Raw genomic sequence first — 144,179 nt, forward strand, 5'->3', positions numbered from 1 at the left:
GATGTTTTTTTTAACTAATATTTAGGATTTGAAATAGAGTAAACTGCTCGATTTAATGTGTGCTAGTTTTTAGAAAAAAAAATGTATCAAACGTGCATGAGATATGTTTAGATAGAAAGTGTGTTAATTTTTAGGAAAAAAGTTTCATTGGTAGTTTTTTTTTTTTAATTTTATTAAATTATAATTTTAACCCCATTTTTTATTTTTAAAGAATAAGGATTATCTAATTAGATTAGGGGAAACTTTCTGAATCCTCTTAATATATAAAGAAGAGATATAAGGTGAGTGTTTGGATTAAGAATTTATCTTCTCAAAAAAAATATTTTAGAATTTAGGATAAAACATGGATGTTTTAAAATTTGAATTTAAAATAAAAGGTTTTAAAAAAATAAAAATAGTAGGTCAAATTGAGAAGAGAAGGAAAACTGGAAAAGCCTTCAATTTACTGATTTAGGATAAAAAAGTCTAGTACCACAAAAAAATGCACAACTTTTACCGTAACTTTTTATGTGGCTAATTGTGATTGGTGAAAGAAAAGTGGTGAGTCCATGTGAATATAGGCTTCTAAGGCTAAGCCACATCAAATGCATTAAATTCCTTATCTTCTTTATTTTCTTCATAACACATTTTCTAATATGACATTGAAGTTATGTCTCATTTTTTTCTAACCAAGAATGTCTTTCACTCCCTTCTTACACTTGAAAGGAAAGGGATACTGTATCACCCTGCCCATACCATAATTGACTAATGCTGGTGGTTCTAAGTCAAGAAAGTATCTCGTGCGCGGGTCTCATGTGAGACATGGGTCTGGTACAACGAAATAAAGATGCAGGTTCAATGAGGCAGCCCTAATTCCTTTCCTCAGGAAAGAAAAGAAGGAAGCCCAACTCCACTCCTCTCTTAGAGGTTACCTTCACTGTAAATCCAATGCTACCCAAATCAATGGCCCAAAGAGTTAGCATTAAATGGGTGTCCGCTAGGGTCATTGTCTTCGCAAATTCAATAAATTACAGATTCAATAATTTGTAGAGCAAGGTTGAGTGGCATTCTTTCCGTAGCTCATTTCATGAACATAGCAAGCACTGGAGAAGAGAAATGGTCTGCAGTAATTTATGAAATATGAAAGATACATCACTTATAATTTTGTATAACTTATTAGACCAACCAACCATGTTGATTATTTTGTGTAACTTATTAGACCAACCAACCATGTTGGTAGTCATGATTGGTGTATCAACATAATTAAGCGTATCCTAAGTAAGATTGCCAAGTTCTAACTTGTTTCTTTATGTTGATACAAGGTTATATCCTAAATAAGATTTGCCAAGTTCTAAGTTGTTTCTTTATTTTGGTACAAGGTTATACTTTCTTCCTCTCGAAGAGAATAATACAATAACGAACTATATGCTCGCTTACTGAAAATTCTACTTTGGGATTAATGCATGCCTGCATTCCTTCCATGGCATTGTATCATCCACATCTTTAGTTCCAACGATGTCCTGGATGCATGGAACCTGAATCTTCCTTCACGTACCAATTGACATCCAGATCAGAACAGACTGTTTGAGAACTTCATTAGCAAGTAGCTCCTGATATCATCTCATAACTTTGCTTCAAGAAGAATTGAGGAGTAGGGAGCAACATTATAGGTGCTTCCAATGCCTGGGACGCCATCAGTGACAAAGTCATCAGGAGACTCAAGATTAGTGTCTACCTGCAAGTCAACAACGAGGAATATTAGTCAATATAAAATCATTAATTTAAGGCATCCTAGAATTTTTACAAAATAATCTTCCCAAAAATATAAAACCCCTATACAGCATAGCTTTGTCGTGTGGATTTGCCTCTAATACAAGTATCCTTTCATTGAATCAAAGCCAATAAGATTCCATAAACCAGAAAATCTAATTCAAAGTTTCATGAGTCCCCAAAGACATAAATATATTAAATACTAAATAAAAGAAATTAAATCAGATGGAAGAATAGACAATTAGGGATCAAGTAAGTGAAAAAAGTTCAAGCACTAATGTAGTATTACTGTGCAGTCAAGCAGACTTGTGTTCTAGATGTGCTGAAGATCAACTGGTTCAAAAATGGATTCACAGAAACGAATGGAACAACAAGAACATGTAAACTGGTGAGAAATCACAGTGCCATCATGCAAAATTGTTTTTGCAATACAATGACTAACGAATTTATAGAATTGGCAGCCAACTCTAGCAAGTAGATATCCCATGCATGATAGTTAGAAACAACAAATGGAAATCCGGTGATTTTGAAGTGCATTTCCAAAGCACAATATTGCAAAATATGCAGTTAACAATCCACAACAGTAAAAAGTTTGGCATATGCACCAGTGGGGCAGAAAACTAACCACACGAAACCAACTCTTGTTTACTGGAGGTCGGGGTATCGAGGCTCTAACAGAATAGTCATGAGCATTGAATGCCAAATAGATGTCTCCTCCATTATTGTCATGAAGCCTGCAACAATAATATTTAAATAAAATTTCTCTTCGTCATGTTTCAATTTAGAAATATGGAATAGGTGTATGTTTCTAAAGCCAACTAAATTCTTTTGTGTATCATGAAGTCATTTGATGTTAATATACATATTTTACTCAAAAGATACATATAATTTCTTACGTAAATGCGAGAAATTTGCTTTCATAGTTGCCCCAATTGTCTTCATGCCACGTCACATCACCCTAAATACAATAAGCATTCCATAAGCCTCACAAGAACCAAGTACTTAAATATAAATGGACAATATTAACTTGATTCATATAAGAGAGAAAAGAGATTACTTTGTTGAGAAAATTTTCCCGATGAAATACATGATGTGTTTGGCGAAATTGAATGGCCTTTGCAAAAAATCTGAAAAGACTACTCTTCCGTGTGTCCAACTGTCTTACCAAATAATTTAATAATTAGTCACCATCTGGATTGAGGCTATCAAAAAGAAAGAATATAATACAGAAAATCACCTGTCCCCATTGGAAATGGTTAATAGTAGTATCATGCCCATAACTATTGTTATTTCCATAGCGAGTGTGCCCATATTCATCCCCCATTAGCATCATTGGTGTTCCCTAGTCATATGCACTCATACAGTTATATCATTGATGCAGGTTCACTGCTAGCATGAAACAAACCATAGAAAACTCGCAACAAAGTTGCTAAATTCCAAAAATGATGTTTTAGTGATAAAAAATGGTTGAGGACGGGGGTTTTCAAAATTTATTTAATACGCAATAATCAGCATAAAAAAGAAACGTCAAATAAATAGCCAAGACATACAGAAAAGACAAATGAAAAGACTTTCAAATATATTTACCTGAGATATCATTAATGCCAAATGGAAGTTTTTCATTTGCCGGGAGCGTAAAGATTTGATTCTGATATCATCAGTTTCTCCTATCAAATCAACAAAGATCAAAACAGTGAATCTAGAAATGAAGAAAAAAAATCTAACATATCACACAACATCATCAGATAGGTTCTATGTTAGACGATTGAATAACCCTAGTGGAGGTGACCCTTGTTGTTAGACTGTTAGTTAACACACAAGATGCAGGGCCCATAATTGACCCCACCTGCCACCCCCCCCCCCCCCCCTCTCCCTCTCTCTCTCTCTCTCTGAAAATCAGATTTACAGATGTTAGTGCATTTACCAATTGCAATAAAGACAGATTCAGTAGTAATTGGTTACTCTAATTTAATCATCTAATACCCTTTAAAAGTAATAATGAAAATTTATACATTTGGCAATGCTAGTCAATACAAAGAAAACAACATGAACCAGTTGCAGTATCCAAAAAAAATAGCAATATGGACTTGTCAAGAAAACCACAAAGCATCTCTGGTTGCAGTATCCAAAAAAATAGAATGGACAGGTTAAGAAAACAACAAAGCATCTCCGGTAAGAGATATATGAAGCATGATTGCAGTAATAAACCATTCTTGGAACAATTGAAACATGATCAGTAGTTTTGAAAGTTAATGTATGCTTGTGTAGTGGTGTGATAGACAAAAGAGAGACCATGTGGACTCTTATCATATCACTTTTATATTCAGAAGTCAAAACTACAACAAATGATTAATATTAAGAAGCATCAAATTTTTATATTACCTTCAAAACCACAATTCCAGCTAAAATTATCATTGCCTCCATCATTTCCACGTTCTCCATTGGCATCATTGTGCTAAAAAACCAAAACTTTTAAGGAAAATACCCCCATGCTATAGGATTCAATAGAAAATAAACTGATGGATTGAAAATTTGAAGATACCTTGAAGTTGTATGAAACAAGATCATACAGTGTGAAGCCATCATGTGCAATGACAAAATTGACACTATGATAAGGTTTGCGCTTATTCACCTGTAAAATCAAGCATAAAAATATAAGAACAGTAGCCACAGCTTGATTTAAGTATAGTCAGTGAGATAATTTTCATAAAAGAACTGTAAAAACCATCTCCTAAAAGCTCAAGCTATTCAGTGTGTGAGCCAATGATATCTACCAAGCTTACACACACTCTAACGCTAACACTAACACTAAAAAGAACAATTTTGAGCCGAGGGGGAAAAAACTAATTTAGAATTTCACTTAACTTTCAGTTTTACAGTAATTATAATGGGGAAAAAATATTATTATGTACTACTACTACAAAAGTAGTCTAATTCCTAATAATATTCATAGCTAGTAGCACCAAGCACTAAAAAGCCCATCCATGCTCAACAAAAACAATATCTATGACCAAGACCAGAATATATATATATATATATATATATTTTTTTTTTTTTTTAATTCCGCCATATCTTGGCCCCATATCACAATAAGGACATCCCGTATTTAGTTATAAATTGAAACTAACAAGTTGCATGACCAGGGATGCTATAGAAACAAAATAATAATAATAAAAAATCTCCCCCAAATCAGTCATAGAATATCATGACAATTTGATCATTATAGAAAATAGGGCCTTTTGACTCTAAATAAAATCAATTGTTTGAGCATGGGTAGCAGTGTGTTAGACCCTGTGGTCATGAGTATTTAGTCTATGACTTTCGCAGTCTATAGATATTAAGGTGACAGTGTTCATCAAGACAGTTTGCGGAAAGAAATTTATACTATTTGGGAAAAAAAAGGGTAGGCTAGTTCTTTGAATTTGAGAGTATTTTGCGTAGAAATGAATTTCAATATGCCTCCAAACACCAATACTGGAAATAAAGTTCTTCACGTCAGTGCTTATATTTGCCCAATTTTAATAAACATCTTACCATTAAAAGAATATGACATTATGATGTAAGAAAAATTAGGCCTAATTCTGTGACTTGTCAATGCCACTCATCAGTTTCGTATTTTGCAGAAAGATCAATCATGTAAAGTTAATAAACAAAACTAGAAAATGGAATTAGACATACAAGTAGGAAAATAATAAATGCAAACAAAATGATGCTTACTTTGTAAAGGTCAGCAGATCCAGAAACACGAGTTGCAAAACTCCCCTTCATACCAGTGTCACCCTATATTATGTACAACAGAGAAAAAATTAGAAAACAGGAGCAATGACATGTTAATGATATAATTATTCTTTCTCCTAATTGGACTTTATCGTGTGTATGCTAAAAGGTCATACCTAGCGTAAAAGGCTCCCACTTTTACAGGGTTTGGGAGAGGTAATTGGAAGACAGCCATACCCCAAATTTTGGAGAGGCTGATTACAGGACCCATCTAGATAGGACAATTAATAACATATAGTACTGTTATAAGTGATAAAATTAACCCATGTCTAGACTAGTTAAAGCTGTGGCTTCAAAAATCTAACAATTTCATTAAAATCAATTTGAGTTCCCTTCTCCGTGATGATTGTCGAGTTTGGTACTAATGTGGAATGGTGTTTTCTCTGTAATGCATATCATCTAGCCTTTAATCAAAATGTGCAAACATACCAAGCAGAGAGCTCCACTGGTCTAGACAGACAGTCTTTATAGAAATCTATCTGGAATTCTGGTGTAACCTGCAAAGTTAAAGAGCTCATGTGGAGGGCTTGCCACAAAATTTTGCCTACCAAGCTATCACTGGTCATGAAGAAAGTTGTATCAAATCCTCTATGTGATTTATGTAGCAGGGAATCTGAATCTGTGGGGCATGCTTTATGGGGTTGTCCTTGGGCACAAGTTATTTGGGCGACTAGTTCTCTGGGTTTAGGCAAAATGCCATCTGTGAAGCAAGATTTTTAACAACTGTGGAACAGGTACTCTGCTGCCTGACAAGGGATGAGACAGACTATTTTACAGCAACCGTGCACGGGTGGAGGGTATTCTAACTGATCCAGTATTATGGTGAGAGATTTTGAAGATTTCCCCATAGTGGCGTTGAGTAGGAAGGAAAGACGAGAGAAGTGCTGCAGAAGCTGAACTTTGGGCAGCTCAGAGGTCCATTCTTTTCACAAAGGAGATTGGTCTGCACCATGTATGCTTTGAAGGTGATGCAAAGAACATTATCACTGGCTTAGACAACATAGCATAGGATCTATCACCTTTGGACCACATTATGGAAGAACTGAAGCTAGAGCTCCAGACTTTTGCAATCTGTAGTGTCCACTTGGTTCCACAAGCAGCAAACAGAGCTGCTACTACTTTAGCACAAATGGCGTGTAATATACCTTTTGAAATTGTTAGGTTAGAAAAGGTCCCACCCGGTTTGGGTAGTATTGTTGAATCTGATGTATCTCCTTGATTTTATGCAATGAAATTTCTAAGTTTCTCATCAAAAAAATCAATTTGAATCTGAAACCTTTAAAGAAAATTAACCCATTGTTTGAATTTGCAATTGATACTAGGAGATACTTTCAATCATATAATTGAATTACTATTCATTTTCAAACATTTCATACTTTGATATCAGCTGTTTACATTTCATTGTTACTTTAAAACTATTCTCAAAACTAAGGACAACAAGATATAGACTCATATATAGGATAATTACTCCCTTTTAGCATTACCTTAATATATCTTCTTATGTCATCACGGTATTTCCCATTCCACTCAGCCCATCTGTATAAGAAACTCAAAAATAATGGAGGTCAAATATTTGTACCAATAAGTAAGGCACAGTTGCATACAATATCTTGGTGTAGGGAAACAACTCCAAACTTAGAAGATCCAAGTCAAATGTTGATTTATACTATTTATTACTCAAGGAGGTGTCACCCTACTCAGAACAATCACCAATGTTTGTGCTCTTTAGGCGTCAGCATAACTTGCTTAGCCAGTCAACTGGCTTACCCAGCAACTAAATCTCAAGGGTAGGGTCAATTGCCCATAGGTTTTAGTGACAAGGGTGAGTCCAAAGGGCTCTTCTTTAGAAAGGTTCCCTATTTTATAAAAAAAATAAGTGCATCTGAACACATTCCAGGAGTAAACAGTTCAGATACTGATAGCGGTTAGCCCTAGTTCACAAATTTTCTTCAGTAACTTAGGTCAAATTCAATTACATTTGGTGTAACTCTATGTTCATTTCATACTGCTTAATAACTTTTTATTCAATTAACATTTTGAAAACCCCACCATTGGATTCATGTTTTAATTGTAATTAATATGCATTCCAAATTTCGTATCAATACGATGCTATTTACCCTATGATCTATAAATTAATGATCTACTTATATTTTATATAATACGAAAACTTAAAATTTAAACATTTTATAGATGAAATATTTATAAATCCTAATCACGTTGATATTTTGCAAGAATGAAGGAGATGTATAGAGACAATGTTATCCAAAAACGATTGTGTTAAAATAATGGTTAAGTGATTAAACCACAATTTCCTATCAGCTTAACATTTTGGATAAATAGCAAGTATTCCTAAATTCAAACCCTGTATCCACTCTACTTCCCATTTAAAAGTTAAAAATTCCACAAGTTGGACCTCAACAAAGCAACAAATTGTCATCTGCTCAAAATGTAGTGATAGATTCTGAATACCTATTAATTTTGTTAGAATAATGATTGATGATTATATTCATATTTTCCTAATAGCTTAAGTTTTTTGGATCATTGGTAGATAAAGTTAAATCCACTCTACGTCCCATTTAAAAAGTTAAATTTCATGTGTTAGGCATCACTTATTAAAGGGAATATTACAATAATGGTTAAATGATTGAATTCACTGTTTTTTAACAGGCTAAACTTTTAGGAACTATGCTAGTTTATCACATTTGACAAATACCTTCCAAACCCCCCCCCCCCCCCCCCCCCCCTCTTGCAAACCCTTATTTTTTTTTCCCTAAAAAGATGTAAGTTACCTGTCCCAATTTGGAAATCTTCCAACAAGATAGAGACCTCCACAATCCCAAGGTTCAGCAATAATCTTACACCTTGATAGGACAGAATCTTTGGCAATTGCCTGGCCCAATAAACAATGATAGGATTAGTCACTAAACCAAGATACCATCTCTTTATGCAGTTCTACTAGAGTATGTAGAAGGAAACTCTGCATACTCTGGGCAGTGCTGTTAAGAGTAGGAAGGAAAAACTGTACACTTGCCATATACAATGCATTCATTTAAGAGAACAACAAAGTAAAAACTGACAAACAACCGTGGATTTGTTTTGGGATTCACATTCACCAAGATGTAAAGAATTTAGAGAATTTTTTATTAATCAGAACTCAAAAGTACATGGCATTCTTAAATTGAAGATTTAGTTATGAAAAAATCAAATCAGTATATCAAAAAAGCATAATTTGAGGTACACAATTAGTAATTGAAATATAGTAATCATTTTTCATGAAAAATGGTATGTCTAAATGTGTGATATCCACAAGAACGATTTTGTAATGTATGTGATTAGGTAATTTACAGCTGCATCCTATTGCTGTTGTCTGGAATTCTTCTGTATATATAAGATACAAAAACTCTAAAAACCAGACTAAAAATTTACTTCAGGATAACGTTTATGATAATATGGAAAATGTATCTGAGATATCACAAAACAATTTTCTTTCTGGTAGAGAAATTTCCACTACTTTACATCTTTCCTTAAAGTATCCTTAATTTTCATAAAACTGCAGTGTTGCATTCTTCCCTGTGATAATATATATAAAGATTCATATAATTTTTTACCCTAATTAGTGGGGGAGCATTAAGTGGGGAACCGTCTGTTCCTCGACAAAGGACACTAGTAAGGTCAAACCGGAATCCATCCACATGATAATCAACAACCCTGCAAATTGGTGAAAGAATTATGAACTTGAGATGTGAAGTAGAAATTCAGTGGTAGGCAAATCAACAAACAAATACAACATATGCACAGAAGAAAACAATATGTCCATCAAAAAGAAGCATGGGGTAATATTAACTATTTCCCACTTCCAATAATTTATTCTGGCTTAAGATAACAGTAACAACAGATAATCCTCTTGAAATTGTTGACAGAATGGAGGAGGATCACCTCTTTGTTTAATATATTGAAAGAAAAGATTCTGAGGTTCTCAGGGATGACTGGAGGATACTGATCAAACTAAATCAAGTATTCAACCCATCTACTGGTTAGTCCAAATTACTAGATGGACTTGACAAGCTTCAAGAAGAAACTCTGATAACAAGTCTGGATAACAGTGCCATTTTATGCTAACAAGTTGCTACAAAGTTCTACATGGTACACTTCAATGAGCAAAACAATAAAAGATATGGTTCAACCAAAGAATAAGAGTAATTTGTTGTCAAATGGTTGGTGAGGAGATGACTTCAAGAGATAACAACATAGGAGTTGAATTCTTCCAATAAAACAAAATATATGCCATTAAAAATGTGCTACGAAATCATTTCTTTGTAAAATTTTGCATACCAGTGTCTTAAGCTGTCAAGAATCAGTTCCATGACCACGGGATGGTTACAGTTTAATGTGTTTCCTGGAGACCAAAACAATATTGCACTGAGAGAAATTTATATGTTCACAAGAATAATTTTATATATTTGTTGGAAATAAGTAGCAAAGGAATGCATATCATGCTTTTGACACAACAATTTTATGTAAAATGTAATTTGGAATATTGTTCGTCAAAGCAGAACACAGCTTAACAGAATGGAGCTGGCCACTGTGCACTTTGAAGCAGAAAACAAATCACAGCAATGAAAGATGGTATGCATCCAAAAAGGAATACCATAGTCCAAAGAATCTAAAGAAAGTTATAATTTACTTTTTGTAATATGTTGAAATTTAAATCCATAAGGAAAAGGAGTAAGAAAAGAGCCAAGAAAGACATTTGGATTACCACAGCCAGAGAAGTTCAGCAGTTGGCCATTGTTGTTTACATCCAGCATGTAATATACCTGTAGATCAATTTGTGCCATATTATAGAAAAAAAGGATAAATAAATAAAATATTTTTTAATTTATATTGATAAGTTACACATGCACCCATTGGATCCTAAACCCATGGCCTCATCCTTGAACCCATTCATTATGTAGGGAGGAAGTGCCTTTTGAGCTAGAACTCATTGGCAAAAATCTAATAGAGATACTATATGTCCCCCTATCATCTCCAATTACATACAAATAATATCTGTTTTCATTTCAGCCACTGGTTCATGGCCTTCACCAATTACAGAAGTTATCTTACGATTCACAAAATTCCTACCTTAATTGTTCTATAGAAAACTAAGCATGAATAACTAGTTATGTCTTGGTACATGACTGTAGCCACGTAATTTTTCTTCTTCTTTTTTTTTTTTATTTTTTTTTTTTTTTTATAATATTATAGGTAATAGTAGCCATGTAATCAAACCATATTATAAATTAATACCTTGAATAATTTTTCCATATATAAAATAGGCATGAAAGTATCCCAAACATGTAGTAAAACATAAAAGCATCCAAGTGCTTGTAATCACAGAACATTAGGAACATGATAGTGCAAGACTAGTAAAACCTCACAACATAAATGCAAATCACCTTATTATCTATGCCACGAAACGAAGTGGTATAAGGGTTGGCATCATCAGCCTCATTAGTATGATTATAAACAACATCCAAAATGACCTGTAGAAAGGAAAAACCTCAATGCAGTCTTCTGTCATAACAAGTATTTGAGACTTCTAAACAGGGATACAACAAAAAAGAAAATTACCATCAACTAACAATATTACATATTTTACTTTTTGGAGAATGAAAGACACAATATACCTCTATCCCAGCTCCATGCAAAGCTTTGACCATTTCTTTGAACTCACGGGAAGCATTAAGGGGTCCTCCACCATCACTAGCATAGCGACTCATAGGAGCAAAGAAATTTATTGTCGAATAGCCCCAGGTATTGATCTTCAAAAACAAGAGTCCCCAACATATACTGTCATGAGAAAATGCTATGGACATATAATCCGCCTCCCTCCCCACCCAAAAAAAAGGACTAAGATTAAGATTCATGTTCAATTTGCTTCCACAAATCAAGTAAAATATAGAAGGGGGAAAAACTCAACTTAGAAAACTACACTACAGCTTTGCTACCAGCTTTTATTGTCTCAAGGTACCCTGTGGTGCATCCCACTTGTTACCCTCCTATATGTCCACGGGGCATTGACTTAAATTTAGTGGTCACACAGAACCAGCTCTTAGAATTAATTTCTAAATTAAATATGCTTAGCGGTTCTTTGTTAGTTAATTATTATTCTCTTCTTTGTTAATAGAATTATTAGAATTCCTTTTGAATTGGTTTATCATTCAAAAAAAACTATTAGAATACCCAAACAAAAGAAGCACAAATAAAGATTATTCAGGTCTTTACCTTCTTTTTCTTTCATTTTAACAGGATTGTTCCAGTATAAACTAAAGATTATTATTTTGACTCTCAAGTTGATGTTATCTCCTAATTATAATGATGAGGATTCCATATAAGTTTAGTAACTAAAATAATCCAAAGAAACTTGTTGCATTTAGAGATGAATAGAACCTCCAAAGAGAACTAAGTAATTGATGTTTCTTTGGATTATTTTAGTTATATAATACCGAATGATATCATCTCTATGATTTAAAAAATTGCAGATATATGTTATTCCAAAGTCAACTCATTCAAACACCAAATCATAATCTCAAGGACTTGGCATTCCTGTCACGTATAATACCGAATGATAAGAAAGTATTTCCTACAAATTAATATGAAGTTCATACAAATTACAATAGTGCACACACCAAAATATACTTTCCAGCATTAAAAAAAAAAATGTATATATATTCTCAGCAGTAGCGTGTTATTCCAAATGGATAAAATTGTACATGCTGCTACCATGGCATTGCAATCATTTGCAATCATTCAGAAAATCCATTATATAGAAATAAGTACGTAAAAAAAATAAATTAATTAACAAAAAATTTTCACTCCAGTGTTCCACGACCTCATTGATCCAAATGTAGTGGAACTACAGTCCAAAATCAAAATATACCAAAATCTTTGCATGAATAAATTAAGTTTTGAATGCTTAAGCAATAAAATGAACTTAGTAACATTGTTATAAATTATAGTTTCTTTCAAATGCATTAACATCAATAAAATGAGATCTATATCTGTCTATCTACTTACAGAATATGAGGTGAGAGGTTTTAAATTACCAGGTGATCTCTAGGATTTGGCCGCCTTTGAAACTCAAACTCATCAAATTCAAAAACAGGCTGCAACTCCACTGCATTGATACCAAGTTCTAGAAGATGTGGTATCTTCAAATTAAAATGAGAAAGGAAAATGTCATAAAATATTATTTATCAAATGGTCAAACAAGAACTAATATTTACGTACCAAACTTCAAAAAAAGATTATTTGACTCCAGTCATTTAATCAATATACGATTTATGCAGGCATGGTTTGCTCCCACAAAAAAGGAAATTGGCAAGTGAAAGAGTAGTTTGCAAGATAACAAAATACCTACCAAACCTAGAGTTTCTATAGACAATGTCTAAGTTTATTAAAACAACAATTACATATCCCAAACATCAAGGTTTCTCCACCTAAAGGTTTGAAAAAAAAATTGCTTCATCAAATAAATGCAATTTGAACCATTGGTGGAGTATTTTGACCAAACGTGCAGTTAAATGTCCATAGACATGCACATGCTATAAAAGGTAACCACCCTAAACTATGGGAAACTTGCAACGTACAACACAAACTTTAAAAAGCCGCAACAAACACCCTAATTAAACCAATTGATACAATTAGCACTTAGCTGTCCAAATCAATATTAAAGTTAAAGGTGACATGATTTGTACTTGGCCTGAGTAGTAGGTAGGAAAATGAAGGCATTATATGCAAAAACACTAGTCAATGATACAAAAACCCAAAAATACACAGACACTCACACTGGCAGCCACCCCACCTCCACCTCTAAAAACCACCCTTATACCCTAGAGCAAAAACCATCAAGCTAACCAAACTTTGGCAAGCTGTCACAAAGAAACCAAGCTGTTGTGAGTTCTTCACCCAAAACTACTTTACACCATCAAATTGCCGGTAGAAACCACCGAAACTTCAAATCAACCTAAACCCAATCAAAACTAGAGAAATGAGGAGTGAAAGAGAAAAAACACCACAGGAACAGGCTCTTAGCAGTGCCTATGCATGACGTTTAGGAGGGTGTTGTCATTTGCTATCACTGATCATGTGCAAATCATGCAACTGTTAACTTAATACTAATTTAGGTGGCAGCATCCTCATTGATCTAATTAAGGTGTTGACTGTGACTTTTAAAGTTTGAAGCACACATTGCCAGAACTCCAATAGTTTAGGATAGTTATCTACATTTAACCCCAAATTTAAAGATTGCTCAGGGAGAGAAGGCTCCTGGTCAACTCTTTTTTAAGAAAACAAAAGGCCCAAACCTAAACTTGATATCAAAAGATATGCCTGGTCATTGTTTTGAACATTATACCATGATTCCAATTCAACCTATATTCATAATATATGCTTGGTCATTGCTTTGAACATCTCAAGTCCATGATGGACACCCATACTCATGCCTGTGTCAAAGATCCATTATGTTTCTTGCAGAATGACATCTTTCAAAAGAAAAAAATTTAATAGAACTGTTAAAATTCTCTCATTTACGACATCTATGATTGCTAGAAGTTCAAATTAAAGACATCATTGAATCTATTCAAATACTATCTACTAAAATGCTATTCAGTTCAAATGATATACCATTACCTTCTCAATCACACCAAGGTAGCTCCCTCGTATCTTTGGATCCAACTCACTAGATTCATCAAATGTAAATGCACGAACATTCATTTCATATATAACAAGATCTTTCTGCAAAAGCAGCAGCAAATATAATAAAGGTTGAGATTTTAAAGAACGTACTATCTAAGTTGGACACAAAAGAAAGGAGGGGGTCTAATTATCAACTTAAAGCAAGTGAAAAAATAATGATTTCAGCTACAAGCATAAAAAAAGCTTCAAAAGGTGAAAATACAAATTTAGTTATCAAGTTACAGCTTATCAAACCATAATTTGAAACAGGAGAGTGAGTGAGAGAGAGATTGTCATCTAATAGGACAATTTATCACCTCGGGTATATTTGGAAGCTTGTAGGTCTCTCCCCAGTCAAAGGGCAAGCTCTCAAAATCATAAGTTCCAAGAAAATTAGAAAACTTTTTGCTCGCATCTCCAAAATATCGGCGACCCTCAACTAGCTTTGCATAAGGATCTAAAAGCACAATGCTGCTGTCAAATCGATGACCTCGATGCCAATCACGAGGACCATCTATGCGATAACCATAGAGAACATTACTCCGAGGCAAATCCTGAAGAGAAGTATTTCTGAATAATGTAATAATTATGTGAATTGCCAAAAAAAAAAAAAAAACCATCTTTATATATCTTTTACATGAGTGAAAATTTCATTATATTACTATCTCATGGGACTAGATAAAAGCAGTCTTGGCAGTCAGTGAACCCAAAATTCATAAACTTAAACAACAAAAACCCATTTCACAATAACCCATTCAGGTTTGTTCACTCCAAAGCATGCTAAACCACTGAAATCAAACCTTCAGCACCAGAAAAATATTTTGCACAGATTAGGCATCATAAATTTCTTATCATTTTTTAAATGAAATTCTCATATACATAATTTATACACTGATAACTCAAGCAGCAACTTTTTCCAGCAGATTTTGGCCAAGGAATATAGAGTAATTTACTTGAAGACAATGGAATATACAAGACCTCCTTTGGAACCACTGTGATGTCCACAGGTGAGCTAGTAATAGGAGCAGACTGGCACTCTCCCCTCTTCTAATCTAAACAAACCAAAGATAAAAGAGAACACACACATGGATGTACACCACAGCTGGTGTAAGAATTCAAAAATGAGACCATAAATGCATTAACCTGCAGTAGAACATTTATCGTAATTGACTTATACACTCATATAAACAAGCAATACTATAGGTAGTAACATAACGCATGGACACGTAAAGACTATAGGCAGACAAACTTAAATTTCCATTGCCATGAAGAAAACCATTAAGATACCCCTAGTAAAGCAAGTTGATATAGAACAGTTAAGGAAAGCTATCAATGTCGACCAAAGGCAATGAAAGAAGTGTAAAGCAAGACTACCTCAATACATATGTGCCAAATGTCTCCTGTTTTGTTCACATGAGGATCCAAAGTGAGTTCCATCATTTTACCATCCCACCTGCCAAACTTTCCAATCAATCAAGAGCATTTATCTTATAATCAGGGATCCTACACTAAGTGTATAAAGAATTCACAAGATGACAATTACAAATAATTCTGATACATAGGCCCCTACCCTCACAAAGAAAACACACATAGTTGCACACACAAAGGAAACTTCAATTGCATCTTTAAAAAAACTTATCTCGTGCATACAAAAGATAAGTATCAATTGCATCTCAACAAGTACCATTACAGCAGAAGCAGTATATAGGAATTAGGAAATATAAAAAAGGTAAGAGCAAACGTGACTAAATGACATCAACTTCAGAGAATCTGTAAGGGACTCTTGAATAAACCAAAATCTTTTACACAATAAAAATGACAAGTTGAGATATGTCCAAGTCTCTATCTTTGTGTCCCACATCAATCATCTTCCCAAAACCACTCTTACTTCATTTTAACCTACAACAAGATTCTTCTGCTTTCAATCCCTTCAAATCTGCAGAGTATTTGGCTAACCACATTTAAAGTAGTTATGAAGCTCTTGTTCACCAATTATAGGTTCATAGACTTGCTTTCACCTTCCATGCAAAAATCCCCATGTCACTTCCATGGTAAACACATACCAATCTCAAAGGTATGAAGCCTGGATCACCAACCCTCATAATATACACAAGATATCACCAACCAGACAAATATGTTTGTATGTATATATGTAACCAAATTATATAGTAGTTACAAAGCTCATGTTCATTAACCATAAGTTCATAGACATGCTTTCATATTCCATTCAATAATCTCCATGTCACTTCCTTTAGTGAAGCCATGCTTCTTCTTTTTTTCATAAGTAATAATTAAACTTTAATGGAGCCATACCAAAGTATACAAGTTTTTAAGCCCAGATCACCAACTCTCATAATACAAACAAGCTATCACCAACCCAACAAGTATGATATATATGTATTTATGCATGTATGTATGGATATTTTTACCACCAATACATATATGACCTTATCCATACCTTATATATAAGAAATCCGTACTTTCTTTTTATTCAAATGCTCTTTCTTTTGTTAGTTTAATGAGTTAATACCCAAAAGGAAAGAGAAATTATCAGCAGAATATCAATGCATAAAATTCAAGGTCTCAAATCTCAATCACAAAGTATGCTTACTACAAGTTTAGAATGCATTAAAATTAAGTAATTTAAAATGGTTAAACCTGAAGCGAATTTGACCCTTTTTAACACTGAGATGCACATCCCAAACTGAATTTTAACCTATTAATTGAAAAGGAAATTGTTTTTCACCTCTCAGGAAATGATAAGCAAAGGGTGACAGCAGAAGCATGCTGTGAAAAAATAGCAAAGTTGATCCCACTCTCAACTTCTGATACACCCAGTGGAAATGCTTGACCTGGGAAAATTTTAATTGATGGTGTGGTCTCAGACACTTGAGGGGCTTCTACCTACAACCAAAAAAGGTGAATAAATGACAATATGAATTATTCCCATTTCAGTGTAAAACAAAATTCTGATACCCCCAAAAACTACATGTACTGAATCTCAATTGAAAATTAGCAGCACAGAATCAAAAGATGTAAGCACATGAGAAGACATTGACAATTATTTTATTTTAGAGAGGCGGGAAAAAAGACATACTTTGACTACAATATTCCCAGCTATAAGACTTACAGCAGTAAGTCTACCACAACAAGAGGTTTTAAACCTTACAGAATCCATTAAGAAAATCACATATAATCATAACTAAAATGTAACGCATTCTCTTTGTCATTCTCATAAAAACCCAGTGAAAGTCACTGTGATGATTGACAAGACCTCTAACACTTATTAGAAGACACCTTTGCAAAAGGATTTTTGTATAGTATCACCGTACTTCTCCACCTATCACTTTTTCAGTCATAGTCATACCTTTCTCGCTTTGTAAGACCCATTGTTCATTCTCGATGCTTTTCATTTTCAAAAAGTGCAAGCTGATAGAAAACAAAGGTCAACACATACATATGCAAATAAAAAGTACCTCAAGTACACGTTCTTGGGCACGCTGACCATAAACATTTGTTGTCCAATGCTTTACATGGCTCCCTGTCTAACTGATGCCAAAAGTCCAGTCAAAACTTGAATTAGCACACAAAGTTTGGAATAACAAGAATAACTGATATTCATAAAAGAAATTACTACTACACACACGTTAACGCACATAAACACACTTTTTTGCACTGAAACCATGACTTCACTTGAACTCACAATTTCCGTGCAAAGGTGATATGTGTGTACGTTTATGAGCTAAGTGGTGTGTAACAAACACCACTCTATTCATAATACCATAGAAAAATAAACTTGCCTTACTGGAAAGTCCGGGTGCATTGCCACCTGATGCTTGCTTACTTAATTTCAATCTGCTGGAGATATAACCACAAGTCAAGCAAGTTACCTAGTTTTTTTTTTTTTTGACATGTAATAAGGTAAATACTCACAATCCTGAGGGGATTTCCTAGTTAGTTACCTACTTAAATCTTCAAGCCAACACAGAATGACGAAAAATAGATTCCTATGCCAATGAACACTGTTTTCAACTCATCATCTAGCAGCAGATAAGAACAGATAATAGATTCTAACTTAACTGGCTGCCGATGACATGAATAGGATCCTGTCCGTTTCAAATGAAATTGAGAAAGTACAGTTCATGGTGCCACGTCATTTGAAATTATTATATTATGATATCCTTAGGCCCAAGCCTAGTTTGGTCCATTGTACTTCTTGTACTTTATGATTGTGCAGTGTACTAATGATTCTATACTCTGCCTATATATTCGCCTATTCTGTACATTGTATATATGACCTTTTGATTTGTAATATCTAATCCGAACCATGAAATAATCCAATTCAAATAGAGGATCGATCATTTTCAACAATGACGTACTATTATTAATTCTCAAAAGAATTCAGCAATACTCACATTTAAAGCAAGAATCCCTAAGAATTTAAACTCTAATCTTATAATTCTCTAAAACCGTATACACAGTCAACGTATTTAAAATAACAGAAAAGAACGAATCAAACTGTATCAAATTTTCTAACCTATATATTACTCCTTACTAATACGAACTTAGAATTCACTCTCAGAAACGTAAACACAGTAAACGTATTTAGAAGAATAGAAAAAGAATGAATCAAAGTCGAAACCGCAACTAATTTTGTAACATCGATTTTAATCGCACAAGAAGTCAAAGAACTACTCATATATGAAGTCAAAACTCCTTACGAACTTAGAATTCACTCTCATAATTCTCAAAAAAAAATGTAAACGCAATCAACGTGTAAAAAAAAAAAAAAAAAATCAGATGCATAAACAGTATAATTGACCTCATTTCGGAGACATGAGAAGGTCCAATGCAAGAACGAGAAGTGTTGTTGGACATAACTGAAGCGATCAGAGAAGCTTTGGTGGCAATGGAATCGTAGAGAAGTGGATGATGATGAAGATGAAGGAGCATAGTTGAGCTTTGGAAGCGCTCAAGGTTGAGTTGAAGCAAAAGGTATTGGAATTCGAATCTGAAATTGTGAGAGAGAGAGAAAGGGAGTTTTGGGGTGTGAAATTGAGTTTGAGTTTGATTGAGTGAGAGTGAGAATGAGAGTGAGTGAGTGAGACATTTTTGTTTGTTGATCTTCTGGAACCATTTTCTGATTTCGAGGGCAGCATGGAAGCGGGATATCCAGCCTTTTTATGTCTGCCACGTGAACGGTTACAAAATAGTTGGATCACGTGCATAGACACGTGTCTTTGTCCTTTTCCTCTTCACATCATAAATATCCCACACCACTCACAAGATCATTTTTTTTTTTTCCGAAAAAAATAGATTTTTTCTTTTTGGATAAAACAATAATAAACTTTATTTATACAAAATCATGGACTTATTTAAAAAATAACTATAAATCCTATACTATATTATAAGTTATACAACGTTTGAAACTTATTTCATATCTAACAATTCGAGTCTAGTAGGCTTAATTTACCCAAAAATCTGATCTGGACAAATAGGAAACCGAGTTTATTGAATTTGGTTTCTATACATAGAAACCGAGTTCATTGAACTCGGTTTCTATACGATTTCTATGTCCCATCTCCTCTGACGTTCACATGTAGTCTGAGCTGGAAATCGAGCCCACTGAACTCGATTTCCGTAAATGGTCCCCAGCTCTCCACGTGTTGCCGTGGGTTCCAGCTGGGACCTATTTTCCCTCTTTTCCCTCTTTGTCCGTCTCAGTACTCATACAGCTCTCAGTTCTTCACTCCACTTCTCTTAGTAAGCTCACTCAGACTTATCTCAAACAAGTTCACAACATCTCAAGTATACAATTATGATTATTTGCTAGTTTTTTATTTAAGAAAAATTGACAACATATTAGGAAAAGTTATGTTTTTTTTTTGTTAGTGTAAATATTGTGATTAATCTATTTGTTGTAGTGATTAATTTATTTGGTAGTATGTTGTGATTAGTTTTTTTTTTTTTTTTTGGAGAGGGTGATTAGTTTATTTGGTAGTATATTGTGATTAGTTTTATTTTTTTTGAGAGGGTGATTAGTTTATTTGTTAGTTATTGTGATTAGTTTTTTTTTTTTTTTTTTTTTTTGAGAGGGTGATTAGTTTATTTGTTAGTATATTTGTAGTGATTAATTTATTTGTTAGTATAGTGATTAATTTATTTGTTAGATATTGCAATTAGTTTTTTTGCTAGTGTATTGTGATTAATGTATTTGTTAGTGATTAATTTATTTGTTAGTATATTGTGATTAGTTTATTTGTTAGTATATTATGATTATTTGCTAGTTTTTTTTTTTTTTTGAAATTAATATTATGATTAATTATAAAAAATGTAATCATGTTCATAGTATGACTCATGTTATGTCCAAACAACTAGTCATATCTTGAATTGGTTTTGTTCAATCCTTTTATTTTGATAGCTTGCATTTAATCATGACAAGTGAAGCTATTTGAGTTTTGACATTAGTGCTCAATTGAATGATGAACTTGATTACTTATCGCCAAGCTAATGTCCAAATATTTGGACACATTTATATAAGATCATGAATCTACTTAAGAAAAAATATATATAATGGATATTGTGAGACCCTTGTGGATATGATGGGAACATTTAGTGCTAAATATTGTGATCAATTGTTAGGAATATTTAGTAATTTTAGGTCTTTATCATGGATATGAAATGGATTATGAGTTTGATACCTAAGATATTTGTAGTCTTGTTACCATAAATTATTTCAAGATATATTTATTTAAGATTTGTAACAGAGATTTGAAGGTTGGTATATAATATTTTTGTTCATGAGAACTTATTTGAATGGGTTTTGAAAGTCATGCCCCTAGAATGATTTGGAATTTTAAAAGAATATGAAATTGGTAACGACTATTTTTGTATGTGACCTAAGGTGAGTGTATGCAAATTTGGTTGAGATTAGTATTGTTGGCATTTAATACACAAAGTTTTGTGATTGATGTTGATTTAGCGGTATAAATTTGTCACTAACACTATTGCACTTGATGATCTATAGGTTGACAATGATCCATATAAATATATACTACAGTGGACCCCTTAGCAATGCCAACCCTTATGACAGATTGATGTTTCAAGGTCCGGGTATCCAGTGCTACTATATGATGATATGTCGTAAGCTAAAGACCCTGAATGATTTGAAAGTAAAAATTATGGAAGAGTTGCAAGTGAACCCTGCTTTGCATGACATACATATTACTTTCCGTTCTCCACATGAAGTTCTCAATCAATGCATTAATTACAGATATATGGCGATAACAGAGGACAAACATGTGAAATTCATGTTTAGTAAGATGGAAAATGGGAAAAGGTAGCAGATTTTGAGTTGTACGTCAGTTTGCAGCCGCGTGCGGAAGTTGGCGTAGAGGAAATTGTACAAACAACTACATCTCTACAGTTTGCAGTCCTAAATGATCGATGCACCACACTGGGAGGCTATACACCCTCTTTTCAAGAGACACCAACAACAATTGAGAGCGAACCTGGAAATAGATATGAAGATTAATTTTGTACACATCGAGGCAAATCCTCTACAGTTCCAGTAGTTGAAGATGAAGATGAAGACGAAGACTATATTGGGGAAGATATTGACGATAAAGATGAGTACAAAGAGAGGATTGAGAGAGACGACTTTGACAGGAGTGTTGATGACCATGAAATTACTCTCATTCCTCATGTTAATGGTATGGCTGAATGTGAAGAAGATGATTTGGACTCTACTGTTAGAGTTCAGCATGTTACAAATGCGACCCCCGTTTATGAACCTCCTGCCTCATCATTTTATGAAAATACTTGGGAAAATATGGTTGATCTTGAAGTTGCTCAGCAAGCATTTGGTTCTTCTTGGAATGCGGACATGAATTTTGCGAAAGAGTTGATTTTTGCGAATAAAGAGGCGGTAAAACGTGTACTAACAATTTACACCACAAAGCATAACAGAAACATTGTGACTAGTAGGTCGACCAGAAGTAGATTGTCTGTTAAATGCGTTGATGAGTCATGCATGTGGTACGTTGGGGTAGTCAAGAAGCTTGAACATGGACTATAAATGGCCACATCTTATAGGGGTCCTCACAGTTATAACATTGTCATTATAAAGAACTTTATATTTACTGAAGATATTAGGAGTAGGCTCACCAAGCAATAAATAAATAAGTTATAAGAAGTAAAGATACTATCCCTGTATAACATGCCATAATGGTTAGGTTTGGATTGTTTTGTCACATTTATTGTTTTATAGTTGCTTATGAAAAATAAATGCCTAACTAATTGGCAAGGCAAGCACAAGTGTATTGTGACACACTTGAGAATTTGTACTTTTTATAGTTTGGTTGTACACAATGTGAAAGCTAAGTTGGCTGGTAGGTAATTTTTGCAATGAATGTTGGCATATCGTGTAATAAATAAAATTATTACTTACTTAGCAAGCATAAAGTATCAAACTGTTATGCATTTCTTAGCAATGCATGCGAAGTAACCAGCAGACCCCCATGAGGATTTCTTTTATAAATAGATGTCCAGACCACATGATGATTTCTGTGAAGTAAAATTAGCTGAATGACTATATTCTTAAATTGGTAAAAAAAATTGCTATTTATGTTTTCAATTAACATGATAAGAATGCTGAGAAATCTGTAAATACATGCCAAGTTATATGAATGTGTTTTGTGGTGTGTAGTGATCATTTGATATTGCTACTCTACCTTAAGTTTTTCAAAATGATTCAATATTCTCATGCATTAACTATACTATCTTCTTCTGCAGGGGGTTTGTATTCAGGAGGCAGTGCTCAAATGGTTGAGAATTCTTTAGACATCCATGGAAATGAGATATTATATGTTGGTGACCACATTTACACTGATGTAAGTCAATCCAAAGTTCATCTGTGATGGCGAACTGCACTAATTTGTCGAGAATTGGAAGAAGAGGTTAGTGTATCTGACATCAGTTTGAGTTTCTTTTCATGGCTGTTTGTATTTAATATTTCAAATGTCTCTATTTAATAAGGCTTGGTTATTGTTGTGTACGCTCGGGTATTTATTCCTAGCCCATTTGAGTTTAATCCCCATTGATGTATGTGTAAACTGCAAACTATGTGCATCACCTCATCCTAAGGGACTCAGATCAATGTCTCAACCAAATCATTTACCTAAATAGGTAGGAAAACAACAATTTGGATTCTTCTAGAGTATGTAGTTTTTGTTTCATGAGAGCTCTTTAGTTGCTTTTTTGTATTATGTTGATGTGAAGTGTGTTTCTGTTGTACCAAATTAATTTATCCTTAATGATTGTATTATTTCTTTGCTGCCTGGATTGTTTATCCAGAAATTCCTCATGCATCTTTTTTCTGATCTGCAGAAGCTATTATAAATGCACAACCGTAGGATGCAACGTCCGCAAACACGTTGAGAGGGCTTCATCAAATCCTAAAGCTGTCATTACAACATATAAGGGCAAACATAATCATGACATACCAACTGCTAAAACTAGCAGCCACAACACAGCCATTAGCATTGCATCACAGTCAAAATCAGACAAAGTTCTGCCTGAGAAGCATTCCTTAATTAACAATATGGGTCTTGGGAACAATGAACAACAGCCTATAGCACGTTTACGATTGAAAGAAGAACAGATAACTTAGTTTTTCTTGTGAACATGGAGAGCAATGGGCAACAAATAACATGAAATTTTGCCATTCTCAACCAAAAGCTGTAAGTTATCTTTTATTAGACCTGATTTTTCACACTTTTGAGGCCATAATTTTGATGAAGGCCCACCTTTCCAACTGCCATATAGAAAGAGAGGATAATGGAAAGAAGAAGGAGAAATCGGTTGAAGGCAAGACTTGCTTGGGTTGAGGTTGTAATTGTTGTATGTAAACTAGTGTAAGCAGCAGTATTCTATTGCAATTCTATATTTCCGTGCATTCTTTTGTACATGAAAATATAAGTATTTTCCTTCGATATAGTTGCCTGTGCATTATTGATATTTTAATGAATGAATGTTCAAGGATTTTTTTCCCTCTTCGATTTTTTAAAATTTTGGTGTCTGTGTCCTATATCAAAAATTTTCCCCTAATATTTTGAAGTACAAAATTATCCTTTATCAAAATAATGTTACATATTTTGTGTAATCAGGTTTTTGTGGACCCTAGAGATTTCTCATTTGTTTTGAGAATTAGATATAAGGTGTTAATTATATGATAATGTTTCTACTTTCTTGGGAGGAAACTGATTGAACATACATGTTTAGACCATAAAACAATAATGGACTTGTCAAGAAAAGTGAGTTTGTAATCCGTCTACCTGGGTACAACCCAAGTATGGACTTGCAGATTGCTGAAGATTATTCCCATAGCGAGTTTGTAATCCGTCTACCTGGGTACAGCCCAAGTATGTTTGTTGAAGCACATTTGTGGTTGTTTTCTTTAAAGTTAATATTTAAGTAATTTTATTTTTCTTTACTCTTGTGATTATAGGGATTATGATCTTCAGGTTGTATTTCTGTCTTTGTGTTTGTCTGTGGCTCTATACATATCTGCCTTTGCTCTTTTAGCAATGAATAAGTTGTAGGGTATTTATTCTAGTTGGTATTTGAATATTCATTTTCATTTTTTAGTGCCTGGATTTCGTGGTGTTATTGATGTACCCCTTGTCATGAGGAGATTACACAAATCTAGAGAAGAGGTGTGATTTAGAACTCTCAAAAATTCAATGTTTATGAATTAATGTATTATGCTTGCTATCAAACATTTCCTTGCAATGCAGGTGAGGAAAGATCTTGGAGTTCCGGATGATGTGAAGCTAGTAATTTTTAGTTTTGGTGGGCAGGTGAGGTATAATTTAGGCTGTCATGATATATTGGTATATTTCTTTCAATTTTTCTTGCTTACATTCTAAAATTTTTGAATCTCTCAACATCTTACAATGACCAAGATTGGTGAAAGTACCTTGAATTTAAATGGTTTGGAGAATTTCCAGGTTACTTTCTTCCAAGTTTTCAAAATTGATTCTCTGGGTAGAAATTCTAGTGTTTATTTGGTAATTGGTTATAAGATTTTTCTTGTTTTCCTTTTCTTGATATTTGTTTTTCTTTAGCCTTTTGAAAAATAATATATGTATTAGAATGAATCCCTTCTCCAAATTGTTAGAAGAGAATAACTTATTTTGTTGGTAAACAAATATCATAAAGTAATGAAACATAGAAGATTAATTACATCCTAATTCTTGGATTCAATAGCTTGTTCAAATATGAGGACTGCCCAAATGGGGAGAGAGAACAATTGTTCTCAAAATGCTAATACCTTACAATGTTCAAAAGTTGGTCATCATATCATCACAGACAAGTGCAACTTGCATGAAATTTTATTAGACATAGAGATAACAGTTTCTTGAGAAAGAATGTTGCAAGCTGTTCTCTATTCTTCTCTATTAAGTCTGTTAAATTTCTGATTGTCCAAAAAGTTTAAGCTATTAAGAAATGGTGAGTTTAATCACTTAACCATAAATCTAACACTCCCCCTTACTTGTGGGCCTAAACTTCCCCTTATTAAGTGGGGGCCCAACAAGTGGGAATTCTGCACTGCAATAGATTTCTTGACGAGTTCTTAAAGGGTTCTTGAATAAGGATTGATGTTTGAGGGTGGGTTTTAGATTAGAAAAGATTATATCTTGATGGCTGTTTGGGGCTGAGACAAGGAATAGTACAAGAAATAAGATAAATAAAACACTAGTCAATCATACCTAGGCTTTCCTAAGCAATCACACTTGGGGTAGGAGAAGGCAATCACTCCCACAAATCTTAAAATAAGCTGCTGGAATTTTATCAGAATCAATCTCACTATGAATATTATTGACTAAAATAAAGCCTTTATATAGGCTATTGTTAATCCTTTCCTAGAAGGACTAGGACTCCAAAAAACCTATTCCTAGAAGAGTGGTGATAGTTATACACTGTATACGGGACACACAATGCCATGCCATCTGAAATCCTATTTTCAGTTAAAATTGTGAAATTGTGTTTTTAAAACTTTATTTCACCATTCACAATTATAACTGAAATTGTGTTTTCAAAACATGATTTCAAAGGTGTGTGTGCTACAGTGAGTGATATATAACAAATAATTAACCTTCCTATAATGTCTAGGATTAATAATAACAAACAAAAAGGATTTAATAACTCCTAAACCAAATAGGAAAAGAAGTCAAAACATAAAATAAGACTCATGGGCTTTAATTTCTTCCTTGTACTTGTACTTGTACTCTTACTAGAAAATAGAAAAAAAATTAACAATTTTGTGTCATAGTTAACTGGTATTTGGTGATTGATTTCAGGTGTTAAGGTTCCCATTGCAATACTAGAAGCTGAGATTGACAACATTGCTCCACCCGAACTCTTAAAACAATATGATGAGGCCTTAACTTCTCAATCTAAGGTAGGAAGATCAAATCCTTGTCTAGTTTTGTTTTTAATTTTTTTATATCCATTTTTATATGCTTCTTTACAGTGCTTAGCTGTTACATTATTTTATTATATATCTCAACCTTTTCTGGTTATGATTTTTTCTTCTTCTTAGATAATAAGTAATAACATTCTGGTAATAATGCTGGTTCATCATTCTACTATTGAGGGTTGCCTGGCTGCATTTAATTTTTTACGTATTGGAATATTTGGAACATAACTATGATCCTTTTAGCCTAAATTTCATACTTTTAGCATTAGTTTCATCTCAGAGTGTTTTTCTTGGTTTTCTAGATGAAAGAGTGAATGGTAGCAAAGTGTACACCCACACTAAAAGTCAACCAATCTAACTTAACCCAACTAATGGGCATGACCATGCATTCAAAGCTAGTAATATCATTGACAAACTTAGAATTTCAGAAATGGGAAGAAGAAAAAAATCAATATAATGTAAAAGGATAAGAAGAGAATATTCAGCAGGTGGTCAGTTTTAATTTTTACCTTGCCTTCCCAAACAGCGCACGCTCAATGTTTTTTTACAAACCTTAACACCGAATCCTCAATGGGCCCAGGACTGAACTCATCAGGGAGCTGAGCAGGAACAGCAGTCATACTGCACGAAGTTTAGGGAGTCAAGAGTAATATAAGCACATGTTAAATTTGCAAGGATCTCAATGTATAGCCCAATTTCTTGCACAAACGATAAGTATGACAATCAACCACAGGGAATAAACATACATATAAAAACTCAATATGCTGTCAAAAGCTCAGTATGAGCTAATTAATTACGCCTTCTACATTTCTCCATTTTCATTCAAATGTGTTCTAAGGAGTTAGAGCAATGCTCCGACAAATCAGAACATTACAGTTTTTTGGTTTTCATAATAATTTGTATTTAAAAACACTTCATAGAAAGGAGAACGTAAAATGGTAATGTGGATAGAGTCTAGGGAGGGGAACAAAAAAAAGAAAAAATAAGAGTATGTTTAAACTTTAAAGGTGCTACTATGTACATTTTAATAAATTTTGCATAGATTGCAAAATTTTCAAAATTACACTTAAGACTTGATTACCAAATAGTATTTTAAAAATTGGAAATTATGTTTTATACACTTAAATCATGTTTTGAAAACGCAATCTAAAGACTAAATGTGGTATCATGTTTTTAATGAGTTTAGTAGTTATTGATTTAGGTGGGTGTAACATTAAATAATTTTCCATAGATTTCAAAATTTGCACTGAACTTTTATGTGGATATACAAGTTAGTGCAACATTTGAAATTTAGAAATTTTGTGTTTTACATTTAAATCGTGTTTTGGAAAAATGAGTTTAGTGTAAATTTTGAAACACAAACTTTCAAAATTTGCAGTAAACTTTCAAGGCAAATGTGTTTACACTAGACTTGTGCCAAGAGCCTTAATAGTTTAATTGGTACCTTTTAGTGTTTATAACGAAGATATTTAGGATCCAGTTATTTTTCACCCTCAACTTTCGATATATTTAAAAAAGAAATTATGTTTTCAAACACAATATCAATGCAAAATGTAAATGTATATAGAAACCATGCATGGGTATATAGATTTTAATATAGATGATCATAGGGAAGACTATCACCATATGCAAACATATAGTTATGTTCACTATTTGCGTTGCTATCAAGTACAATGCATGCCAATAGAAAACCATCCATTACCAATAAACCCAGAAAAAAGGAGTAATCAAAGCAAACCCATATATCAGTTGCAAGGAATAGAGAGAGAGTCCTTACTTTTGTGATAGACTACCAGTGGAGCCAACCCAGAAAGTTGTTAATCCAACTCAGACAAGAGATTGAATATTTCTGTATGAAAGCAAAAAAAATATTCAGATACCACCTATATTAAAAATTACATAACAAAACTCAGAAACTCTACTCAATACCACCATCAACAAGTACCAAAATATAATTCAGACGATCAATTGAAACTGAGAATTCTGCTCATACCAATTTCTTTCTTCTTAAAAAAGCATACCATTCCAAATTTTCTTCCTATAAAGAAAATGGATATAACAGTATCAATGCTACTGGTAAGCATAACTTATGCATAGTCATACTCAATTCAAATCACAAAAATATATAATATTAATATTAATAATCATAAACATTTTATACAAATAAAAATCCAAAAACCCATTAATCTCAACTCAATTCACATTACACCCAAAAAAAAATAAAAAATAAAAAAATAAAAGAACATAAGAAACAGAAAATAAGCAAAAATCATACAATGATATAAAAACCCAAAAACCACATAGAAGATATCAAATGAGAATGATACCCTGCGGTTTGTTGGGACGGCAACGGCGACGGCAACAGAGAAGCTGACGGCGACGACAATGGAGCTGCAGGAGAGGGAATGAGAGTGAGATAGACGAACGGCGACGGAGCGGGAATGAGAGTGAGAGACCAAAGCTGAGACTAAGACGAAGCGAGATGGAGGGGCGACGGCGACAGAGAAGGTGACGGCAACGGAGCTGCAGAGAGGGAATGAGTGAGAGAGACGGACGGCGACGGAGCGAGATCAAAGAGTGAGAAACTGGAGCTGAGACCGAGATGGAATGGAGTGAGAGTGAGAGAGAGACTGAGTTTTTTGAGTGAGCGGACTGTGAGTGAGAGTGGGAGGGAATGAGAGAGTTTTTTGAGTTCTGTAAAGATGACGCGTGGCAGAAAAGAAAATAAATCAAGTCCAATGGACTCGATTTCAATCTATAAAAAACGAGTCCATTGGACTCGGTTTTTGCACATACAAACCGAGTCTATTGGACTCAATTTGTATGCATAGAAATCGAGTTCATTGAACTCGATTTCTGTGCATACGTGGTAGACACTTTGTCCATGTCTGCTACTGCAAAAAGAAACTCCAGTACAATAAACTCGATTTTACAACCCAAAAATCGAGTCCCCTGAACTCGAATTGTTAGAAACCAAATTAGTTTGAAACGTTTCCTAACTAATGATATTGTTTGGATTTTATAGTTATTTTCTTAAAAAAATCCCAAAATCATGCTACAATAGTTAATAGTTAAATTTTTTTTTTGGGCCCAAAAAAATAGTTAATAGTTAAATGATGCACGTGAATACGAATTATAATTTTTGGTAAATTTGGGATCTATTTGAGATTCGCTTATTTTGGTAAAACTGAAATTTTTTGCCAAAAGTACTGTTGATAAAGGTAAATGTTAGTTAAAATAGTACAATGTGACCCATGAATAATACAGAAAAATGTAGTGGAACCCATGAATAATAGCGAAAATAAACTGAATAGTAAAATAAGTTGGCAAAAAATAAGTTAGCAAAATAAACACTACGTATGCATTTGGATTCAGATATTTTGGCCTACATTTGCGTTTTTTTTTTTTTTTTTTTTTTTAAACCAGTGTCTCTTGCAATGTTCATGGGACATGAACAGTGCATTTAGGCAAATGAATAGTAACCCGCGCGTGAACAGTAACTTTTTTATTATTTTTTTATTGTTTTCAATTTTCAGCAAAATAAGCAGTATCCAAACAGACCCTGCATACTATTTTTAATTTGGATCATAATCTTTAGTTTAGTGTCAATTTAATCTCTAACATTATACTTTAGATGGATTTTTTTTTTTTAAAAAGAATTGAATAGAAAAAGTTAACGTGTCAAACAAAACAATAAAAGAAAATGATTTTTATGTCATATCAGTTGTCAAATTTACCGACACATCAGTTTTTTTTTTTTTTTTTTTTAAATCCAAATTAAAACTCGTGAGATCTCACCAACCAAACTCATCTCCATTTCGGTTTCCAAAAAAAAAAAAAATTCATCTCCATTTCCCCTCCCTCGTCTTTCCCCTCCCTCGTCCTTAAAATTCAGCATCCGAAGTTGCAGACAGCAGCGAGGGCAACAACATGTTCTCTCTTCTAGCAGAACCAAGTCTCTCTCTCTCTATCTCACAATTTCTCTCCCTCTCTCATCCTTACTTCATGTTTGGCTCCTAAAAACTCAATGAAATTATTACAATTTATTTTTGTTTTTCTTGAGGAATGATTTAGTTAGTCTTTTGCTGCTTTTAATTTCATATTTTCATCATTTCCATTTCTATTTCTATTCTATTAACTATATAAAAAGAGCCTATGTTCTCAACTACAGTGATTTTGGTTTATTCAACCAAACTTTTCACTCGCTTTTTTTTTTTGGAAAATATCGTCTGAAGAGCCTAAACACGCTTTTTTACTTTTGTCTTCATATTAGCTGTTAAAATATTATCACAACAAATTCCCACAATATTTTCACAATTTTTGAGGTGTTAATTTTTTATAAGCTAAAGTAAAATATAAAAATATCACACCGAAACTAATCACAATTAAAAATAAATATATTGTGAAAAAAAAAGTTCGACATTCACAATATTTTTCACAATACCTTTTTTGTTCAATGTATAAAGCAACAGTAGCAAAGCTACAATGATTTTGGTTTATCCAACCAAACGGTTTCACTCGCTTTTTTTTTTTTTTCTTTTTTTCTATATCTCTATATATAAAAGGCACGAATGTGCAAACAGTAATGTTGTACAGTGCTTTGGTTTGTTCAACTCGTGGGCACTATTCATCAGGCCTTTTTTTTTTTCTTTGTCGATGTTGTTTGTGCTTTTTTGTCTTTTCCTTTAAATATTTATTATTTATATGTACATATACAGTTACGTCAACTTAACTAATTCTTATAGTATTTTCACAATTATTTGACAATTTACATTATTCATTAGCCTCTTTTTTTTTTTTTTCTTTTTTTCTTATTTTCTCCACAGTACACCGGTTTTACATGTACTCTTTTTGTCTTTTCTTTTAAATATTTATATGTGCATATACAGTTACTGATGTAGATTGGTTAAGGGAGAAGAAAATATTTTAATATTTTATGTTGTTTTATCATTCCTAGTGAAATTAGGATTTATTTGCTTTTATAAGTTCAATTAAAATCCTTTTCCTAGTTAAATTAGGATTTTAATTGTTTTTCTTTTCCTACTTAAATTGTTTTTTCCTTTCTCAAATAGAAGTAGGTTTATTATTTATTTTCCTAAAAGGAGTAGGAGAAATTCTATTCCTATAAATACTCTTTATAGAGAAGTTGATTATTGTTATGTGTTGATTAATAAAAGCTTGTTAGAGAAGTTTTTTCTATTATTTTGCCTACTGGCCTAGTGTTCTTGTAGAACTTAGGTTTCGTGGAAGAGTTGTAGTAATTGTGTGTTACAGATTCTGCTTCTACACGCCTACGCTGCATCAGTTACACTGACACATGCAACACATTCTTACAAGCATGAATGTGCAAACAGTAATGTTGTACAGTGCTTTGGTTTGTTCAACTCGTGTGCATTGTTCATCAGGCCTTTTTTTTTTCTTTGCCAGTGTTGTTTGTGCTTTTTTGTCTTTTCCTTTAAATATTTATTATTTATATGTGCATATACAGTTATACCGATTTAACAAACTCTTATAACATTTTCACAATTATTTGACAATCTACACCGTTCATTAGCCTCTTTTTTTCACAGTACACCGGTTTTGCTTGTGCTCTTTTTGTCTTTTCTTTTAAATATTTATATGTGCATATACAGTTATACTGACACAACACATTCTTACAATATTTTCACAATTATCGAGGTATCAATTTTTTAAAGGTCAAAATAAAATAATAAAATAAGAAACTGAGAATTACTATCATCTAAAACTCAAAAAACGTAAAGAAAATTTTTGGGATGTTAAAATTTAATGGGAGTATTTTAGACATTACAAAATAAATATTTTAAGAATCATAAGCATTCATTAGGGTTTAACTGAGAGAATAACAATATGACATATTTGCTATTTTCCAAAATATTAAGGGAAAAATTGCTTGATTTTAAAGTTTAAGGAGTAATGCTATGTCCACAACATTTTCATAATAATTTACAACAAATTTTATGTGGCAAGGTATTTTTGATGGATAAAAAAGTGATATTAGTAGTGAGCTCAGTTTATAACCAATAACAACTTGTCATTTAAAATTTGTACTAAACATGTTATGGATGTAGCATTTCTCTCAAATAAAATAAAAAAATATTTATTCGGATCCTAAAATGAAGGTATTGTGAAAATGTTGCAATATTTTGTTGTATTCTTAGACTTATTTTTTAGTATAGTCAAATTGGGTGAGCCAAATATCACGGTTTCACACAATTTTCTTGTGTTGTCATTTTTTGTTTTTTTTTTTGTTTAATGCATTATTTTAAAACCATTAATAATTTTTCACCGAAGATTTGTTGTGGAAATGTTGTGGACGTAAAAAATAAAATAATAATATCAAACTGAGACCTACCACAATTGGAAATAAAAAAAATATTACGAAAATGTTGTGACATTTTGTTGTGTTCCTAGACTTCTTTTTTGTGTGACATTTTGTTGTGTTCCTAAGCTTCTTTTTTTGTTTAGTCAAATTTGGTGAGCCAAAATTCATTTTTTTTAGGAACAATTTTCTTCAATTGGCTTTTTATTTGTTTTTAGTTTTTTTTTTTTTTAAATACATGGTTAAAAGTGGTTAGCTAAATTTAAAATCAGTAACAATTTACCACCTAGGATTTATTATGAAAATTTTGTTGATGTAGCATTACTCTAAAATAAAATAATAAAATATCAGACTAGAACCCACCATAGATAGAAATAAAAGGTACTGTAAAAATATTGTGACATTTTGTTGTGTTCCTAGACTTTTTTTTTTTAGTTTAGCTAATTTGTTGAACCAAAATTCATTGTTTTATGCATAGTTTTTTAGGTTGATTTTTTTTAACACATTGTTTCAAGTTATAAAATAAAATAAAAAATAAAAATAAAAAAACACATTGTTTTACACACATACACACACACACACAAATTGACGAAGTAACACTTTCCTCCTTTATGTTTGAGGTAGTTTCATTCCCCCCTAAACTAAAGTTGAATAATTTCCTCCTTTATATTTTGTAAATGAGCATATACTCCTATTGTTACTCTCTTAGTTAAACCCTAACGAAATCTTATAATTCCTAAAATATTCCATTGTGCAATGTCTAAAATACTCTTACTAAATTTTTAATGTCCAAAATTTTTTTTCGTGTATTTTAAATATTATGTGGTAGACTGGTAGTCATACTTGAAAAGTTAGAATGATGATATATGGTATTCTATTTGTTACCTAGAGAATACTAATTTATTAGGTTTAAATCTTCTAAACTAATAATTTTATCTAATAGAAACTTTGATGACGAATGTCTTTTGTTATTTTGTTCTTTTTTAAATTTATTTTTCTACTTAAAAGGGTGTTCATTAAAAATAAGTAAGCGAAATATCGTAGTTAGACTCATAAAATAAGATGATAAAGAATGAAGTATAAATAACAAAGTCTTCATTGTAGATGGTTACAAGTATTCAATTTGATGAAAATTTTCAAAAAAATTGTAACATATATCATCATCGACATTTGTAGAGGTGAGGGTCCAAGATCGTATATTGGGTCTTGCGTTTTTTCCGAGGATATTGATAGGTCTAAGGATAAGCAAATAGTTGTTAGATGTTCCCAGTTAAAGTCTCATAAGTAGGGAACAAATGAAAGGTTGTCCGAGGAGGAACTCTTCTTCGGATATGATGAATATAGTTCAAAGTATGTACTCTAGCAATTAGAGTGATCCTCCAAGAAACTCCAATGATAGGGACATGCCTCATGAACGTACGAGAAGGAAGGAAACCTAAAAATATCTAAGGGAAAGCTGCCACCACTGCATTAAATGCACTACAACTACTTTTCTGACCGCATTTATGTGGAGAAGACTTTTGAACAGTGCTACCTTAGCTACAACAACTCACAAAAAACCAGAGAGGGTGCCTGATGGGATAGGTACTCAATTAAGGACTCGGATGATCAACAGGTGTAGGATGAAGATGGTCCAAAGGAGGATATATAATGCCAAAGACTCTTCATGGAAAAGGGATCGGGAAAAATAGAGAGAAAAGACTGTAGCAATTTAAATTATCTTTGTATCCATTTGTGATTAACTTATACAAGGGGGATCTCCTCGAACTGAAAATTTATTAAGATCAAATCTCTTTTTTGTGTTTGACAGTCATTCAAATTAAACCTATCCGTTGTTCAATTCATTAGGACGTAGTTCTTCAACTCACTCTCTACAAATTTATTGTATTGGGCTCATTGAGCCAACCTCCCATACATTTTAGGTTTTGACTGTAAATCGAGACCCTACAACATTCATTGCGAAAATTTATATATTGTGGAAAGATGATAACATTCTTTGTAACATTTTTGGTGAGTAGATATTACATTTAGTAAATAGGTTCTAAGAAATTGTCATAGTAAATAGATATTCAAATAGCTATTTTAAATTTAAGTACATGATTTCATATTTCTTCAACCAAAAAAAAAAACTATATTAATTTTCTCACTAAAGGGGCAGCACGTGCCTTGCCCGTGCAAACTAGTAATTAGTTCAAAAGAATGTACTGTCGTGGTCTGGAAAGGTCTTCTTCTTCTTCTTCTTCTTGGTGTATTTTTGCAGTAATTAATCACAAACTCAGCTCTTTACCGATCTTGTCAACTCTTTCTCATACAGTAAGTGTATCTTCTTCTACATTTTTTTTTTTGGGGGCACTCTCTCTGAATTGTAATGGTTTGTATGTTGTACATGCTGAAAAATAGTCACTTGAGTTCCCTAAAAGATTCCTTCACTTTGCTTATGAATGAAGGTATGAACTGGAAGAGGTTGCTTGGCCAGACATATATGTATATATATATCCTACTAGGTTATGTCCTGAATACATTTTTTTTCTTTCGATTATTAATGCAGGATTTGGATACAGAAATAGTTTTAGCAACAGCCAGGGGGACAACGTCAGATCAGATGCAATCGCTATCTCTGCTAATCTAGTTGTTGATGAGAGACAAATGAATGCACTCTTTTAAATATAGCATTCTGCCTGCTGACCATTTTAATGAAGTGGTGGCAGCATACGTATTATGTACAATTTATTGTTCTCATAGATCACCTTTGAAGTTGATGAATAGGTAAGAGCAGTAAATAACCAAATATTTTTTAGAGAACAAAGATATCTTGATCATTGTAGTAAGCTGTACTATGAAACTAAATTGTTATGGCTGTTATTGTGGATTTTTTATGGCTGTTCATTTGAAACAAAATTGTTATCTATATGTGCTAGGTTAAAAATGACTTTAAGTAGCTCATACAGAAGCTTGCAGAACAATGATGCTAGGTGTTTTTGTGGAGAGTGAGCCTAAAAGAGATGAAATTGTGAATGTTGGCAGACTTGAATGACTTACACCCAAAAACACAGAGAAGACTAATGTACATAGTTTAGATGTAGGTAATAGAGGAGTCAAACTAATGAGACTACCATAGTTTATACGGTAGTGTGTTGGATAGCTTATAGACCAACTAATGTACTATTTTTCAAACAATGTAATTTTGAGTTTACAATATCAAGTTATCAACTATGGCAATCAATTTCAGGACTAGATGATTATTCCTGCTTGTTCTTTTCACCTTTATTCTTCATACTTATTTTTTTGGCATTAAGAAGTACCAAATTGCAAAGACAATAAAGAAAATATACATGACACATAAAAACTTGGATATCATAAAATGATACCAAACAAAAACATCCATTCAAACCTGTTGGCAATCATCCATATTTTTTGGCATTAAGAAGTACCAAATTGCAAAGACAGTAAGGAAAATATACAGGATACCTAAAAACCTGGGTATCATAAAATGACACTCAACCAAAACATCCATTCAAACCTGTTGGCAATCATCCATATTTTTTGGCATTAAGAAGTACCAAATCACAAAGACAATAAGGAAACATACATGATACATAAAAACCTGGGTATCATAAAATGACACTAAACAAAAACATCCATTCAAACCTGTTGGCAATCATCTAGAGTACTCAAAAGTCAAATTACATGACACATCAAACTTGTCAATACACAACATAACTTAAAACAAACATCCAAAGTGCATAAAACAAACTGGTAGTTGACTGAAAACATAAATCCATAATAGCACATAACTCAAAATAAATAAAAATTCCAACATGTCTACAAAATGAATATATTCCATGATTAGCCACAACACCTTTTTCATACTATGCTTAAAGATGACAACCATATAACCATGGTAAAACAACCTATAACTACAACCACTTCTAATACAAACCACACCAATATAATCAAAATATTGACTAAGAAAAAAGAAAAGCAATGTAAAGAACAATTAACCGAGTGATAATTTAAAACACATTGCCTTGCAATCAATGGGAAGAAAGGCTAACTTGAATGACGGATACAAGGTTCACACCAAAGATGATTTGAGACTTATTATTAGTTCCAAAGTCACGTCTATGTACAACAATATCAATGATGATTAGAAAGCAATGTTCATGAAAGAAATACCCCCTATGATACTAACAAATTTAAGATATAAAGGAAGGGTTCCGCAATTAATTATTAGCAAGAACTACCTATCAAAAATATATATATATATTAGCAAGAGCTACTTAGAGCCGCAATTCATTTTACAAGTCATGAAAAACTGGAATAACATCATAGTAATTGAAAGAAAAAGTGATTTCAAAGTGAGGGAAAAGCAAGAAAAATTGAAAGAAAAAAGATGTGATACGAAAAGGTTCAGATATTAGAAGACAGCAATGCTAACAAAGGCAGGTAACATAGCTCAATCATCCATCGAATGCTCGTCTTCTACTCCACTAGCATCAGTCATTTGGTCATCCTTGAGGTTGCCACATACATTACATTCCATAATGTTAGAGGCAGTACCATCATCCTTGGGGGGCAAAGGAGCTAGTGTGCCCCCGCAATTCTCTCTATCACACATATATCTAATAAAGAAATAGGCATGAGGGAAATCGGTATCCCCTTGTCCTTTAGAGGATTCCATTTGATCATGGTTGTCCTCATCCATCATTTCCTCCTCCTCCTCCTCCTCCTCTTCCTGGACAAGATCTTCATCATCATCATTATCATTTTCATGATCAGACCAATTGGCTTCAACATTGCAGCGGTCGCAATGACAGGTGAAGCCATAGTCCTCCATCAACCTTCTCTGCCTGCTGGCATAATTCTCGTTCACAGGGAAATAGCTTAAGCATATCTCCCTGCCTTGCGGAACATCATGAATCATACGAACAACAATGTCAGTGTTGTGGTCAGGAGCAGTGTCAACGTAATCAAAACGGCAAGCATTAGGAAGGCAATCATGGTTGAAGAAAGAGGCATTCGGGTAGATACCATAAGCTCGAACAGAACGCTGGCCAGAATTATGCGAGGAACAAGGCTCCATAAGACCAAAGGCATTGAGCTTGTCCTTGGCAAGCAGAGCAGCAGTGAGCTCTAACGAGAACGGAACTGGAAGAGTAGAAGGAGGAGGGCAGAGGGAGGAGATTAGGGAATGCAATAATTGGGCAGTGGCAGTATCAGTGGCGTCAGGGGCGCCTTCGAGAGAGAGCAGAATCTGAAATTGGGAAGGGGAGTAAAGGGCAAGATGGTACGCCGCCACGAGGAAACGGGCCTGGACTTGTTGCTCCACAGGTTGTTCAAGTAAGAGAGGGGCGCAATCTCGGAGGCGAGAAAGGGCTTGGCATAGCCAAGGAGAGTGGGATGATGCGAGTGCAGCAGAGAGACAGTTTTGGCTGCAGAATACATGGTGATGGGAACAAGACGAAGAGGAAGAAGAAGAGGATAAGGTTCTAAAACAGTTGGAACAATAGACAGAGGATTGATTGATCAAAGGAAGAGCAGAGTAGAGGAGGATGGGAGAGTCCCTGAGAACAATTTCGCCAGCCTTCAGTGGCTGAGACGCCACCAGACCTCTCCCTCTCCCCTCTATCTCCGTCCTCCTCAGAAACCCACTCGACATCTCTCTCTCTCTCTCTCTCTCTCAAGCCTGCCAAAACTCTGTTTTGTATCCACAACTCCTCGTGATCATTTGCTATTGTAAGAATGATGTTATAGGAGATGCAGAAAAAAAATAGTTGATTACCTGCAAAAAAAAGCAAAAGGGCACAAAATCAATTTAAAACACTCGGAAACAATGTTGCGAGAAGAAAAAGAAACGCTTGCTCTTTAAACTCAGGCAATGAACAAGAAAACTAAAACCCAAAAATTTTACAGATAAAAAAATCCATTACAAATTTTTTTTTTTTTTTTTTTTTTTTATTGTTTCCTCACACAGAAAAACTATACTAGGATCAAACGCATTTCAACTAAGAGAGAGAGATATTATACCAAAATCGGCATCACTGTCGGGAATCACCTCTGGGCGTCGCTGCCGTTCCTCACTGTCATTCACCGATGTCTCTGTAGGGGATAGTGAAGGCTTAAGGAGCTTAGTGATTCACTAAATCGTTCGTGCTAGAGGTTAGGGTTTTTGATACTTATCAGGTTTTTTTTTTTTATTGGCTGACATGACTGTACATGTGGCATAAAAATAATATTTTATTTTGGTCATTAAGTATATCAATATCAGATTATTTTGATACATTAACAAAAGATTAGGTACCGAATTTTATTAAATTTTTAAAATTAAATTTTGTGTTGAGATTTTAAAAAAATAATAATAATTATAATATATTGTTAATCTTGCGACTCGAATCCTTTCATTAAAATATTTTTACTATTTTCTTTTCTTTTCTTTTCTTTTTTTAATTTTATATCACATTTTTTTTTTTGAGAGATTATATCATATTATTTTTGTTTTTAAACTTTACCGGTCCTCTATCATTTATTATAAACTATGATATACAATAATAATGCAAAAATATCAACAAAAATAATGAATAAGTTTTTTTTTTTTGAAAAAAAAAAAAATGAATAAGTTAATTCACTTTATTTTGGTTTGTCGGTCCATTTCACTTTAAAAAGATGGTAAATTATATTTTAAATCCTATATCTTAGTGGTGGTTTCAACTATCAAGCCTTTATCAACGACCTTGTAAAAGAAATTTATCAGATTATCACCTTAAGCCAAATCCACATCGACAACACAACTGACCTCTTTTTCATTTGTTTTTGGGCCAGAATAGTATAACACAGCTACAGCTTTATAATGGAACAACAGGTTCTATTTAGCTTGTAATGGCTAAAGTAGCATCACACCACAACGAGAGAGAGAGAGAGAGAGAGAGAGAGAATTGTATTCGTTAAAGTTTGATAAATAGTTGGCCCAACCAAAAAAGAAAGGGATAATTGTATTCATTAAAGTTTGATAAATAGCCGGCCCAACCAAAAAAGAAAGCAACAACAATAATCACAATCAGGTACTAAACCACCTGCACCAAAAAACCAATTACTATCATAAGTATACGTTATAGATTGAAACTCTCTAAAAAAACAACCAGGTAAAAAATATCACAAGCTGTTGACAATTGTTACTGTATCATGCAGATTTTCCTCACAATTGTGAATCACCACAAAAGCATCAAATGAAAAAAACTGGAATACGACTTGAGAGGTAGAAACATTTCATCATTGAACACTGGGCGACAAATGAATATGCTTCATTACACACCTCATTTGGCTGTATTACTCTTCTCCCTGTAATTATGTGCCCACAAAGCTAAGTTTTTTTTTTTTTTTAAAAGATGGAGAGCATATCAGTGAAACTATGACACCATGTCCTATTTCAGAAAGATATATGGACAAACCATAGCCCCACTGTAAATAATAAACCGAAGTTCCACAATCTGACAGTGTTGAGTAGAAAACAACACCTGCACAAACCCAAAACCTAATCATGAATAAGCTACCGAGCATGTAAAGACAAAATAATAAACCAAAACTACATCAAATAGAATGGAATGATGCAAGGTAAGCCTTGCGCATAAAATTGTAGAAATAACCGTTGATGATCAAGAAAGAAATCTGCTTCCGTCGGCACCATTTCAAACACAGTTTTTGAGGCATCAATCAAGAAATTTGCACTTAAAAAAACTCCAATTTCTCCTTTCACTTACAAAATACAATATGATGACGTCGAAAAATCGTCACCAATGGGTCACACCATACTCGCGACTCGAATCGAACCTGCACGACGAAACAATCGAAAGAATCCTTCAGAGAGCACCGGTGTGGTGCCGGCCAAAGGCTCTCCGACGGTCAAGTTAGAATTCCTATGTTTTACTTAGTGCGTTAGAGAGGGTTCATTAAAAGCGTACCTCGATTTCTGTGGGTATTAGGCCTTTTATAGTGATAAAGGGTTGACTTTTCCTTTTTGGTTTCCACATCTTTTCAATGTGGGACTCTACTCCCAATTCTTCTAAGCGTGGTGAGCAAGGATTCCCATTTCTGGATCTTAGGGTTTTTCTGGGCTATGGACGTTTCGGATCATGGGCCCTTACTGTGTCAGTCAGTGATGGGCCTTCAAAGCTGGGACCATCTTCACACAGGCCCAAGAGACCCGATCCGTCAGGCCCATTAAGGTAAGCCCATCAGGCCCAATATTTCATCATCTTCAGTTGCCCCCTTCACCCCAATGGTCCGTCGCCTTTTAGGTCAAAGGATCAATGGGGTGACGGTCCTTACGTATGGGCATGACGGTCATTTTCTGACGGAATCACGCAAGATAGGACGACGGTTCCAGACGGATCAACCCGTCATAGGAAGATTCATCAAGTTGACGGTTACAAACTTGTTGGTACGTACTGACAGGTTGTCAGCATTTATTAAGCATGCCACGTGTCACTCTCTGAATGGTCGTTGTATAGGATCGAAGCGTCGCTTCGTCTTCCGTGCACCTCCTATATATATAAGGCGCCTCACTCTTTCATTTTTCACTTTTCACTTAGAAAACATTTGTCAGAGCGAAGCCGTCAACCTTGTCAGAGCAATCCGTCGAGGACGAATATCTACTGATTACGCCAACCGTCACCTATCCTCTGCTAAGTTTGGTAAGTGCTTCTAATTTACTATAGTAAAGTTACATTTCCGTCCCTGCATTGTTGTTAGGCTTTCCATATCCGTCAACACTTTCAAACCCGTCGGTCTTAGGTTTCATTGTCAATTGTAGGAAATGTCTAGTGCGTCAAGTAACCAGTCGGTGGTTCGTGATGGGACGGAATACGAGGATGTATACCCGTCCGGTCATAAAGACCAAGAGAGCCCCGGCGAAGATAGGAGTCCGTCTGCCTCCTCTTCATCCTCAACAAATGAGGATGTGGAGGTAGTTGAAATAGAGGGTTCCGATGACGACGGGGATCAAGCACTGGAGTCCGTTGTAGGTGCTGATGGACTAAGGCAGTTCATCATGTTGCCAGAGTAGACGGTGCATAGGTTTACATCCGTCATCAGAGAGAAACACTTCAGCACCTTCAGGACTAACTTCCAAATCCCTGACTATGTTTCCATCCGTCTACCTTACGCGTTGGAGGAGTGTTACTATGAAGGGGTAGACGGTGCCGGAGTGTACGAGCAGGCATTGAAAGCTGGACTTCGATTCCCGCTTTCTACACTTCATAGGGAACTCTTACAATATCTGGGGTTGTCCGTCACCCAGATATCCCCTAACGCCTGGAGGGTCTTCATAGCCATGGAGATTCTTTACGGTGCAATGTCAAACTGGGGAAAGGAAATTGACGGTCCGTGAATTTCTTCACTGTTACCGTCCAGACGAGATTTCTGGATCAAGGGGGATGTATAGTTTTGCTAGTCGGAGCCCCTTGTTGAAGGTGATCTTTGAGACCCCAGACTCAAATAGAGACTGGAAGAGTCGGTACTTCTTCCTGGAGGGTGACAGATGGATGAACCATCCAGGGGAGACGGAGTACATGCCCGTCGACACAACTTGGGCAGTGATAAATCAGACACGTATGCATCCGTGTTAATTTTGTACTGCTTTTCATATCCGTCCAGCTTTATGTGTATATCTTAATCATCTTTCTCTGCAGGTAGACGGCGCCCACAAGTCAGCCTTGAGGAGTTTAGCTTCCTTGAAAAGATTTGCAGGAAAACTACGCCGGAGGAAAGGACTTGGGCTAAGCTGGTGAACCCGAGGACCATACATTGGTACTGTGACGGTCCTGAGCCCACGCAGGAGGCAATTAGATACGACGAACGAGTTCATAGACGTAAGCCCGTCAACTTTACTTTGTCATCTAACTGCCCTTACTTAGTTTTAATTTTATCCGTCACTATTTGCAGAGATGGACGACGCAAAAAGGAGAGCTTTGATTAAATCCCAAGCCGTCAAGAAAAGGGAATCCGGCGAAGTGGTACCTAAGGTGCCGGCTTCAGCCATTAAGAGGAAACCGACATCAAAATCGGACCGTCCATTTAAGCAACCAAAGGTCTCTCTTGAACCTGTGATTGGTTTAATGGCAGAGGGTAACAAGACCGTCACCCCAGCGAAGCAGGGGAAGGGTAAAGGACTGATAACGGCCCCAGACAGTAAGCAAGAGAGACCTCCTTCCCTTCTCCGTGATGACTCCAAGTATGCTTTGGAGAAGCTGTCGTCCATAATCACGGCAGAAGACTATGAAGATCTGGGAAACCATTCGACGGAGGCCATGGGGGAGACGGGCCTCTTTGCCGTCGCTCAGGTTGGTTATGTCCGTCGAATAAGTTTATTTTCCATTCCCGTTGTTATTTACATTATGTGACGGTCTCTTTTCTATTCGCAGTCCTTGGTCATGATGAAGGGACTACTGGACCGGTGTCTCCACCGTGAGAGTACCTTGGACCGGGTGCGCGCGAAGGCGGAGCAGACGGAGGAAGAGCTCGGACAACTTCATAAATGGAGATCCAAGATGGAGAAGAAGCTGGAGCTTTCTGAGCAGGCGAGGAAGGAGCTGGAGGAGAAGACGGCCTCTGCGCTGACGGCCATAGAGAAAAAAGATGCTGAGATCAAAGAACTCAAGGAAGAGATCCGTCATGCGAAAGAGGTAGCCGTCGAGGAGTACCGATGCTCGGAGACCTGTTTGGGCGAGCTGTCGGATTCCTTCCTTCAAGGCTTCGATGATTCTCTCCGTCAAGTCAAGAAGGCCTATCCAGAGCTGGATCTGTCAATGGTCAAACTTGAGGACCAAGCCCAGACTTCTGCCCTCCCCGTCGCCTCCGAAAATACGGAGGACCTCTTTGGCGACGGTGCTGCTCAAGGAGACGGAGAGTCCGTCCCGTCGAAGGAAGTCCAAGTTGCTGATCAGAAGGATGACTAACGTCTATGTAATTCGTTTAGAGGACAATCCGTCCATTCTCTCTTTTTTTCTTTTTTTTTTATTATTATTATTATTTTTTTATTCATATTTCAAGACAATCCGTCCTTTTTAATTGTATTAAACATTTGCCTTTGGGGCTTTTGGCTTAATGTTCACATATGCTTTTTATAATTGTTTGGTACTCTGTTTAAAGCTCCGTCCTCCTTCTTGAGGAAGGATTTTTGCGAGAATATTTGTTTATCTGTGATGCTCCGTCCGCATTGCAGACTTGTTATCTTATGTTGATTGAGCAATTACATCCGTGAGGTTCGTTATGAGGAACCGTCCGCTTTGTGACGTTGTACATCACTTTTTAAATGTAATGCCTATTTAATGGACTTGTAAAAAATTTTAACGTAGTTAGTTGTCCGTCCACTATATTTCATGTATTTCAACATCTTAGTGATCCGTCCACTTTGTGGACTTATATTTCATCACCTTAGTGATCCGTCCACTTTGTGGACTTATGTTTCAACATCTTAGTGATCCGTCCACTTTGTGGACTTATATTTCATCACCTTAGTGATCCGTCCACTTTGTGGACCTAAGTTTCATCACCTTAGTGATCCGTCCACTTTGTGGACTTATGTTTCATCACCTTAGTGATCCGTCCACTTTGTGGACTTATGATTCGTCACCTTAGTGATCCGTCCACTTTGTGGACGTATGATTCGTCACCTTAGTGATCCGTCCACTTTGTGGACTTATGTTTGATCACCTTAGTGATCCGTCCACTTTGTGGGCTTATGTTTGATCACCTTAGTGATCCGTCCACTTTGTTGAAAGTGATAATCCTCGTAGGCATATCCGTCCATCTTGTGGATTTCAAGTGATCATTCTTTAGAAGGATCCGTCCATCTTATGGACTTTATTTTGCAACCGTCCATTTTGTGGACTTGTGTTATTCTGTGGGCAATTGCAATGGCATCCAAGCAAAAGATCAAAGTTAATAGAAATGTGTAAGGGAAAAGTGCCTGCCCCCCCCCGGGCTTAAAAAGGCACGACAAGATTGTAGCAAAAATAGTTAAACAGTTAAAAGAACAGCTAGTAATGCCAAAAAGTCTTTAAAGAAAAAACTGGTTGTTGTGTCACTATTACTGGTAGTACTTCCTCAAATGCTCGGCATTCCACGGATGCGGTAGCTTTTCTCCGTCTGTTGTCTCCAGGTGGTATGTTCCTTTCCTTTTCCACGACGTAACTCTATAAGGTCCTTCCCAATTGGGGCCGAGTTTTCCCTGTGTAGGGTCTCTAGTTGCACCCATGACCCTCCTGAGTACGAGGTCTCCTACTTGGAAGTTTCTTTGTCGGACCCGGGAGTTGAAATGTCTGGACATGCGATCCTGGTATCTAGCGATCCTTTGCTCTGCTGCCGACCTGACCTCATCTATAAGGTCCAGATGTAGCCTCATGGATTCGTCATTCCTGCCCTCGTCGTGGTTGTGAACCCTGTAGCTTGTGAGCCCAATTTCTGCTGGGATGACTGCCTCGCTCCCGTATGTCAGTCGAAATGGTGTCTCTCATGTCGGAGTCCTCGCCGTTGTCCTATATGCCCACAGTATGCTCGGCAATTCTTCTGGCCATATGCCCTTCGCCCCCTCGAGCCGAGTCTTGATAATCTTTAGCAGGGATCGGTTCGTGACCTCAACCTGACCGTTAGCCTGAGGATGGGCGGGTGATGAGTAGTGGTTTTTTATTCCTAGCTGTGTGCAGAAATCCCGAAAGTGGCCGTTGTCGAACTGCCTCCCGTTATCTGAGACAAGAACTCTAGGAATACCGAACCTACATACGATGCTCCGCCAGACAAAGCTTCTAATGTTCTTTTCTGTAATGGTGGCCAAGGCTTCCGCCTCTACCCACTTTGTGAAGTAGTCGATACCCACTACCAAGAACTTCAGCTGCCTTACCGCCGTTGGGAAAGGTCCCATGATATCTAGTCCCCACTGAGCGAACGGCCATGGAGCCGTTATAGGGGTTAGCTCCTCCGCTGGTTGCCCGATGAAATTGCTGAACCTTTGGCATTTGTCGCAGCTTTTAACGTATGACTCGGCATCCTTCTGCATGGTTGGCCAGTAATACCCAGCTCGTACCAGTTTGTGCACTAACGAGCGCGATCCGGAATGGTTCCCGCATATTCCTTCGTGTACTTCCCTCATTACGTAGTCTGCCTCTTCAACCCCGAGACATCTTAGATAAGGACGGGAGAAACCTCTCTTGTAAAGAATGTCTTTTATCAAGACGAATCTTGCCGCTCGGACTTTTAGCTTTCTCGCTGCCTCCTTCTCTTCTGGCAATATCCCGTCCTTTAAGTATGAAGTTATCTGCGTAGTCCAGTTTCTTTTGGAGCGTATCTCCTGCATGTTGTCGGGGTCTATTAGCGGAAAGATTTGTACAAAGGAAAGTACATTACCCGGTGCCGTCATATGTTCCGCTGAAGCGGCTTTGGCTAGCCGATCGGCGAGTTCATTTTCTCCCCTGGGGATCTGGACGAACATTGCTTTTAGCCCGTCGACTCTCGCCCTTACTTGATCAAGATATCTCTTCAACCTTTCCCCTTTGCATTCATAATCTCCGTTTACTTGATTGGTCACGACTTAAGAGTCGCAATGCACGACCACACTTTCAGCTCCGGCGGCTTTAGCTAGGTCGAGCCCCGCCGCCACCGCTTCGTATTCTGCTTCATTGTTGGTAATGGGGAAGTCGAGACGGACCATACATTCAATCTTGTCTCCTTCAGGTGACAGCAATACTATGCCGGCTCCTCCAACTCGCTTATTGGATGATCCGTCGGTGTGGATGTTCCACTGGGGGGGTTCTTCTGCCCCCTTGTCCGCGTCCCGCGTAAATTCTGCTATGAAGTCGGCTATAGCTTGTCCTTTAATTGCCGCACGTGGTCTGTACTTGATGTCAAACTCACTCAATTCTATCGCCCACAGCGTCAGTCGACCCGCGGCTTCAGGATTACTCAGTGCCCTTCGCAAGGGCTTGTCGGTCATTACGTTCACGGTATGGGCTTGAAAGTAGGGCTTGAGCTTGCGAGCCGCCGTGACCAACGCAAAAGCGAGTTTCTCCATAGGTTGGTATCTTTCCTCGGCACCACGGAGCGCCCGGCTGGCGTAGTAGACGGGCTTCTGTGCCCTGTCCTCCTCTCTGATTAAGGCAGCGCTGACGGCCACCGGGGAGACAGCCAAGTAGAGGAAGAGTTCTTCACCTGGTTGCGAGGGGCTCAGTAGAGGTGGTGAAGATAGATAGGTTTTTAACTCCTCGAAGGCTCGCTGACACTCGTTCGTCCACTCGAATGATTTTTTCAATGTTCGAAAGAAGGGTAAACACTTGTCCGTCGCTCTCGACACGAATCTATTCAATGCCGCAACCTTGCCGTTAAGGCTTTGTACTTCCTTCACGTTTCTCGGGGGGGCCATCTCCATTATGGCTCGGATTTTGTCCGGGTTAGCTTCAATCCCCCTTTGAGATACCATGAATCCTAGGAATTTGCCTGCCGTTACACCAAATGCACACTTTCCCGAATTGAGTTTCATGTTGTAGGATCGAAGCGTGCCGAATGTTTCCTTGAGATCTTCCAAGTGGTCTTCCTCCTTCCGGCTCTTCACCAGCATGTCGTCGACATAGACTTGGACATTCCTCCCGATCTGCTGTGCGAACATCTTGTTCATTAGTCTCTGGTATGTTGCCCCTGCATTCTTCAGGCCGAACGGCATTACTTTGTAACAGAAGAGTCCTTAACTGGTTACAAACGAAGTCTTCTCCTGATCGTCCTCGTGCATGCGGATCTGGTTATAACCCGAGAAGGCATCCATGAAGCTTAGCAATTGGTGTTTAGCCGTCGAGTCTACTAGGATGTCGACCCTTGGAAGGGGATAGCTATCTTTGGGGCATGCCTTGTTAAGATCGGTGAAGTCCACGCACATCCGCCATTTGCCGCTCGTTTTCTTCACCATTACCACATTCGCCAGCCAATCAGGGTAGTAGACTTCCCTGATGAAGCTTGCCCCTTGGAGTTTGCGGACCTCTTCCGCTATTGCTTGGTCTCGTTCTGGGGCGAATACTCTCTTCTTTTGTCGGACGGGTGGAAACGAGGGCAACACATTCAACTTATGTACCATGACCGAGGGATCGATTCCTGGCATATCGTCATGGCTCCAGGCGAACACATCCTTATTGCTTCTCAAGAAAGCTACGAGCTCTTGACGGATTGCGGGTTTGGCATGCGTTCCGATCTTGGTGGTTCGGTCTGGATTGGAACTGTCAAGAGTTATCTCCTCTAGCTCCTCTGTGGGTTCTGCCGTCGTTCGGTGTTCTTCTATGTTCAAGGCCTGGATCTGGTCTTCCACCTCCATCATAGCTACGTAGCATTCTCGCGCAGCAATTTGACTTCCGCGTAGCTCTCCTACCCCATACTCCGTTGGGAACTTGATCATCAGGTGGTAGGTTGATGTTGCCGCCTTCCACGAGTTGAGCGTGGGTCGTCCAATAATAGCATTGTAGGCTGACGAGCAATCGACCACCAAGAATGTCACATCCTTGGTGATTTGTTGGGGGTAATCTCCTACTGTCACCGATAACGTGACTGCGCCCAAAAGGAATATTCTACTCCCTCCGAAGCCAACGAGCGGGGCGTTTGTCGGTATTAGCTGCTCCCTGTCAATCCTCATTTGTTGGAACGCCGGATAATACAAGATGTCGGCCGAACTACCGTTGTCGACCAACACTCGGTGGATATTGTAGTCGCCTGCCCGCAAGGTGACGACGAGGGCATCGTCGTGTGGATGGTGTAGGCGCCGTGCATCCTCTTCCGAGAACCCGATAATGGGGCCTTCCCTTCTTGCCATCTTTGGTACTGTACCCGCCAACTGGACATTCTGTACCATCCGAAGGTATGTTTTGCGAGCCTTTTTTGACGATCCGGCCGCACCTGTCCCTCCAATTATCATCCTTATGTCCCCTAATGGGGGCCTTGGTCGCTCGTTTTCTCGACGGGGGTGTTGTTCTTGCGGGGGTTGATCCGTTCTCTCCTTTCCCGGAAACGTCAGGGATCCTTCGTCCTTAATCTGCATTAGGACTTGGTCTATCGGGGCGGTCAACGGAGTGAAACTCGTGAACCTTCCGCCCATTGGTTTTGGACGCCTCTCCTCCCTCCGATCTCCCATCCGTCCTTTCTTCCGCCCCTGGTCCTGTCGGGGGTCCTCTTGTCTGTCTCTTTTCTTGGGTCTGTCTTCTCGGGCTAATAGTGCGTCTTCAGCGTTCATATACTTGGTGGCCCTGTAAAGCACCTCTGACATGGTCTTTGGGTCGTTTTTGTATAGGGAGAACAAAAACTTACCCCCCTTCAGTCCGTTCGTGAACGCTGCCACCAATATCTTGTCGTCGGCTTCGTCGATCGAGAGCGCTTCTTTATTGAAGCGTGATATGTAGGCCCGTAGCGTCTCCTCCTCTCTCTGCTTGATATTCATTAAACAAGCCGTGAATTTCTTATACCGATGTCCTCCGATGAAGTGTGTAGTGAACTGAGCGCTCAGCTCCTTGAAGGTGCCGATGGAGTTTGGTGTTAGCCGGCTGAACCAAATTCTTGCTGCGCCTTTCAGGGTTGTAGGGAATGCCCTACACATAATTGCGTCTGCCACTCCCTGAAGGTGCATCAAGGTCTTGAAGGTCTCTAGGTGATCGAGAGGGTCCTTGATTCCGTCATAACTGTCCATACTCGGCAGGGGGAAGGAATTGACGGACGCCGTAAATGGCGAGTCGGTCCGGTTGACAAGGTCGTCAAGATCACTGGACACTCGCCCCTTAAGAGCGTTCATCAGTACTTCCATCTGTTCCTTCATCGCCTGCATCTCCGCGATGATGGGCTGCGGAGCTGTATCCGTCACTGAAGGGATGCTAGCGTCCCGTCGCACTTGTTTGCTCGGGGCGTTACTCTCCTGTGGTCCGTCATTATTTCTCCTTTCCTCACTGTTCCCTTCTTGATCTTCTCCTTGGCTATTCACCGCCGCACTCTTTTGATTCAGCTGCTCTACCAGGTCGTGGTTTTGTTTGGTGAGGCGCTCCACGGCTGCGGCGAGCGTCTTGACCTGTCTCTCAAGGGCAGTCGTAGGGGCTTCTTCTTGGACGTCATTTGTGGTTGCCATCGAGCGTGTGAGTACCATGTAACTCTTTTGTCTAGGAAATGTTACCGTACCCGGTCGTCCCCACAGACGGCGCCAACTGATGACGTCGAAAAATCGTCACCAATGGGTCACACCGTACTCGCGACTCGAATCGAACCTGCACGACGAAACAATCGAAAGAATCCTTCAGAGAGCACCGGTGTGGTGCCGGCCAAAGGCTCTCCGACGGTCAAGTTAGAATTCCTATGTTTTACTTAGTGCGTTAGAGAGGGTTCATTAAAAGCGTACCTCGATTTCTGTGGGTATTAGGCCTTTTATAGTGATAAAGGGTTGACTTTTCCTTTTTGGTTTCCACATCTTTTCAATGTGGGACTCTACTCCCAATTCTTCTAAGCGTGGTGAGCAAGGATTCCCATTTCCGGATCTTAGGGTTTTTCTGGGCTATGGACGTTTCGGATCATGGGCCCTTACTGTGTCAGTCAGTGATGGGCCTTCAAAGCTGGGACCATCTTCACACAGGCCCAAGAGACCCGATCCGTCAGGCCCATTAAGGTAAGCCCATCAGGCCCAATATTTCATCATCTTCACAATATGTACCTTCCAAAATGTACATAAGGTTACTGAAACAGATGTTCTCAATTCTATGACTACAATATTCAAATACCCTACTTGTTTGATCTTAATCCTTCCTTTTTTTTAATCTCCTTCATATCATCAAACAATTTGATTGTGAGAGCAGACAGCTTACCCTCATAAAAAAAAATGAGAACTCTTCCTATATATGTTATTTTCTTCAAGAATTAAAGAGATTAGCATAAAAATTTCAATGTTTCTATCCAATGAAAAAACAATCACCTGCATCACCATAGTTGCTGCTGTCAGCTAACTTCAACTCATGTTTTCCATAGTGACCAGTAATTTACAGAGGCAAAGGAACCCAGAAATTAAAAGCAAAAGCCTAAACTAAATCCTCTAATTGATTTAAGAAGCATTCAGCCAACATCCTTGTTTCCTAGTTACTTTGCCCGTGTCAAACTACACCAGAGTAACTGTGCTTTATGAGGACACAGAGCAAAATACAAATTCAATTTAAATATTAGCATATTCAAGGCCACAGGAGTAAATTGTGTGGCAGGCTGGCAGCTATGACACGTTTAATAGAAAATGAGTGATTAGAAGAATAAAAGATAAATCTTAGCGATTGAATAATGACAAAGAATTTGTCAGTGACATAAATCATGTTTGTTCTTTACCTTGGACCTTAGAGGAAGCCTGAAAATGATGGCCATGAAGAACAGGATATTGCTAACTGCTAGCATTGGGACAAATTTTTCTATGTTCCGGAGAAAATTTTGTAGCATAAAGCCCTATTTAATTGTAACAGATGCAGAGGCCACTGCAGCCTCTGCTATTAAGGAGACAGGTTGACGAGCCTGCAGACAGGCACCTATATCGAAGGGGTGCAACTCAGAACCATCAAAAATAAGATTAACACCAGGAAGGGTTACTTCTCTGCTGTCGACTTCATCCGGTTCAACTTTTACTGAACTCACAGTATGTGCTTCTTCAATGGGCCTTGTGGCAGCCTCATAGACAGGAGTTAGAGCATATGATCTGCAAAGTATCATTCAACAATTATATTCAGGATATCATCAAATCAGATCAGAATAGCAGCAAAGAGTACCAAGAATTCACTCCCTACCAATATTATATTCAACAGGACAAAACAAAAGAAAGAAGAGACAGAAATGCTTCCTGACTTTGTTCCAGAAAGCTGTGTCCCTTATTAACTTTGCTCACCCTCACAAAATTTAGACAGTCTCAAAAATCCTCTAGCATCAGTGCATCGCTCATAATGCTTCCTCAGAAAGCTGTTTTGCAGCTTGTAAAGGCCCTTAAGTAACCATTATTCCAAAAATTATGACTGGTGGGGTTAGTTGCCCGTAGGTTTTACTGGCTAGAGGCAAGTCCAAAGGGCTCTTCTTTAGACAGGTTTCCTATGTTATCCAAAAAAAAAAAACAATTGTTGACCTACATTAATAATTCTGCAACCACCAAGCTTAATCAGGCTCCTTGCCACCTAACCAGGTGCTACCACTGGGTTTGTCAAACATCTTCTTACTGATATTTAAATTAAAGGAGTAATTGGAAAAGGTAATACGAATCAACAATATATTTCCACATAAATGATAACACTTCATGAAAATTACTCCTCTTAATAGATCCGCTCTGGGTGTCTAGCAAGTTAAGCTCTTAACTAGGTCCATTGGAAAAGCCTAAACAATTTATTAGTTAAATCTTTGGCAAGATGATTATACATGATGCTTTATCTACTGCCATAACTGCACTCAATATCACAGCCTCCAGGCACCATTACACAATTTAGGAATTGCGAATCTTTCTGTAGTAAATATTATCAGCAGATAATTGCAAGAAAGAATCTTCCCATATAAAATTTCTCCAAAAAACCACCTCTCATCTATACAGAGTACTTCAGTAAAAACTTTTAAAATGTATACTGAATATTCTGTGTTAAAAATTACTAAAATAGGAAATTACTAGCAACTGGTAGAGAGACTAATGCCATAAAACATTTCAAAGCAAAACCAGCAGTATGCAAACAGTACAATGTATTGATTGATACATACCTAAGAATGCTACCATCAAAGCTCAAAACTTCGGTTCGGCAACGTTGCCGATTAGCAAGTTTTAGTCTCTGATGCTCACTCAAGGCTCCTGAAATGGGAGAAGAAGGGTCAACAAGCGGATTCCATCTACCACTAGCATAGTTCATGAGTTGTCGAGATGATTCCTTTGCTTGCTCTTTCTGGTAAAGAAGTTTTGCAGCAGGACCTGTTGCTTGGTACTCTGCACAAACATCACGCAACTTTTTCCGTAAATTTTGCATTGCATCATGATGCTCACTAAGTGAATCTGTTTGAAGTAATTGCGATGATACCACCCTTCTACATATGTTGTTACACAATTTTGGACTAAAAAGTGGCATCCCAAATTCCACACTCAATGGGACCCATTCATACTTCTCATCATCAGGAGAAAAGTGGTCAGCTTCTCTTTCTTTAAAAAGTTTTAATAGGCGAATGTAACCAACTGCCAACAACTCTATCTTGTTTGCCAAATCAGTTAACAGAGAGTTCAGTTTCAAACTTTCCTCTTCACGCAGCCCCAATTCCTTCCCCACATGAGCAATTGAACCATCAAAATTCTTTAGAGGCAACGGAATGTCCATGGTCATGATTCTTCCAGATCGATCAAGATCATACCTGCTGAGGGGCTGTACCAGCACAGCTGAGTGTTTAAGAAGTGAATTTAAACAATGTAAAAGTATACTTCCCTTGACTAGATTGCCTTCAAACTTCCCTCCCAACCCTCCAATCGTAGAACCATCCCAAGACCATATAAGGGCTTTCTCACAACCAGCCAATGGTGCAGGAAGCAACCGTAGACATTGTCCTTTCATGAGAACAACAGATAGAGGCCCACTAGCCACAGTTGAATATAGCACCAATTTCATCCAAGGTGTCATAGATGAATAAGAGGGAGGACCAAAATGTATGGGACCTGTCGGTCCAGGAAGAATTGATGAAGGAGGAAGAGGAACCATGGACACAACAATGTCATAGTCACGATGAAATAATCGGTTTAAAGTTGCTGGTGCAAGAGAAGCCAAGCTTTCACAGCGAAGAATATCCACACGATATTTCTTTTTCCTCTTCAGTGGATCTCTTCCAGCATCTGACCCTTCAAATAGAATCTTTTTCTCATCATTCTGGAAATCTGGATCTGTGTTAGACACCTCACTCGAGGTAGCAGAAAATATTTCATCATCAGCACTTCCAGTAGCAGGTTCAGTTGAAATAGAATCCTCATGGGGCATCCCTGAACTAACCAAATCGTCTTTATCCAGCCTAGCTTCATTTGTAGTAGAATTTCCTGATTTGTCAGTCAAAGTGATGTCAGCTATCAAAGTGGCCTCATCATTGCTTGAAGCTAACATATCCATCTTATCACAAACTTCTTCTGCTTTGGCATCGGTAGCAACTCCACCAGATAGCAGACATTCCAAAACGCAACGGAGGCTGAATGCATGATTTGCAAATTCCTGCAATTCTCCCTCAAATTTTGTTCCCTCTAACGTACTCAGATCCTTGCAGAGATCAGCAATGCTAGCATGACCCAACTTTCCTGCTTCATATAGTGTTACAGCATGGGATTTTAAGCCTGCAAAAGGAGATTAACAGAAAGACATGATTAATATCACGCAATTTGCATAAATTCTACTTGTGGAGTAAAACATCCATGAGATTGCTCAACTTTTCTCTCATTAAGAACCACTACTACTTATTATGATATATTTTGATGGAAATTAAATTACTGAAAGTGCCAAGCCTAGCAACCTGTTAAGTTTTGTCAGTCTATTCTTTTTTTTGGGGGGGGTGGCGGGCGCATATATACATCTATGACTTTAAATCAAAGTTTTGTTCAACTCAAAATTCAGTAAGCCAAGGCCTTCTTATCATAGAGTTTGGATTGATGAAAACAGATGCCCATTTCTCTTAAATAAACATGACCTTAAATTATATAATCCAGTTTATAGTCATTTTTTCTCTTCTCATTATCATAGAATTTGGATTGATTAAAACAGATGCCCATTTCTCTTAAAGAAACATGACTTTATATTATATGATCCAGTATATAGTCATTTTTTCACTTCTCATTACTAAAGAGTAAAGAGGATTCACACTAGAGCTTCATTCATCTCTGTCCCAGATGCATTATGCACTTACTCAAAACAAAATGCAGCCATGTCAAAAGTTCACTATTTCAAATGATTATTTACTTTTTGGGGGCAGGGGAGTGGAGATCACTAAATATACCACTCAAAGCAAGATTATTGTTCTCCAAATCACAACTAATAAGTCTGAACAGGGTTAACTATTAAGCATGGAAGCAATTGGCTGCAATCCAACCTGAAATCTTCTCATGATACCACAATTTATTCTTGCTGTGATAGTCTAGACAAGCTGAGATCAATTCTGGGTACCTTTTTTACTTAATGCAACCACAGACTATCATGGGTGTCTTTTATGATGATGGCAAAGGAAATACAGAATTCAAGGAAGCGGTAAGGTCAGACAAAATTCTCATTTGAATGCAATATACAAGAGAAAAAGCATTGAGACAAGTTTCCAGCATCTCGATTTGCCACTTTCCTATAAAATTGTGTAGAATCCTAGCATGTAAGTCAAGTATTGTTCATTGTCTAAAAATTTAAGAAGTTGATAGGATAGGGCAGAAGATTTTGTCTATTAGGCTGGCTTTGACTTGTTTTCAAGCTTTTACTAGTTTGAAGGTGAATGTGGGGAAAAGTGAAATTGTCCCTGTTGGGGAGTGCGTAACATTCAGTCTTTGGCTAATATCGCTCAGTGCAGAGTGGGCAGTTTGCCTATGACTTATTTGGGTATGCCTTTGGGAACTTTGTATAAAACACCCTCCATTTGGAATCCGATTCTTGAGAGGATGGAAAAGAAGCTTTCAAGTTGAAAGCGGCTTTATTTGTCAAAGGGTGGTAGACTCACCTTGCTGAAGAGTACCCTTTCAAGCCTTCCGACCTATTACCTTTCCCTTTTTACTATCCCCAAAGCTGTGGCGTCTAGATTGGAACGCATTCAAAGGAACTTCTTGTGGGGCTCATCAATTGAGTGTTTCAAATATCCTTTGGTGACTTGGAAAAAAGGTTTGCTTACCTCGTAAGTTGGGTGGTTTAGGAATTTGGAAGTTGGCGTCTTTTAATTAGGCCCTTTTAGAGAAATGGCTTCGGAGGTATGGCCATGAAACCTCTCATCTGTGGTGAAGAGTCATAGCCATGAAATATGGGGAGGGAAAAGGGAGTTGGTGCACTAGAGCTTGTAGTAGGGCCCATGGTTGTGGGTTATGGCGGAGTATTAGTAAAGGGTGGGAAACTTTTGCTAAGCATTTTTCTGTTGTGGTGGGGGATGAATCTCGTACTCTTTTTTGGCATGATAAGTGGACTGGGGATGTCCCTCTTAAAAATCTTTATCCTCAGTTATTTTTGTGTTCAGCTAATAAGGAGGTTTGTATTTCTGAAGTGCTAGCCCCTTCAGTGGGTGATAATGACAAAGTGTGGAATTTAAGATTTCAGAAGGAATTCAATGATTGGGAGTTGCCAGCTTCCTACTCCCTTCTTCATTTCATCCAAACCCGAATCCCTAGGGGTGGAGGGTATGACAGGCTTTGTTGGGATCTTAATGGCAGTGGGAAGTTTGATACTCGGTCTTTCTATCATAAGATTCGAAATGCAGCTCCCTCCACCTTCCCTTGGAAGGGTATTTGGAAAGTTAAGGTTCCTAAAAAGGTGGCTTTTTTTATGTGGACAGCTGTTCATGGTCAGATTCTAACTTTGGATAATCTTATGCTTCGTGGTCGCCCTTTGGCGAATCGTTGTTATTTGTGCTGTTGTAATGCGGAATCTGTAGATCACCTGTTAGTTTTTTGTCCAATAGCTCATTCTTTGTGGATGTATATGCTTCGGTTGTTTGGGATCGATTGGGTCATGCCAGGTTCAATTGAGGACTTATTATTTTGTTGGTTTCATTGGCTTGGGAAGCATAGTTCTGATATTTGGGATTTGGTCCCAAGCTATTTAATGTCGACTATTTGGTCTGAACGGAATCGGCGGGCTTTTGACGATGAGGGGAAAATTGTGGTTCAGTTATTAGAGTTTTGCCAGATGAACCTCTTTGATTGGTCTCGATGTTGGGGTTTCTCGGATTGTTCTACCCTTACGGATTTTATTTCTTCTATTAGAATAGATTAGGGGCTGTTTTTGTTTTGTTGTTTCTTTTTTTCCTTTGTTCACTATCGTGAACTCTTTGTGCTTCTCTTGCTTTTATTTTATTAATAATAATCTCTTCTTACTTATCAAAAAAAAAAATTTGAGAGGCTGAGTTCATGGAAATTTGTCTCCAGCATATAGCAGGATCATATTCAAGTTCTGAAGAAGGCTGCTTCCCTCTTCACAGTGCAGTCTAACATAAAAAAATTAAAAAAAAATAAAAAAATAAAAAAAGGTAATTTAAAAGAAAAGGGTCAGGGGGCACTATGCTTCGATTCTTTTGACAAGAGAATTTTCTCTTGCCTTACATAGAGATGAATACATTTTGGGAAGGTTATGAAGTAGGTCCACCTAGAAATATCATTGACAAAAGACAGACTGAAGTTGTTCTGCAGAAGAAATATCGCATAAAGACGACACATTAAATGTTTAACTTTGCTACTTCAGAGCACCTCTGGAAAATGATAAAATAATCATTCAAGATGAACTTCTGCTCCTATGGGAACTGATAGAATGACCATTCTATTTCTAGTCCCTCCTAGATAATTGTTACAAGAAGTTCCCATGCTGACAACAGGGCTAGTGTCACAACTTTTTTTTTTTTTCACATAGATAGCTGATAATGTTCAGGGTAAAAACACGATAAAGGACACATTCAAGATTATAAGACAAATGAACTTGACATTGACATGAAGGAGGAAAAAAGACGACAAAAATGAACATACCTGGTGAAACAGACCCCATCATAAGATAGGATGTTATATTAGCATCAACCACAAAAGCAACACGAGCATTGGCAGAAATGGGCCCATTGTTTTCTTTCTCCAAAACATCTCCTTGTTGAGCAACATCACCATCAACAAAAATGTTTGTTGAGTCTAGACTAGCACTAGAACCATCTTCATCACTAAGAGTAGCCCTAAGAGAGCTAGCAATGCTTGTATCTTGAAGAACAGATGCTGGATCAATTACTTTTACTGCCCATCCCAGTCGACATGCAAAAGATGCAGCAGCCTGCAGCTGCAAAAGGTCAGCCTGTAGAGTTGTTGCCAATTCAGCAACAGTTGCATTCTCACTTGAAACAACAAAAACTGCATACAGCAACCTGAATGAGAGATTACAAGTGTTAGGATCCCATATATAACCCATTTCTTTTATCTATCAAAAAAAAAAAAAAATTAACTGGTTGCAGAAAACACTCAATTGACAGAGAATATCTGAATATTAGAACGACTGCCTTACTCCTCGATAGGATCTTCATAGGACTGCTCCCTGTTGGAAACAAACCCTTCAAGCCTGGAAACTGAACAACCATGAACATTAACATTGTGGACTCACAAAAATTCCCAAAGAAGGGTTTCAAGTGAAGAGGATGAATCGTTCTTAAACTATTATTATTAAACTTATCTTATATTTCACCACTCCAATCAACACATATTTTACAGAAGTGTAAGAGGAAGAAACTTTGACCCACTTTCCAAACTGTCTCAGCTAACAGCCTAAGTACAAATCATAGAAAGTACTCATCATAACCTTTTTTTTTTTGGGTGATTTACACATGCACCTAATGAGTTTTGAACCCATGACCATATAAGGCAGATGTCATTGGCATTACTTATGATAATGTAAAATAATGTAATCTAGACATTAATTACCCTTATCATTTATCAAAAACACATATTATAAATTACATAAAATAGAAGAAGAAAGCATGCCATAAAGCAAAGCAAATGGATCCAGTATATGCTAGCTCTAGGTATAAATTTAATTAGTTCATTAAGTAGACATCAAAATATATAGATTCAGCTAGCTAAGCTTCACCAGAAGTGCACACAACCATGCCCTTTATGGAAATCTTTTGTTTGGTTACCTCAATTAGAAAGGATTTCACAACCAAAAAAAAAAAACACATGATTTCTTAGTTTGAATGTGAAAGGGGAAGGTCAGGTTATGTGACCGAATAACAAGCCACCCATGCTTTTATTATAATATAAGACACAGGGATGAAGACTTTCATGCCAACAGAAAGCTAACCTTCCAGAATTACTATATAATTTGAAGAAAATTCACAAGTCATTGACTTGCAATTAATGATAACAGAAACAATAAGAATAAAATGAAAGCCTAGAGAGATAAAAGAAAGAAAAAAAAATTTAAATAACTTTTGGCTTTGGCGCATGCTTCAGGTTAGTGAATCCATATGGAACTTAAGGTATAAAAAACTACTGAAACCAATAACCAAAAAAAAACTGTAAATATATCCAATGTACCTTTAAAACGGTCATTAGGATAAAGAGTGACATCGAAGTATATCAACCCTCGTCTGAAGAGACCCTTTACAATATCAGGATCAAACAAAATAAATGAATTTGCTTCCTCCTTACAGACTTTATCAATTGTTGCCATTTCTTCTTCTGAGAGTTTCTATAAAAAGAAGGAAAAGTTAGTAAGTTCACATCAGTCACCAAGTGCTTGCCCCAAAAGCACATAAACAGAGATACTTCTTGTGTGACTGAACTCCCTGTGAAATCAAAGGAGTTTATTTCGGTAGAAATTCCTAAGAATTCAATGGTAAGGAAAAAGGATTATTAAGAACCTCACCTTAAATTCTTCTAGAGTAAAGTTTACAAGACAAACTCCCCACCATGGTTCAATTGCAAAATCTACAGGTTGTGTAGGTAACATTTCCTTTGCAATTGACTTGTTCAGCTTCCACATAATTTTCTGGATAGCTCCAAAACAGTAAATAATAGGTAAGATAATAATGTATAGTCCATCTGAAAGCAAATGACTTATGATACCAGCATAAGGCAAAATCCATGAAACTGAAGATATTTTTGCACAATAAGATGTCCATCTTTAATTCATACACTTAGCTGATATTAGATAACACTAATCAAGCACAACTAAATCAAAATATCATCATAAACAATATGATTCCATTTGGATATGAGGATTTAAAATCAAGAGATTTGAAGAAAAATTACAATAACAAACCATTCATAATATTTGTGTAGTCGAATTGAAGAAAGATTGGTAGTATAAATAGTTTGATATGAATTTAACAAGACGTGATAATTTAAGCTTAGAGGATTTTGATCTAACATAAAAACTTGTAATGTCATGGATTTGAAATAATATTTTATAGATAATCATTTCAAATTCGCATATTAGTAAAGTTTAAATCCATCCATAAATTTCATCAACAGAAAAATTAATCCCTTTCATACTTTATTGAAGTGATTTAAACTAAAAATTGAAATCCAAATCCTTCTCTTTAGATACTTCCATCCAAATGAACCATATCAAAATTCAATTAATTTTTAAACGGAAGCTTTATTAAGACTGAAATTGCAAGGAGATGAAAAGAGATCCATGCTATAGAGGAAGAAAAATGTGAAATAGATAGTTGAAGTTTAGAACATAATAATTTTGATAAGTAAGCTTAGAACATAATAATTATGGCTAGTGCTGCTAGTCCACTTAAAAAGCATTAATAAAGAATTATCTATCTTTGAGTTTCATTAGTTTCTCTTAAGGAACCTATATTATAACTCATGTAAAAAGTAACATTTGTATCATGTTAGTAACATATGTGCACATTACTGAAACCTTATGATACAAATTAACATTGTGTGTATGTACACAAATATCCGTAAACATACAAGCAAACCTATCCACTACCTTAGATCTGCACTTGTTCATGATATCAATGAATTCATTTCTTCCTATTCCTGTAAGCCGCAAAGCATCGGCAGCGCTGAAATTTGGGATGCTGTCATAAGGTTGCTCTACAAATGATAATGACAACCATTAACCATTTTAAATAATAAGCAGGTATCTCCCAAAATGGGCATAAGCAAATTTGAAGGTAAATATATGATGCATAAATACAAACAGAGGCACATATGCACATGTAACCATGATATATAACCGAGAGTAGACAGTAGACAACAAAACAATGAAGAGATAAAGGCAAGTTAGATTTACAATTCAAACTATTGTTCTAATAATGGAAAATTGGAAAGTAAAGAACAAGGATATACTGACAGAACAAGGGTGAATAAAATAAAATTTTGGAAAAAAAAGGGGAACAAAAACATTTGAACTCAAAGAAAAAGTTATCTATTCCATGTATGCCTGACTCCACAAAAGGAAACTAATCATGATGCTCATAATTAGAAGAGTACCAAGACTGTGTGAAACACACATCAGCTTGTTGTTATTATCCTAAGAAGGTAAACTGACTACAGACTAACAGGATTTCAAGCAGGAAAATTTTCTCTCTTCCCCCCACCCCCAAAATTTTTCTGACATAATGTTGAATACAGAATTTGTAAAAGCCCATAGAAGGATTAAAAATTGTAATTCCAGTGGAACTGTTAAAATAATATGGCTAAGTAATTAAATTCACCGTTTCCTAACAGTTTAAGCTTTTAGGATAAGCAGAAGTTTATTAAAAATTTATATGAACAACTAATCTAGCAGATCAGTTCCACCGAATGTAGCTTCAGTGAGAAAATCTTTATCAATGAAGTTAGTGGTTCATTGGTACTTGAGAAGTTGTAGGTGATATTAATTGGAAGCGAGGCTGATAATGATGCATGTGACATGATGTGAGAAAACTCCTTTATTGTATGCAAGTAAAAGTACAAACAACAATGATAGCAGCAAATATACCAGCAAAACTGTATCAGATTTGTTAAAGAAGGTAAACTCTTACCATTTCTCATAACCTCAAATATCATATCACAGTAATATCTGAAAGGTGATATCCTCATCACACGGCAAACATACTCAGCAAGGTGATAGGGAAATAGCTGAAAATAACAAAATCAACATGTAAACTGCATGAATCTTATTTTTTGAAGAAGATAATAGCACCGCCTCTAAGCCAATAAGCTAATTGGTTATATGGTAGACTTTATTTGCACAAAGTAAGCCAACATGTAAACCTCCTCTCTTTTTTTTCTTTTTTTTTTAAATCATGAATCAGTAACATTAGCTATTTCTTTTTATTGGTAAGCTATGAATGCACCCAATGGGTCTTAAACCCATGACCTCACCTCCATCCCATTATTATACAAGGAAGTGTCATTTGAGCTAGAAGTCAATGGCTTAGTAACATAAGCTTGCAACATAAACAATTTTTTTTTTGGACACTACAATAAGCAAAAATCCAACAAAAGGATTTTTTTTTTTTTTTTTTTTTTTTTTTTAAGATCATATCACACGCACCGCTAGATTCTTTCGCAAGTAACGCATCATATCTTCATAATATTCACTTTCTTTGCATATTTTGCGAGCAAAAGAAGTATTCCATAGGAGTCTTTTCTTTATGCAATGTTCAATTATCCTGCACTCATGGAAGGAAAAAAGGTCATTTCAAAAGAAAATCAAATATCTCATTCAAGAAGGTCAAAAGGAAAAGAATAAAATAAAACAAATGGTGCAGAATTGTCAAAGTAACAAAAGTAAAAACTTCACTCCACTAGAATAGCTTCTATAAACTAAAAAATCCAACATGTCTATCAACATGCTTAAATAATTAAACTTAAGTTTCTTTTTAGCAGCAGTAATAGTCAGTGTATTGATTTTTCCTCACATTAATGGATTTACAATTTCTACAAAAGAGGTTCAAAGCTAAATCGTTTTTATTTTTTTCATTCTATGCTTGATCGGACTAGACCGTTACAATCATTCTCATGTTATTCTCTGTTAGATTTGTTTGAGAGTATTGTAATTTAAGATGTTGATTGTATTCCTCCCATTGAAAACCTCTGTATACTTGGGAGTTTTTCTTCATTAATAAAGCTCGTTGTTTATCCAAAAAATATATATTCAATGTCAAAACCTTTGCCACTCAGTTATTCGCTGATTTATTCTGATTCTTAAGGGATGCCCAGAAAGCATTGGTTATGAATAGAATACACGCCAAATCCTACATATAATACTGTTCCAACCAATTTAGAAAGAAAACTTTGCCTGAAATGAATAATGAATAATAAACCAAATGGTAATGGACCTAACCAGACATATCGCCGTGCATACATTCAATTCGGGATAACAAACTTCAGAAATCCCTAGAGCATCTACAGCTCAAGCCCTTGCCACTAGCAAACTTCAAACTATACCCCAAAAATGTTCGTGCTCGTTTTGGATAGCTTAATTTCATTGCCTTATAGAGCTAAAAAAAATAAGCTAGGCAAAAAAACAGCTAAACAAAATCAATTATCCCAAAAAAATCATCCTTAACCTCTAGACAAATCAAAAATCAACTGGATAAAATGCAAATCCGGTCTAAAAAAATTACCCACAAAACAATCTCAAATAAAAACAAATCAAAAATCTTAAATCCCTATAATTTACTCATACATTTTCTCTCTCTCACTCTTGCTCTCCGCCTCTCTCTCTCAGCTAGCTAGATGATGATAGTTTACAAAAATACTGTCTTAAACTTGAATATTTTCTCATACATTATGTTTATTATGATATTGATGGTTTAGATTTATTTTTAGAGATAATTGTTTTAAAAGAAATTTACAAATAAAATAATATACTCCAATTGACATACTAAATTATATAAAAATGTTAGATTCATTTCTAAATACATGCATTACTTATAGAATAGCCATGCTTTATTGTTAGCATAAAAATCACTGCGCTTGGATTAATAGTTATGTACCACAGCGCAATGTGGCAAATGTTCACTTCAAATAGCACAGCCATGCTCTGCTGTTAGCATAAAAATCACTTCCCTTGGACTAATAGACTAATAGTTATGTACCACAGCGCAATGTGGCAAATGTTCACTTCAATTGCATCATGTGGACTAATTAGCAAAAATTTCCAAGATAATTCCAGGAAATTTTGCTGGTAGATTTCAATGTTCCGCACTTCAATAGGATTCAAAGGGAGAATATTTCATGAGAATTACGTAGGTATTTTATTCAAAGTAAAAAAGAAAAAGAAAAAGTGACTTTGTAATCTTTATCTATCCATATCTCACTTATAAAGGTGTCTTGATTCATGAATATAACAATCAACCATTTGCCCTTGCATTCATCCATCAAGTAAACTTTAACATGGCTGCCTCTGTCTTCATTTCCATTCTGGTAGTAGCATGGGCACTTTGTATCTTCATGCATGCTACAAATATGGTTATTGCGCTGGATTTTGAAGCAAAGGCTCTGCGGGAGATCCAGTGAGTGAAGTAGCTATTCCAACGCTACCTCAATTCATTGAGTGGCGTGGAATTAAATGCAATAATGGCGGAAGTGTTACAAAGATTAACATGAGTGGGTTCAATCTGGGAGATAAGTTTAGGAAATTCAACTTCACATCCTTCCCAAATTTAGTCATACTTTATCTTTATAATACTGGGCTTCGAGGGAGCATCCCACAAGAGATAGGTAATCTTTTGAAACTCATGTATCTGGATTTGGCTTGGAATAAACTTACAGGTAACTTGCCACTTTCACTTGCCAATCTTACTCAGTGGATTTTTTTCATTTCTAGTAATCTCATCACTAGTGCCGTCACCAAAGCCCTATGAAATTCAAAGAATCTCTTTGAATTAGATCTTAGTAATAACACATTTGTTGGACCAATCCCTTCAGCTCTAGGCCTTTTAATTAATCTTTCCAATTTGGATTTTTCTTATAATGAAATCAATGGTTCTATAGTGTGAGAAATAGGAATGCTAAAGAAGTTGTTAGTATTGAAACTGGAACATAACAAGCTCGATGGACCAATACCTTCGTCTCTATGTCGTTTAACCAGTTTGACAAAATTGTGCCTCAATTCTAAACAAATGAATAGCTCCATTCCACTAGAAATAGGCAACATGAAGGATTTGAAGCTCTTGTCCCTCAAATATAACAAGCTCATTGGTCTGATACCTTCGCCTCTAGGTCATTTAACCAATTTGACAAAATTGGATCTCGATTCAAACCAAATGAACAATTCCGTTCCACCAGAAATAGGCAATATGAAGAGTTTAAATTACTTGTACCACAGTAATAATAGCATTGCGGTAAAATACCTTCAACTATATGTTATTTGACTCAGTTGAGCATTTTGAACCTTGATTGGAATCAAATTAGTGGTTCCATCCCCATTGAAATGGCTAATTGCCCTTAGCTACAATAACCTACAGGAAAAATTCCCCCTTTTTTTCAAAAAAACATATGTTAACTTGTCATACAATTCTTTGGAGGGTCAAATTCCGGATGCTTTCAAAAATTATAGTTATGACACCCTTATCGGCAACAAAGATTTATGTGGTGATATCGAAAGTTCCCTCCTTGTCTTTCATTTTCCACAAACAAGAATACATCAATTGACTACAAAATAAAAATTCTTGTTCCATTGAGTTTTTTTCTTGTGTGCTTTCACTTCTTGGGTATTTTTTCATCTATTGATGCGGGGTTAGGAAAATTGAATCCAAGTCAAGGGAAACAAAAAATGGGGACATATTCTCGATGTGGAATTATGATGGCAAAATTGCCTATGAAGACATTATTAAAGTAACAGAGGACTTTGACATCAGATATTGTATTGGAATATGCAATTATGGTAGAATTTACAAAGCATAATTTCCTAGTGCTAAAGTGGTTGTTTTAAAGAAATTTCTTTGCTTAGAGACTAAGGAACTGAGTTTTGACAAGTGTTTCAAAAAAAAAAAAAAAAAGTCAAAATGTCAACAGAAATTCGACATCGAAATATTGTAAAACTACATGGCTATTATTCGCATAAATGTAGCATGTTTTTGGTCTTAACCAACAATGTTGAAACTGTGGCATTGGATTGGATATAGAGGATGAAGGTCATATAAAGTATAGCATACGCCTTGTCTTACATGCATTAGTAATTGTTCATCGAGATATAACTAGCAACAATATACCATTGAACTTTGAGTTGGAGGCTTCTATTGCTGATTTTTGCATGACTAAACTTCTTGATCCTAATTCTTTCAATCAAACTTTACTTGCTGGGACTTATGGTTATGTTGTTCCAGGTGAATTATTCTTTTATATTAGGCTTTCTAGATAATCATGCTACTTTGCTTACTTTGTTGTTTATCATATGAACCGAACCATGTGGTGGCAAACAATTTCTTTTACAGTTGAACTAACGTTAACGGAATTTCATCGCTTAGATGATCCAACAGACCCAAGCACAACACCTTTGTGAAGGATACTCAGCCAGGCAAGAGTTTCTCAAAAGCAATTGTTGCCACGCTTCATAAGAACTCACAAACTTACCTTTTAGCTTTTACTGATGCACAAAATGCTTTAAATTGTCATCAAGGAATGAATATTTTCCTAAATCTGATGCATCACCTTCTTTGATATAATATTGGGTTTTAAATGGAACTCCAGTGACTAATAGATCTAGCAAAAGCAACTATTCAACCAGGAATAAATCTAGTTGATCATGAAGTCTTTTACAATTATGGTAGCTCAAGGCAAGGCAAGTGCGATTGAGTAAAGCATGCAAACATAGCCTACTAATTTCATTCAAAGAGAGAGTTATATCTCCGTATGTTATGGGAGAAAGCCATGAACTCCCCCTTAACCAACCTGATATAGAGGTAGTGACAAACAAACAACACATTGAAGTCTATTACAATTATGGTAGTTAAGGCAAGGCAAGTGCAATTGAGTAAAGCATGCAAACATAGCCTACTAATTTCATTCAAAGAGAGAGTTATATGTCCGTATGTTATAGGAGAAAGCCATGAACTCCCCCTTAACCAACCTGACATAGAGGTAGTGACAAACAAACAACACATTGAATACCACTTCCCAAAAAATTAGATATGCTCGAGTCAAATGAATCAAACAATCAGATAAACAGCCAATTGAATACGTGCGAAAGATAGAGACACAAATAATTTTGATTATATTCAAATTTGCAATGTTATATCATATTATACGCTGGAATAAAACCAGAAAACAGAACTGTCACTACAATAAAATAAGATCCAACAGACCCAAGCACAAAGATTAAGCTAATCTTGAATTTATTTAGAGAGAAGTGGAGTAGGATACAACTACTCATTGCTTGGGGACAAGCATTCCACAAGTAAGGGGAAAAACTTCACGAGTAGGATAAAGCCGCTCGTATATTGCAGCTTCAAATTTTTTCAGAGTGTGGTCAGCAGCACCGCTGGGCTTGGCCTCGAATCGAATATAATGATCATCTCCTACGTACAAGTATGTCTGCACCTTCACAAGTCTCACAAATTCAAAATTTGTACCCTACAACAATTGTACAAAATCAAAGAATTAAGAAGAGATATAAATAAAGCATATATAGATGATGGATATTAAGAAGAAGAAGAAGAAGAAGAAATAAACCTTAGTTTTGTTGTAATGATCTAACATCGACCGTGCATGGGTGGTAAAATCAATTCTTTTCTGCTCAGAAAGCTGAGGAAAAAGCAAATTATTTCCTCATAAAAAATATTAAAAAAAAAAGAAGACATACACTACACTCACAACGCACAATGTAGTAGCACAGCAGTACATATATACCTCCGAGGCGAGGGTCCATGGTGGTGGAGGGCGAACGCTGATATCCAAGTCAGGTAAGCCAAAGTCAGTAAATTTTTTGACAGGTAGCACTGGTTCATTTTCATTTTCGATATCAGGAAAGGGTCGGTTGTAGAATGGAAACGTTACAAACTCACTTTCTGTATCCTCCACATCTGCCATGATTCCTAACTTCAAAACCCAAAAGGGAGAGGGGTTAAATAAAGTTTGTATTCCAGCAGCAAAAACATACATACAGTTACAAGTCCCTCTTTATCACCTATATATGTACAGATTTTATCACAAGAGCACACATCATTTTCATTCATTCTGATTCACACAACACAACACAAGCATTCATGGTTTGTTTGTTTGTTTTGAACACAAATCTCAAACACAGTACAGAGATACATACACAATAACAAACAAAGGAAACGTAATATAAAATACTTATTATAATTCAACAACCAACCGTCATTCACTCGAAACCTGAAAACCCCCAAAACCCAAATACCAAACCCTAAAAAACAAAACCTACAAACCAAGCGGAAATCTAACCCACACAAAAAATAAAATAAATAAATAATTGGTCGATCAAAACCCTAATTAAAGAAGCCAAACAGAGGTTCACCCAATAACAATGAAACTTGATATCCCTGACATTTACGAGAGGCCCGTTCACACAGGCAACAGGTCCCTGCTTTTTTAATCAGGTGTAGCAACCAAAGACACTCATTGGAGACAGTTGCGTAGGCAACAGATCTTCACTCAATATTCTCATACAGTTCAAAAATCAAATCTATAAATGACACCTAGTATACAAATTCAAGCTCAAAATCTTAAAATAGCTTCAAGAACCAAATATAGTAAATATTCCATCATTTACTGAACCTTCAATCACAAACAACAAACAGAGGTTCACCCAATAACAATGAAGCTTGATTTCCCTGACATTTACAAGAGCCCCGTTCACACAGGCAACAGATCCCTGCTTTTTTAATCAGGTATAGCAACCAAAGACACTCACTGGGGATAATTTGGATAGGCAACATATTTTCACTCAATATTCTTGTCTAGCCTAGCATACGCATCAAATTTAAAATCCTAAAATAGCTTCAAGAACCAAATATAGTAAATGCTACATCATTTACTGAACCATTTCGCCAGCCTTCAGTGGCTGAGACGCCACCAGACCTCTCCCTCTCCCCTCTATCTCCGTCCTCCTCAGAAACCCACTCGACATCTCTCTCTCTCTCTCTCTCTCTCAAGCCTGCCAAAACTCTGTTTTGTATCCACAACTCCTCGTGATCATTTGCTATTGTAAGAATGATGTTATAGGAGATGCAGAAAAAAAATAGTTGATTACCTGCAAAAAAAAGCAAAAGGGCACAAAATCAATTTAAAACACTCGGAAACAATGTTGCGAGAAGAAAAAGAAACGCTTGCTCTTTAAACTCAGGCAATGAACAAGAAAACTAAAACCCAAAAATTTTACAGATAAAAAAATCCATTACAAATTTTTTTTTTTGTTTTTTATTGTTTCCTCACACAGAAAAACTATACTAGGATCAAACGCATTTCAACTAAGAGAGAGAGATATTATACCAAAATCGGCATCACCGTCGGGAATCACCTCCGGGCGTCGCTGCCGTTCCTCACTGTCATTCACCGATGTCTCTGTTAGGGAATAGTGAAGGCTTAAGGAGCTTAGTGATTCACTAAATCGTTCGTGCTAGAGGTTAGGGTTTTTGATACTTATCAGTTTTTTTTTTTATTGGCTGACATGACTGTACATGTGGCATAAAAATAATATTTTATTTGGGTCATTAAGTATATCAATATCTCTCATCACCACATCAGGATAAAGATTATTTTGATACATTAACAAAAGATTAGGGGCCAAATTTTATTAAATTTTGTGTTGAGATTTTTTTTAAAAAAAAATTATTACAATATGTTGTTAATCTGCATCTCGAACCCTTTCATTAAAATATTTTTACTATTTTCTTTTCTTTTCTTTTTTTAATTTTATATCATTTTTTTTTGAGAGATTATATCATATTATTTTTGTTTTTAAACTTTACCGGTCCTCTATCATTTATTATAAACTATGATATACAATAATAATGCAAAAATATCAACAAAAATAATGAATAAGTTAATTCACTTTATTTTGGTTTGTCGGTCCATTTCACTTTAAAAAGATGGTAAATTATATTTTAAATCCTATATCTTAGTGGTGGTTTCAACTATCAAGCCTTTATCAACGACCTTGTAAAAGAAATTTATCAGATTATCACCTTAAGCCAAATCCACATCGACAAGACAACTGACCTCTTTTTCATTTGTTTTTGGGCCAGAATAGTATAGCACAGCTACAGCTTTATAATGGAACAACAGGTTCTGATTAGCTTGTAATGGCTAAAGTAGCATCACACCACAACGAGAGAGAGAGAGAGAGAAAGAGAGAGTTGTATTCGTTAAAGTTTGATAAATAGTTGGCCCAACCAAAAAAGAAAGAGATAATTGTATTCATTAAAGTTTGATAAATAGCCGGCCCAACCAAAAAATAAGCAACAACAATAATCACAATCAGGTACTAAACCACCTGCACCAAAAAACCAATTACTATCATAAGCATACGTTATAGATTCAAATTCTCTAAAAAAACAACCAGGTAAAAAATATCACAAGCTGTTGACAATTGTTACTTTATCATGCAGATTTTCCTCACAATTGTGAATCACCACAAAAGCATCAAATGAAAAAAATTGGAATATGACTTGAGAGGTAGAAACATTTCATCATTGAACACTGGGCGACAAATGATTATGCTTCATTACACACCTCATTTGGCTGTATTACTCTTCTCCCTGTAATTATGTGCTCACAAAGCTAAGTTTTTTTTTTTTTTTTAAAGATGGAGAGCATATCAGTGAAACTATGACACCATGTCCTATTTCAGAAAGATATATGGACAAACCATAGCCCCACTGTAAATAATAAACCGAAGTTCCACAATCTGACAGTGTTGAGTAGAAAACAAACACCTGCACAAACCCAAAACCTAATCATGAATAAGTTACCGAGCATGTAAAGACAAAATAATAAACCAAAACTACATCAAATAGAATGGAATGATGCAAGGAAAGCCATGCACATAAAATTGTAGAAATAACCGTTGATGATCAAGAAAGAAATCTGCTTCCGTCAGCACCATTTCAAACACAGTTTTTGAGGCATCAATCAAGAAATTTGCACTTAAAAATACTCCAATTTCTCCTTTCACTTACAAAGTACAATATGTACCTTCCAAAATGTACATAAGGTTACTGAAACAGATGTTCTCAATTCTATGACTACAATATGTAAATTCCCTACTTGTTTGATCTTAATCCTTCCTTTTTTTTAATCTCCTTCATATCATCAAACAATTTGATTGTGAGAGCAGACAGCTTACCCTCATAAAAAAAAAATGAGAACTCTTCCTATATATGTTAGTTTCTTCAAGAATTAAAGAGATTAGCATAAAAATTTCAATGTTTCTATCCAATGAAAAAACAATCACCTGCATCACCATAGTTGCTGCTGTCAGCTAACTTAAACTCATGTTTTCCATAGTGACCAGTAATTTATAGAGGCAAAGGAACCCAGAAATTAAAAGCAAAAGCCTAAACTAAATCCTCTAATTGATTTAAGAAGCATTCAGCCAACATCATTGTTTCCTAGTTACTTTGCCCGTGTCAAACTACACCAGAGTAACTGTGCTTTATGAGGACACAGAGCAAAATACAAATTCAATTTAAATATTAGCATATTCAAGGCCACAGGAGTAAATTGTGTGGCAGGCTGGCAGCTATGACACGTTTAATAGAAAATGAGTGATTAGAAGAATAAAAGATAAATCTTAGCGATTGAATAATGACAAAGAATTTATCAGTGACATAAATCATGTTTGTACTTTACCTTGGACCTTAGAGGAAGCCTGAATATGATGGCCATGAAGAACAGGATATTGCTAACTGCTAGCATTGGGACAAATTTTTCTATGTTCCGGAGCAAATTTTGTAGCATAAAGCCCTATTTAATTGTAACAGATGCAGAGGCCACTGCAGCCTCTGCTATTAAGGAGACAGGTTGACGAGCCTGCAGACAGGCACCTATATCGAAGGGGTGCAACTCAGAACCATCAAAAATAAGATTAACACCAGGAAGGGTTACTTCTCTGCTGTCAACTTCATCCGGTTCAACTTTTACTGAACTCACAGTATGTGCTTCTTCAATGGGCCTTGTGGCAGCCTCATAGACAGGAGTTAGAGCATATGATCTGCAAAGTATCATTCAACAATTATATTCAGGATATCATCAAATCAGATCAGAATAGCAGCAAAGAGTACCAAGAATTCACTCCCTACCAATATTATATTCAACAGGACAAAACAAAAGAAAGAAGAGACAGAAATGCTTCCTGACTTTGTTCCAGAAAGCTGTGTTCCTTATTAACTTTGCTTACCCTCACAAAATTTAGACAGTCTCAAAAATCCTCTAGCATCAGTGCATCGCTCATAATGCTTCCTCAAAGCTGTTTTGCAGCTTGTAAAGGCCCTTAAGTAACCATTATTCCAAAAATTATGACTGGTGGGGTTAGTTGCCCGTAGGTTTACTGGCTAGAGGCAAGTCCAAAGGGCTCTTCTTTAGACAGGTTTCCTAGGTTATCCACAAAAAAAAAAAAACAATTGTTGACCTACATTAATAATTCTGCAACCACCAAGCTTAATCAGGCTCCTTGCCACCTAACCAGGTGCTACCACTGGGTTTGTCAAACATCTTCTTACTGATATTTAAATTAAAGGAGTAATTGGAAAAGGTAATATGAATCAACAATATATTTCCACATAAATAATAACACTTCATGAAAACTACTCCTCTTAATAGATCCGCTCTGGGTGTCTAGCAAGTTAAGCTCTTAACTAGGTCCATTGGAAAAGCCTAAACAATTTATTAGTTAAATCTTTGGCAAGATGATTAAACATGATGCTTTATCTACTGCCATAACTGCACTCAATATCACAGCCTCCAGGCACCATTACACAATTTAGGAATTGCGAATCTTTCTGTAGTAAATATTATCAGCAGATAATTGCAAGAAAGAATCTTCCCATATAAAATTTCTCCAAAAACCCACCTCTCATCTGTACAGAGTACTTCAGTAAAAACTTTTAAAATGTATACTGAATATTCTGTGTTAAAAATTACTAAAATAGGAAATTACTAGCAACTGGCAGAGAGACTAATGCCATAAAACATTTCAAAGCAGAACCAGCAGTATGCAAACAGTACAATGTATTGATTGATACATACCTAAGAATGCTACCATCAAAGCTCAAAACTTCGGTTCGGCAACGTTGCCGATTAGCAAGTTTTAGTCTCTGATGCTCACTCAAGGCTCCTGAAATGGGAGAAGAAGGGTCAACAAGCGGATTCCATCTACCACTAGCATAGTTCATGAGTTGTCGAGATGATTCCTTTGCTTGCTCTTTCTGGTAAAGAAGTTTTGCAGCAGGACCTGTTGCTTGGTACTCTGCACAAACATCACGCAACTTTTTCCGTAAATTTTGCATTGCATCATGATGCTCACTAAGTGAATCTGTTTGAAGTAATTGCGATGATACCACCCTTCTACATATGTTGTTACACAATTTTGGACTAAAAAGTGGCATCCCAAATTCCACACTCAATGGGACCCATTCATACTTCTCATCATCAGGAGAAAAGTGGTCAGCTTCTCTTTCTTTAAAAAGTTTTAATAGGCGAATGTAACCAACTGCCAACAACTCTATCTTGTTTGCCAAATCAGTTAACAGAGAGTTCAGTTTCAAACTTTCCTCTTCACGCAGCCCCAATTCCTTCCCCACATGAGCAATTGAACCATCAAAATTCTTTAGAGGCAACGGAATGTCCATGGTCATGATTCTTCCAGATCGATCAAGATCATACCTGCTGAGGGGCTGTACCAGCACAGCTGAGTGTTTAAGAAGTGAATTTAAACAATGTAAAAGTATACTTCCCTTGACTAGATTGCCTTCAAACTTCCCTCCCAACCCTCCAATCGTAGAACCATCCCAAGACCATATAAGGGCTTTCTCACAACCAGCCAATGGTGCAGGAAGCAACCGTAGACATTGTCCTTTCATGAGAACAACAGATAGAGGCCCACTAGCCACAGTTGAATATAGCACCAATTTCATCCAAGGTGTCATAGATGAATAAGAGGGAGGACCAAAATGTATGGGACCTGTCGGTCCAGGAAGAATTGATGAAGGAGGAAGAGGAACCATGGACACAACAATGTCATAGTCACGATGAAATAATCGGTTTAAAGTTGCTGATGCAAGAGAAGCCAAGCTTTCACAGCGAAGAATATCCACACGATATTTCTTTTTCCTCTTCAGTGGATCTCTTCCAGCATCTGACCCTTCAAATAGAATCTTTTTCTCATCACTCTGGAAATCTGGATCTGTGTTAGACACCTCACTCGAGGTAGCAGAAAATATTTCATCATCAGCACTTCCAGTAGCAGGTTCTGTTGAAATAGAATCCTCATGGGGCATCCCTGAACTAACCAAATCTTCTTTATCCAGCCTAGCTTCATTTGTAGCAGAATTTCCTGATTTGTCAGTCAAAGTGATGTCAGCTATCAAAGTGGCCTCATCATTGCTTGAAGCTAACATATCCATCTTATCACAAACTTCTTCTGCTTTGGCATCGGTAGCAACTCCACCAGATAGCAGACATTCCAAAACGCAACGGAGGCTGAATGCATGATTTGCAAATTCCTGCAATTCTCCCTCAAATTTTGTTCCCTCTAACGTACTCAGATCCTTGCAGAGATCAGCAATGCTAGCATGACCCAACTTTCCTGCTTCATATAGTGTTACAGCATGCGATTTTAAGCCTGCAAAAGGAGATTAACAGAAAGACATGATTAATATCATGCAATTTGCATAAATTCTACTTGTGGAGTAAAACATCCATGAGATTGCTCAACTTTTCTCTCATTAAGAACCACTACTACTTATTATGATATATTTTGATGGAAATTAAATTACTGAAAGTGCCAAGCCTAGCAACCTGTTAAGTTTTGTCAGTCTATTCTTTTTTTTTGGGGCGGTGGTGGGCGCATATATACATCTATGACTTTAAATCAAAATTTTGTTCAACTCAAAATTCAGTAAGCCAAGGCCTTCTTATCATAGAGTTTGGATTGATGAAAACAGATGCCCATTTCTCTTAAAGAAACATGACTTTATATTATATGATCCAGTATATAGTCATTTTTTCACTTCTCATTACTAAAGAGTAAAGAGGATTCACACTAGAGCTTCATTCATCTCTGTCCCAGATGCATTATGCACTTACTCAAAACAAAATGCAGCCATGTCAAAAGTTCACTATTTCAAATGATTATTTACTTCTTGGGGGCAGGGGAGTGGAGATCACTAAATATACCACTCAAAGCAAGATTATTGTTCTCCAAATCACAACTAATAAGCCTGAACAGGGTTAACTATTAAGCATGGAAGCAATTGGCTGCAATCCAACCTGAAATCTTCTCATGATACCACAATTTATTCTTGCTGTGATAGTCTACACAAGCTGAGATCAATTCTGGGTACCTTTTTAACTTAATGCAACCACAGACTATCATGGGTGTCTTTTATGATGATGGCAAAGGAAATACAGAATTCAAGGAAGTGGTAAGGTCAGACAAAATTCTCATTTGAAATGCAATATACATGAGAAAAAGCATTGAGACAAGTTTCCAGCATCTCGATTTGCCACTTTCCTATAAAATTATGTAGAATCCTAGCATGTAAGCCAAGTATTGTTAATTGTCTAAAAATTTAAGAAGTTGATAGGATAGGGCAGCATGAGAGGCTGATAGGATAGGGCAGCAGATTTTGTCTATTAGGCTGGCTTTGACTTGTTTTCAAGCTTTTACTGGTTTGAAGGTGAATGTGGGGAAAAGTGAAATTGTCCCTATTGGGGAGTGCTTAACATTCAGTCTTTGGCTAATATCCCTCAGTGCAGAGTGGGCAGTTTGCCTATGACTTATTTGGGTATGCCTATGGGAAATTTGTATAAAACATCCTCCATTTGGAATCCGATTCTTGAGAGGATGGAAAAGAAGCTTTCAGGTTGAAAGCGGCTTTATTTGTCAAAGGGTGGTAGACTCACCTTGCTGAAGAGTACCCTTTCAAGCCTTCCGACTTATTACATTTCCCTTTTTACTATCCCCAAAGCTGTGGCGTCTAGATTGGAACGCATTCAAAGAAACTTCTTGTGGGGCTCATCAGTTGAGTGTTTCAAATATCCTTTGGTGACTTGGGAAAAAGGTTTGCTTACCTCGTGAGTTGGGTGGTTTAGGACTTCAGAAGTTGGCGTCATTTAATCAGGCCCTTTTAGAGAAATGGCTTTGGAGGTATGGCCATGAAACCTCTCATCTGTGGCGAAGAGTCATAGCCATGAAATATGGGGAGGGAAAAGGGGGTTGGTACACTAGAGCTTGTAGTAGGGCCCATGGTTGTGGGTTATGGCGGAGTATTAGTGAAGGGTGGGAAACTTTTTCTAAGCATTTTTCTGTTGTGGTGGGGGATGAATCTCGTACTCTTTTTTGGCATGATAAGTGGACTGGGGATGTCCCTCTTGAAAATCTTTATCCTCAGTTATTTTTGTGTTCAGTTAAAAAGGAGGTTTGTATTTCTAAAGTGCTAAGCCCTTCAGTGGGTGATAATGACAGAGTATGGAATTTAAGATTTCAAAAGAAATTCAATGATTGGGAGTTGCCGGCTTCCTACTCCCTTCTTCATTTCATCCAAACCCGAATCCCTAGGGGTGGAGGGTGTGACAGGCTTTGTTGGGATCTTAATGGCAGTGGAAAGTTTGATACTCGGTCTTTCTATCATAAGATTCGAAATGCAGCTCCCTCCACCTTCCCTTGGAAGGGTATTTGGAAAGTTAAGGTTCCTAAAAGGGTGGCTTTTTTTATGTGGACAGCTGTTCATGGTCAGATTCTAACTTTGGATAATCTTATGCTTCGTGGTCGCCTTTTGGCGAATCGTTGTTATATGTGCTGTTGTAATGCGAAATCTGTAGATCACCTGTTACTTTTTTGTCCAATAGCTCATTCTTTGTGGATGTATATGCTTCAGTTGTTTGGGATCGATTGGGTCATGCTAGGTTCAATTGGGGACTTATTATTTTGTTGGTTTCATTGGCTTGGGAAGCATAGTTCTGATATTTGGGATTTGGTCCCAAGCTATTTAATGTGGACTATTTGGTCTGAACGGAATCGGCGGGCTTTTGACGATGAGGGGAAAATTGTGATTCAGTTATTAGAGTTTTGCCCGAGGACCCTCTTTGATTGGTCTCGATGTTGGGGTTTCTCGGATTTTTCCACCCTTACGGATTTTATTTCTTCTATTAGAATAGATTAGGGGCTGCTTTTGTTTTGTTGTTTCTTTTTTTCCTTTGTTCACTATCGTGAACTCTTTGTGTTTCTCTTGCTTTTCTTTTATTAATAATAATCTCTTCTTACTTATCAAAAAAAAAAAAAAAATGAGAGGCTGAGTTCATGGAGATTTGTCTCCAGCATATAGCAGGATCATCTTCAAGTTCTGAAGAAGGCTGCTTCCCTCTTCACAGTGCAGTCTAACATAAAAAAATAAAAAGGTAATTTAAAAGAAAAGGGTCAGGGGAGCACTATGCTTCGATTCTTTTGACAAGAGAATTTTCTCTTGCCTTACATAGAGATGAATACATTTTGGGAAGGTTATGAAGTAGGTCCACCAAGAAATATCATTGACAAAAGACAGACTGAAGTTGTTCTGCAGAAGAAATATCGCATAAAGACGACACATTAAATGTTTAACTTTGCTACTTCAAAGCACCTCTAGAAAATGATAAAATAATCATTCAAGATGAACTTCTGCTCCTATGGGAACTGATAGAATGACCATTCTATTTCTAGTCCCTCCTAGATAATTGTTACAAGAAGTTCCCATGCTGACAACAGGGCTAGTGTCACAACTTTTTTTTTTTTCCACATAGATAGCTGATAATGTTCAGGGTAAAAACACGATAAAGGACACATTCAAGATTATAAGACAAATGAACTTGACATTGACATGAAGGAGGAAAAAAGACGACAAAAATGAACATACCTGGTGAAACAGACCCCATCATAAGATAGGATGTTATATTAGCATCAACCACAAAAGCAACACGAGCATTGGCAGAAATGGGCCCATTGTTTTCTTTCTCCAAAACATCTCCTTGTTGAGCAACATCACCATCAACAAAAATGTTTGCTGAGTCTAGACTAGCACTAGAACCATCTTCATCACTAAGAGTAGCCCTAAGAGAGCTAGCAATGCTTGTATCTTGAAGAACAGATGCTGGATCAATTACTTTTACTGCCCATCCCAGTCGACATGCAAAAGATGCAGCAGCCTGCAGCTGCAAAAGGTCAGCCTGTAGAGTTGTTGCCAATTCAGCAACAGTTGCATTCTCACTTGAAACAACAAAAACTGCATACAGCAACCTGAATGAGAGATTACAAGTGTTAGGATCCCATATGTAACCCATTTCTTTTATCTATCAAAAATAAAAATAAAAAATAAAAAAAAATAACTGGTTGCAGAAAACACTCAATTGACAGAGAATAACTGAATATTAGAACGACTGCCTTACTCCTCGATAGGATCTTCATAGGACTGCTCCCTGTTGGAAACAAACCCTTCAAGCCTGGAAACTGAACAACCATGAACATTAACATTGTGGACTCACAAAAATTCCCAAAGAAGGGTTTCAAGTGAAGAGGATGAATCGTTCTTAAACTATTATTATTAAACTTATCTTATATTTCACCACTCCAATCAACACATATTTTACAGAAGTGTAAGAGGAAGAAACTTTGACCCACTTTGCAAACTGTCTCAGCTAACAGCCTAAGTACAAATCATAGAAAGTACTCATCATAACCTTTTTTTTTTTTGGGTGATTTACACATGCACCTAGTTTTGAACCCATGACCATATAAGGCAGATGTCATTGGCATTACTTATGATAATGTAAAATAATGTAATCTAGACATTAATTACCCTTATCATTTATCAAAAACACATATTATAAATTACATAAAATAGAAGAAGAAAGCATGCCATAAAGCAAAGCAAATGGATCCAGTATATGCTAGCTCTAGGTAAAAATTTAATTAGTTCATTAAGTAGACATCAAAATATATAGATTCAGCTAGCTAAGCTTCACCAGAAGTGCACACAACCATGCCCTTTATGGAAATCTTTTGTTGGTTACCTCAATTAGAAAGGATTTCACAACCAAAAAAAAAAAACACATGATTTCTTAGTTTGAATGTGAAAGGGGAAGGTCAGGTTATGTGACCGAATAACAAGCCACCCGTGCTTTTATTATAATATCACAAGTCATTGACTTGCAATTAATGATAACAGAAACAATAAGAATAAAATGAAAGCCTAGAGAGATAAAAGAAAGAAAAAAAAAAATTAAATAACTTTTGGCTTTGGCGCATGCTTCAGGTTAGTGAATCCATATGGAACTTAAGGTATAAAAAACTAGTGAAACCAATAACCGAAAAACAAAAACTGTAAATATATCCAATGTACCTTTAAAACGGTCATTAGGATAAACAGGGACATCGAAGTATATCAACCCTCGTCTGAAGAGACCCTTTACAATATCAGGATCAAACAAAATAAATGAATTTGCTTCCTCCTTACAGACTTTATCAATTGTTGCCATTTCTTCTTCTGAGAGTTTCTATAAAAAGAAGGAAAAGTTAGTAAGTTCACATCAGTCACCAAGTGCTTGCCCCAAAAGCACATAAACTGAGATACTTCTTGTGTGACTGAACTCCCTGTGAAATCAAAGGAGTTTATTTCGGTAGAAATTCCTAAGAATTCAATGGTAAGGAAAAAGGATTATTAAGAACCTCACCTTAAATTCTTCAAGAGTAAAGTTTACAAGACAAACTCCCCACCATGGTTCAATTGCAAAATCTACAGGTTGTGTAGGTAACATTTCCTTTGCAATTGACTTGTTCAGCTTCCACATAATTTTCTGGATAGCTCCAAAACAGTAAATAATAGGTAAGATAATAATGTATAGTCCATCTGAAAGCAAATGACTTATGATACCAGCATAAGGCAAAATCCATGAAACTGAAGATATTTTTGCACAATAAGATGTCCATCTTTAATTCATACACTTAGCTGATATTAGATAACACTAATCAAGCACAACTAAATCAAAATATCATCATAAACAATATGATTCCATTTGGATATGAGGATTTAAAATCAAGAGATTTGAAGAAAATTACAATAACAAACCATTCATAATATTTGTGTAGTCGAATTGAAGAAAGATTGGTAGTATAAATAGTTTGATATGAATTTAACAAGACGTGATAATTTAAGCTTAGAGGATTTTGATCTAACATAAAAACTTGTAATGTCATGGATTTGAAATAATATTTTATAGATAATCATTTCAAATTCGCATATTAGTAAAGTTTAAATCCATCCATAAATTTCATCAACAGAAAAATTAATCCCTTTCATACTTTATTGAAGTGATTTAAACTAAAAATTGAAATCCAAATCCTTCTCTTTAGATACTTCCATCCAAATGAACCATATCAAAATTCAATTAATTTTTAAACGGAAGCTTTATTAAGACTGAAATTGCAAGGAGATGAAAAGAGATCCATGCTATAGAGGAAGAAAAATGTGAAATAGATAGTTGAAGTTTAGAACATAATAATTTTGATAAGTAAGCTTAGAACATAATAATTATGGCTAGTGCTGCTAGTCCACTTAAAAAGCATTAATAAAGAATTATCTATCTTTGGGTTTCATTAGTTTCTCTTAAGGAACCTATATTATAACTCATGTAAAAAGTAACATTTGTATCATGTTGGTAACATATGTGCACATTACTGAAACCTTATGATACAAATTAACATTGTGTGTATATACACAAATATCCGTAAACATACAAGCAAACCTATCCACTACCTTAGATCTGCACTTGTTCATGATATCAATGAATTCATTTCTTCCAATTCCTGTAAGCCGCAAAGCATCAGCAGCGCTGAAATTTGGGATGCTGTCATAAGGTTGCTCTACAAATGATAATGACAACCATTAACCATTTTAAATAATAAGCAGGTATCTCCAAAAATGGGCATAAGCAAATTTGAAGGTAAATATATGATGCATAAATACAAATAAAGGCACATATGCACATGTAACCATGATATATAACCGAGAGTAGACAACAAAACAATGAAGAGATAAAGGCAAGTTAGATTTACAATTCAAACTATTGTTCTAATAATGGAAAATTGGAAAGTAAAGAATAAGTATATACTGACAGATCAAGGGTGAATAAAATAAAATTTTGGAAAAAAAAGGGGAACAAAAACATTTGAACTCAAAGAAAAAGTTATCTATTCCATGTATGCCTGACTCCACAAAAGGAAACTAATCATGATGCTCATAATTAGAAGAGTACCAAGACCGTGTGAAACACACATCAACTTGTTGTTATTATCCTAAGAAGGTAAACTGACTACAGACTAACAGGATTTCAAGCAGGAAATTTTTCTCTCTTCCCCCCACCCCCAAAATTTTTCTGACATAATGTTGAATACAGAATTTGTAAAAGCCCATAGAAGGATTAAAAATTGTAATTCCAGTGGAACTGTTAAAATAATATGGCTAAGTAATTAAATTCACCGTTTCCTAACAGTTTAAGCTTTTAGGATAAGCAGAAGTTTATTAAAAATTTATATGAACAACTAATCTAGCAGATCAGTTCCACCGAATGTAGCTTCAGTGAGAAAATCTTTATCAATGAAGTTAGTGGTTCATTGGTACATGAGAAGTTGTAGGTGATATTAATTGGAAGCGAGGCTGATAATGATGCATGTGACATGATGTGAGAAAACTCCTTTATTGTAAGCAAGTAAAAGTACAAACAACAATGATAGCAGCAAATATTCCAGCAAAACTGTATCAGATTTGTTAAAAAAGGTAAACTCTTACCATTTCTCATAACCTCAAATATCATATCACAGTAATATCTGAAAGGTGATATCCTCATCACACGGCAAACATACTCAGCAAGGTGATAGGGAAATAGCTGAAAATAACAAAATCAACATGTAAACTGCATGAATCTTATTTTTTGAAGAAGATAATAGCACCGCCTCTAAGCCAATAAGCTAATTGGTTATATGGTAGACTTGATTTGCACAAAGTAAGCCAACATGTAAACCTCCTCTCTTTTTTTTCTTTTTTTTTTAAATCATGAATCAGTAACATTAGCTATTTCTTTTTATTGATAAGCTATGAATGCACCCAATGGGTCTTAAACCCATGACCTCACCTCCATCCCATTATTATATGAGGAAGTGTCATTTGAGCTAGAAGTCAATGGCTTAGTAACAAAAGCTTGCAACATAAACAATTTTTTTTTTGGACACTACAATAAGCAAAAATCCAACAAAAGGATTTTTTTTTTTTTTTTTTTTTTAAAGATCATATCACACGCACCGCTAGATTCTTTCGCAAGTAACGCATCATATCTTCATAATATTCACTTTCTTTGCATATTTTGCGAGCAAAAGAAGTATTCCATAGGAGTCTTTTCTTTATGCAATGTTCAATTATCCTGCACTCATGGAAGGAAAAAAGGTCATTTCAAAAGAAAATCAAATAACTCATTCAAGAAGGTCAAAAGGAAAAGAATAAAATAAAACAAATGGTGCAGAATTGTCAAAGTAACAAAAGTAAAAACTTCACTCCACTAGAATAGCTTCTATAAACTAAAAAATCCAACATGTCTATCAACATGCTTAAATAATTAAACTTAAGTTTCTTTTTAGCAGCAGTAATAGTCAGTGTATTGATTTTTCCTCACATTAATGGATTTACAATTTCTACAAAAGAGGTTCAAAGCTAAATCGTTTTTATTTTTTTCATTCTATGCTTGATTGGACTAGACCGTTACAATCATTCTCATGCTATTCTCTGTTAGATTTGTTTGAGAGCATTGTAATTTAAGATGTTGATTGTATTCCTCCCATTGAAAACCCCTGTATACTTGGGAGTTTTTCTTCATTAATAAAGCTCGTTGTTTATCCAAAAAAAATATATTCAACGTCAAAACCTTTGCCAGTCTGTTATTCACTGATTTATTCTGATTCTTAAGGGATGCCCAGAAAGCATTGGTTATGAATAGAATACACGCCAAATCCTACATATAATACTGTTCCAACCAATTTAGAAAGAAAACTTTGCCTGAAATGAATAATGAATAATAAACCAAATGGTAATGGACCTAACCAGACATATCGACGTGCATACATTCAATTCAGGATAACAAACTTCAGAAATCCCTAGCGCATCTACAGCTCAAGCCCTTGCCACTAGCAAACTTCAAACTGTACCCCAAAAATGTTCGTGCTCGTTTTGGATAGCTTAATTTCATTGCCTTATAGAGCTAAAAAAAATAAGCTAGGCAAAAGAACAGCTATACCTAGAAAAGGTTATGTACTAAAGAGTTGTATGTGTTTAGTTAGCTCATTTGCTTATGTACAACTTTCTAAACCGCAGTCTTTCCAAATACAACTATATTTCCACCAACTTTCAGCAAAAAAAAAAAACCACTTCCAAACGCACTCTAAAACTAAGCAAGAAAATTACATCCTTTTAAATTCGCGGTCCACACTAACAGACCCTGATTAGTCTATTGATGATCCATAACCGACCCCATAGTTTTCTGTCATTTTCACACAATTAACAATTTCTCTCCATCTAAATACCAAAAACTCAACAACTACTTTTTTTTTTCTTCGAAAAACGCAAAATGTAGCATTAAGGTCTACAGTAACTGTTACCTTCTATGCCATTCTTCCTTAGAAGAAAGCGTTGCTTGAAGTCGTTTCGGGAGGTTTTCCCACGGGCATTCTTCCTTGATCGCTTTCAATATCAATTGCTCCTCAATCGTAGCCGGAGCGTGCTGCATTTTTCTTCTACACACAAAAAATCACTTTAACCTAATTCCACTTCCCTGAAACACAAAACTCAATTTCCACCAAAATCGAAAACCAATTCAGCCAAATTTTCAACTAAATTTCTCTCACAAACAACACGATTTGACAGAATTGTGTTGTAGCAGAACTGAAATTAGATCATAGGCATCAATGTAGCTAAAGTGTTTGATAATTATATGAAATTTTTCGAAAGCAATAGTTGAATTATTCAAGTTGAGAGTAGAAAACAAAAAATGGAAATGAATTAAAAACTGAAAGAATTGGAAAAGATGAAGCACCTGATCGTTGATTAAACGGCGTCGTTTTGTTTTTGTTTTTGAATTTGGTGGGTTTTGGCTATGGAATTGCGCACGAGATCTGGGAAGAAGAAGCGGAAATGCTGGAATTTATTACAATGCTTCTGTCACGACGACGACAGTGCGTGCCTAAGTTGTCATAATTTTGATCGTTGGACCCGTTATGATTTTGCCCCGACCCGTTGTGGTTGAGCCGTGTTTGATACGGTCGGTCAAAATTTTCTTTGTGCATTGCAGAATGATGCGAAACGACACCGTATTACATTCTATAATGAAAGTGGGAAAAGTATAACGGATGAGAGTATTGGTTTTGCAAATATTTTTAAGGGTTTTAACATATTTTAGGAAATTTTTTATAGAAAAAAAAAATACCAAAATTTTTAACAGTTTTTTCAATTTCTTATAAAAAGTTTTTTAAAATTGATAATTAATGTATTTTCTAAAGGCATATATTAACCGAATTCTATTCTTAAGAACTTTTTATGGGAAATGAAAAAGTAATTGAATTTTGATAATTTTTTATATTTTCTATAAAAAAAAATATTAAAAATGGCATTAAAACTTTCCTAAAATTGTCTATTAACAAATGTTAATAACGCTATTGGTGGGGTCGTTAACTTTCTTAGTATATACACACACAGCTAACCATTATGATTGGAGCACACGTTATTTTTAGGGTAAATTGCAAATTACACCCTTAAAATTTGGAATATTTGAATTTTATACCCTAACACTTCAGAATTTGAATTTTACCCCATATATTTTAGGAGTGTTTGGATTTTACTTCTTAAAGTTTGAGGGTGTTTGGGTTTTACACCCTAAAGTTTTAAAATTTATAATGTAAATTCCAAATACCCTCAAACTTCAAGAGGTAAATTCAAAAGTCTAAAACTTCAGGGTATAAAATCTAATCATCCCAAAACTTTAGAAGTATAATTTGCAATTTACCCTTATTTTTACACAAAGAGTTCATAATAGTTTGAGTTGTCAAGTTGTTATTGATTCTTATTCGGGTCAAATGTTGACATATTATTCCACCTCACCCTCTTTATCAAAATATTATATGATGTTTTTTTTTAATCTTGTTTAACTTATACCTAATAGTTAAGTTGAAGGTGACTGGCATTTGATTCTAACTAATTTATGGTAGACAATAGGTGTAAGAACTTCTCAACACACAAAGTTAGGTTAAGAATGGAAATATATAGTTTAGGGGCACAATTTTGGAGCCCAAGCCCAAATTGTATGGAATCTTGGTTTAATTAGCCCAATACAATGAATTTGTAGAGAATGGGTTGGAAACTTGGACCTTAGCGAATTAGACGATCAACCAACAGGTCTGGATGATAAAGAAAGAAAGATGACATAGATTTACTAGGAAGAGACGTCCTCGGATTTTATTTGAGAAGACTCATTCTTCATCTATATCCCCCACTATACCAGTCCTTCCCCCCTATTTTATACTATCTTCTTCCCATTTTCCACCGTCCACGTGTAGATTTAAGTTGATAGTGAAGATACTTGTCCCATCAGCCCCTTCTCAAAGTCGTTGGGAGTGGTTGTAAAGGCTGAAAAGCAGGGTTCAATTAGTTGCATAGCACTTAATGTAATAGTAGCAACTTTCCCTTAAATATTTTCAGGCCTCCCTTTGTCCTTTTCTTTCTTAATATTTATCATCTTCCATGGAATAGTCCGGAGTGTCACTCTCAATGACAGACCGTTCCCTTTGTCCTCAGCCTTGCCTGGCCGAGGAGAAGTTCTTCTTTGGGCTGGGCCCTTGGCCCAACATATACATTGGTATGGGCTCCCTGGTTTGTCACCCCCACATTAGCCCCTCGGGATTCTTCTTTTCTTCTCCCTGAGAGGAAATGAGGATCTCAATATGATAAAAGCCCCTTCACACCCATTTTACTCCATTTCTGACTGCAAGATATTTTCTAGTTTACCCAAGTCACGTTCTTGACATTTCAGTACACGAGGCGCGCCTTCATTAAGGTATTTACGAAGTGACGCAGATCCAACGGTTAAAGACTTCTTTGAAAATTGAGCGAGATTCATTTCACTCGTAACTCTCTTTTTGAAACTTAGGCGAATTAATTTCCACCAGATTTCGCCTTTTATATAAGACACCTTTGGGGAAATTATTCTTCCTCATTCACAGATTATTGAGTTCTGCAGAAACCTCAAGTTCTTATTCCTTTAGGCATTCCCAAGGACCTCACCATGATGATGATCAAAGTCTAAGGAATGAGGTGGCTAAGGATAAAGGTGAGGTCAAGGAAGACAAGCCCTCCTCGGAAATCAAGGATGCCGCCAAGACCTAGGATAATGCAGTTAAGGCAAGGGAAGCAGAGGCCAAAGACATTCCTTCCTCTCAACCGAGTAAGAAGGAAATCCCTCCTCCTTCAGTCAAAACCCGAAGCAGGTGTAGATCGCATCAGATTTTTGGTGCGACAAAGTTTAAGTCCCACCCATTTCTCAGCCTTGATAGCAGAACATCCTGTAGCTAGGAGAAGAGGGGTCCATCAAGCGTTCCCACCTCTTCTTCTTTCTCATCGCCAGTACCATCCATGCTTTCTCTTCTTTCTCATTGCTAGTACCATCCATACTGGCTCGATTGCTGCTAGAATAAGATTGTGAATCTAGCGTCTCCGCTACTTCTTCTTTCTCATCACCGGTACTGTCCATACTGGCTCGATTGCTGCTAGAACAAGATTGTGGACCTACCATTCCTATGAGCTTTTTTTTTTCTTTCTTTTATAGTTAGCTTTTGAAACAGGCTTTTGCCTAAGTCATTTTGTATATGATGTACTTTCCCTTTATTTAATAAAAAGAGAACTACATTTTTACTTTATGAGTCTTTCATTTTTTGTAATAATCGTTTCATGATGGGTGTGTTGATATTTTTCCTTCAAATAGGGCTTAGAATTGATGTTGTTGATTGTAATGAAAAGTTGTCACCCTGATTTTATCAAAACTGACAGTGGTACCTGACTGTTAACTTTAAATAAGTTAACTATGTAGGACTAATCAGGAAAATAACCGTGTACTCTATATTGCGAACAATGCAACCATCAAAGAATGTAGAATTTAAAGTAAGTGATCCGAGGGGACCATCGTGTACTAAGGTTCTGTTTAACATTTATGATGATGTTATAATGTTAATTCTCCTAAGCCTGTGGTCCGAGGAGCCATCCAAAAATTAGGTTCTGTTTAAATACATGAAAGGGTGTCCGAAGTAGTTAATTTCCCCTATGCTTGTGATTCGAGGGGCCATCCATGACTTAGGTTCTGTTTAAATAGATGAAAGGATGACAGAGCAGTTAATTTCCCCTAAACCTGTGGTCCGAGGAGCCATCTAGGACTTAGGTTCTGTTTAAGCACTTTATAGAGGTGTCATAGTGTTAATTTCCCCCAAGCATCTAGTTCGAGGACTCAGGTATGCGTTAGATTATGTTTAAGCACTTTATAGAGATATCATAGTATTAATTTCCCCCAAGCATCTGGTTCGAGGACTCAAGCATGCGTTAGGTTCTGTTTAAGCACTTTATAGAGATGTCATAGTGTTAATATCCCCCAAGCATCTAATCCGAGAACTCAGGCATGCGTTAGGTTCTGTTTAAGCACTTTATAGGGATGTCATAGTGTTAATTTCCTCCAAGCATCTAGTCCAAGGACTCAGGCATGCGTTAGATTCTGTTTAAGAACTTTATAGGGATGTCATAGTGTTAATTTCCCCCAAACATCTTGTCCGAGGACTCAGGCATGCGTTAGGTTCTGTTTAAGCACTTTATAGAGATGTGATAGTGTTAATTTCTCTCAAGCATCTGATCTGAGGACTCAGGCATGCGTTAGGTTCTGTTTAAGCACTTTATAGAGATGTCATAGTGCTAATTTCCCTCGAGCATCTGGTCCGAGGACTCAGGCAGGCGTTAGGTTCTGTTTAAGCACTTTATAGGGATGTCATAGTGTTAATTTCCCCCCAAGCATCTGGTCCGAGGACTCAGGCATGCATTAGGTTTTGTTTAAGCACTTTATAGGGATGTCATAGTGTTAATTTCCCCAAGCATATGGTCCGAGGACTCGAGTATGCGTTAGGTTCTGTTTAAGCACTTTATAGGGATGTCATGGTGCTAATTTCCCCCAAGCATATGGTCCGATGACTCAGGTATGCGTTAGGTTTTGTTTAAACACTTTATAGAGATGTCATAGCTAGCCCCACTTCAGATCATCTTTTGATTTGTAGTGCTATCAATATGCGCAGTTCTGGGCAAAGGATTCCATGCGGCGAGATCGTACCAACTAATTTTCCATCTACGTGCTATGCCTCTGTCATTTCGATTGGTGAAGGTTCAGCGATATCGCCCATCTGGTCCGTGAGAACCTACCTCATGACGGGGGCACAAGATATATATTTGATATTAAAAGCCCCCAATATAGTTCCGTACGGAGCAGTCTTTTACATGGCATGCGCTACGGCCAAAATGGTCTCCTCCATCAATGGTCGATATATCGTTGTATTGCTTCGGTAGGTTGAGCGTTCAACTCGCTTAGTACTAGGTTCTCACAGATGGTGCCAATTGTAAGGGCACAATTTTGGAGCCTAAGCCCAAATTGTATGGAATTTTGGTTTAATGAGCCCAATACAATGAATTTATAGAGAATGAGTTGGAAACTTTGACCTTAGCGAATCAGATGATCAACCAACAGGTCTGGATGATAAAGAAAGAAAGATGACATAGATTTACTAGGAAGAAACGTCCTCGGATTTTATTCGAGGAGACTCATTCCTCATCTATCTCCCCCACCATACCAGTCCTTCCCCCTATTTTATACTATCTTCTTCCCATTTCTCATCGTCCACGTGTAAATTTAGGTTGATAGTGATGATACTTGTCCCATCAGCCCATTCCCAAAGTTGTTGGGAATGGTTGTAAAGGCTGAAAAGTAGGGCTCAGTTAGTTGCAGAGCACTTAATGTAATAGTGGCAGCTTTCCCTTAGATATTTTCAGGCCTCCCTTTGTCCTTTTCTTTCTTAATACTTATCATCTTCCATGGAATGGTTCGGAGTGTCACTTTCAATGATAGATCATCCCCTTTGTCCTCGGCCTTGCCTAGTCGAGGAGGAGTTCTTCTTTGGGTTGAGCCCCTGGCCCAACATATACATTGGTATGGGCTCCCTAGTTTGTCACTCCCACACATAGACTAGATGATCATTCTAATTAATTAACCTAACTTTTTAGTCATTCATCCATCTCATCATGACCAATTTTTTTAGTTTAGGGAAAATAAACAACTAACCCTTGCTCCCAAACCTCTTTAAGCTTTGAGTGTGACACTTACCTTTAATTGGTATTGTTTTATTTGTAAGCCATTGGTTGTGTAATACTTAAGCCTTATAAAATATTTAAGGTTATAAAGAAAACTTTTTTCAACTAAGACTGTGAATGAACCAAGTTGTTTATGAACAACTTAAATTTGACCCTAAAAAAAAGATTGTTTATATTTATTTGTTTAGCAAAAAAACCAAACTCAAACCCAAGTTTAGTCTCGAACAAGTCAAGCTCAAGTTTAATAATGTGCTTGTGGACAAGCTCATGCATTTGAGATTCAATTTAACTATATATAATATCCTAATTTTATTTGCAAATAAATTCATATGATATCAAATTATTATTTATAATTTATTGAAAATATAAATAGTCCATTTGTAATAAATATTCATAGATTTGTAAAAGGGATTACCCACCACATTAGTAAACCATTTTAGAAAATGTTTTTATAAAAATATGAAAAAAGTAACTAAATTTTTTTACCATTTTTTTTTTTTTGGATGAGATAATAGCTTTTTCAAATTTTCATAAAAAGATTCATAAAATAGATTATTAATATATGCTCTAAGGGCATACATTAATTGAACCTAACACTTATAGGGCCTATTTGGATATAGGGGAAAATGAGGGGGAGTGGAGAAGAGTAGAATAGAGTTAACTAAAAATAGACTAATTTTGGGTCAAATCTACTCTACTCTATTCTCTCTCTCTTTCCTTCAATCCAAACAGACCAATAATTATGGTTTTACTATATATTGAAAAATAATAATTTATGGCCTGTTTGGAAGTTTAGAGAGGGAGGAGAGTAGAGGGGAGGAGAGCAGTGGAGAGGAGAGTAGAGTGGAATGGTTATCCTCCACCTTGTTTGGATGTTTTTAAAATTAGTAAAGGGGAATGGAGTAATTAGCCCTTCCTCTTGTTTGAATGTTTTAAAAATTAGGATGGAAATGAGAGGAAATGATTTAAATAGACAAATTTACCCTTATTTGAAAATGGACTTGCAACATTGGTCTATGATTAATTTGTTAGATTAAATAATTATTTAATTAACATTTTCATTCCATCAAATACCACTAATAAAAGTATAAAACTATCCATAAAAAAAAAAAAACATATATATATATATATAAATATATATATAAAACTGCTATTAGCTATTATAAAATTATTTTTATTACCTCAAAAAAAATTATAATAAAAATTAAATTAAATTTTCTTTATTGTTAATACCTATGTTGTGTTAAAGAAGAAATAGTTTAACCCAAAAAAAAAGAAAAAAGAAAAGAAAGAAAGAGGTTTTCCCAACAAAAGCGAACCCCAAGGAGAACTCGTCGGAGCGAGCCACTGTCGTGTCAGAGCACGGTGAGTACTCGTTGTTGTTGTCGCTTGCTGTGTCGAGGGAGACCAGAAAGTTGGAGCAACGTGCTCTCATGGGTGCTGCGGGATCGAAGCTCGAGAAAGCTCTCAGAGATTAGTTCCCTGAAGGCGAACGCTACTTCGGTCTCGAAAATTTCGGCAACACTTGCTAGTGCAATAGCGTTTTGTAGGTTCAATCCGAATCGTTTTGCTTCTTTTTTTTTTTTTTTTAATTTTTTAATTTTTGTTTTTTGTTTTGATTTTGTGGTTAGGGTTTCAATTTCTAATGGAATTTGTATTTCATCGTGAGTTTGAATTTTTCTTGTTGGGTTGCCTTATTTGTAAAGTTAGTAACAAAGGTAAATAGTGAGATTCAATTTTTTTTTTTATTCACCTCAAATTTTCTCAGGAAACAAACAAAGATTATTTATATAATCTGTTTGTAATTTTGTTAATTTAGAAAGGGTAAATTAGGGAATTCATTTGGTCAATAATTTATCTACTCTACTCTCCCTCCAAATTTCTCCAATTTGGAGGAATTAAAAATGAGGAGTTACAGGTAGTTGAACCCCTTCCCCTCATTCCTTAAAAAGCTTTCAAACAAGATAATTGAATTACTCTCCCTCCCTTTACTCTACTCTCCCTCCTTTTTTTAACTCCCAAACACGCCATTAATCAAACAACTTCTAAACAAGCTCAACTTCGTTTAATTTAAATAAATTAAAAAGTAAAGCTTCTTGAACATGTAATATTGTTTTGAACTTTTGATAACGAGCTTAAGTTCAGAGTGTTCAAAATAGAAAATAAACAAACTGAACTTTTAATACTTGGGGCACAATCCTATTTTCAACCCTCCAAAGTATTTGTAATCACATTGGGGCTTAAAACCAATAAGTCAAACTTCCCCACCCTTGAGTCCCACACAGTGGTCCACCCAATTCCGGTCAAAGAACCACTTAAAATACACATTAGTGCGGATACATGTACATCCATAAAAAGCAAAAATCAAAAAACCCCTGGTTATTAGACTGTTATAAACCTCACCAGTCACCAGTCACCAGTCACCACTCCCTAATTCGTGGTGTTCCCACGACTATAGTAAAGTCCTAACAAGAACACATAGCCGACCAAACACAAAATACCATACCCAGCCGCCTTGCTAGACTTGGCCCTGCTTTTGGTTTTTTACCCAAACATTTTTTTTCTTTTTGGTTAAACTTTTATTTGAATTTTAACACCGCCACCGTCAACGCGTTTAAGTCTTTTATCTCTGTTCCTCTCTCTCTCTCTCTCTCTCTCTCTCTCTCTGTGTCTCAGTGCGTGTTTTTTTTTGAAAAACTCAGGATTACATCGTATACATTGTAACACACTGACGCCTTGTTTCATAGGATTTTGTTCGGAATTGCTTGATTCCATGGCTCTTCGTTTCGAGGTATGCCTTGCTTTTTACCTTGTTCACATTATAATTTATGGGTTCCACACTAACACATAGAAACATGTTTCAAACAATAGGATGAGGCAACTTTGTAGTTTATGTTTCGCTAATTTAAGGTTGTTGTTTAGGTTATGTATTTATGTTGTATAGTCCAAAGTAGAATCTACAGGCAGACTATAGTTCCATTATAAACAATGTTGATTGTTTCTATTTGATTTGTTACGTTGTTATTTGCTGTTTTGGTCCATAATAAACAATGCTGATTGTTTCTATTTGATTTGTTACATTGTTATTTGCTAATTTGGTTCACTATAAACAATGCTGATTGCTCTTTCTTATTGTTTCGTACATTGTTATTTGCTAATTTGTTTTAATTTTATTTATGTTTCTGCCCTTTAGATTCTAGGGAGGTTCAATCGTGCTCGTGCAGCTCAACTAACTCTCCCTCACTTTGTGTGCCAAACGCCCTTGTTTATGCCCGTCGGTACTCAAGGTTAGAGTTTGTACTATCTTATGTGTTCCATGGAACTTTTAGTTCATCAAGAATGTTGTTTATTTTACCTTGCTCTATTAGAACAAAAGATCATCAAGTTGGTTTGGATAGTAATATATCATGGCGCTGCATTCCTCTATTCCTAAGCTCTCTTTCTTTGTAATTAATGTCTTTTTGTGTTTTTTGCTTTTCCATCTTTTTTGTACTTTTGATATGCTGGTGCTAATTTGCATCTAGCAGTTTTTTGAATATATTTTTTCTTACCTATCAAAAAAAAAAAAAAAAAACAACAATAACAACAACCAAACCATAGTTTCAAAATGTTGGGGTCGTCCATGGATCCTTAACAAACTGCGAAGGGTCGGCCACATGTATTTTATCTAAAATCATACTATCAGGTTACTCCCTTAATCGACATGTCCCCTTTATATTGCTTCTATTAATGTTATTTTTAACCTTCCTCTACCTAATGAACTTCAATTGAATGATGCATTCACTAGGGATTGAGTACTGTTCAAAGGTGGGAGAAGGCTATTTCCCATTTTTGTAACCAAAAGGCCCGGGTGACCTCCAATGGGGGGAGAAAGTAATAAATTTTCATTTCAACTTCCTTTTTAAATTTTGGCTGTCATTTACCTTATAATTTGACAAATCACTAGTACTGTTCCTAAGTTAAATATGAAAAGGAAAAAGGTGCTCATTAACATTTCATTCAATTGATGAATCATATGCAAACACTGGACATTGAGTATTCTTCTTCCATAAAAGTTGAAGTTAGTTCTTTTAGGGCTAGGCCATATAGTTGTTGATTAATATGTTTTTAGTAGAGCAGTTTTAATACACAATAATGCATTCATAATTTGACCTAGCATGCATACATGCAGAAATGGTCACCCACTTCTGTTCTATTTAAGATTTTATTACATCACTAAGGTTTAAATGGTTACAGGGACTATTAAAGGGTTGGCAACCAACCAGCTTGAGGAGATTGGATGCCAAATAATACTGGGGAATACATATCATTTGGCGCTCCGTCCTACTTCTGAACTTATTGATGAATTGGGGGGTCTTCACCAATTCATGAACTGGCCAAGAGCATTACTCACAGATTCCGGTGGCTTTCAAATGGTTGTCTTTTAAGATATGATATATCAATTTGAATTTAAGTCAATTGTATTTTCTTTTTGCTATTGATAATGCGATTTGTGGTGTCCTAGTTATTCTGGGGTCTACTTGTACATATTACTAATGCATTAGTAGGGGACAATTAAAGTTGTCATATGTAAAGAGGAAGACAAGAAACCATGTTGCTTAAGGCAGTGAGAGAGGCATTGAGATTTATAGAAAAGGATATGGCATCGTTCAATTATACAAAATTGTCTATGTTAGCAGCCCCAAGTAGTTGGGATAAAGGCTTTGTTGAGTTGAGTTAGTTACATTTAACAATTTAGGACATGTATTATCTTTCCATTTATCCATTACTGCAACATGGGGCTCGAGTGTGAAAAAAAGTGAAATAACTGAATCTTAGTCTTAGACAATGTACTGGTGGCAATGAGGTCTAACTCTAATGACATCTTCTCTCCTTATAAGAAAAATGTGGAGGATGAGGTCGTGGGTCCAATAACCTCCAGGTTCTTATATAATTACCAATGAATGTTCTTATGTCATATATAGTTACCAATAACCTCTAGGTTTAATAATGAGCTCTAGTCTTAGATGATGTTTAGTGACATAGGGAATAGATACTGATAAATTCAGAAGGTTTATAAACTTTTCATCTAATGTGCATGCAACTGGGCGCAACATTTGATGCTGAATGTGCGTTCCACAGGGAAACAAAGGTTCTTGTTGTTCCTAGCTCATATTTTACTAATAGAATCCCAAAGCATAATTACCCTTGTTCTTATCTTCTGCCTCCTCTATTATGTAAACAAGTTACAAAGAGATACATGAATTATAGAAACTGTCTCCAACACCTGCCATTGAACTGATATATTGACAGCATCCTAGTAGAAACACAGTATAAATATTGTTTGAAATAAAAATTCAGTCAAATTTAAACTTATTAAAAAGAAACAATCAACTTTATGGATGCATAAAATGGATAAAACAGGTAATGCTAAGTGATGAAAAAAAATTTATGACAAATTTTGAAGATAAGGACAGAAGCCCCTTAGTTGTGGTGAGGTTTTTGTGAATGTTTTTAATATCACAAACTTCATTCCTTAGTGAGTATTTAGTGCTGCATCATGGTCTCTTAACATCTCGTTATGAATTTTTACATAATGATTTTCATTGCAAGGGCAAACACTAGAAATCATTTTTGGTTTATTTTCCACATTGCAACCAAACAAGGAAGAATAAGTCATATTCCCCAAAATATTTTCTATAGAAAACAAATGGAGCCTTTGTTTGTTACTGTTTTGGTAATCACATCCTTCATTGTTCTTCTTATGGTATAGCTAACTTTGGTTTATGATGTATGCAGTTAAAGCTCATAATTTTTTTGCTGATGTTTTCAGGTGTCATTATTACATTTGGCTGACATCACTGAAAAGGGTGTTACGTTTCAGGTACCTTTTAATATATATGGTTAAAGTTTGTAACGCGGTTCTTGTTGAAATGCGATGGTTTACTAGATCAGCTTTTATTTTTGAAGTTGTTGTAGTACAAAGAAGTTCTTCCGAAGGACTCAAAGATGTATGTTGTCTTTTGCTAGAATATACGTACCAAACTTGATAAAATTAAAAATCAAGAAGTGAGAATATGTGTAGGTGTTTTTTTATGCGCCCAGGTGCATGCTTTGGGAGTGCATCATATTCATTGTTTAGTTCTCCCTCTCTCTCTCTCTCTCTTTGACTTTTTTGTTTAACATTTGATTGGGGCGTAACCCCGTTTATCCTGATGAATTGTTTCAGGATATGAGAAACCTGTTATGTTTCTCTTCTATAAGCAATTGTGCAAGTCTAATCTCGTATCAGCAGTGAATGTTCTTATCTAATATGGCATGGCTTCTTGTGTTGAATTCTCTATATAATTTTTTCTTTCTACTTTGTTTTGGTGATGAATTCTCAGTATAACTTTGATATTACTCTACCAATTTATAATTTGAGTTTCTTGTTTTTACTTATTTATGATCTTTTGTTATGAAAATTGGAGTTTTAAACTATTTTGTTGTTGCTTGTAACTTTTTTTTTTTTTCTGAATAAAATAATTTATTAGATCGAAGGACTAGCTGAACTACACAGAAAGTGTGCAGAATAGTCCTAAATAATTACACGCTGAAATTCAATGAATTGCTTGTAACTGAGTTTTCATTTTCTTACTTCAGTCACCAGTTGATGGAAAGCCCATGCTCCTAACACCTGAAGAATCAATTCAAATCCAAGTAGGTACTTTTGTTGAGATTGTTTCTTGTTAATCTGGGGCCTTGATTTTATTTACAAGAGTCCTAGGTTTCTGTAGCGAACGTCTTTGAATTTATATAATCAGTTATAGTACTTATCAAAAAGAATCAGTTAACTTACTTTCTCAAAATGTCATGAAGAGCATTTATCAGATTTATGGGATATTTGGCATATATCTTTTTTGTTTTCGTTTTTATGATTGCCTTTTTTTTTTTTTTTTTTTCAGTGTAACCCAAATATTGGATTCTCTAGCTATTAGGATGCTCTTTCTTTAGAGGACTTTCATGGCAACTCCACGACTTTATATTTTGGCTCTTGCATTAATTTATATTTATTTCATTAATGATTTTTTTCCCTCTTTGATCTCTTGTAGATATCGAACTCTTTCTCTTGTAATTTGCTTCTTTTCTGAATATGATTTCCATGAGTAGCTAGCTTAGAAATGTTAACGGGAATGCATTATTGAGAAATTTAATTAATTATCACAATTGACAACCTTATAATACATTGTCATTGCATAAATTTTAGTTTTATTTATCAATAACGGCCATAATAACTAATTAGTATTTTGAAACTTTGGAGAGGGGGGAAGGGAAAATTGAAGCTTGTGCCTTATTTGAAACTTTTGGTGGTATGGATATTCTATTGATTTTTCGGATTTGTTATAGCATATTTATAATATCCCAAGGAACTCACCTTAAGGTGAACTACTCTGCAGAAATTTGCCAGTTTAAAATTCTAGACAGAAGTTAAAAATCAAACATCCAAAGGGTTGAGTGCTAAAGCATGGTTATTGTTTCTTTACCACTTCCTTCTTGAATACCTCATGTCCTTATGTTTCCCCAACAAATTGTGCAGAACAGGATTGGAGCAGATATTATTATGGCTCTTGATGATGTAGTGAAAACAACCATTACTGGTCCACGAATAGAAGAAGCCATGTACCGCACTCTTAGATGGATAGACAGATGTATAGCAGGTAATTACATTTGCTACCCAGAAACACTCATGTTTAATTTCACTAACAACCAAAAAAAGGATATAAATCTGTATGATGCATAATCAACCTTAGTTTTCAAATGCAATGTCCTTGGTCCACCTGCAACTTCCTAGGCTTATTAACCCAAAAGATCTTTTCCTTAGGTTTATTATTCAGGCCTTGGTCGAAACCATGCTTTTAAGTTATGCAGAGTTTAATAATTGTAATGGCTAGGTAAGTGAGTTGTTATGCTTATACTAGATTGATACATGTAGTGCTAATATGTCAATAATATGATACTGTGATATCTTTGCCTGTAGTGTTTTCCCTGGATCTCCTAGTGTTTCATGGATGATCCAATAATGTTCTTTTGTGCCATGTAGCATCTATATCAAAGAACCAGTCTTCCTTGGGTATATTTTGGGATTATTCTGACTTAGGTTACTGTTATTCTCACTGGATTGCATCCTGTAAGCAGCTCACCAGAGACCACATGAGCAGAATTTGTTTGGTATTGTACAAGGTGGATTAGACCCTGTGCTAAGGTGAATCTCAATTCAAGCTGTAATCTTCCCCTTTTTTTTTTGGTTGAGCTATGTATCTTTTAATTCTGATTCTTTTTCTTTACTAATCATCTTATGTCATAATACGGTAATCAGGGATGTATGTGTTAGAGGCCTGGTTGATCGGAATTTACCTGGGTATGTGTATACTATTTTCAGTGAATGATAATTCTAGTTGTAAGCTTGGCATTACTTTTAGCACTTCATTGCTTTCATGGTAACTCATAAGTAGTCAACTACCACAGTTGCAGTTTTTTTGCAATTTGCTGTGATACATTTCATGCGGTAAACTTTTTGGTTTTTTTTTTTTTTTGGGGGGGGGGGGGGGATAAACAGTAAATTTGACATGTAACAGAAAGTATATCATCATGACTCTATACTATAGCATACAATATGATTAATACATATGTAAGTTATTATAATTATAAAAAAAACATATGTAAGGTATTACATCCATATGTAAGGAACAGCTTTCATATTATTTTTGAAAAATCAATTAACTTGTTTTTTCTTAAAATTTTTTTTTATAATAAATTTTGGTGTCTACTCTAAAAAAAAAAAAATTAATAATAACTCTGCAGTGTACTTTAAGGTTTTGAAGAAAGCATTTAAAGCCCTCTGCTGCTATCTTTTGCCACATGTACATAAATTAATTCTCATTATTTATGCCCTTTACATTAAAAGTTCATTGCTTACAGTTGTTTTCAGAGCTTTAAAGGATTGTGAAAAGTTTTCCTTTGAAGCACCATTTAAATTTGTAACAAAGCTTTCCTTTTGTTTTTTGTTTTCAATAATTTCCTGTCTAGGCTTCTCTCTCTTAATTTTTCATTCTCTATTCAGTTGCCACATGTGAGGTTTAATGTCTTTCAGCCAGCAATCGGTTCAACATTGTTTCATACATTTCAGGGATTTATCTTATTATACCAATTTGCACACATACATACATCCACAATTGATCACTGTATTTTACTTTAGTAGTGTTATGGTTTATTGATCAAGGAGCCATATTAACAGAGCTTACTCTTGTGACAGCTATGCTATTGGTGGTCTTGCAGGCGGTGAATGTAAAGATTCATTTTGGCGTGTTGTTGCTCAGTGCACTGCTGCATTGCCTGAGGACAAACCACGATATGTTATGGTGCAGATTTCTTTCATCAAATCAACTTACATTGTCCAAACTAACTTGAATTCTTGTGAACTGGGTGGTTCATCTTTTCATATTTTTCCATGTCATGATATTTCCTCAATACTTCTTTTCAGGGTGTTGGTTATCCACTGGATATTGTAGTTTGCAGTGCTTTAGGTGCTGACATGTATGACTGTGTTTATCCTACTCGTACTGCTCGCTTTGGCACAGCTCTTGTACCTGAGGTGATAGCTCTTTTCAGGGTGATAGCTTCTTGTGAATATAAACTATGGAACCATACTTTTACAACATTCTTGATCTTTTAAATTTTTTAATCTTCTTTTGATCTCCAACACGGTTTTTCTTACAGTAAATTTATATATGAATGGTTTATATACAAAGACTTTTTGCTTCATTCATATGTTTCTCATGAACATGAAACATACGTGCAGGTCACCTGTTTATGTGAACTATCTTTAACTTAAATATGCATCTCTGTACATAGTTGCCAGTCAACTCCTGTTAACTATGAACTTCTTAAAATGTAATGGTATTTCTTTTTCAGTGTGGGTGGAAGGATTATTTCTGATATTTATGATATTTTATGCAGGGAGTGCTGAAGCTAAAACACAACGGGATGGCTGATGATACTCGTCCCATTGATCCTACATGCGCTTGTATGGTGTGTTCATAACCGAAACATGTTGGGTGAATTATTATCGTATTATAAATTGATATTTTATAATGATACATCTGCCTCATTGTATTTATTTCACTGTAGGTCTGCAGGACCTATTCTAGGGCCTACATCCATTGCCTTGTTACAAAAGATGCCATGGGATCTCAGCTTCTTTCATATCACAATCTGTACTACATGATGAAGGTACAAATAGAAAATTTTCATATAATTTTTTTTAATATTTCTTTTCTTCCCTATAAATGAAAGTGAATTTCTTTAAAATTGCAGCTTAGCAGAGATCTACACACGTCAATAATCGAGGGAAGGTTTCCAGAGTATGTTTTTCTTTTGCTTCCACCCCCCCCCCCCCCCCCCCCCCCCCCCAATCCTTTTCTCTTCCTCTTTTTTCTTTCACGTCCTTCTGAATTAGCCATTCCCCATTCTTGTTCAGTAAATAACTTTATGCCAGTTAAATTCCTCACTTCTATCTTTTTGGTAATGACTATTTTAACATTCTTCTCAATCTTGTCTTATTGTAGGTTTGTATGTAATTTTTTGCGGATAATGGTATATTTCTTCACTTCTTTCACTCAAATTGGACCTTTTTCTGTGTATATATTATATTTACTTATTGGTGGGATATTCCCCATCCTATGTCATTGTATACGCACATTAAGTTGAAAATTAAGTTGACGTAGGACCAGGGGAAACAAGGTTTAATAGGGATTTAGGAATGAAACAAAGGTGAAAATCAAGATTTGAGTTGCTGTGAACAGTAATTAAAAGATAAATTCCTAAGAATCACTCCTAGGATTCCTTGCATCACACCTAAGAATAGTCTGCATCACACAAACTATAAAAGAAAGCTTCATAGCTCTTAAATTCTGAAAACATTCATTATTTATCTCCCTCTCAATAGAAAACACCACACCTCTTTAAATAGAAGACTAAACCTAATCCTAGTAGAACTAGGATTTCTTAAAAACCTAATAAGACTTGGACTTGGACTCCTTAGGCTTACTACTAAGCCCAAATAAATAACCAAACTTAAATAAAACCCGAAAGATGATCTAATGGACTGTTGGCATAGCCCATTCCAGAGTTTTATGAAATTACAAAACTGCCCTTGATACTTAAAATCAAATAAAATATAATAAATCTGTCTTCTTATTGCTTCCTGCATCATAAGTCTTAATCTCTAGTGGAGGTGTTATTTACTTCTTCTTTTTTTGGCAGTAGGTATTGGACTCTATTTACACGTCTAGTTTATGCCTTAGATATTAATCTTAGCATAGTGGTCAAACCATCAAGATTCAAGACTCCAGTTCATTAGAAATTATGTCAAACACACACACAAGTGCATTTTTTTTTAAAGAGAGCAATGGTACTACTACATTTCCACTATGGTCAATGGATGTGTGGCTTGTCTCTAATTTATGAGTTCTTGGTGGCAGATGAATTTCGAAATTGGGTCAGCCTGAGAGAGAGAGAGAGAGAAGGGTTTTTTTTTTTTGTTTTTTGAGGTGTGGGGGGGGGGGGGGGGGAATGCAGATTTTCAAATTCCTGTTAGATTAAAACCTCCTTATCCTAATGAACCTATTTACTATTTTGATCCTGCTGTGCTGGGTTGAAAGGTCTTCTATTGGAAACACCGTCAAACTCTTCTCATGTGTATTTTATTGGTAAGTTACACATGCATTGCATTCAATAGGTTTTGAAGACACAATCTCACCCTCCATCCTATTATTATGGGAGAAGAAAGTGCCAGTTGAGCTTAAGCTCAGTGGTATTGTTGCATTGGTCACTATTATGGGAGAACGGAGTTTTATTTATGTGGTTGTTGAATTTGGTCATTTGGTTGAAATATTTAGGGTATTACTCTTGAACCTTTTCATGTCTTTATTGTCTTGTAGTTTCCTAAAGGTGATGTCCCTGAATGGGTATGCAATGCCATGGAGGTTGCCGGAATTGATATCTCTTCCTGCTGTTCTCCGTTCTCTTCGTCTCAAGATTAAAATAATAAAAGATATTCAAACGAGGTAGGCTTATATAGAGTTCGACTTGAAAGAATTTTACAAGAAATTTAACTTATAGGCAATGATACGGGTGCAGCATAAATTTTGTAGCCCATTTATATGCTGCTTCATTAGGATTCTAGAGATCTTTTCTTTTTTATTTGTCTTCATGTTAACTTTTTTTTTTTGGGTAGAAATCTTCATGTTAATTTATTTTCTATTCACATTGCAAGACAAATATTTTATTCTTGATGTTAACCTTGAAGCATCTACTGTTGAAAATTTGTGTTCAATGATGGATTCTAATATTCTAATCGTGATGCTCACGTCTTTCCTCATTGAGGCAATCATGGTTTATATGACTAACATGAGTCGTCAGGTACAGTGCTAGATGCTTCTACTCTAGTGTCACATGAAAATATTTGAAAATTTAGGAGTGTTTGAGAAATGAAGGGGTAAAACCCAACACAATCTGAACAGGTTTGGATAAAGAATTTGACAAATTCTTAGAAGTTTCAAAGTGATAGGATTTAATTTGGCTGGAATTTCAGTACACTACCAATTTAAATTTTTAACCTTGAAGTCTCGAATGTTGAAAATTTGTGTTCAATGATGATATTCTAATTGTGATGCTCACGTTTTTCCTCATCAAGGCAATCATGGTTTATATGACTAGCATGAGTCAAGTTCGGTACAATGCTAATTCTACTCATAGTGTCACATGAAAATATGTTCAAAATTTAAGAGTAATTGAGAAATGAAAGGGTAAAACACTACAATGTGAACGATTTTGGATAAAGAATTCGACAAACTTTTAGAATTTTCAAAGTGCAATGATTTAATTTGACTGGAATTTCAGTATTACCAATTTAAATTTTTATTATTTGGATGTGTGTGTATATATATTTATGTATATATACACCTAAAAATTAAGAAATTAGTTTATTATATTAGTTACAACAATGATGGTAACAATGATATGCTAGTCGAAATATAATTGTATTGTATTAGTGGTTGTTGTAATCAACAAAGTCCAGGAAATATAAATCGTTAAGTTGCTTTTTTTATAGGGGAGTTTAAACACTTAAAATTCTTTCTTCCCCAACCTAACCAAGTCTTTTTCTTTTCTCGTTCTCAATGACTACAACTTTATTTATTTTAATTGTCTCATTGAATAATACTTTATTTTTGGTTAAATCATTGAATAATACTCTTTGTACGAAATCTTCGCCTTTTCAAATGTTTTTATTAAATTCAATTGCTATCTTTTTCACTAGTAAATACTGATACAGGGTATAAATGCCAAAAACATGCAAACCAATTTCCTTCGGATTTGACCAGATCTTTCAAGAATAGTCAGGGGGTTCAAACTTCAATAATTGATACCATTTGATCCATTATAATCTTTAATGGAATTTATAATATGACTGCAAAGGACTTATCCAGTTATCTTTACTTTTTAAAGTAAAAATAAATAGACGTTTAACACAAAAAAGCTCTCTAGTCTCTCCCTTTATTGATTCTTATTTGCTAATAATTGGGTTGCACTTGGCAGTCTAATGACTAATGAGAACGTTAATGTAACATAATCTTTTGTTGCAAGTACTATAGATAAAAAATAAAAACTAAATAAAATAAGTAGTGACTCATGTGGGATTTGCAAATGATAAGAGAAATAATCAATAGACTAGCTTATAATCAAAATCCAGATACAAACAAAGTCTTTAACAAGATTATTTTTAAGCAAATTGTATCTCAGATCTTGTATGGTTTGTAGAATATTTTCTCAAACACTAATTTTGAAGTCCATCTTACCATTCTTGTTCCAGTACCAGCCCTAATCTAATTTCATACCAATTCAGCAACAGGTCATTAGTGCATAATCTTTCTCTCCTTTTCCAAATGGTTGGTGCATAGTTATCAACTTATCATCGTCATGAATTATTGGTGCGTAATTATTATAGTCAGTGAGCAAATGTAGACGCAATTATAGTCCCTCTAGATCTCTCTCAATTCATAATGGTACTAGACTACTAGTATTAGACTCAAGGTTTTACGGTAATAAAAAGTATTAGTATCCAAATGATATTCAAAAATTGAGAACTCCTCCCCATGTTGAATTGGAAAAGTCTAATTGATAGTTACAGAAAAGAATCCATCTAGGCTAGGTTACTAGGATCTACGATGTTTACGAGTTTTGAAATTCAATGGCACTGACACATTTCTTTGATAAGAAGAAGCTAAAATTCAAATTTCTCATTCTCCACTTATCATAAGCTGTAACAATTTGAATTTTTTTTTTTTTTTTTTTTTTTTTTTTTTTTTTTTTTTTTTTAAGGATTTAGGCTAGGCTAGGATTCCGTATCCAGGTTTGCATAGAGATGCCAAAATTGCCAATCATACTGTGAAGTCTTATTCTTGATTGTGTGAAGCACATACTTTCTGATATATGCATGTCATTTTGTCTAATTCAGCAGAAAATGCAAGAGCTCTCTGATTGGACTTTGTGATGTGTGGGGAGTGAGGGTGACCCAAGATGTACTTGTTTGATTCCAATTAAAATTTTCAAGGTGAGGTCATGGTATGCATTAATTTTCAAAGCGGTTTGATGGGGGATTTGACTTCGTAGATTATAGATGGAGTTTGGTAATGCTTCATTTAAGAGGACTTCTAACAAAAAACGCAAGTAACAATGAAAATATGAAAACAATTAAAGGACTGAATAGTGAATTCTAAGGTATTTCTAGTTCCTTTAAATCTCAAGAAAGTAAATTAAACCGTTAATAGATTAATTTGAAGCTTAATTTATCTCCTTATTTAAATATTTCGAAGGTTTGCAGTAAACAGATTAAAGCCTAGTTCTTCACACTAATATCAAATTGGTTCGACGTAAACATCTTTCAGATTAAACAAGACTAACAATAGAGCTCTTGAATCAAACTTCAATATAAACTTATATAAAATAATATTAATCTGAGTAATAAGATTACAAGGAAGCACTTACAAGCATAAACACCTTTTAAAGCCTTATGAAGCCTAGGGAAATCTCTTGGGGAACTTAATATTACTAAAGAATGATCTTTGTATAAACAAATCTGCCTGTAGTGAGTGGTGTCATACCTTTGAAAATAATCATTCTATTTATACTTGAGGCTTAGCGGTTTGTAGCCGATGTTCCTTAGCGGTTATCATTAGCTGCTGGTTTTTTCACGTCTTTCCTTCCTTATGCTTGAATGACACTTGTTGCAATTTCAGTTGGTAGATTAAATTAAATTGCTTCCACATACTTTTTTTTCTGATCTAATACTTTGCCACAAAAACTGCCATGTATGCTCCCACATCACTTCTCACGTTCTTGTGCTTTCACAGTTGTAATTTCTTTGTCATGCACCTATCAAGTTTATAATTTTATTAGAGGAAATTTTAATTTAATACCAACAGCACTCTTGAATTTTCTTGTAGATTTTCCTCTCTTTTTTTGTTGAAAGATTATTAAACTTTATCTCAAAAGTTGTTGATTTTTTGGCAGAAAATAAAAATGTAGAAATCCATCAATAAAATATGAAAGTTTTTCTATATGTAAACATATAAATATATATAATTTTAAAACAAAATATAATAAAAATCTTAATTAATCTAGGCCCTACTTTTTGCATGATTGTCCTAATTAAGAATACTTTTACAAAGAGAATAAGAATATTTTTACCTAACTTTTTGTGAGCTTGCATGGTTTCCGTTAATTAATCTATCTATTATTTGGAACAACACTACGTGATTTACAACAACTTATAAAAAACACTACCGTGAAAAATTTCATTACTATTGAAAGATTCGTACAGATGAATATTAAATAAACATTTTAGGTCATGTGGGGTTCGTCGGTCTATCTTGAAAATATTATCACTCTTTTGAAGTGTAAAGCCAATTTTGCTTGTGGAATTTAGGTCTAAATAAACAGATAAAAAAAAAAAATTTCCACCTTCTCCTTTGGTGGGTTTTGTTTGTTTTGGTTAATTTTGAAAGAATATCGCCTGGGAATATATATATTTTTTGTTTTTACTGAAAAATTCCACTTTCTCATCTCTCTGATTCCTGGTTAGCTTTTGTAGATTCAGGCACATAATTTCGAAGGGCAATAATGCTAACTTCCCTCGTGGTCTAATTTATTTAGAAAATCTTGTTAATTATTTTCTCATTAGGGTATACTTCCCTCTATTTCTATTTATTTCATTATTTTTTTGTTTTAACAGTTTCAATGGTAGAACATGTTCATGTTCAAATTTATTAGTTGAATTAACTGAAACTTTTGTATTAAATTTTTTTGCAACAGTAAGATACTCAAACTTATTCTGGTATATCCAAAAATTTAAAAATTAAAAGGCATATTCATGTGTGTTTGGCACACCACATACGACATATCTATCTTGTAGATCCTAGTGTTACATAAACCATTACCATCTAGTGGTGACTCATGGTCCCATGGCTTGCGTCTAGCTAAGAAGAAAAAGTTTTGATCTTCAATTGCCAGTTGATACCAACTTCATGTATAGTTCACATCAGTTTACAGTGTATATATAAGTGCTTATCATCAAGACCAAGGTTACCATATCCAACACTTTTCTCTCTCTCTCTCTCTCTCTCTCTCTCTCTCACGCTCACAGATTGCTTAGATAATGATTTTCTAACCAACCCTTTTGATTTTTCTCTCTTTTATTGTCATTTCATTTGCTTGATCCATAACTTTGTCATGGAATCATGCTTTGTGTTTTTTTAATCCTCGGAGAAAGACAAGGAACAATCTATGGTTGCTCCAAAGCTGTACCTTTGTACAACATTTCCCAATTAGGCCATCTTTTACCAATAGATGATTCTGTTTACATTGTTTTTTCAAACTAAACAACTTGGGTGACTCTTGTCCTTGAGCTCTATAAAGTAGCGAGCGACTTCAAAAAGTCTAGGTCTCTAAGACTCCAAAACATCTCAGTGATGAAGCGGTTCAGTAGCTCTGATAGCTTGGCTGCTTTGATCTCCATTAGTCCACCTAAAGGTAAACAAAATTCAAGTAGAAAATTTCTGTGATGGCTCATTTTATACATAGACCCAGCTATATTTCCATTATTTCAGACACTGTAACAAGATTCTGATTCTCCCTGTGATTACTAACAGCACTGTTATTTGGATTTCCAAAGAAACCAAAACTTTAATTCATGCGTAGTCTATCTTTTATACATTTAAGTTGCTAAATTGCGCACAAGTATTTGAGAAGAAAAACACAATCATAATGAATTTGTGCTTACAAACCGATGGATTATTAGGTGTGTATTTTTATTCTTAAACAAAAACTTATTACAGTTCATAATTGAATATTTATTATTGTTTGATCCCAGCTATAGTAGAATTTAGAATTAGACTTATTACCAAGTGGAAGTTTTGAATTATGGGGTCCTTGGAAAACTTACATGATCATAAACTTTGTTTGAATACATCTATTCTCTGATATTGCAAACTCTTTCACCTTTTCTTTCTAACAAAACACTTCCACTACTGTAAATGTAGAGAACAACACTTATTGTTACAGTGAGGATTTCCATGCAATGCTAAATAGATTAGAGCACGAAGATTTGGAGGAAGAAACTGGGCTGGTCTTGGGGAAGAAACGGAGACTAAGCTTGGAACAAGTAAAGGCATTGGAGAGGAGCTTTGAAGTGGAAAACAAGCTAGAACCAGAGAGAAAGGTAAAATTAGCAGCAGAACTAAGCTTGCAACCAAGACAAGTGGCAATATGGTTCCAAAACCGCCGAGCCCGCTGGAAAACCAAGCAATTGGAGAGGGATTATGGGGTTCTTAAAGCTAATTATGATGCTCTAAAGCTTGACCACCATAATCTTGAGCAGGAAAACAAGGCTCTAAACTCAAAGGTATATCATATAAGTAATCATAGCACCCATAATTTTTCACAAATGTTGACTGACTTCTTATGATGAAATAGCATCATTTTCAAATGGGGATCTAGATCCGGTACAGTATGCAATAGTTAATTAATGGGTGAGATTGAAAATTAAAAATTCAATTTTAATCTCAGCCCTTGGATCATAATTTTGTTTACCTTTCTACCTTTTATTATTATTATTATTATTTTTTTTTTAACATTTCTAACTTTTACATCTCACAACGACACGATAATCTTCACTAATTGAAATCGTATATTGATAAATTACCAAATCCCCAAAATGTCATAAAGGAACCTTGAAAAGTAATAATGATTTTAATCATTTAGTCATAATCAATTATCAATTGTCCAAAATACCAAGGTTTTAGAAAATGTTAAACATATATGGTTAAAGTCTCATTTTGGTTGCATTTCAAAAAGCTAAAGTCCTTCACTTTAACTTAAATTGTGGATATTTTTTTCTCCTTTTTGGGTTCCTGGATTGCAGCTGAGAGAGCTGAAATCCAAGCTCTGCAGTGCAAGTTCAGAAAGCAACCACTCTGTGAACGAAGAGTCTCCAATATCAGAGTCTGACAACAACGTTTCTGAGCAAAGTAAAGGCCATGACTTACGTGCAGAGAACAGCAACAAGGCAGTGTCAGTAGACAGCGACTCAAATGGGATCATGAAGGAAGAAAGCAAAATGAAATTTTCTCTATCTTTCAATGGCTCATCTTCCTATTCAAATCCATTGGTGAATAGGCTTCAATTCTCTGATCCCAGAACGGTTGTTCCAGCTAAAGCATACCAACCCCAGATTGTGAAAATGGAAGAGCAGAATTTGTTTAGTACAGAGGATTCTTGTAATTTCTTTTCTGTTGATCAAGCTCCTACCCTCCATTGGTACTTACCTGAGCAGTGAAACTAGTTCAAAGCCAGGCTCCAACTTCTAAATTTATTAGTATACTTTTTCACAAAGCTCCCCTTGGCCCTTGCACAACAGAAGTGACCAAGTTCCACATTTTCAGAATGTGTAGTTTCTTTTTTTTGGTTAAACAGAATGTGTAGTTTCTTAATCTTAATATTTCTGCTGTAACATAATCCCTACTACTATAATTTTTTTCCCTTTTCGGCCATAAGATAAGATAAGCCATCCTACTACTAGAAATGCTAACTTCATTAGTAAAATAATGCCCCATGACACATAAATTTTCATGATGACTTTGTGTTTAAATAATAGTATTTTGATAGGATTTCATCAATCATAAGAGGGTCCGGTTAAGAGCATACATTAATTATTTATTTTAGGATGTTTTTTATAAAAAAAAAATTAAAAAAACTGACAAAAGAGTTAATATCTTTTTCAGGCCGATTTGGTAATAAATTTATAATAACGTTGTTTAAGTTTTATAGAAATACATGTGAATAAAAAAGTAGGTGAAAATATATATTATAATGTTTAAATAACATTTTTTATTGTTTAAACATCATTACCAAACGGATGTTTAAATAATAATTTTTATTATTTAAACACCATTACCAATCATGTCAATGTCTTTAGCCATACATTAACAAAACCCATCATAAAATACTATTTCAATAATTGTGGAAAATTTGTTGTGTACTAAATCTGATGTATATCATTGAGAAAAGATGCCGTCGCATGTAGCCTTAACATGAGTCTAGGAATCTGTCTTGGGAGTTGGGAATTTAAAAAGGCAAGCAACAGGCAACAGCACATGGTTGGCATAGCAAAAGTGGGATATGTCTAAAAGCAAAAATTTCGGGCAGGTTTACACTTTGCATTGGACAGAGCCTTTACCAAAAGTCTTCCCGCATGGCCATGATTACTGTTTCCTCTCCTTTCTACAATCACAACTATTTTTACAATTATTGACTTGACTTATTAAAAGTTTAGAATCAACTATAGATCTAAGTAAAATTGATGGTCTCGCATTAAGGGTTATTTTAGAAAGTCTTTTTTTTTTTTTAATATAAAAAATATATCATTTAATGTGTTGTCTTTTAAATAAAAAAGATATAAGCTTCTAAAATTAGAAGATTTTGTAATTTGTAAAATGTTAGTGAAAGAGAAATATTAACTTGTTGAATAAAGGGAAGAAAGGTAAATTACAGAATTTAGCTTTTTTTTTTTTTTTTTTTGGTAATAAAGGAACCTCTGCTAAAAAAACTAAAGAATTCGAACATTAAACACATTGTCTATCATAATATGGTCCCAAATTGTCAAGAAATAATAAAAGATGGAGATCTTTCAAAACTAGAGTCTTGAGTTTGACTGACTCCTCTTTTGTGCATTCGAACGCTAATACATTGTCTATCATAATACAATCCCATATTTCCAAGATATAACCAAAAAAACAAAAAAAAGTACATTAGATGGAGGTCTTTCAAAAACCACAGAGTCTTGAGTTTGCTGACTCCTCTTTTAGAGCAAATACATTAGCACACTTATTCCCTTTTTCTCAAGCATACATCAACTAGTAAAGCAAATTCACCAAGAGATTCAGCTGAACTATTAATAAGACACACACATACCACAACTTTGGCATCAAGCTTCATTTTCAACAGCAAGAAGATGAAGTTGGAAGCAAAGAACTACTCCTAGCCCTAGGAGAGTATTTTTATTGTTTTCCATGTTTTGGTCCCAATGGGTGAGCCCCATAAAGTCATGAACGCCACGCATGTGGTTGGTGAAAAGTAGATATTGATGCAAAGCTCATCATCACCTCACAAAGTGCATGGCAAATACAATGACTACTATTACTGGTACCATTCTCAACAGGGATGGGGCTACACCCTTGTCCCCAACCTGTTCAGTCCATTTTGGCTGCCCCCTTTAGGTGGGGTCGTATGGTACGACCAAACTTCGTGTATACGTCTCAATCTTTCAATTCATTGCCTCTAGCACATTCTTGGAGGCTCTCAAATCAAACTACTCTTTAGTCTTTACTTATCATGTTTTAACATCTCAACGGAATCTCATCAAGATAAGTTTTAGTATTGAATAACGTAATTGATATCTTCAAATGTGTTTTGGACATTTATAGTTTACTAGATTGTGTATATTGCATCAATATACTGGATACATTAGGATGTAGACATGTGTCCAACACGTGTCCTAACGTGTTCAGTGCATTACTGCACTAACTACAGTGTCCTAACTTATTCATCATTTATCTCAAAAAAAGTAATTGAATTATTACAAAAATTACAAAATTTTAAAACTTGGATGTTTTTGTCAATGAAATATCGAACTGTTGGCTTTCAAATTTTAAAATGTTTCTTTTCCAAAGCGTACTGTGCTTGTTTGCTCTCTTGATCTTATAAAGAGTAATTTAGACCCACAGCTGATTTGGTCTCATTTATCAACTAGTATATAAAATAGAGTTAATTGAACAAGTTGAATAGTTTGTTTCCCCTTTGGTTCAATATATTATCCTTTAGCTTGCTTGCAACATATGTTAAGACTTTTATAACTCAATAAACACATTTTCATTCAGAATTTAAATCTTTCAACTATATATTGAGAAAGAAAACATGCATACAAACACGTGAACTCATTGCAATTTTAAACAAATAAATTGATTACTAGCATGGTTAAACTAACATCATAATCATTGTTACATTGAATTATTGAATGGAGCTTATCTAATAGTTGATGTGATTTCCCATTTTGGCTAGCTTAAAAAGTAAGAGGATTCCGATCTCGTTTTGTAAACTTTAGCAAAATTTTATAGTATATCTAATACATCTTACATCTAATTATAGGTACCTTTTTCTGTAATTTTCCTAAACAATTTTATACCAATATTTATCAAATACTAGACAATAGTTAACAGATCCATCTTTTAATTAACAATTAATCAGAATCTTATTTTATAACAACACCTGTTTCAGTTTTTGTAACAACTAGATATATGTATTAAGGAACGAAGGAGAAGAGTACAAGGGTCACTTTCTATACACAAACTTTAAGCAAGAAAAAGACAGATAAAAAGAGCTGCTGTGACTAATTGGCTTCTTGGCCCTAATGTCTTCTTCATGTCAGAGATTGGGACCAATATTGTGTCATCCATGTTTGACTTTTAATACACCATGGAATCTTGCCACCTTCCTAGAACGCCAATCCCTACCTAGCTGTAAGCTGTGTAGTGAAAGGCACCAATTTCCCTAGCTAGCTTTTTCTTTTTCTTTTTTATATATTTTTGTGCCTAGCTAGGGAAGCAATGTTCTTGAGAATTTTTTCACAGACGTTAAATTATTATTCCTGCAAAACTATTTTTATATGATTGTATTTTTATTATGCATTAATGGTAATAGATCATATCAATATTATAAGTGAAACATGAAAAACTGTATCAATTGATTGATTATTTCTGTTTATCCTAGGACCTAGACTCTGCGTTTGTTTCTCGAATAAGTCTATTGATACAAAAATATTGTGAATATTTTTATATAATTATTGATTTGATAGATTATGATTAGTATATAATGAAAATAACATTAATAATGGAGCCATTTAACTTGACACTTTAGTTAGTTATATGTTAATTTTTTTTGAAAGAGTTTCAATTTATAGTGTTCACTTTTAATGATAACTTTTTATCATCAAACGAAAACACCAATCAGTTTTTGGTGTAGACAGGAATTAAACTCCAAATCTCTTATTCAACCATTCGAGACTTTACCAGTTAAGGTAATTAAAATCCACTATGTTAAAAAGAAATTGTATTCCCAATATTACTCTTTTACTCCCATCTTTACTTAACAAAATTAAGTGATTAATATACAAATATTCTATTCATTTGAAAATCATACATTTAAAAGTGTATGCACAATAAGGAAATAAGGAATAGGACAAGTGAACCACCAGCTGTAATTGACAATATCATTGGGGAGATTCGACAAAAACTACAAGGTTTTAAAATGGTGGAAATATCCCATGTGAGGAGGCAAGACAATCACCCAACACATATTTTGGCTCAATATGTTGAAGAGTTTGATGTTTATGTAACTTAGATAAATGAAAATCTTAATATATATATATATATATATATATTTTTTTTTTTTTTGGAGAAATAATTACAATATGCTGTTAATCCCGCAACTCGAATCCTTTTCCCCCTAAATCGCTAAACACTTTATGCATGGGGAGGTGCTAATTCAACTGCAAGGCCTTTAGCTCTTAATATAGTTGAGTTCACATTGTTTCAAGATGTATTGAATTTTTTTTTTCTTCTTTATATAAGTTACGGTCTTCTTATCCCAAAAAAATTCCCTATTCTAAAAGACAATTATATGGGGTAAAACCTCAAACGCAGAGTTATCCATTACAGCAGATTACGCAACTTGGGACTAAATTAAGTTGGCCTAGCTGATCATAATAACACAATCAACTTTTTTTCCTCCACTTGAGTAATAGTTTCATGCATGACAGTGGTTGGATTTTGCTGGTTTAACAGAGATGTCGTTAATTTGATAAGACATTTTTTTTTCTTTCTAACTTATTCGAAATCCCAAAGGGCCATTGGTTTGTGGATGAGAAGAGAACATCTTGTCTTTGTCTATATGTCGCTCAAGTGGCTAATACTACAAGAGCCAAGAGTGTGACATTAGTAGAAAAAAAAGTGAGTTTGTGGGGGAAGGTAGATGATGACCAACCAATAAGTTCTTGTCATAGTCACATTGATTTTAAATGTTGGCCACGTCATACTCGTTCATGAACTAAAAATTTATTTATCAATGACAAATCTTCTTCTTTTTTTCTTGGATATGTATTTCCCTATGACAACAAAGATGAAAACCCATGGACAGGATTTGTAGAGTTATTTTTTGAAGGAAAATAACACCTGCTATTTTCTTTCAGGAAAATTGCATAGTTGAATTGATTTTTGTTTTCTTCCTTAATTTGTTAGGGGCGGTTTGGGGCGGTTCGTCCAGCAATACTGGACCCCTTGAGATGATGACACATGTCACTATCTGACTGAGTCTAGTGCATTGGAAGTATTGAACCTAATTCGGGCCCTAATTTATTTGGTTTTTATTCTCAAGATATGTTGTGAAATACTTTTCTCCACAATCTTCACAATGCATTCTAGTTGGGGAACCGGATTTGACTCTAGAGTGTCAAAGTTTATAATGCACACATATGCAGGTAACACATTCGATATAATAGAAAAATGGATTCAATAATTATTAATCATTAAAAAAACACTAAATAAATAAACGTTTATTTAATTGTTTATACAAAATTTTCATGAAAACAACAAATATAACCATTTTTAAAAAGTACTGTAGGGTTATATTATTTTTTAATTTTATATAATTGATCAAAAGTATGTCTTCCCTTTTCTTCTTTTCTTTTACTTCATCATCGTTTTCACTTTTCATGTTTTGAACCCTAAAAAACATTAGTGAAATAGGAAATACTTTACTAATTTATGAAACAAAGTTTGACATGTAAGAAAGATAATAGTCAACAAAAAATAAAAAGAAAAATAATGAAAATATAAGAATAATTTAAAATTTTTAAATGGGAGACAAACAAAATGAGACTAGCTAGAAGAGTTCCTTTAGATGGTGAGACGTGAACTGTATTGTTAATACGGCATGTATTAAAATTTTAAAGCCGAAGATTATTATCTCATATGGAGTTAACCCATTGGACCCAATAATCCAAAGCCCAACAAAAAAAAAAAACAAGAAAAAAAGACCTGTACCAAATCATATCAGATGCTTCACAATTCACATCTAAGTGCAATTTAGATTACAAAAGGGATTTTGTTTTCTTGGCTGTTTTTAGAGTCTTATTCTGGTTGAGCTACATTAACGTAGCATTTCAATTTACTTTGGTCCATTTTTATTGTAAGATCTATTAGTAAAACAAATAATTAAATCAGTTAATTTAATTATTTTTGTCCAAATATATTTGTACATGAAGTTATTTAAACTTTTTTTAAAAATTACTATTAATCAAACAATAAGATCTTTTAAATAATGCATCTTATGAATTAAAAAGAACATTTAAACAATATCATTTACTATATAAAAAAAAAAAATTACAAAATGTTATGGTTGGTTAGTTTCACATCAACAACATAATAAACAAATTCTTAGTTATTTTTTAAGTTATACTATAGTTAGTACACACATTTTACTACATATAAGTCTTACAAATCTATATAACATCTAAAATTTGAAACGTCATTTTGAGCTATATTAGGCTATTAGCACAGCATTTCGGTCCAATTTAGTCCATTTGGTCCATCTCGGTTCACTTTGGTCCATTGGGTTCAATTAGGTCCGCTTCTGTTCATTTGGTCTCATTTGGTCTATTTCGGTCCATATTGGTCTATTTGGTCCACTTCGATCTATTTTGAACTAATTGGGCTTTAAATTGATTTTTTTTTTATAGGTTTCCTTTTCAATCTTGGGCTTTTGTGTGTGTTGATAAGCATGAAATTTTATTTTATTTGAGCCAAAATCTTTAGTTTTGATCCACTTTGGTCCATTCATTCTAATTTAATCAACTTTAGACTAATTGGGCCTTAAATTAATTTTTTTTTGTAAGTTGCATTTTCAGTTTTTGGCTCAAAAGTTTTATTTATTTATTTTTGGGATAAAAATTACGAAATTTTATTCTATTTAGGCTAAACTTTTTAGTTTTGGGCTAAAAAATACAAACAAAATAAACATTAGAAATTAGAGACACGGGCCTTTAAAAGGTAATAAAAATGATAAATATTCAAAAGATTACCTTAAAATTCAAGTTTCAATAATATAGGTATTATAATGATATTCCGAAAGAGAAAAAAAATTACAATTTAAACATAATGTAACATGTTACATATGTTTCCTGGAATGAGAGAGTATTTTTTTTTAATATTCTTGGATATGGTTAAATTAGTCAACCAATAATGATATATTTAAAAAAGGTTCTTTAATAATATCTTCTCCATTTATATAAAAAAAATATTATAGTTATTATGTAATTTAAATCTTTTGATTAAAACAATTGTTCACGCTCACAATTTTGATCTAATTTAGAACAATCTTTGACGCTCTCAACTTTGAATTTGATGGGTAAGAAGTGTACACTATTAAGTGTGCAACAAGTTAATAGAGTTAGTTCTTTGGTGAACAATTAGTTGACCGAGTGTATTAGGACTCTATCTTTTGGTTTGCTCTCAAACACAAACTCTATCAGTAAACACTATATAATACAGTTTATTGCTTTGATTAATTGTGCCGCACAATGACAAAGCACAGTAAAGGAGGTTTCGAACTATTTCCTAAGAATTCTTTTTCTCTGATTACGTTTCCAACGTTGTGCTCGTCAAAAGAACATTCAGATGATGCAGTCATGCAAGAACAAGAACAAGCTTGCTCGTCGAAAGAACATTATGATGATACAGTCATAAAAGAACAAGAGCGGGATTACTCGTCGAAAAAACATTATGATGATACAGTCATAAAAGAACAAGAGCGGGATTACTCGTCGAAAAAACATTCTGATGATGCAGCCATGCAAGAAGAACAAGAACAGGTTTGCTCGCCAAAAGAACATTCTGATGATGCAGTCATGCAAGAACAGGCCCTTCAACTTTCTAGAGAGAAGCAACATTACATGCGATTGACATCGTTGTTCTTCAAAGTTGATAATTCGTTTCTTTCTCCGTGGAATTGGAATCCTAGTGCCAATGCAAATACCAATAGCGACGATACTTCAAGTAATGTCAATACCAATCCTAGTGATACAAATAACGATGATAATGGAGAACAACAACTCATGAAATTTCAACCGGGTTCATTCTTCAGTGAAGAAGGGCCATGGACAGTAAAATATTCTGAATTTTCAAGTCGTAAAGTGTAATGAATATAGATGATTATGGAATAATAGTTAAAGTTCATACTTCTAGGATTGTTTGGATTGAGGGGAGAGGAATGCGGAGTAGGGTAATGTTTATGATGAATTGTAATTTTTTTTTTAAAAATAGTAATAAACTTTTTTTTTTTTTTTAAAGTTTTCCGTTATATGCCCAATGTTATGAATTATGATGATTGATAGAAACGTATTTACGGAAATATTCAGACGAACCCTCAATCCATTGGATTACCAAAGAGATAACTTCTTTATTTAAGTTTTACTTTTATGTGATATTGTTCTTTATATATATAAAAGAAAGGTTTTATTTTTAAGGAAGAAATCCCACTGTCATGGACCTAGTTTTGATGGCTAGAATTTCGAAAATTTCCTCAAATTCTAATTCTAATTGTCACTTGAAAAGCTAATTGGGCTTTCTTGTTTAATAAATTTTTTTTTTTTAATTAGGATATTTTTTTCGTTTTCTTTGGGTGGAAGAAAAAACTATTCCTTAGAGTGGAATGAAAGCTTATTTCTTGAATGTATGCAAGACTATCAAGAACAGCTCCAATGTTCTCAAGAAGAGAGATATTGAAGTAGATTGGTTAAGGGAGAATAAAAAGTTTTAATATTTTATGTTGTTTTTTCTTTTCTAGTGGAATTAGGATTTATTTTCTTTTACAAGTCCAATTAAAATCCTTTAAAATATTTTTTCTCTCTTAACCAATTTGCATAAGATATTAAATGCAATTTACATCGCTGTGTGACCCAGTGATGATTTTAATACTACACAAGTAATGGAGGAGCACAACTCAATTAATGCAAATAAGTTGATTGACTTCTGTTGAGGTACAAAATATTACAAGTGTTAAGAATCAAAACAAATAGGCCTCCAAAAATAAGGAAGATCGAATCCGTGAGCCAAGGCCCATTAGAATGGGCAGAAGGAAGCCCAAGTCCATGAATGGGTAGGCCCTGGGCCTTAGGGAAGAAAGAAAAGAAAAGTAAAGGAAGCTTGGCCCAACCCTCAATAAAAGGGGCTCCTAGGGAACCCAGAGAAAAGAAATGGGCTAGATTAGGATACCTTGGAACTGCTAAAACTAGAGAGAGGATCCTTGGGAAGTGTAGGAAGGAATTAGCTGGGACTTGGATAGTTCAAGGAAGCATGCTCATGGACACAAGGAACGAAGAAAGTTATGTCCCATCAGCCGCTCACAACCCAGAAGAAAAGCTTTGGAAACAAATGGTGACTTAGGAACCAGCACCTGATGAAGGGAGCCTGGTACATTAGGAAAAGTAGGAAGGTGAACTATGAAGGAAGGTGGCTGGAGATCTCTCAACATGACAGGAAGGAATCTACTTATTTGAAGAAAAATGATAAAGGGTGAGGCAGCCAAAAAGGGGCTCTGAAAAGTCTCTCTAGAAGTCTTGGAAAGAGAAACAAAAGTCATTCCCATCAGGACCCCCTAAAAGAGGAAGGTCAGCTGAAAACTTTTTGGAGGGAAATCTCAAAAGAAGAATACAATGAGAAATAAGAAGAGAATTAGCCATCAATGTTGCTGACATAACACTAGCTTTGGTACCTAGGGCAGCAAAGGGAAGGAATTAATGGCATACCAAAAACCCTATGAAGGTACTATAAAAGGAGGATTAAGCCATCAGTAAAAGTCATTCAGCAACCATTAATTAGAGCAAAAAAAAAAAAAAAAAAAAACAAAAAAAAGCATTAGAGAGACTCATTAAGCTTCAGAAAAATAGAGAGAAAAGAAAGGCATTGCAAAGGATCCTATAATAAGTGCTTGAGGATACACTTAGATTCAAGGGGATTCAAATCTCACAAGTCTTGGAAACTTAGAAAGAGCTATCCAAGTTTGTGACTTTTGAACTTATTTAAACCTTGTAGCATATCCCAATAAGAAATAGGGTCCAATGTATTTTAAAACTTAATATAATGACATGTCACTTTATTTTCTAAGGATCCTTAGCGTTCTTACTCACTCTTTTGATAATTTTTTATTGTTCCTTAGCCATTTATTTTACAATATGTATATGTTTGCATGAATGAATGTATATGTGTTGTAAGGCCTATGTTTTGTGCACAAATTGGTTCGTAATCAACCTAATATAGCTGTGGTGAATCAAGCCTAGTCCACCAACCAACAAATATAATTTCTTGGGAGTACCAAGACCCCGATTACCATTTGGGCCTGGGTACTATCCAAAACAGGAACCCGCAACTTCATTCAAAAAAAATTTATCTGTCATTTGATTATCTTTTCTGTACATTTCGCTTCCATTTCAATTCCTTTATTTTGCCAAAATCTTCTTATTAATTGAGACAGTTTGGAACCTGACATATCTTGATATTGAGAAACATTGGATAAACGAGTTCTTGACCTAATATCCATCATGTAAGCATGCTGAGTGAAAATTGCAAAAGTTCTTTTGTTCTAATTTATCTTTCATCACTAATTATGTTGTAAAAGCTTTTCAATATAAACTTTACTATCTTGGATCTCAACCAATTTTTTTAATAGATATGATAGAGTGGGATTCGATCCTTGATTACTTATTTGTCAATAAAAGACTTTTTTCTTTCTTTCCCATTTTAGCTAATTAGAATATACTTTAATCTCAAACATTTTAGTTAGTTTTTTTTTTTTTAAATTAAATAATAAAAGAGAGAGAGAGAAAGAGAAAGAAGAGACAATAACAATGATGGCAATTCTTAGTTTTTAAAAAAATTTAAATAATAAAAGAGAGAGAGAGAAAAAAAAAAGAGACAATAACAATGATGGCAATTCTCAGAATCCTACTAAAGGCTCAAGGGTGTTGTTTTGGGGTCATGGGCCTAGGCCACCAAGCCCATCATTTCATCTAAACAAGGCCCACGAGATTACCATTTGGGAAAGAATTGCAAGTTAACCAAATTATATACTCACAAACAGGGGTTTGCATGTATCAAGTTGGAGGGTTCTTTAAATTAACCCAACCAAACCCATCAAATTTTTAGAAACCAACACAACTCTGGTCGAGTTGGAATAATTAGGTAGGTGGGTTGAGTCCCCTTCTTCAATAAATTAATACAATTATCCTAATATTCTCAAATCATATTCCAAAGTTATATCGGGTTGGACCAATTTTGTTGGATTGGTGGGTTAAATGTACATCCCTACTTACAAAGGTTTGCATTTTAGAGCCTAAAAATGAATGCAAGTTATTAGAAATTTTGAATAATAATACTGATAATTTTAAATGTCTAAGAAATAAATCTGTATTGTTTCTTTAATAACTATGAAATCACAAGTAATAAGAATCATTTTCCAACACAAAAGTGTATATTATTTTGATAATTTGGAGTTAAGTGTTATTTTTTGTCATTATTTTTTAAATCAGTGCCTGTGAAACCATTTGATATATAGAAATTTTATGAAATATAAATGCAACAAAATCTCACAACAATATTATTTTTAGCTATGATGAGTCCTAGTGTAATCTTTTTATTATTAATTAATTAATTTTAACTTTTGGTTAGCTGATATATTAGCTTATTGCAAAAATGTTATGATCGAGATTTTGTTGTAGTCAAAGAAGTGCCTGAATTCCTTTTAAATTTTTGGGGAGAAAATCGTAGTTTCTTAATATTCAGAAATAAAGGTGATGACTTGGTTTGGTAAATACTAAATAGAGGGGTTTTTTGTCACTATAAATTACAAGACTCTTGCGTACTAGAGAGTTAAAACTACATAAAATAGAAAATTTGAAAATTCATTGTTCAGATAAGGTTATTAAATAAATATATATATATATATATATATATATCTATATTGTCATAAAATTAAAAAGAAAAGAAAAATGAAATGGAATTGAATTTGTGGAATTTACGAAGAAACCCGCAACGAAACACAGCATGAAGAGCAAGGCAATAACAAAAACTTTAATAAAGCTTTAATAAAGCATCTTCCTCCGATCCCCTCCAAACATACCATAAATATATTGGGCCCATATCATTAAACCATTACAAGTCCATATTTTAAGACCAAACTCTTTTTTCTTTTCTTTTTTTGATGAGGAGACCAAACTCTTATAGCCGCAAGATCCCCTCAATATGGACCTAATCTAACCCATTGAACAGAATAATCTAAAGTCCAATAGAAAAACCGTGATAGTTGGCTCTTATCTTATCTACATGGAAATTAGAATACAAAAAGAATTACATTTTTATATCTTCTAGGAGTCTTAACCTATATGAACAAGTTTTCCTAGACTAGTTCATCTAGGTTATGACTCCTAAAAGAATATATATATATATATATATATATACGAGGGTTGTGTGTGTTACTCTATCTTTTGGTTTGCTCTCAAAAGCTCTATCCGTAAACAATATATAATACAGTTTATTGCTTTGATTAATTGTGCCGCACAATGACAAAGCACAATGAAGGAGTTTTCGAACCAACTGAGCGATTTTTTTCTCGGATTACGTTTCCAATTCATCTAATGGTGGGCTCGCCAAAAAAACATTCAGATGATGCAGTCATGCAAGAAGAACAAGAACAGGCTTGCTCGTCGAAAGAACATTCAGATACAGTCATGAAAAAACAAGAACAGGCTTGCTCGTCGAATAAACATTCTGATGATGCTGTAACGCAAGAACAAGAACAGACTTGCTCGTCGAATAAACATTCTGATGATGCTGTAACGCAAGAACAAGAACATGCTTGCTCGAAAGAACATTCAGATACAGTCATGCAAGAACAAGAACAGGCTTGCTCGTCGAATAAATATTCTGATGATGCTGTAACGCAAGAACAAGAACAGGCTTGCTCGTCGAAAGAACATTCTGATGATGCAGTCATACAAGAACAGGCCCTTCAACTTTCTAGAGAGAAGCAACATTAAATGCGATCGATTGACATTGTTGTTCTCCAAAGTTGATAATTCGTTTCTTTCTCCGTGGAATTGGGACCCTAGTGCCAATGCAAATACCAATAGCGACGATACTTCAAGTAATGTCAATACCAATCCTAGTGATACCAATAACGTTGATAATGGAGAACAACTCATGAAATTTCAACCGGGTTCATTCTTCAGTGAAGAGGGGCCATGGGCAGTAAAATATTCTGAATTTTCAAGTCGTAAATTGTAATGATTATAAATGTTGGGTTGTAGCTAGATGATTATGGAGTAATAGGTAAAGTTCATATTTTTAGGGCTACTTTGGACTGAAAGGAGAAAAAAGGGAGTAGAATAACGTTTATGATGAATTGTAATTTTTTTTAAATAGTAATAATATTATTATTATTATTTTGGATAAATTACAAAGTTGGTTTCTATACTTTATATCATATCTCTAATTAGTCTTTAACAGGGGCGGCCCTACCTTATGGCCCTGGTGGTCCCAGGACCACCCTGACTTGGAAAAAAAAATTATACATAATAATTTAAAATTTTATATTTATCTACCTTATGTTAATAAAATTAAATTTTGGTTTATAATTTGAACAGCTTAACAATATATTAGAGTCTTTCAAGTAAAAAGAATCTTATACTTTTATATTCTGTTAAGCCTGTTCTACGACTTTACTTTTAATTTTTGCTTTATTTGACACACTATCATTGTACAACTATTTTTTCTCAAAAATATTATAATATATATTATACAACTAATTGGTCAAAGTCATGTAAATTTAGTTTTTTTCATTGTACAACTACTTTTCTTTTTCTTTTTTTCGATAATTTTGATTAGAAAAAAAACAGTAGTTTTAGTTAATTAAGTGGATAAACTTAAAAAAGTTACTTAATTTTTATATAACATCAATTAATTCATTATATATATATAATAAACTTTTTATTTTTATAATTATTATAAGGACGCAATTTGGGTTCCTAGCCCAAGTGATGGACAAACTTAGGCCCAAAAAGCTCAATACAATGAATTTGTAGATAGTGAGTTGGAAAACTGAGCTTTAATGAGTTGGATGACAAGTAAAATGAATTCAGATGACAAGAAAAAGAACATAGACTGATCTAAACTTAAAAAAATCGTTCTCGGCAAAGTCCAAGGATATTAGTTCTTATAAATTTCTCTCAAGTTGGATTACAGATTCAGTTCTTGACTGCTACAGTGTTTTTCTCTTAGCTTCTCGATCCCCCTCTCTCATTGCGTCTTCCTCCTTTTACACTATTTTCTCCTTTCATCTTTATCCTCCATGTGCAGGTTAGATGGTTGGTGTTGATACTTGTCCTATCGGCACCTTCTTGAAGTTTTTATGTAGTAGCTGTAAGGTTGAAAATTACTGTTCAGGTATCACCTCCACATTAATGTGGTCAGAAGGTTAGCTGTAGAGCATTTAATGCGGTGGTAGCAGTTTTCTCCTTAGATATTTTAGGACTCCCACCTATCCTATGTTCTTGTAATGCTTATCCGTACCAACAGAATTTCCTAGAATGTTCCCCTGGACGGTAGACCATCTCTTCAGACTTCGGCTTTGGTTAGCCGATGAGGCATTCATCCTCGGTTCATCCTTTTGGTCCCTTATGACCAAAACTAACTTTCACATTTACTAACACGGACTCTCTTGGCAATGTTTACTCCTCCTCGGACAACTTTTCATCTTCAGATTGGGCCCTAGGCCCAATATATACATAGATAATGAGCTCTTGGGCCCAATACCCCTATAATAGCCCCTTGATATTCTTCTTTTTGGCTCCTCAGGAAGAAAAGAGGATTTCGATGTCACTGCACTTATCACTTGCTCATTACATGTCACCTCTAATTGCGTAGGTACCTTTATAATTGCCTAAGGCATGCTCTTGACGCTTCATCACACGAGACACGCGTTCATTAAAATTTTATGACTTTATGCTCCCGACGTTCTACAATGCTATGTGGATCCAATGGCTGAGGATTTTGCTAGGAACCAAACGGGAATTTTCCCGCTTCTAACTCCCTTCTTGATATAAATACCACTCAAATCAATCACTCATCTCATTTTAACATTCATTTCGTTTTAGCGCACATATACTGAACCCGCAAACTTTCCCAACTCACTCGTGCTCTTACAAATACCAAAAGCCTGTTTGAGGACACTTTTATTCTTTCTGTAAGTCTTCATAAACCTTGACTCTTTATTTTTCTATACATTCTTCTTTTCTTTGTGTCTTTTCCTCCTCGGCTCTTTTTCCTTCTCATTATCTCCTTAGTATCTCCAAGTCTCTCTTAGGAATGGGTAGATTCACTCATTTGGTAGACTCCAAGGAGGGAATAGAGAGTTTTAGAGCTTTGTATAGGATTCCTCCAGGAGCATTCATTAGATATTGTAAGGAAGGAGAATGGCACGAGAAGAGGCAAGAGGGAGAAGTGGTAATCCGAATTATTGCCTTCATAGAGGGTGGGATGAGAATTCCTATGGGTACTATAACCAGGGACTACCTTAGGGTTCATAGGTTAGTTCCCACCCAATGTGCCCTAAACATGTTCAGAATTTTAGGGAGTGTAAACTCCCTTAATAAAAGAATGGGCTTAAGGTTGACCCATCGTGATATCAACTGGGTTTACAACCTCCACAACTTAAAGGGATAGAGGTATTACCTAAAATCTAGGTACCCTGAGCTTAGGCTCATTCAATGCCTCCCCGAATCCAACAAGGGCTTGAATAAGGACTTCTTAATTATATCAGGGGAATGACATGATGGCCTTCCCTGCTCGACAAGAGAGGAGTAATCAGGTGGGGTTTCAGACCTAGGATGATTATTTTAAAGTTGCCCCCTTTTCTTTTTCTCTTGCTTGTACTTGTATATGAAATTTCCTTTGATTTGCATTATTCTTTACTAATGATATTTTTTGTTCTTCCTAATGGTTTTGCAGATAGGAATGCTGCTATTCCCAACTTTAATCTTGTGAACCAGCCGAGTTTGGATAAGATCTTGAAGGCCAAGGTGTTCGTCCACACAGACGGTCAACTCAAGGTAGCCCATTTAATATTGGACTATATCCCTATCTCTAAAAGTTTTCTGGCACCGAAGTGCGTCATCAAAGCCAGGGATCCTCGTCTGCATCGGATCAGCATTGCTACTCCAGGCTTTCTCCTCACCGTCCTCATTCCAGAAGGCACGCTTACCTCCAAGCCCATACACGAAGGCATACCAAAGGTAGCCTTGCCACCATAGCAAACAACCGGAGTGACCACTTCTTCTCACCCTGCCAACACAGAAAAAGAAAAAGAGGAAGAAATAGTGGAAGTATTTGACTCCAAGGACAAGTTTGAAGTCTTCAATCAACCTTTATCCCCAGAAACTTCAACCAGTGACCTCGGCCACCCGTTCACACCAATACCAATGAGATAGGGATCCAACGGAAGCCAAGGTCTACCCTGCAGGAACTGCTGGAGTCCCAACTGGGGAGAGACACTCCTGGGAAGGCAGCCTTGACTAAGCTTCCCACCCTTCCACCTGTTCAACCCCTTTGTCTTGAACCTGCTAACCTTAAAAGAAAAATGGAGCAAAAGGGCAAGGAGGTGGTGGAAGGAGGGAAAACCCACCCCCCCCCCCCCAAGAAGATGAGGCCCAAAGAGTGGCCAAGCAGGCCAAAGTGGCGCAGAAAGGCGTTGAACAGAGGGCTGATCCCTAGGTCGCACCTCCGACCTAGACCCCCACCCCAATTCTGGATGGGGCTCCTCTGCCTGCCAATGCCTCCATTAGGGACTTCCAAGGAGGGACGGCTGACTATGTGGCCGATGCAATGGAGCAGGCTTTGCCACTTCCCAAGGACATGGCTGAGCTTCGGTTCATGAGGAGACACGAGGTCTTCCTCAGTTTAAAGAGGTACCTCGCTATGGAATGTCCCTTACTTAGCCTCTTTTTTTTTCCCTTAAAAAAAAAAAATCTATGTTTTTTTTCTTGGCAGGCTGTTCAAGCCACATTTCGGGTGGAGAAGATAACCAATTACTACCACTGACAGATGAAAGAAGAGGAAGGAAGGCACACCGCCGCTGTTGAGGCTTTCAATGTGGTCAAAAAGTGCATTCAAGAGCTCAAGAGTAAGCTATTTGAGGAGGAGAGGGAAAGAAAAAGTGTTGCAGCTGCCCTGAATAACACTGAGAGGCAAGCTGAAGGCCAACAGGTGCTCTTTCGCAATGTCGAGGATTAGTTAGCTACCTCCAAAGCACAAATTGTTACCCTCAAGAAGAAACTGGAGAAGGCTAAGAAGGGAAGGGAACGAGCGGAGAGGGCCTAAGATCAGGCCGAACAAGAGGGATATGATGTAGAAGTGGCGGAGACCAAGGAAGCCTTCAGGGCTGAGGTCTCAGGGGTACATAAGAACTACTACTCCCAAGTGTGGAATGAAGCTTTCAACCAAGTTGGAGTTGAGGTTTCATTTGTACTTAGGAAGGCAGAGAGTGTATGCTACCCCCTTGACATCTGAGCGTCTGTTCCCTCTGGCTTGAGGACTGATACCACCTCCGAGGTGGCAAAAGTAGGCAAGGACAGTATAGCCAATGTTCCAACCTTTTATGACAACCCCTCTAAGGAGGCTAAGTAGCCCAGGGTCACAGAAAAAGAAAAGAACGTAAACCAGGGAGTGGCCCCTAATACCATGAAGCCCCCAACTGCCACCCAGGACCCCCCTGCCGAGAAAGAAGTTCCTAAAAATATGGAGATTGTCTTGTCCACTCTTCCTCTACCTGCCAAGGTTGATCCTGCAAGCAAGGGCCTCGAGGCCTCAGAAGCTCAGCCTATTAAAGCCCTTCCCAAAGAAAAGATTGTAATAAAAAAGAAATAACTTCCAGTGTAGTTCTCTCTCTTTTTTTTTTTTAAGCTACTGTTTTTATTTTCAAAGTTTGTAACTAGTGTTACCTCTTTGTATCCAATCTGCTTGCTTTAAGGCTTTAATTAATGAAATTTATGCATATTTTCTTTCTTCCTATGATTCTCATACTGGTATTGATATAATTTCTATCTTATCTAACGTTTAATAGTTGTAGTAATGAGGTAAAAATCTTCTCATTAAACTGCATAAGTAGTAGAAAAGTTACCCCATCTCATATGGTCAGTAGCAAAATAGGTTAAATCTACTAAGTTCATCATCTCAGCAAAGCATAATTTTTTCTTCAAGAACATGCACAGTAATGTAGCATACATACAGGTTTAAACTTTCTCTGCTCCTTACTCATTAGTAAGTTTAAAGGGCTAAAGGGATAATCAATTCTTAACCAAATACAGGTATGCCTGCAAATGCTTTAAGTGATGCTCATAAGCATCCACTTGAGCCTGTTATTACGGTGAAAATCTTTGCTGTTTAGAGTGGCTAATCATATTTGACATTCAAGTAATCAATAAGAAGCACTAATTTACCTTAAGTATGTAGTCCAAAGAGTCTGGAATAACTAAGGCTTTGCCCTTACACTTGGCAAAATGATAGGAAGTATTAATTTATCAAAAGCATGTAGTCTGAGGAGCCAGACATAGATGAGGTTCTATTTAATACTTAAATAGATGTTAGAGAGTATTAATTTACCTTAAGCATGTGGTCCGAGGAGCCAGACATAGCTGAGGTTCTGTTTAATACTGAAATAGATGTTAGGGAGTATTAATTTACCCAAAGCACGTGGTCTAAGGAGCCAGACATAGCTAAGCTTCTGTTTAATACTGAAATAGATGTCAGGGAGTATTAATTTACCCAAAGTATGTGGTTCGAGGAGCCAGACATAACTAAGATTCTATTTAATACTTAGAAAGATAGCATGAAGTATTAATTTACCGAAAGCACGCGGTCCAAGGAACCAGGCATAACTAAGGTTTTGTTTAATACTTAGAAAGATGTCTAGAGATATCAATTTACATAAGGTATGTGGTCCGAAGAGCCAAGCATGACCAAGTTTCTGTTTGATACTTAGAAAGATTGTGTGAAGTATTAATTTACCTAAAACATGTGATTCGAGGAACTAGGCATAGTTAAGGTTCTATTTAACACTTAGAAAAATAGCATGAAGTATTAATTTACCCAAAGCATATGGTCCGAGGAACCAGGCATAACTAAGATTCTGTTTAATACTTAGAAAGATGTCTGAAGATATCAATTTATACAAGGTATATGGTCCGAGGAGCCAAGCATGACTAAGTTTCTGTTTGATACTTGGAATAACAATAATATGAAGCTCAACAGATAATGTAATAAACGAGAATGTGACAAGGAAGACTTTCATTAATAGTAATACCTTTTTAAGTTATTTACATTCTAGGGGCATGGTACAACATTCTCATCTAGGTCTTCTAGATGATACACACCTATTCCAGGCACCGAGGTGATGCGATATGGCCTTTCCTAGTTGGACCCTAACTTTTCCCATGTTGGGTTCTTTGCAATACCTAGAACCTCTCTCAACACCAAGTCTACAGGAACCAGTGGCCTTAGCTTCATGTTGGCATCATACCCTTACTTGAGGTTGTGTTGATAATAAGCAAATTGGACCATGACATTTTTTCTTCGCTCTTCAATTAAGTCTAGGCTCTTTCCTAACAGCTCATCATTGTTGCTCGGAGTGAAAGAACTCATTCTTAGCGTTGGGAATCCCGTCTCCAAAGGAATAACAGCCTCGGCTCCATAAATCATTCAAAATGGGGTCTCCCCAGTGGACCTACGAGGTGTAACCTGGTATGTCCAAAGGACGTGTGGCAACTCTTCTACCCGTTTTCCCTTTGTGTCATCCAGTCTCTTTTGAAACCCACTTACTATGATCTTATTGACAGCTTCAGCCTATCCATTCCCCTGTGGATATGCCGGGGTGGAATATCTGTTCGTTATGCCTAGGTCACAGCAATACCTCCTGAAAGTTTTGCTATCAAATTGGAGACTGTTGTCCGAGATGAGGGTACGAAGGATTCCAAATCGAGTGACAATATTTTTTCAAACAAATCTCTTGGCATCCATGTCCCTAATATTCGCCAATGGTTCAAGTTCAACCCACTTGGTGAAGTAATCTATGTCGACCAACAAATATCTCTTATTCCCTACTGTTTTAGGGAAAGGACCTACAATGTCCAAGCCCCATTGAGCAAAAAGCCAAAGGCTGGACAGAGGATTAAGGACTCCTCCTAGTTGATGAATGTTTAGTGCAAATCTTTGGCATTGGTTATATTTCTTCATATACTCTTGTGCTTCCCTCTGCATATTTGGCCACCAATAGCCTTGAGTAAGGGCCCTGTGAGACAAAGATCTGCCCTTTGTGTGATTTTCACAAATTCCTTCATGTAATTCTTCCAGGAGTAGCTCAATTGCTTCAGGGTGTATGCATAGCAGACATAGGCTAGAAAAAGATCTCTTATACAATTTTTAGTCCTCGGACAGCCAAAACCGAAAAGCCTTTCTTCGCACCTTGTCAACCTCTGACTTCTCCTCGGGTAGGATATCCTCCTCAAGGAACAATACTATGGAGTCCATCTAGCTAGGTCCCACCCTAATCTAATGAATATGAGCCATGTTTCTCCCTACTTCAGTAAGCTGACACAAGTCTTCCACAAGGATCACCCGAGATAAACTTTGTGTCGAGGAGGTTGTCAGCGTGGCAAGAAAGTTGGCATGTATATTTCTACTTCTAGGGATTTGCGATAAATTAAAAGACTCAAATGCTGACTACAAGTGTCTAACCTGGTTCAAATACTCCTGCATTCTGAGATCTCTAGCTTCCAGCTCTTCCCGAACTTGGCCCACCACCAGCCTTGAATTAGAGAAAATATCCACTGCTTTTCCACCCATTTTTTGAACCATGGCCATCCCTACTAATAAAGTTTCGTATTTAGCCTCATTGTTTATGGCCGAGAAGCCCAATCTCAAGGATTTCTCAATTGTAATCCTCTCGAGAGATATCAGAACTAGCCTCATTCCAGATCCTTTGTGGTTCACAGCACCATTAACGTATACCTTCCAGGACAAAGGCTCCTATAAGGAGATTGCACCAACCAATTTTCCATCCATATTTTCTTTTCTACTCTTTCTTTTAATGGGATTTCAGCAAACTTGGCCACCAGATAGGCGAGGACCTGACCCTTAACAGAGGTGCGAGGCATGTACTTGATATTAAAAGCCCCTAGGATCGTACCTTACTTGGCAATCCTCCCTATGTAATCAGCACTCCAAAGTAGAGATCTAAGTGGAAGCTAGGTCAGGACAACAACTGTGTGTGATTGGAAGTAGTGGGGGAGCTTGCTCGTAGCATGCACAACTGCCAAAATGGCATTCTCTAGGGCTAGGTAACTGACCTCGACCTCATGGAGTGACTTGCTCACATAATGGACTGGCCTCTATACATCACTATAAACCCGTACAAGTACCAAGCTTACCGCATGGGAAGCCATAACAATATAGGCAAACAAAACCTCATTCACCTCGGGTCTGGACATAATGGGTGGGCGAGAAAGATATTCCTTCAACTGCTAGAAAGTCAAGACACATTTCTCGGTCCATTCAAATCTCTTCCACTTGTTCAACAATTGAAAGAAAGGTCTACACCTGTCCGTTGACCGGGAGATGAATCGATTTAGAGCAGCGGTCATCCCTGTTAGCTTCTAGACCTCTTTGGGATTCTGAGGTGGCTGCAGATTGTTGATTGCTTTAATCTGGTCAGGGTTAACTTTAATTTCACATTGTGTAACCATGTACCTCAAGAACTTCCTTGATCCGACCCCAAAAGAACACTTAGAATCATTAAGTTGTAGCTTGTGCCTTCTCAAGATCTCAAAGATATTTCTGAGGTTGTTAACGTGCTTAGATTCCAACTTACTCTTGACCACTATGTCACTTATATAAATCTCAATGTTCTTCCCTAGCTGTGGCTCAAACATTCTAGTCATCATCCTCTGATAAGTAGATCCCACGTTCTTTAGACCAAAGGCCATCACCTTGTAGTGGTAATTCCCAATGGGAGTGACAAAAACTGTTTTCTCCCAGTCATCTAAGGCTAAAGGTATTTGATAGTACCCTTGAAAGGCATCCAAAAAGCTCATCCGATGATGGCCTACAATTGCGTCCACTAGTTGACCGATCCGAGGCTTGGGGAAGGAGTCTTTTGGACAAGTCTTATTTAAATCTATGACATCTACACACACTCGCCACTTCCCACTTTTCTTCTTTACCACTACGGTATTGGCCAACCATTCAGGGTAAAAAATCTCCTTAATAGCCCCAGCCTGCTTGAGCTTCATCATCTCGTCTTTAATAGCATCAGAATGATCCTTAGATAAGCGTCGAGATGGTTACTTTTTGGGGGTGACAGATGGATTGACATTCAAATGATGGCGGATGAAGCTCGGATTCACTCCCGGAGCTTCGTAAGCAGTTCACGCGAACACATCAACATTCCTCTTGAGAAATTCTATTAGCTTTTCCTTATCCTGAGGAAGCAGCTGAGCTCCAACCTCAAAAAACTTCTCCGGATCATCACCCACAACAATTTTCTCCAAATCCTCACATTTTGCCTCCTCGGCCGGCCTATTGATAGATAACACTAGGGTCTTTTATTGCTATGAGCCATTCTCAGTAGGGGTTGAGGACTCAGCCTCAGGCTGATGCAAAATTGTGGCCACCAGGCCTTACCTATCTATGGATTGACTCCCAACAAGCTTTTCGATCTGGTCCCCAGACTGGTATTTCACCTTCAAATGTAGAGTGGAGGAAACAGCCCCCAAGGCATGAAGCCAGGGTTTTGCCACGATGACCATGTAGGGGAAATAAGCATCCACCATAATAAAGTCAACCTCTACCACCTCTGAACCTGCTTGCACAAACAATCTAATCTAACCTCTTGGGATAACAACTTTCCCATCAAAACTTACCAAAGGTGAATCATAGGCTATTAGATCCTCAGACTTTAAGTTCAGCCCTCTGTACAAGTCAGGTTACATAATCTCTGCACCATTACCCAGGTCTACCATTACCCTCTTTACATCATACCCTCCTATCTTGAGGGTGACCACCAAAGCATCATCATCTGGCTGGATGGTTCTAATCTTATCCTCGTTCGAAAAACTCAGCGCCGATCGGATCTCCACTCTAGCCCTCTTCGGCTTAGAATTAGGGTTCTCGGTGGGTAGCTAAGCTACAAATATCACCCTGGAAGGATGGGAACCAGTTCTCCTGGGTGCAGTAAAGATGACATTAATTGTGCCTAACGGGAGCCTTGAAAAAGCATTTCCCTAAGCCCCTGATCTTGCTTGGTTTCCTTGTCCGTTGGGCCGATACAAAAACTGCTGTAACCTTTCCCTCTCTGACCAGCTGCTCCAGATGGTTCCACAGAGTTCTGCAGTCCTTGGTGGTATGCCCTCGCTCATAGTGATATTGACAATGAAGATTTTGATTGCGCCTCATGGGGTCTCCTCCCATTTTGTTTGGCCATTTGAAGTATGACTCATTCTTGATCTTCTCTAGAACTTGATGTACTAACTCCCGGAACACCGTGTTTACTACTTGAGGTGCTGTAGGCCCAGATTGCCCAGCAAAATCCCTCCAGGATCTGTTATTGTTGTAGTGGTCCGACCTGAAATCCCTCATCTTCTAAGGGATAACCTTACCTTTTCCCTTACCTTGTTGTTGGTCCTCTTTAACCCTCTTATACATATCAATCTGATCCATGAGTTGGCGTACACTAGTAACAGGTTTCCCAGTCAAAGACTTCCTTAAGCCATGCTTGGTAGGTAGGCCAACCTAAAAAATCATGATGGCTACGTTGTCAAAATCACCATCTATTTCATTAAATATCTCCCAGTATCTGTCCGAATCCGTTTTCAAGGTCTCCCCTTCTTTCATGGACAGGGACAACAAGGAATCTAAAGGCCGAGGAACCCTGCTGCACATACTAAAGCGAGATCCAAATGCCTAAGTGAGTTCTTTAAAGGAATCAATGGAACCTGCTCCCAGACCATCAAACCACCTCATCGCCACAAGCCCTAAGTTAGATGGGAATACCTTGCACATCAAGGTCTCATTCTTGGAGTGCATAGCCATTCTTTGATGGAAGTGGCTAACATGCTCCACAGGGTCTATTCGACCATTATACATGGTGAACGTGAGCTGAGTGAACCACCAGGAAGTCTTCCTCCTTCAATTCTGCGCGTGAAATATGATTTGGAAATTTGATTGAGTGCTTTACTCATAGCATCATTTCCCAGACCTCTCGAAGATGAATTTTTGTTTTTGCGCTCATGATGGTAGTCCTCATCATACGAGAAAGACTCACTAAGAGGGGTCCTTGATCTGCACGTATAGCTACCATCCTCTTCATCGTCGGAAGAGAAGTCAGAATTGGAAGGAGCTCGCTTTCGCTGTTCGTGGTGTAAGCTTATCTTCAAGTGATCAATCTCCAGTTGCATAGCTTTGGTATTTTTCTCATGAGAGAGGTGGCTACCACCCCGAGAATGGCTCCTACTAGTATGGGTAATATGCATACTCCCTTCCCGGTCCCTTCTTTGTTCAAGATCATGGAAGTGATCTTGACGCTGAGACCCCATAGATTCTGCCTGGTTTGGACTTGAACCTACCATCGTTGAACATTAGACTCACTATAACACCAGTAATTTCCCACAGAAGATGTCAATTGTAAGGACGCAATTTGAGTCCCTAGCTCAAGTGATGGACGAACTTAGGCCCAAAAAGCCTAATACAATGAATTTGTAGAGAGTGGGTTAGAAAACTGATCTTTAATGAGTTGAATGACAAGTAAAATGAATTCAGATGACAAGAAAAAGAAAATAAACTGGTCTAAACTAAAAAAAATTGTCATCAGCAAAGTCCGAGGATATCAATTTTTATATATTTCTCTCAAGTTGGATTACAAATTTAGTTCTTGACTGCTACAATGTTTTTCTCTTAGTTTCTCGATCCCCCTCTCTCATTGCCTCTTCTTTCTTTTATACTCTCTTCCCCTTTGGTCTTTACCCTTCACGTGCAGGCCAGATGGTTGGTGTTGATACTTGTCCCATCAGCATCTTCCTGAAATCTTTATGTAGTAGCTGTAAGGCTGAAAATCATTGTTCAGGTATCACCTCCACATTAATGCGGCAAGAAAGTTAGTTGCAGAGCATTTAATGCAGTGGTAGCAGCTTTCTCCTTAGATATTTTAGGACTCCTCCCTATCCTATGTTCCTGTAATGTCTATCCATACCAACAAAATTTTCTAGAATGTTCCCCTGGACGGCAAACCATCTCTTCGGACCTCGGCTTTGGTCAACCAAAGAGGCAATCATCCTCGGCCCACCCTCCTAGTTAGGGGTGTCAATTCGGGTTAGCGTGTCGGGTTCGTGTCGTGTCGAGGTAGGGGTATTAGACTAAATGGCTCAACCCTAACCCAACCCATTTAATAATCGTGTCAGGATCCTTCAACCCTAACCCGACCTGTTAATAAGGCGGGTTGACCTGACCCAACCCATTTGACACGTTTAATAAACGGATCGTGTTGGGTTAACACGAATGTAACACAACCCATTTCAACATGTATAATATTAAATATAACATCCATCTATAAATTATCTTTTTTTATATCCCAAAAACCAGTGCATACATTTTAAGTCTTCGACCCACATTCAAAATAATATAGTTCAATAAAAATATAACATTCATCTAGAAATAAGTTCTTTACACTCCAAAAGAAGTGCAGCACTTCAACCCAAATTCAAAATAACATAGTTTAACAAAAATAAAATAACATAGTTCAACAAAAATATAATATCCTTGGAACTCGCCAAATGCTAAGTATCAATATTGAAAGAATTTGAGCAAATAGTAGACTAATCCTGACTATGACCACGATTATCATCCACAGATTCTTTGTTGATGTCCAAGTTCATAACATCTTCCACAAACTCATCCAATTTCATTTGTACAAGTTCTATGCCAAAAAAAAAAAATTATTAGTAGTTACAAAATATGATCACGCCTCAACAGTTTTACATGAACTAAATAATAATAATGTAAGAGTAATAATAACTAATGCAACAAATAAGATTACCTTTCTCATTTGTAATTACTTACTTTTTTTTTTAAATTTAAAATATATATTGGATATAAAAGGTATTTGAAAAATCTAAAATAAAATAATTATTTATTTGTTATACGAGTTAAACGGGTTGTGTTAAGTGAGTCATTTCGGATTTGACACAAATAAATTGGCGTGTCAAACGTGTCTATTGTGGGTTACGCGGGTTGACCCGTTTATGACACGTTTCTTATCGTGTCACTTTCGGGTCGACCCATTTATGACCCAAACCCATTAAGGCCCAACCCTAACCCGAAAAAAACCGTGTTGGGTTCGTGTCGTGTTCGCGGGTTGGGTTGAACATTGACACCCCTACTCCTAGTCCCTTATGACCAAAACCAACTTTCTCATTTACTAACACAAACTCCCTTGATAGTGTTTACTCCTCCTCGAATGACCTTTCATCCTCGGATTGGGCCCCAGGCCCAATATATACATAGATAATGAGCTCTTGGGCCCAATACCCCTACAATTATAATTAAACATGTGATTTTCCATTCTATGGAAATTTGATTAAATTTACACAAAAAGTGTTACTAAATATTATTTTTTTACATTTTGCTATCATATTATTAGTAATAAACTTATTATATTTTTATTTATATAAATTAAAATGTTATTAATTATATTATTTATGATGTCACTGGTTTGACCATCGGTCGGATCTCGGTTCGAACAAAAAACCAGTAACCAGTCCCCTTTCTGGTTTTTCACCATACTGGTTTATAAAACCATGGAAAAAACCAAAAAAAAAAAAAAAATTGAATGAAAATCTAGAAAAAAATAAATAAATAAAACCACTAATGAAGCCCAAACCATATGCTAATAGAAAAGCCCAATAAAAGATCAATCTCATCTCAGACTAAGACTATCACTACTCCAACACCAACATGATTACATTTTTAATTCAACAAATATTTAAAAAAAAAAAATCCTCATTGCCTTAGTGCTTCGCGAATTCACAAGTCATTAAACAATTTAAACTAAAACTAAATCAAACCTAAAGGCTAAAAGGAAATAAGAAACTCACTTACTCTCCCCAACCATTGTCGTCCATCTCTATTCAACAACACTAACAATAACCATAACTGAACTCCACAAGTTTTATGTTGTAAAACTTTATGTATTTGTGTGTGTGTGTGTGTGTGTGTGTGTGTTTTTTTTTTTGTTGTCAATATATAAAATTTTCTTTTTATTAGATTGTGCAATTTATGCTTCTTGAGGAACACCCTAAAAAAAATTCCTGAAGCTGCCATTGGTCCTTAACATTTCAATTGTGTCAATTTGGTCTCTAACTTTTTCGATACCATTTCAATTTAGTCCCTATTATTATTATTGGATGAAAAAATCCGATGTGTCAAATGGAATAATAAAAAATTACTAATTATCATGCCACATCAAATGCTAATTGTATCACCATTCACCACATCAAATTATTAAAAATAAAACCCAAATTAAAATTTAAACACTTGAAATCAGTATCATCTTACTAAAATCCCTAACACACACACTCTCTCTCTCATTAAGAAGTCCTTTGGGTTGGTTTTGGGTTTGATAGACCTGAAGGTTTTTAAGATTTGTTAAGGTTCTTTCCCAATTCAATGTTTTTTCTTGTAGAATTAGAATTGAGAGCAACCGAGTTTCTATTTATGAAAGAAACTAGTTTACAAAGATCCAATTGTTATTGGTGAAGAAATCATGGCATTTTCATGGTTCTGTTTTGGCTTTCTTTTTGTTCTAATGCCTATTTCTTATTCATTATTTTTCAAATTAAAGGCTCTTCCCTAATTCTATACAAAAACACATTTGAAATTTAACGAGGAGCCATGAGGTGTGGAAATTTTATTGGGATTTGTTTCTTTGAGCAGAAAATTCAAACTTTTGAGTTTTTTACTCCTGTTGTCCTTTTTCATTTGCTCTTTTCTTGCTATTTTTCAATTTAGAGGCTCTTCTGGGAAAAAAAACCTAGGTGAAATTTTATAAAAAGAGCCATGGGATTACCAATAATATCAACCTTTTATGGTTTTTTTGCCTCTGTTCTCCTTTTTCTCTTGCTCTTTTCTTGTTGATTTTTTCCAATTCAGAGGCTCTTATCCTAGCCGAGCTATACATGAAACAAACCTGGAAACACAAAAATTAAGAAGCCCTTTGTGCTTTGATTTAGGTTTTAGATGTGTAGTTTTTTAAGTAGATCATGGCGGCCAGCTATTATAAGTAGTTTTAGATGTGTTTGGCAGCCAAGAAACTGAAAGAAAAATTATATATACATTGTAAGTTGATTTTTCTTGGGTAAAGAGATGGAGATGATATTGACTAGGACTAATGAGAGAGAAATATATTTTAGTGAGATGATACTGTGTGCATATTTTAATTTAGATTTTTTTATTATAAAATAATCTAATGTGGCAATACAGTTGGCAGTTGATGTGGTAAGGAAAATAATTTTTTATTATTTCGTTTAACTTGTCATTTTTTCCATCAAAGAGATAATGGTAGGGACCAAATTGACACGACACTAAAAATGTTAGGGACCAAATTGACGCAATTGAAAGGTTAGGGACTAAATTGAGATATGCTATAAATGATAGGGACCAATTTTGTAATTTACCTTTTTTTTTTTTTTAAGTTTTTCTGTTGTATATATAGTACGAATTATGATGATTGATAGAAACGTATTTACGGAAAGATTCAGACGAACCCTCAATCCATTGGATTACCAAAGACAACTTCTTTATTCAAGTTTTACCTTTATGTGGTATTGTTCTTTATAAATATAAAAGAAAGTTTTATGTTTAAGGAAGAAAGAATCCCCCACTGTCATGGACCTGGTTTTCATGGCTGGAATTTGAAAAATTACCTCAAATTCTAATTCTAATTGTGACTTGGAAAGAAATTTGAATTTTCTTATTTAATAAAAAAAAATGTTAATTAGGATATTTTTTTGGTTTTCTTGGAGTGGAAGAAAAAACTATTTTTTAGAGTGGAATGAAAGCCTATTTCTTGACCACAGAGATAAAAGACTCTTCTAATTCTTCTCAAGAAGAACGATATTACATGCAATTTACATATATCATTCTTAAATGTTAACATTTTGTTTTTTTTCACTGTGACATGTATATAGTGACCCCAATGATGATATTAATACTTCAAGTAATGGAGGACCATAACAATGTAATTTTTAACCTGGTTCATTCTTCGTGTGGGGTTGCAGATGCATTAAGAGTGCTAAGTAGAAGCTATTAACTTTTTGCTTTTATGAAGAACTAGAATAAGAATGATATACATCTTAGTGAGTAACTAGAGCTTCTCCCCCCCCCCCCCCCCCCCCTAAAAAAAAAAAAAAATAAATAAATAAAATGAGTGGAAACACAAATAAAATTGTATTACTTCTATTGTCATGACAAGAAATCTCCAAAGTGAACTGAAATAGACCTATCAGACCGAAGTAGGTTAAATCGGATTAAATAAATTGAAATGATTGAAATAAACTGAATAGACCAAATAGTCAAAACTAAGCATGGAATCGATAAATGTTATACTTCAGCTTTTAAATATTATATAAATATAAATTGTAACCAACTTTTTATTCTCTTCCATTTTTTACAAGACGTTTTTATGATATACGTCCATATGGTATGCAATTGATAGCAAGATGCTTACCTTTTGAAGTCTAAAGATTCAGAATCCATTGGATTTCTTAGGACAGTTCTTTCTTTGTTATAAGGAGTGGTTCATTGTCAAAGTACAAAGAGTGGTTCTTTGTTTCAACAAACCTCTAGTAGTTTCCTCATATTTTTCTTGCAATTTTCTTGTAATCTTTAGTGTAAAATTGTCTCCAAGTTATTCATGAGGCTTGGGGCCCAAAATAAATTGTCAAAACAACTCAATTAATGCAAATAAGTTGATTGACTTTAATGAAGCACAAAAATTAGTAGGCTGAAATATTTCGGGCTACGGTAATGGCTGAGAATCCTGAAAAGAAAGAAAGAATTGTCAGAGGTGACCGGTGTGACCCAACCAAGGACTTCGACGGTTAAATCAATTTTCTCTCTTGAACACAAGGAAAGAAAATAGTGAATAGTCTAGACTTACCTTGGGTGAATAGGATTTAATCCTTTTATAGAGAGTTAGACGTGGGTCTACTTGTTTAGATCCACCACCATCGTGGGTGATGTTGGAGGTTGATAAAGAAAATGGGTTATATGAAGCGTTGTATGTGGAATTCCTTCCACGTATCATGCAACGTGTTGTATTTTGGTTATGTGAATCTAATGGAGGATTTTCCACAAAACTCACCAAGTATAATTTGGTCGTCCATGTACTTGTCGTCTGTAGATCATCTAGTCTATAGAGAATTCCCTTCGCTATATAACCTAGTCATCAATGGATGAATATTATTGGATGAGTTGATATAATTTTGGCTGCGCTTTGGACGACGACACAAGGACGAGTAATACTTGTGTTGATCCTCATCAGTTGCCCCTATGTCCTCGTGTTGTCTGTCAATCAATTTTTTTTTTTTTTTTTTTTAATTTCAAATTTTCAAATTTTCGAATTTCATATTCGATTGTCGACACGCGGCGCGATCCCAAGGTTTATCAATCATGTCATTTCATCCTGTAAGAAAAGCGCCACATGTTTTCTTCTGGTTGGTCGCGTGGTTTCCTATGACTAGTTTCGTTGCCTATAAATAGTATAATTCCTCTCTTACCCTTTCACATTTCCAATATTTTCTTCTTTGGCATTTGTCGTCCAGCGTCTCATCTAGAAGTCTTCTTGTGTCCTTAGGCCTTCTTTGTTTAGAGCCAAGTATCTTCTCCATCTCGTCTTTAGGTTTTCCTTTAGTTTTTCAAGATGTCTGAAATCATAATATCTTCGTCTAGCAATAGTGATAATAGGGAGATAGACGAGTATCATGATAGCTCTAGTGATAGTGGCTCTAGTAGTAGTAATAGTGGCAGAAGTAGTGGTAGCAGTAGTAACGGAGGGAATACTACGGACGAGCAATATACGCTCAGAGTTCCTGGGGTTCCTTTAGAAGTTCTTTAAGAGGAGCTAAGGACAAGAGTTGCTTCGGGGTCACATGCTGGTCCCTCCACCAGCGCTCCTTCGTCCACCACCCCAGATGAAGTAGAAACCATCTATAGCTGTGTTGTAGGTGTCCCTTCTAAGATTGATGAAAAAAGACTTACCTCCTTTAGAAATTGGTACCAAATTCCAGACGAGCTTAACCCTAGATTCTTAGCAGATTCTATCTTGAGCGTGTCCAACAGGATCGACTATTCACTGACGGAAGCTTCCATTCTTTAGTCACTCTTCAGCATCTTGCCACTTGGGGACTTAGGCCTGAACCGTCTGCTAAAGCCTTAGCTCACGAACTCACTACGTGTAGACGTAAGCTTTTTTGCTTGAAAATTTTTCCTTACTTGTTTTACCCAAACTCTAATATCCTTTTTCTTTGTAGGGATAGCAAATATGAAAGAAAACAAGGGGAAGGGCTTGGCAAACGAGGAGACCATGCAAAAGACCTATTCTAAACCTCATCCAGCTGCTGTAGATAAGAGGAAGACCTTGTCCAAGACGATTGACCTAGGAAATCTTCCAAGTCATCGAAGCCACAAGAAGGCAAAACACGGGTCGTCTAAGTCTGAAGTCGTCAAGCCTGGTTTTGTTGTCTCTCCTGCTTTTAAACAGCCATTTGTACAAATACTCGACTTGGACTCGTCCATCCTTACTGGAGCTACTTTGTCCTAGCCTACTGTAACCACTTCGTCTCAGCCTCTCAAAAGTGCTCCTATGAATCTGCTTGAAAATGAGGATCTCACTTGGGAAAGGTTTCAACAGGCTGTGATCAACGAGGACATTGCTGTGTGCTATAACATGTCCTTGAAATAATTTGAACACATTGCAGTTCATGATCTCTTCAAGTTATGTTTTTATGTATTTGTCATTATTTTATCGTATATCGTACTTCATATTTCTCGTCTAATCATTTTTTCCAACCAATTGTATATATAGGCCATGTCAAAGTTCATGGCAGCGTCCAAGTAGGCTACTAAGATGGACCATGAAAGGGTTAGGCTAGAAGCAAGGGTTCATGAAGTGTAGGCAGACTGTAGGAGTTGAGCTAAGTTGGCGACCAAGGCCATGGGTGAGGTGAAGGAGCTAAAGAACCTCGTCGAAGAGCTTAAGGCGAATGCTGTTGAAAAAGACACTTGTCTTGATCACCTACAAAAGAGGAATGACGAGCTTCGCATCCTTCTTGAGAAGGCCCAGGGAGATGCCATCAAGGATTTCAAGGCGTTCAACAAGTTCACTGATCTTTTAGATAAAAACTACGTTATTGGTTTTGAGGACTTTTGCAATGGACGTCGTAGAACGTTTCCCTAAGGTTGATTTCAACTTTATTAAGCTCAACATTGGTGCTGCAAGCTCTCTCCTCCAGATGAGTTCTGAGGATGTTAATATTGAAGATGATGCCACCACCTAGCCTGCTCATGATGACCCTAATTCAGGAGAAAATCCCCCTGTTAGGGACATATTTATGTAATTAGTTAATCCTTTAACAAAACGCACTTTACTTGTAATTGGGTAAATCTAGGATGAGTTTAGTACTTTAAGAAACAAGTGTTCAAGTTAAGTACTGAAGCCATGCAAATCTGACCAAGAAACAAGTGAAGAATGTGTTGCTCATTAAAACTCAACAAAATCCTTTCTATCGAGAATTACTGCTGAAACTCAACACAAGCTGTATTTATCAAGAATTACGAAATCAGATTTTCCAAATCTGATTACATGCATATCCTTGAGTATTTTTGTAGGGTTTCTTTTTCACAACCATAGACATATACAAGGATTATTTTAAGAGCCGTCACAAGTGATGCAAGGTGTTGAAAATAGAATACATGCATATTGTGATCGGAAGCAGAATTTGCTCTAGTTCATTATTCTCTCTGTAGAAATTACTGCGTCTTTATGCCAAGGGTTTTGTGACCAAGGAGCTTCCTGATCTGCATTGTTGATGAACTGAAGAACTTTGCAGTTAACATCTTCCATAGCACATGCTAGTAGCTAATGAAGGAATTTTAAAGCTTTTATTTGTTTCATTGTAATAGGTTTTTATTTTTTATTTTTTTTTTATGAGGTCCATTGTTTTGGACCATTTTCATTTAACTAAGTACATTGGCTTGTCTTTGCTTTTAGATAAGTTTTGATACAATTGCCTTTTTAAGGCTTAACTTAAGGGTTTTTGGGCGATAGTCGTCTATCCTTTTATTTATGAATGTCTTTATCCATATTGTTGATTTCCAAGTATTTTTTGTCTATATTTCTCATCCTTAGACTTATCTTTAGAATTTCACTTGGTTATGTTATCCATAATTTGGATTGGTTGGACGTGTTGTCTATGAAAAATGTCGCATGCATGCTCTTCTTTCGTCTTTAATTTTCTTTGGGTGAGTTTTATTGGGAAGTTTGTTCTTTCCCTTGGTCATTGTTTCTTATGAAAATTTGCTTCCTTTTTATTAAGGATAGCTTATGATGAGATATCTCTACGTCCAAAGATTTAAACATCTGTCATTTCGTTTGGATATTGATTTTACAAAATCATAAACACTAAAATTAGGAAATTCAAGCTGCTTTACACACAACATCGTTCGTGGACGTTAAGGACATAGTATATAGCATCATCCAAATAATTCATCCATGCTAATACTTAGTCCTTTTTAGGGAATTTAAATTACTTTATGTACAAAAGGACTTAGTTCATGACATCGTCCATAGCACATGCTAGTAGCTAGTGCTTTTTAGGGAATTCAAATACTTAAAAACATAACATACTGTTCTAAAATATAAATACTGAAACATAATATAAACAAACTTCTTAACTAACCTTGTCCATGCTGACCTTCCTGACAAGTTACTTTCACTGGTAGTACTTTTTCAAATGCTCCACGTTCCATGGGTGTTCCAGCTTTCGTCCATCTAGGGCCTCCAAGTAGTATGAACCTCGCCTTTTGGAATTGATAACTTTGTATGGTCTTTTCCAATTGGACCCACGAGCAGGGTCCTTAGTGGCTAAGGATACCCTTTTTAGGACGAGGTCCTTAATATTGAACTGTCTTGGCTTTACCAATGCATCATGGTACTTAGTCATCAGGTTCTTGTAACGTGCCACCCTCTGCTTTGTGTCCATCCTTATCTCGTCAATGAGATCAAGGTTTAGACAGAGCCGTTTTCATTTTCCTCCTCCTTATAATGGGCCACCCTATAGCTAGTTAATCCAACCTTTGCTGATATCACTGTATCGCTTCCATATGATAGCTTAAAGCGAGTCTCTCTAGTAGGAGTCCTTACTATCGTCCTATATGCCCAAAGTACACTGGATAATTCATCTGGCCATATCCCTTTTACCCCCTCAAGCCAGTTTTGATGATCTTTAGTAAGGATCGGTTTGAAACTTCAGCCTGTTTGTTGGCCTATGGGTGGGTGGGTGATGAATAGTGATTTCTGATTCCTAATTGCTCACAGAATTCCCTAAAATGTGTGTTGTCAAATTGTCGTCCATTGTCTGATATGACTGCCTTAAGGATCCCAAAACTTAAAATGATATTCTTCTAGATGAAGCTTTTGACATTCTGCTGAGTGATTTTTGCCAAGGGCTTTGCTTCCACCCATTTGGTGAAATAATCAATCCCTACTACTAAGAACTTCATTTATCTCGTCCTTATAGGAAAGTGACTAAGGATGTCAAGTCCCCATTAGGCAAAGGGCCAAGGAGCCACCATTGGGGTGAGGTATTCTGATGGTCGTCTAGGGATGTTGCTGTAGCGTTGACATTTTATCACATGCTTTGACATAAGCCTTGCATATACTTGTATGGTTAGCCAATAATACCCTGCATGAACTATCTTATGGACTAGTAATCTAACCCCTGATTGGTTTCCACAAGCTCCTTCATGGACATCCTTCAAAACATAATGGGACTCGTCTAGAGTCAGACACCTCAAGTAAGGCTGAGAAAAATCCCTTTTATATAACAACTCGTCCATGAGGACAAATTTCGCAGCTCTTATTCTCAACTTCCTTGCCTCTTCTGCGTCTTCAGAGAGCACTCTATCTTTGAGATAAGACACAATTGGGGTGGTCCAGTTGGCAACTCCATCTACCTGATTTACTTCCAGAACATCTATGCTTGGAACATATTGGACTTTAACCTGATCACCTACCGTCTTGTCCATGGACGCCGTCTTGGCCAAGACATCAGCTTTTGTGTTCTCTTCCCTTGGAATTGTAGATAGACGACATACTCCAAATGATCTCCTTCTAGTGATTCTAAGATGATCCCAATTCCTCCTGCATGCTGTGCGGATGATCCATCAACATGGACGACCCACTGCTTTGCCCCCTAGTCTCCATCTTGCTGATTATTAGCAAGAGTAAATTCAACAATGAAGTTTGCAAGGACTTGTGCTTTTATTACTTCCCTTGGCTTATACTGCACATTGAACTTGTTGAGTTCCACTGCCCACTGGATCAATCGTCTAACGGCCTCCAACTTATTCATAGCTTTCTTCAACGGATGATCTGTCAAGACATTGATTAAATGGACTTGGAAATAAGGTCTAAGCTTTCTTACTGCTATCACTAATGAGAATGCTAACTTCTCCATTGGTGGATACTGTCCTTCAGCTCCTCTTAAAACTTTGCTAGTGTAATAGACAGGCTTTTGTATCTTCCTTTCTTCCCTAATCAAGGCTGAGCTTACTACATAGGGAGAAACTACTAAATAGAGATACAACTCCTCTCCTACTTTGGACGAGCTAAGCAGCGGGGTTGAAGCAAGATAAGTCTTCAAGTCTTCAAAGGCTCATTGACACTCATCCGTCCATTCGAACGATTTTC

The 144,179-nt window shown here is 35.8% G+C and overlaps 5 protein-coding genes, 1 long non-coding RNA gene and 2 other non-coding genes across 23 annotated transcripts; 3 read left to right on the forward strand and 5 right to left on the reverse strand.

Moving 5' to 3' along the window:
* Positions 1–1,087: 1,087 nt before the first annotated feature.
* On the reverse strand, positions 1,088–19,394 carry LOC126709205 (isoamylase 3, chloroplastic). Of its 2 annotated transcripts, none has more exons than XM_050409340.1 (24): positions 19,067–19,394; positions 18,045–18,099; positions 17,721–17,789; positions 16,991–17,148; positions 15,619–15,697; positions 14,562–14,798; positions 14,200–14,304; positions 12,615–12,719; positions 11,196–11,330; positions 10,965–11,051; positions 10,286–10,343; positions 9,859–9,922; positions 9,135–9,234; positions 8,316–8,416; positions 7,011–7,062; positions 5,467–5,529; positions 4,292–4,381; positions 4,132–4,204; positions 3,337–3,416; positions 2,987–3,091; positions 2,807–2,905; positions 2,646–2,707; positions 2,375–2,483; positions 1,088–1,714 (listed from the first exon to the last, which is right to left on the reverse strand). In XM_050409340.1, the coding sequence occupies exons 1-24, from the start codon at positions 19,195–19,197 to the stop codon at positions 1,601–1,603; spliced, it is 2,331 nt and encodes a 776-aa protein (XP_050265297.1). In that variant the 5' UTR covers positions 19,198–19,394; the 3' UTR covers positions 1,088–1,600. The 2 variants fall into 2 exon arrangements, with proteins under 2 accessions (XP_050265297.1, XP_050265292.1); XM_050409335.1 differs by having other exon boundaries at positions 18,045–18,102.
* A 5,209-nt stretch (positions 19,395–24,603) lies between these two features.
* On the forward strand, positions 24,604–25,114 carry LOC126709220 (uncharacterized). The gene is made up of 3 exons (XR_007649346.1): positions 24,604–24,665; positions 24,892–24,959; positions 25,041–25,114. It is a non-coding gene; the product is annotated as an uncharacterized LOC126709220 (long non-coding RNA).
* Positions 25,115–37,310: 12,196 nt separating this feature from the next.
* LOC126709285 (histone-lysine N-methyltransferase ASHR2) lies at positions 37,311–69,223 on the reverse strand. Of its 3 annotated transcripts, XM_050409483.1 has the most exons (3): positions 69,196–69,223; positions 68,839–68,956; positions 37,311–38,723 (listed from the first exon to the last, which is right to left on the reverse strand). In XM_050409483.1, coding segments are annotated over exons 2-3 (1,203 nt in total). In that variant the 5' UTR covers positions 68,840–68,956; positions 69,196–69,223; the 3' UTR covers positions 37,311–37,521. The 3 variants fall into 3 exon arrangements, with proteins under 3 accessions (XP_050265440.1, XP_050265433.1, XP_050265423.1); XM_050409476.1 differs by lacking the exon at positions 69,196–69,223 and having other exon boundaries at positions 37,311–38,726; positions 68,832–68,956; XM_050409466.1 differs by lacking the exons at positions 68,839–68,956; positions 69,196–69,223 and adding an exon at positions 39,093–39,235 and having other exon boundaries at positions 37,311–38,847.
* Positions 40,013–84,267, reverse strand: LOC126709224 (uncharacterized). Of its 13 annotated transcripts, none has more exons than XM_050409404.1 (17): positions 84,031–84,267; positions 83,597–83,728; positions 82,251–82,368; positions 81,741–81,837; positions 80,709–80,815; positions 79,627–79,749; positions 79,296–79,449; positions 78,343–78,403; positions 77,814–78,193; positions 72,952–74,545; positions 71,557–71,917; positions 70,438–70,640; positions 69,196–70,198; positions 68,747–68,956; positions 67,594–67,782; positions 67,417–67,488; positions 66,938–67,317 (listed from the first exon to the last, which is right to left on the reverse strand). In XM_050409404.1, the coding sequence occupies exons 2-11, from the start codon at positions 83,722–83,724 to the stop codon at positions 71,671–71,673; spliced, it is 3,009 nt and encodes a 1,002-aa protein (XP_050265361.1). In that variant the 5' UTR covers positions 83,725–83,728; positions 84,031–84,267; the 3' UTR covers positions 66,938–67,317; positions 67,417–67,488; positions 67,594–67,782; positions 68,747–68,956; positions 69,196–70,198; positions 70,438–70,640; positions 71,557–71,670. The 13 variants fall into 13 exon arrangements, with proteins under 13 accessions (XP_050265403.1, XP_050265395.1, XP_050265324.1 ...); XM_050409389.1 differs by having other exon boundaries at positions 83,597–83,731; XM_050409358.1 differs by having other exon boundaries at positions 83,597–83,769.
* LOC126716250 (small nucleolar RNA snoR74) lies at positions 68,167–68,297 on the reverse strand. Its single transcript, XR_007652062.1, has one exon. It is a non-coding gene; the product is annotated as a small nucleolar RNA snoR74 (small nucleolar RNA).
* On the reverse strand, positions 68,459–68,588 carry LOC126716249 (small nucleolar RNA snoR74). The gene has a single exon (XR_007652061.1). It is a non-coding gene; the product is annotated as a small nucleolar RNA snoR74 (small nucleolar RNA).
* Positions 84,268–91,771: 7,504 nt separating the features above from the next.
* LOC126709302 (uncharacterized) lies at positions 91,772–101,754 on the forward strand. Its single transcript, XM_050409495.1, has 15 exons — positions 91,772–92,169; positions 92,572–92,665; positions 93,615–93,793; positions 95,191–95,241; positions 96,000–96,056; positions 96,934–97,054; positions 97,533–97,599; positions 97,714–97,755; positions 98,650–98,755; positions 98,878–98,988; positions 99,354–99,425; positions 99,525–99,626; positions 99,711–99,757; positions 99,962–99,989; positions 101,336–101,754. The coding sequence occupies exons 1-15, from the start codon at positions 92,152–92,154 to the stop codon at positions 101,435–101,437; spliced, it is 1,197 nt and encodes a 398-aa protein (XP_050265452.1). The 5' UTR covers positions 91,772–92,151; the 3' UTR covers positions 101,438–101,754.
* Positions 101,755–105,976: 4,222 nt separating this feature from the next.
* On the forward strand, positions 105,977–108,448 carry LOC126709309 (homeobox-leucine zipper protein ATHB-6-like). The gene is made up of 3 exons (XM_050409507.1): positions 105,977–106,484; positions 106,994–107,355; positions 107,875–108,448. The coding sequence occupies exons 1-3, from the start codon at positions 106,424–106,426 to the stop codon at positions 108,286–108,288; spliced, it is 837 nt and encodes a 278-aa protein (XP_050265464.1). The 5' UTR covers positions 105,977–106,423; the 3' UTR covers positions 108,289–108,448.
* The last annotated feature ends 35,731 nt before the right edge of the window (positions 108,449–144,179 follow it).

Source organism: Quercus robur, chromosome 2, assembly GCF_932294415.1.
Source record: "Quercus robur chromosome 2, dhQueRobu3.1, whole genome shotgun sequence".
In the NCBI taxonomy this organism is placed as follows: domain Eukaryota; kingdom Viridiplantae; phylum Streptophyta; class Magnoliopsida; order Fagales; family Fagaceae; genus Quercus; species Quercus robur.

Excerpts from the sequence above, each read along its gene's own strand:
- LOC126709309 (XM_050409507.1), top strand. The coding sequence starts at position 106,424 with ATGAAGCGGTTCAGTAGCTCTGATAGCTTGGCTGCTTTGATCTCCATT. Across the intron at positions 106,485-106,993 it reads CTCCATTAGTCCACCTAAAG|AGAACAACACTTATTGTTAC; the intron begins GTAAACAAAATT and ends CTGTAAATGTAG. Across the intron at positions 107,356-107,874 it reads ACAAGGCTCTAAACTCAAAG|CTGAGAGAGCTGAAATCCAA; the intron begins GTATATCATATA and ends CCTGGATTGCAG.
- LOC126709205 (XM_050409335.1), bottom strand. The coding sequence starts at position 19,197 with ATGCTCCTTCATCTTCATCATCATCCACTTCTCTACGATTCCATTGCC. Across the intron at positions 4,382-5,466 it reads GATCTGCTGACCTTTACAAA|GTGAATAAGCGCAAACCTTA; the intron begins GTAAGCATCATT and ends TTGATTTTACAG. Across the intron at positions 2,484-2,645 it reads AGCAAATTTCTCGCATTTAC|GCTTCATGACAATAATGGAG; the intron begins GTAAGAAATTAT and ends TTATTGTTGCAG.
- LOC126709224 (XM_050409446.1), bottom strand. The coding sequence starts at position 83,724 with ATGCAGCACGCTCCGGCTACGATTGAGGAGCAATTGATATTGAAAGCG. Across the intron at positions 61,873-62,290 it reads ACTTGCGAAAGAATCTAGCG|CTATTTCCCTATCACCTTGC; the intron begins GTGCGTGTGATA and ends TGTTATTTTCAG. Across the intron at positions 59,477-59,653 it reads TTACTCTAGAAGAATTTAAG|AAACTCTCAGAAGAAGAAAT; the intron begins GTGAGGTTCTTA and ends TTCTTTTTATAG.
- LOC126709302 (XM_050409495.1), top strand. Across the intron at positions 93,794-95,190 it reads ATTCCGGTGGCTTTCAAATG|GTGTCATTATTACATTTGGC; the intron begins GTTGTCTTTTAA and ends TGATGTTTTCAG. Across the intron at positions 98,989-99,353 it reads GCACAGCTCTTGTACCTGAG|GGAGTGCTGAAGCTAAAACA; the intron begins GTGATAGCTCTT and ends TATTTTATGCAG.